At 40.0% G+C, this 107794-nt stretch overlaps 1 pseudogene; it reads left to right on the plus strand.

Moving 5' to 3' along the window:
* Positions 1-5263: 5263 nt before the first annotated feature.
* On the plus strand, positions 5264-100618 carry LOC127410985 (EARP-interacting protein homolog; annotated as a pseudogene).
* Positions 100619-107794: the final 7176 nt, after the last annotated feature.

The raw sequence follows: 107794 nt of genomic DNA on the forward strand, positions 1-107794 counted from the left end.
AACTCTATTTAACTTTTCAGGCATGCCCACACTCTACGTTATGATATATTTCTAGAGGGGCTTTTAAACTGGCACCTGTGTTTCACTGTTAGTAATGTTAACAGCTATGACGTCAGATGGTTATGGTATTTAAAACATATTTGTTTATAGAAAGCATTACGAATTGAGAGACATTTCTGGTATCAAGTATGTAAGGTACAGCCATGGTATCATTACTGTCATATATGTATTATTAGCTGTAAACAGCAATTTAGGACATCTAGCCTAGTGAGCTACCTTCCTAAACAGCATTATGGGGCAAGTAAGTAAGCTTCCTACATAAACATAAGTTAAGGAAATTTAAATGAGCTGCCTACCTTCAGGGCACTTCAACTACTTTCTTGCGGGGGCCAGATTATCCAGATGAAAACTTGGCGGGGGCCAACATTTTTTCCTTATTTAGTTTAGCTGACACTTTCATCGCAAGTAACATGTTACTTAAAAAACACCCTTAATACTGTGCATTTATTCATATTAAAATATTCACAGGGCATACTGTATATTGAATCATATTTTTTTTTAAGATCTGGCTGATGAACATACATGATTTACACTGTTAACTAACAAATAATTTTGATCAACTTTACTAAACAAACAAACAAAAAAAAAAAAACATAATAACCATTTTAATATTTTAGGGCTATTGTTTACAAATTATTAAAACTGGGGGAGAAACATTTTGACCTGCTAAAGTCCTTTCACAATATCAACCCACATATGAAAATAATGGTCATATAAAAATGTCATGTTGACTTAAGAATGCATTTAAATTAAATTTTCTTTTTTGAAAAAAAAAAAAAAAAGATAAAATGTCTTTCCTTCTATTTTCTCTATAAAGTATCATCCTATTCAGTGAGAAAAAAATGAGTCCTTCAAATATTGTGAATTTGCCCACAATAGCCAGTGCAGGAGCTAGATTTTTGTGCAGATAATCATAGGGAAACGAAGAACAAACTGAGTTGATTCTGTTCGTGATTGAGAGGGCTGACTCACAGCTGTATAGAACCAAGTTTAAATAGGATATTTGCAGGTTCAGTTTCACATTATCACTTTTTAACGAGCTCTACAGACCCTGAACAGATGAGACACGCCCGTTTGACACTTCCAGAATAGTGAATAAAAGCAAACTTTTCAGCACATTTTCTTTGAACGTTCAGTTTTCATAATCGATTGCTTTTATTGCCTAATGTGCATACAGTATGTGCTGACAACATTTCTGTCACTACTGCGGTGATAATTTTTTACATGTGAAGGACATTTAAAATTTTGTTTTGTTTTTTTCCTCAAGAGTTTCGTGCTGTAAGCTCATGAAAGTCTGACGGCTCGTGAGAGTTTTTGGCATCATTTTAATACAGTAATAAACATGGAGAGAATGAGAGTTTACAGACTTTTATTTTTTTAACGTGTCACTAGTCCTGCAAAACCTCACTGGTGTGATGATATGCTGTCACTTGTGTGATAATGTAACCGGTCCTGCTCGACCCGCTCCGAGCGGGATTCGAACCGGCATCCCCAGCATGGGAGGCAGGCGTGCTAACGAGGAAGCTAAAAGCTACAGTCCCTAGTATTAGTCGCTAGTGCGCCTCTTGAGGCCAGGGGAGTGAGGTTTATAAACTGCACAGCTACCTATTAGGGATGTGCGAGACTAGTCGACTAAATGTTTCTGATGCTGCTAGTCGACACTGGAATTACTAGTCGGTTAATATTTCCCATTTACGTTTGGCTTTACTGTGCATCCGGAAAGTATTCACAGCGCTTCACTTTTTCCACATTATGTTATGTTACAGCCTTATTCCAAAATTGATTAAATTCATTATTTTCCTCAAAATTCTACAAACAATACCCCATAATGACAACGTGAAAGGAGTTTGTTTGAAATCTTTGCAAATTTATAAAAAAAAAAAAAAATGAAAAAAAAAAAAAATCACATGTACATAAGTATTCACAGCCTTTGCTCAATACTTTGTTGAAGCACCTTTGGCACCAATTACAGCCTCAAGTCTTTTTGAGTATGATGCTACAAGCTTGACACACCTATTTTTGGGCAGTTTCTCCCATTCTTCTTTGCAGGACCTCTTAAGCTCCATCAGGTTGGATGGGGAGCATCGGTGCACAGCCATTTTCAGATCTCTCCAGAGATGTTCAATCGGGTTCAAGTCTGGGCTCTGGCTGGGCCACTCAAGGACATTCACAGAGTTGACCCGTAGCCACTCCTTTGTTATCTTGGCTGTGTGCTTAGGGTCGTTTTCCTGTTGGAAGATGAACCTTCGCCCCAGTCTGAGGTCCAGAGCGCTCTGGAGCAGGTTTTCTTCAAGGATGTCTTTGTACATTGCTGCATTCATCTTTCCCTCGATCCTGACTAGTCTCCCAGTTCCTGCCGCTGAAAAACATCCCCACAGCATGATGCTGCCACCACCATGCTTCACTGTAGGGATGGTATTGGCCAGGTGATGAGCGGTTTCCTCCAGACATGACGCTTGCCATTCAGGCCAGAGAGATCAAACTTTGTTTCTCATGGTCTGAGAGTCCTTCAGGTGCCTTTTGGCAAACTCCAGGTGGGCTGTCATGTGCCTTTTACTGAGGAGTGGCTTCCGTCTGGCCACTCTACCATACAGGCCTGATTGGTGGAGTACTGCAGAGATGGTTGTTCTTCTGGTAGTTTCTCCTCTCTCCACAGAGAAATGCTGGAGCTCTGTCAGAGTGACCATCAGGTTCTTGGTCACCTCCCTGACTAAGGCCCCTCTCCCCCGATCGCTCAGTTTGGCCAGGCGGCCAGCTCTAGGAAGAGTCCTGGTGGTTCCAAACTTCTTCCATTTACGGATGATGGAGGCCACTGTGCTCATTGGGACCTTCAATGCTGCAGAAATTTTTCTGTACCATTCCCCAGATCTGTGCCTCGATACAATCCTGTCTCAGAGGTCTACAGGTAATTCCTTGGACTTCATGGCTTGGTTTGTGCTCTGACATGCACTGTTAACTGTGGGACCTTATATAGACAGGTGTGTGCCTTTCCAAATCATGTCCAATCAACTGAATTTACCACAGGTGGACTCCAATCAAGTTGTAGAAACATCTCAAGGATGATCAGTGGAAACAGGATGCACCTGAGCTCAATTTTGAGTGTCATGGCAAAGGCTGTGAATACTTATGTACATGTGATTTTTTTTGAATTTTATTTTTAATAAATTTGCAAAGATTTCAAACAAACTTCTTTCACGTTGTCATTATGGGGTATTGTTTGTAGAATTTTGAGGAAAATAATGATTTAATCCATTTTGGAATAAGGCTGTAACATAACAAAATGTGGAAAAAGTAAAGTGCTGTGAATACTTACCGGATGCACTGTATATTTTTACAGAGGCTACACTTAAATTACTGTCATATTAATGTTACATATTTTAAATAGAATTAATAAAACAAATATTATTTAAAAAAGAGTATTTCTGGAGCAGATACAGAGTTTAATTTCACCTCAGACTGCGCGTGCTTCTTCCCTCTCTCTCGCGGCGCAGGAAAATGTCCTCTCACTAGACAAGCAAACTCAGCAAAGTAGTTATGAAATCACTTCAGTGGTGCGGGAATCGGCTTTCCAAACGTTTGAAAGTCCCTATGGATGTTTTCACATTTGAGTCTTCTTTAAATCTGTGCATGCTTGTACATTTTTTTTCCACTGAGTGGGCTTTTTCAAGTGCAGGATAGACGCCTCAGGTGAGTCAAGTCCCGTCTTTCACCGGACCATGTCGACGGGTTAATTTTGCTCATCCAAAAAATTATGCTTTGAGTAAGTAGCCTAGAAAATAACTGTTTTAGGCTAGGTATGTCATTTTTTAATCTGCTGATTAAGAAGGCTATTTTCAACAAGGTGCTGACTGCTGAATGGGTTAAACTATCTTTTATTCTGTGTGCACGTCATGTTTAGAATACATTAGGTTTATTGCAGGCTACATCACAGGCCTAATTTTTCTATGCTATAGTTATTTATTTATTTATTTTTTTTTACATAACTGTTATTGGTTGACGTTCTTTACCAAACAGCTGTCATGTTAGATCAGTGGTTAATGCACGACTGCACGTCCTGAAATACGTGCAACTTTTCAGAGCATTTTTTTTCTCTCACATAGATTTGGCTTAGTCTACCTGTTAATTATTTTCAAAAATGTCCTGACTGTTTTAATATGTTAAGTAACTTTTACTTGGTGATTTCCGTTTAGAACAGGCTTTTAATGGTTGTTCCATTGATCCTGCAATATTCATTCAATTGTTTTCAATAAATATGTCTATTAAATATTCGCTAATGTTGATTCAGTGAATGCGTGTCATTTTCTATATTTAATGTACAATGATCATAATTCAAGGCGAGGACGTCGCAGATAAATGCCCCTTTTCTGTGGAATTTAGCATCGGATTTTGAATAGATTAAATATTTTAAATGGGTCGCATAAACACACTTTTTTTTTAACTGTTTTCTGAAGGTTGGTTTCTCTTTAGACTAGTCGGTTACAAAACTTCAGTTTAAAGGACAGTCAAATTAGTCGTAGCGCACATCCCTACTACCTACCAGTTAGCTACCGTTACAGTCACCCCCCTAAACCTCACTCCCATCCGGGTCACGGCACCACTGCTCAACCCACTCCGAGCAGGATTCGAACCCGTGTGTCTGGTATGCTAACGAGGAGGCAAAAGGCTACAACCTCTAGCGTCAGTTGCTAGTGCGCCTCTTGAGACCAGGGGAGTGAGGTTTACACACTACACAGCTACTTACCAGCTGACTATTATTACAATAATGCCAGTAGTTCTCTCACTGGATTCAAATGTGCTGTGATGGTCAGTTGCGCGACAGGAAGATCGCAGCACATCTCAAAGCTCGCAGTAGATGGATTCTGCGTCCTCCTGTCCTTCCGAGTTCGTTCTTCCAAGGATGCTTGGCAAGACTGGTCTTAATAAGAACACAAGTCCGTTCTCCACATTCTTTGAATTGAGATTCACCCACTGAGTTTTGCACGGAGAGCGCTCTGTTATTTCAGATGGCGAGACAGTTTGATCAAAAATCAGTCAGAGGGACAGACAAAGATGATTAGCGGGCCGGATTTGGCGGGCACCAGTTGAATACCCTGTTCTACAGCATTTTTGAGCATCTTAGTGAGCTGACTTTTTTTGGTAGCAAAAACTACTGCTGACTCCAAAAATGCTGTCCAGATAGGCAGCTGAATAGTTTGTGAAACACAGGCATTGTGTATCACATATGTATTTAATTCTCTCGTATGTTGGTTATGCATCATCTGAGTTTTTTTTACAAGCATGGGTTCTGACCACTCAGACTGCTGAGACCGATGCCATCAGGTTTCTAGTGGGCATGCAGTCACTGAAATTTGATAACCAGGTGAGTGACTGACTGAATAACACCAGCCTGTAGGACCTTCAGCATGTCTGTGTGTAATTTTGGGTGCACAAACTCACATGAGCAGGTGTGATGCATGACCTAACTCTGTAAATAACCTACACTGTGACCTTTCATGAGTCTGTTGCTGAAAGAAGTGAAAAAACGCAGACATACATTTTTATATTTGAGGAAGTTAGAGGTTACCTATATTAACATATGTGGTAGAAAATTATGGCCATGTTTTTGTTTGGTTTACATGCATCTTAGACCAAAAAAAAAAGAAAAAAAAAAAGGTGAATTTATAGTAATACAAATTACTTTGTGTAGTAATTTTTAAATATGTGCTGGTGCTACAGATGAATCAGACTAATTAAAAATACATGAGGTTATGTACTTTATTCCCATTTTTCTTCTTTTTTGTCAGCTACTGAAAAACAATATTCCTTATAGAAGTAATTCAGTTCATATTATTAGGCTAAGAACTATTTAAAGTTAACTTTTTAACAGTTAATTTATGCAATAATGAAGATATTTTATTTATTTATTTATTTTTTGGCTGGGGTTTGGCAGGGCCGTTTCTGAGCATGGCTGGGGATTTAGGTATTTGTGTACCTAAATCCCCAGCTGCCTTTGATGCCCCTAAATATTTAAATATGGCACCTGAATAAATGCAGACAAGACAAATTTGATTGATTGAATAATCTACAGTGCTGCAACTACCATCAGATAGCTAGCTAGCACACTAACTTACTAAAACGAAGATAGCATCGAGTCTGTGAGCTAATCTTGGCTAGCTACACTATGTCTGTTGTGACCATAGTATTGTCTACTCCTTAGTTACATGTAAATAGCTTGCAGAAATGTCTGAAAACATGTACCTTTGAAAAACAGGACACAACTGCAGAACATTAGCTAAATGTTGCAATTTAATTCATGACAACGAACAAGCACCATCTAGCCAGGTAGTTGTCTTACATTCATTTATTACCAGTGGTCTGGCTGCATTTCTCCTTGTCTTCCTTTTTCTGTTTTCCACTCCCGACTTTTTTTCTGCACCCGATTGTTTTCCGATCCTTGCAGTTACATTCTTCCTTCCCCAATGGGCCACAAGGGGGCCACCTATAACTTTCGAATTGAGCCATAACAGCTGCCTGAGTCTTACTTGCAGCTTTTAGTATATAAAATAATAATAATAAAACAACCTTGCTTTGTGGGGCCCCCTGGTGGCTCGGGGGCCCTTATACTACTTATAACTAGAAACGGCCCTGGGGGTTGGGGTGTAATCCCTTTAAAAATTATTTTAAGTGTTAATTGATAAATCTGAACTTGTATTTGTTTTTTTACCTGGAATTTTCCATTTTAAATAGAATAGTTTTAATATGCATTAACAATAATTTGGCAGCAGCATTTTAAGTCTTTAGAAGAATTGTCTTTTAGTGTTGTGGGTTTAACAAAATAGACATTGGCATTTTTCTGGTTTGGTTTCGGAAATAGTCATAAGTATGTAATTTACGGCACATGTGTCTGTCAGTTGTTCTGTAGTTTAGCTGGGCTGTATTTTCTCACTGTCCAGCTCAGATCAAATGTTCCTCAATAATCCTGCCCTCTGGATTTCCGTGCTATTAGTACAGAAAACCATTCCTCTTCAGCCCTCAAGCTCCTGAGAGCCACACATACTGAGCTCTGTCATTACGATGGCCTGTGTTTTTCATTATAGTGCTACTTGTATGATAGACATAGTTCAGTCACCCCTGATTGATGCTCACTGCCATCCTCTGATCTTAAAAGCTTGACAAGAGAGAGAAAACTAAAGTGGAGGCCAATCCATTCTCTACCCAAACCCCTGACCCCACCTTCACATAATGACTACAGCAAGAGTATATCAGCGTGTATACGAGAGGCTGATAAATCATTAGTGAGTCTCTCACTCCCGGGATCAGTACAGAACATTCCAGTGCCTCCAATTATTCTGTCTAGCCATCGGAATTTATTTGTATTGCTTCCATCCATAAAATTATAACATTGACTATTAATTCTTCTTGAATGCAGTGCAACCCAAGGTTAATAATGGCTATCTCTTCAACTTTCAGCCGGAATGACAGAGTTGCCCTCGTGTATGCATGCGCTCTTGCTCCCTCTTTCTAAAGAGTATGCACAAACACACAGCATACAGATATACAAGTGGCCAGCAAGACATGCTTCTTAGACTGTTTATAGGTACAACTAGTTAATATGCCATTTATTCCCTAAAATTATGAAAATATGTAGGGAAAAATATGGAATGCCAGCTGTCACACACAAAAAAAACCCAAAAAAACATTTTACTATGTTGTAATACAATAACTACGCAACAATGACACATTTCTACCTAATGACGTGGATTATAAAATAAGATATTGGCTTTGTGCAAATTTTTATTTCATAACATGTTTCCATAATATTTAATTGAGTAATCTTTAACAGGTAACTTAAAAGTAAAAAGAACTAAATATTTTAAGATTGACTAATTCAATTTTGTTAAAATTACAAATACAATTTGAAATGTGTTTATTAAAATAAGCTTAAGTATTTATGTAGAATTGTAGACACCTTGGGTTTATTTGGATTTACTTGGAAAAACTTGTTTGGATCAGTTTTTAATTAAAATATTTGTATGCAGTTTTAATGTTATCCCTGAGAATTTGTAAAGCTGGGCATTTAAAAAATGTGATCATGGTAAAACTAACAACCCCAATTCTGAAAAAAATTGGGACAGTATGGAAAATTCTAGTAAAAACAAAAATGAGTGATTTGTGAATTCGATTCAACATGTGCTATATTGAAAGCACTACAACAACACATTATTTGATGTTTTACCTTATGAATTGAATTTTTTTTTATTTAGTTTTTTTAAATATAGACTCATTTCAAATCAGATGACTGCAACATGCTCCAAATAAGTTGGGACAGTTGACTGTTTAGCACTTTGTAACATTACCATTTCTTCTAAGAATGCTTATTAAGCGTTTGGGTACTGAAGACATGAGTTTGTTAAGTTTAACAAGTAGATTTTCCCCCCATTCATCCATTATGCTGTTCTTCAGCTGCGCAATTGTTCAGGGCCTTCGTTGCTGTATTTTCGCTTCATAATGTGCCACACATTCTCTAATGGAGACAGGTAAGGACTGCAGGCAGGCCAATCTAGCACCCACACTCTCTGCTTACACAGCCATGCATTTGTAATCCGAGCAGTATGTGGTTTGGCGTTGTTGGAAAAGACGCCATCTGGATAGCAGAATATGTTGCTCCACAATTTTTATATATCTTTCTACATTAATGGTGACCTCACAGATGTGCAAGTTACCCATGTCATGGGCACTGACACACCCCCATATCATAACAGACTCTGGCTTTTGGACCTGATGCTGAGAACAGCTTGGATGGTCCTTTTCCTCTTTGGCCTGGAGAACACGACGGCAGTTTTTTCCAAAAACTATTTGAAATGTGGACTCGTCGGACCACAAAACACGATTCAACTGTTCTACTTTCCATCTCAGATGAGACTGAGCCCAGAGAAGTCGGCCACGCTTCTGGACAGTGTTGATGTACGGCTTCTGCTTTGCATAATAAAACCTTAACTTGCATCTGTGGATGCAGCCATGAATGGTGTTGACTGACAAAAGTTTACTGAAGTAATCCTGAGCCCATACAATTGCACAGCTGAAGACCTGCATAATGGATGAATGGGGGAAAATTCAGCTTGCTAAAATGAACAAACTCGTGTCTTCAGTGCCCAAACACTTAATAAGTGTTATTAGAAGAAATGGTTATGTTATACAGTGGTAAACACTCGACTGACCCAACTTTTTAGGAGCATGTTGCAATCATCTGATTTGAAATGAGTGTAAATTTTCCCAAAAAAACAATTAAATTCACAAGGTAAAACATCACATAATGTGTTGTTGTAGTGCTTTCAATATAACACATGGTATATGCAATTTACAAATCACACCTTTACTGTCCCAACTTTTTTGGAATTGGGGTTGTACCCATACGGTATATACCAAATGTTTACTGTCATTGAATTAAATGTATTATAGGTATTTTTTGTTTAAATTTGAACTGTAAATCTGTTGAAAACGACGCAAAAAGAATCTTTTACTGAAGGTTTCTTACAAATTTCCTAAAATCAAGCATGTCTTGATGTTTACCTTAGGAACTATGCATACTGTAACTCTAAAAAAAATCTCACATCAAAAGAGTATAAGTTTTAAAAAACAGATTTTTTAACAATTTGTTATTTTTTTCTCTTATTAAAATGATCTAAATAAGGTCTGTCTTTTGAAAACAAATCTTAATACTTCAAATTTGGCTTTTATCTTGCATTAAGACTGCTTAGATATTTATACTCAAAAATGCAACAAAGATACAATAGTTTTTACAGACGTTTTTGCATTTACTTGTAATTTGAAGGTAATTTTTATTGAATGTATGAAGTCAGTACCCCTCAGATTCACACGGGTGTCCTAGAGTAACCACAGGTGGAGTTCAGCACATTAACTATGGATATGTTCTACTAATGTTTGTCTTAATTGTGAACACAATGTTTTATCATTTGAAATCAAACAAACTTCTTTTTGAGAAATGTTCTGTTTAAAGTGTGTTTATGCTATCTTTAAAATAGATGGCACTTGGTTGGATAATTTGTTATCTCAAGCAAAGACATTCATACATTTTTAAGTGTCGCTTAAGTGCAATAATAACGTTCTGTCTGCCTTTTTCAAACGTGCGATGCTCTGCGTAACTAACAGAATTTCAAAAAAACTTCAGTTGAAAGTTTAAAATAAAAGCTTTGGAAATCAGTGTCAGGGGTTTGTGACATTAAAAAGCATTTGAGATTTCATTTACTGTCAAATTATATAAATATGTGGGAGTCACAGCTCTTTGAAGTGTTGTCAGGAGTCTCTCCTCAGTGCTGTGCTTTTTCTCCTCCACAGATTCACGTCATTGACTTTGATGATGAGAATAATATGATTAATAAGAGCATACTGCTGCATGATGCCGGTGAAATATGGCACATCAGCACTAGCCCCACAGATAAGGGAGTGCTGACCACGTGCTACAACAAGAGTCTATCTCTTTATTTTCCTCTCATTATGTGTATTCATATAGGATGTGTATCAAAACCAAGCAAGCTGTCTGTATAGACCACATTTATGGGCATCAGAGGCGTGCTTTGGTTAAAATGATCACTCAATCACAGAGACATAAAGTATGCAAATAATAATAATAAAAAAACTTATGTTTATATATTTTTTTTAAATCCTCATTTCAATGTCGATTCTAATTAAATTGCTGTTACAAATAAAACAGTAAAGAAAGCTTCAATACAATGATTATTTTTTAATTTAAATCAATATAAAAACAGTACAACAGATACTACTATGATGCATAAATACTTTGCAATTTATATATATATATATATATATATATATATATATATATATATATATATATATATATATATATACATACACACATACACACACACACACACATACACACACACACACTGGCAGCCAAAAGTTTGGAATAATGTACAGATTTTGCTGTTTCGGAATGAAATTGGTACTTTAATTCACCAAAGTGGCATTCAACTGATCACAAACATTACTGATGTAAAAAACAGCACCATCACTATTTGAAAAAAGTCATTTTTGATCAAATCTAGACAGGCCCCATTTCCAGCAGCCATCACTCCAACACCTTATCCTTGAGTAATCATGTTAAATTGCTAATTTGGTACTAGAAAATCACTTGCCATTATATCAAACACTGCTGAAAGCTATTTGGTTCATTAAATGAAGCTTAACATTGTCTTTGTGTTTGTTTTTGAGTGCCACATTATGCAATAGACTGACGTGTCTTAAGGTCAATATTAGGTAAAAAAAATGGCAGAAAAGAAAGAGCTTTCTCTAGAAACTCATCAGTCAATCATTGTTTTGAGGAATGAAGGCTATACAATGCTTGAAATTACCAAAAAACTGAAGATTTCATACAAAGGTGTACACTACAGTCTTCAAAGACAAAGGACAACTGACTCTAACAAGGACAGAAAGAGATGTGGAAGGCCAGATGTACAACTAAACAAGAGGATAAGTACATCAGAGTCTCTAGTTTGAGAAATAGACGCCTCACATGTCCTCAGCTGACAGCTTCATTGAATTCTACCCGCTCAACACCAGTTTCATGTACAACAGTAAAGAGAAGACTCAGGGGTGCAGGCCTTATGGGAAGAATTGCAAAGACAAAGCCACTTTTGAAAGAGAAAAACAAAAAGAAAAGGTTAGAGTGGGCAAAGAAACAGACATTGGACAACAGATAATTGGAAAAGAGTGTTATGGATCTTAACCCCATTGAGCTTTTGTGGGATCAGCTAGACTGTAAGGTGTGTGAGAAGTGCCCGACAAGACAGCCACATCTATGGCAAGTGCTACAGGAAGTGTGGGGTGAAATGTCACCTGAGTATCTGGACAAACTGACAGCTAGAATGCCAAGGATCTGCAAAGCTGTCATTTCTGCACATGGAGGATTTTTTTTATGAGAACTCTTTGAAGTAGTTTAAGAAGTTCTGACATTTTTTTTTTTTTTTCAAATTGTAATAGTAATTTTTCATGTTATTAATGTCCTGACTATACATTGTGATCAGTTGAATGCCACTTTGGTGAATAAAAGTACCAATTTCTTTCCATAAGAGCAAAATCTGTACATTATTCCAAACTTTTGGCTGCCAGTGTGTGTGTGTATGTATGTATGTGTGTATATATATATATATATATATATATATATATATATATATATATATATATATATATATACAGTACTGTGCAAAAGTTTTAGGCACTTGTGAAAAATGTTGCATAGTGAGGATGTCTTAAAAAATAATGACATAAATAGTTTTCATTTATCACTTAATGTCATGCAAAGTCCAGTAAACATAAAAAAAAGCTAAATCAATATTTGGTGTGACCACCTTTGCCTTTAAAACAGCACCAATTCTACTAGATGCACCTGGACACAGTTTTTCTTGGTTGTTGGCAGATAGGATGTTCCAAACTTTTTGGAGAATTCGCTACAGTTCTTCTATCTGTTTAGGCTGTCTGAATTGCTTCTGTCTCTTTATGTAATCTCAGACAGACACGATTTTCAGTGATGGATATATATGTATGCACACTCAGTGACCACTGCAGCCTCATCTTTCTGTTCTTGCTTGACAGAAGTGAAACCCGACATGGCGTTCTGCTGTTGTAGCCCATTCATCGCAAGGTTCGATGTGTTGTGCATTCTGAGATACGCTGCCTGGCCAAAATAAAAGTCGCCATTTGGATTTAAATAATGGTTATGATGTGGGGTTGCTTCAATTGGTCAGGTCTAGACTCAGCAATGTTATGTGGCAATTAAATTAAGCCAGCTGACTACCTGAATGTACTAAATGACCAGGGTATCCCATCAATGGACTTTTTCTTCCCTGACGGCACAGGCATATTACAGGACAACAATGCCAAGATTCATCGGGCTCAAATTGTGAAAAGTAGTTCAAGGAGCATGAGGAATAATTTTCACACATGAATTGGCCACCACAGAATCCTGACCTTAACCCCATTGAAAGTCTTTAGGATGTGCTGGAGAAACTTTACGGAGTGGTTCAACTCTCCCGTCACCAATACAAGATCTCAGCCAAAAATTAATGCAACACTGGATGTAAATAAATGTTGTGACGTTGCATAAGGTTGTTGAAACAATGCCATGACGAATGCATGCCATAATCATTGCTAAAGGTGGTATTTACGATGGCAGAATTGAACCACTCCGTAAAGAGAAAACAGTGTAAAGAAAAATAGTGGTAGCTTTTTTGTCAATATATTCCTTTTTTCTTTTCTTTTTTTTTCTTTTTTGTCCACAGATCCAGTTTTTGTTGATCCTTTTCAAATATTAATCTCCATTTAGCGAGTGTATTCACTAAAAAAAAAAAAAAAAAAAAAAAAAATCAGGTTCCTAATATTAAGTATTATACATCAATCTAGTCAGTTGCAGACCTTGGTGGATGTGGCATATCTGAGAGCAACACTGTTCTCTCGAGCAGCAAGAGACAGTAGGCCCCACATATTACTACACTATTTTAGGGTTCCCTTGCTGTGAGTCCACTCTCACAGTCACACAAGTGGCTGTTAATATAATATGTGACACATTCTAGTACTCATGGCTCCAGGCAACTAAAAAACTTACACTAACATGAAGAAACAATTGAAAGTGAAATTTTTAATTAAAGCCTGTGTTTATATGACTGACATCCATGGCCTCCGGCCGTATGATGACAGTTTGGATCATAGCGAGCATTTCTTTTTTGAGTGAAAACTGGAATATTTTTTTATTCATTTCTCCTTCCATCTTCATTATGACGAGGCCAATGTGCAAGATGTCACAGTGGAGTTCAAAAGAGGAATGTAATTACCGTGACATTCAAGCTAATGGAGTAGCCGAGTGGTGCTCAGTCTGCCCCCCAAAGCCCCTCACCCCCACCCGCTCTCTGCCTTCTGCCGCTCTTAACGCCGAGCTGTCTGATCTGAGGACAGCTCATAACCTGATGCTGCCATGTGCTTCTATTTAACTAAACCAGCGGCAGCCGTCACAGCAGGCTTAAAAGAAACAAAGAAAGTGTGCAGTATGAAATCTACTAATTCAAGTCTTCATTACTGTATGTTATTCTATACATTAGCAAACTAAGATCAGGGAGCTAATAGTCAGTTAAACCTGATATCTCAGATGACTTGACGTTTATTTTAGTTTAGAAAATGGATGCTTCCGATTCTAAATACCGAGTCTGATTGGAATTTATAATGTTATAAAAAAGAAATTATATTTTGTGTAAAGTATAGAAGTATATTAATGAAACAATTTTTTGAGACAAAAAAGCACACTGAATTTGCACTAATTGAAAAATAAATACATTGCATCAACAGTACTTGCATATTTGGGGGATGCAATTACGTTGGTTGAATATTTACACTAAATATTTTTATTGAAAACATTTTGCACACAATTTCATCATTAAAAAATCAATAATAAATATTTACCTTTCAAAGTTCAGTTCATAAAAATAATTAATTGCTTTTAAATTCATCTTTATTATTTGATTGGTAATATTCTCTTTGGTCCATTATATTTCACTGCACAAATTCACCTCTAAAATTTTAGTGCTTTAAATTTGGTTGGAAATTCAACATTGTACATTCTGGCATTGCAGGGAAAGCAATAGAGTGCCGATGCACAATCTTCATTTGCTGCTACTAGGCTTCACCACTAGGTGGTGCAATCAGGTGTTGATGATGATCAAGTGCAACAGGGAGAGGACCTGGACAATTGCCAGTTTTAATAAATCAATTAAACTAATTAGACAATAAACAATAAAGTAATTTTAAACAGTTTCTTCAGTTTGACACACCACTTTGCTATGCGTGTCATCTTCCATTTTAATGTACAACATACACTGATCAGCCACAACATTAAAATTACCTGCCTAATATTGTGTAGGTCCCCCTCGTGCCGCCAAAACTGTGCCAACCTACATCTCAGAATAGCATTCTGAGATGCTGTTCTTCTCACCACAATTGTACAGAGCGGTTATCTGAGTTATCGTAGACTTTGTCAGTTCAAACCAATCTGGTCATTCTCTGTTGACCTCTCTCATCAACAAGGCGTTTCCATCCACAGAACTGCCACTCACTGGATGTTTTTTGTTTTTGGCACCATTCAGAGTAAATTCTTGAGACTGTTGTGTGTGAAAATCCCAGGAGATCAGCAGTTACAGAAATACTCAAACCAGCCCATCTGGCACCAACAATCATCCATGCGATTATCTAATCAGCCAATCGTTTGGCAGCAGTGTAGTGCATAAAATCATGCAGATATGGGTCAGGAGCTTCAGTTAATGTTCACATCAACAATCAGAAAGGGGAAAAAATGTGATCTCAATGATTTGGACCGTGGCATGATTGTTGGTGCCAGATGGGCTGGTTTGAGTATTTCTGTAACTGCTGATCTCCTGGGATTTTCACACACAACAGTCTCTAGAATTTACTCCGAATGGTGCCAAAAACAGAAAACATCCAGTAAGCGGCAGTTCTGTGGATGGAAATTCCTTGTTGATGAGAGCGGTCAACAGAGAATGGCCAGACTGGTTTGAACTGATTAAGTCTACGGTAACTCAGATAACCGCTCTGTACAATTGTGGTGAGAAGAATATAATCTCAGAATGCTATTCTGAGATGCAGGTTGGCGCTGTTTTGGTGGCACGAGGGGGACCTACACAATATTAGGAAGGTGATTTTAATGTTGTGGCTGATCGGTGTATATCTGAGTCAAGCAAAGTGTCAGAGCAAAGTGTTCATGGTTTATGTGGAAAGATAAGGAGCTGCAAGCTCAAATTCGAAGAGACTGTTTTACATAAAATGTTATTTTAACCGTTAATATTTTAATTGTTTTAGCATGTTAGATTAAACTTCCTTCTAGACACCCTGACTTTTTCATCTTTTTTTACATATTTATTTATTTAAATTGCATTCAATTGAGATGAGGACCTACAAATTCAAACTCAGAATGCCATTAATCTTGTTATATACAATTTGTCGCCAGTGAATGCTTTCCCAACCATTGTGTTCAACCTGGGATGATATAACTCTGTATTTAAAATAATTAAACAAGGTAAAAGGTGCTTTAAAGCAGCAAAACTGAAGAAACAGTTTAAAATTAAAAAGTTAGTTTAATTGATTTATACAAATTTACTATGTACTACGTCCATTGACTGCAATGCAGGTGGAAATTTGATGACACTACTCATCGGAGCCAAATGTGATAACACACAGATTGTGATAAAGGTTTATTTGGTGAGGACCTCTCCCTGTTGCTCTTGATCTTCATCAACACCCAATTGCACCAACTATTGGTGACGCATAGTAGCAGCAAGTGAAGATTTTGCATCGGCACTCTGCTGCTTTTTCTGCAATGCCAGGATGCACAAGGTTATATTTCCAACAGAATTTGAACCACTGAAATTTTAGAGGTGAATTTGTGAAGCGAACTGTGATAGACCTAAATATTACCTGTCAAATAATAATGATGAAAAAAACTTTGTTAGGCAAAGATTTATTATTGATTTTTAATGATGAAACAAAAGTTTCAATTGAAATATTCACAGCTTAAATATACAACTGTATGAAAATGATTCCCAAAAGAATGCAAGCACTGTTAATGCAGTGTTTATTTTTCAATTAGTGCTATTCAAAATGCTTTTTTAAAAGACATTTGTCAGTAATTTACTTCCATAGTGAGGAAAATGAAGCCTATTGAAAACATGAATATTTTTTTGCATTTTGAAATGATTCTCTTGACAATTAAACATACCCCCCCCCCTTCATTACTGTAATGTACAGATGTAAGTGTACATCATGGCAGTATTTTATTTATTTATTTATTTTTACATTACCATAATTAGGAGTATGTTAATATGTGCTAAGTTGTCTTCAATTTTTTTTTTTTATTTTTTTTTTTATGTCACAATGGAAAAAGTCTTAATGGTCCTAAAAATAGGCTTCATTGTCTTTATGAAAAATATTATTTCTTATTTTTTCTTTTGATTTTTGGTGTGAAATATATCTTCTTGAGAGATTCACACTAACGCACCTTGAGCACCAGTGTCTAAAAAGGGGTTATGAATGATGTGGCCACTTGAGGCAGCATAACCTGATAGAGACTGAAACTGCACACCCCTACACTGCTCATTTGGCTGAAGAAGAACCAGTGACTATATGATATTTAGTATATATCATATATTTATGGGTGTCTATGAGTGTCAATAGTGTCTATTGTGGTTATGTGTGTGCGTGTTTATGTGAGATTCTGACCGTGCTTGTGTGTATTCTGTGGGGCAGCGTCTGAGAGTCGGGTGCTCACATGTGCGGCAGTGTGGAGGATGCCCCCAGAATGGGAATCAGGCAGCTATGCGTCCCCAGATGATTCATCAAACAACACACAGACCTTGGAGCTTCTCTGTCACCTTGACAACACGGCCTATGGCAGCGTGGCGTGGCATGGCGTGCGCTATCGATTTAACCCTGTAGCTTCCCCATTCACCTTCCTCTCTCGCTCTGCTATTCTTCTCTCCTGCTTTTTATTTAATTTCACTCTCTGTCTTGCTTTGTCTCTCTCTCAGCGTTTTGACTCTACCTCCTTTCAATCTATTGTTCTTTTCTTTTCTACTGTAGATGTTACAGAAATCTATTTGCTCACCTGTCTGTTTCGTTTTAGTTTTCACCTACTGCCTTTATTTCATGCACCATAATTCACAACAAGGAATAAAAGGAAAACAAAGTTGTGTTTTGAAGCTTCTGCCAAATGGCAGGCCCTGGTACTCACATCCATCAGATGAGGGAGTTGCGCATGCTAATGGAATTTCTCTTCTTCTTTTTCAAAGTCTGAACTAAAAACAATACATTTGTACATTTTCCTTACTTTATTGGTAGATACAACTCAGAAGCTTAAAGGAAATGTTTACCCCAAAATGGAAAGTCTGTCATCATTAACTCACCCTCCGTTTGTTTCAAACCCGTATGACTTTCTCTCCTATGTGGAACACAAAAGGAGACATTTTGCAGAATGTCTGAGCTGCTGTATTCCAGACAAATGAAATAGAAGGTTATTCACAATGTCAAGCTCCAAATAATAATAATAATAATTTTTAAAAAAACCTGACTATACCAAGAAAGTATAATTAAAGTACATTAAATTACATACGACTCCTGCAGTATATTCCAAGCCTTTTGAAGTCATATGATCACTTTATGTAAAGAACAGACTAAAATTAAAGTTTTATTGAAACAAAGATTTTCATATCATAATGGCCTACAGGTATACTGGGTATGGCAAACAGTTACCACTTTTTCAAAGCAATAAAACAATTATCAGCATTTCATTATCATGGTATTATTCTGTTATTTAGTCCTGCACTTTTATTCTAAGAAACGGGCTTTAAGGAATAGGTTTCTCTTAAACTCCTTGTTTCCTCCCATCATTCATCTATGTGACAGAGGACAAAGGACACTGCACTGGGACTGTCAGAGCAGATGCCTGATTCATTAGACAAACTTCCAGTGTTTGTATTATGACATACTCTAGACCATCTTAACTTATGATTGAATATATAATACCCTTATGATTGATTATTATGCCTCAATCACCGTAAACGCTGCATAACTCACTTGTAGCTTTTTTTAAGTGATATAGAATTTTTTTTAGCAGTGGCATCCCTAAACCATGACAAACATGGCAGGTTTGTGTGTTTGAGTGTGTCTTCTGCTGAAGAGGATAAAGTGCTTCTAGAAAGTAATTGCTGTTCTTGAGAGAAAAGAAGAAGCAGTTGTGAGAGATGAATGTTCAGTGAATGACAGTGAAGCCCCATCCACTGATGGTGTCTCCTTAAAATCAGCACTCAGTGGGAAACTGATGCTATTTCTGATTTCTACTGTTTCAGTTATTTTATTCTGCTCTCTGAACTTTTGAGCATGTGTGTTTGTGAATGCGTACACAATTCAAAGATAAAGTGTGTGTGTGTGTGTGTGTGTGTGTGTCTGTGTGTGTGTCTTGTCTGTGCCTGTGCATTGTCTCTGTCTCTCTGTGTGTGTGTTCTCTTGGCAGAGGTCAGTGAGTCCTGGTGTGGAGATTGATAGTACCAGTGTCTGCCCACCTATAACTCCAAGAGCTATGAGATTCTCAGGGGTGGAAGATGTGTGTTGGAAGACCAGTTTAGCTTACATCACATTTATGTCCTTGGTATACACTTTCTTATTAAAGAAACTTACAAGAGAATGCACATATTATCTAAGCAACTTTTACCAGAATAATATTTACAAACAGGTTTGTCGAGTGCCCTGCCCAACCTTCCATTGTTCGGACTAAAAAGTTAGTCCCATCACAAACTCACGTGTTTAGGCATGTGTTGGGGCTTCATTTGGCTGTTATTTAGAGGTTGGTTGTCGAGTTCAGCATGATAGTCTTTGAAGGGGCAGTGACATCTGAGTGGCACAGAATGGAGGTAAGATTAATCACTGCCTGAACCATCTCTGTGATAATCTTCACCTTGGCAATGAATATACTGGTCAAACCTGCTGAACTAGTGTGTTGTGGTCCCCAAACTACATCTTAGATGGGACAACCTCCAATCTGGGCCTTCATAAATGACCTGACATTACCACTGAGTCAGTACTAGGAAGTAGGTGGTTCCTACAAGGGTTGAAGAAATTGGACAAATGGATGGGCAAGGAATGCGCTACAAATCAGCAAGTCCAGGTCTCTGGTCTCAAAGATGGGGAAGGTTGTAGACTGATGTTGTTTCATTATCTCAGAAATGCCAATTACAACTATTTCTGATAAGCAAGTAAAGAGCCTTGGTAAATGGTCCAACAGCAGCATGTTGGCCACAACAGCAGTGCAGGCCACCTGCCAGAAGCTAGGAGGGTGGTTGAGAGAAGTCAACCTGTCAGGGCAGCCTGGAAAGTACAAGGCCTAGTACCAGCATGGCATCCTGTTGAGGAAATTGTGGATGTTGCTGGTGCCTGAGTTTCCCATCTTAATGCCTGCAAACTTGAAGTAAAAGGTGAGCAATTTATTCTGGAGTTGGTTGAGACTGCAGAGCCTCAACTGCAAGTTTTGACTGCCCCTGAAATCACTTGAAGAGGAATTCAATGGGTCTCGGAGAGAGGTGATGCTGTAGAAGGACTCTGATGACCAAGAAGGTAATTCAGTTTGCCGCAGTAACCAGCGGAAAAGTTGGCCTTGGAATTTTCCTAACCCCTGGTCTGGCACAACACAAGGAAAGGAGAGACGGAGGTTGGAAGAGAGTATCAATGGAGCACATTCTGAGCTGTTTCCCAAAAGCCTTGGAGGAAGGCTGGCACCACTGGCACCATGATCAGGTACTGAGGTCCATTGCAGAAGCCATCAGCCTTGGAATCAGCAAGGGCAGCAACTGAACATGCCCCTTCTCTCGGTTGATTACATTGGTTAGAATGGTTAAGCAGTCAGGAACAGGACCTAGGTCTTTTCCTCTAAACAAGACTGGCTGCTTTCAGTGAACTTAGCGAAACAACTAAAGTTCCCACAGCACATAATCAAGGCTACTTTGAGACCAGACATTTTTCCGGACTTTGAGGGAACCAAGAACATCCTCCTTTTGGAAATGACTGTGCCATGGGATGATTATTTTGATGAAGCCCAAGAGAGGACAGTGATCAAGTATGAAGATCTGGCCAGTGAATGCCAGAAAAAGGGGCTGGTGAAGAGTTTGCAGAGTGCATTGGATGTAGGTGTTTTGCAGGGCAATTCCTCTTCACATCACTGGAGCAAGGGGAAAACCATCTGCAACAGAGAGTTTTCTGAAAGACTGTGTTCTTTTCACAGCGTAGCATCCCCGTCAATATACAATGGGCATTGGGACCCATACAGACTGCAGGGGGAGTCTTCATTTCAAACTTTACTGTTATACTGCTAATTTAAAAATCTTTCAATTTTGGCTCCCCTGAAGAGAATAGACAAAATATCAAAGCAAAATGTACAGAAAGAGAAACTTTATTGTCAACTACTGGGTTTTATGTTGTCTTGTGCCTCACAGACATGACTTTCAGAAAAGTATTGCTTCATTTTGAAAGCTGGTGGATGCCTTTTAATCAATCGCTATTAAGCACTTTGGGGCCGATATAGCATTTTTTGAGAATTTGTTCATGGGACATGCTGAGTGTGTAGTGATGGCAGTGTGAGACAGTCTAATGGCTGTGTGATGGGTTATCAGAGCCACCGCTGCTAGATCAATTGGAGCCAGAGAAGAACAGAAAGCAAACTGTGTTACTGTATATAGGTCAGTCAATACTTTCAGTAATGGAGTAATCTTGCTGCTGTTTGGTGGCCAGTCGATGCTCACATGCCACTTACATTGTGGACATTTGCTACACATGAGCTCCCTGCTTCCTTCTGACTAACCTCATCTTTTTCACCTAGCCTTTCTCCCTTCAGATCAAACTTAAAACATTTACAATTTACCCTAGCATGAAATATACATCTTTCTGGTTAGTTTTATATGTTAAACATAGTGCAGATTTTTTTAAATATTTAAACATTTAAATTTTAAATGTCATCTCCATTTATATAAAGTATATTTATTAACTGAGGAGCCATTTTTGTCCAAAGCAACTTACAAACGAGGAAGAAAACAACACATGCCACAGTCATATGGACCCAACAGTAATAGCAGTTTTGCTATATAATGTTAAGTTAATCATAAGAGTGCAAGATAGAACAAAGAAACAGGCAAAAAAGCCCAGTCTCTTTGGGAGAGCGACTTTAATACAACATTGGACAACTGGATACTTGTGAGTATATTTTGGGAAGTTAATTCTAGTGTTTTTCAACTGGTGGGTTGCAGGTCTGTTCAGACTGAGTCGCGGATAGCAGGGAAAGAACATGCCATATCTTTCCCATTGAAAATGTTTCAGCGGCCGGCCTAATGATTAATCATTTTGCACTTCTTTTTTTGTTGACATCAACAACAAAAATAATGCCACTTGATACATGCCCATATACTTGAAAACTATGAACAAAATTATGCATGATAAATGAAAATACAACCCAGGATGCATTAAATGCACGTTATATTTTGTACTTGCCACTTGATGTCCAATGTAAAATTTGGGTCCCGAAACAAAGTTGAGAACTAGTTGAAAACCACTGCTCTAGACTAGAGCTCAACTCAGCTAAATTTTCCAGATCTTGACCCTACCTGTCCATGCTTTGCTGTATATCCAGCATCTTTGTTTTATTCTTTGGCTCTTGTCCAAAATTATTAAGGTTCTGATGGAAGATTATTTAAATGTCATTGAAACATTTTTGCTCCATTATAATAGACCTCAACACAATATCAACTTTATTTGGTGTTGTTCCCAGAAAATTCTAAATTTACCACTTTACAGATTAATAATATAGCACTCTCCATCCTTTTGGCCAGATGAATAATTCTCATAATTTGGATGTTAACATCTTCCCCATTCATTCGTAAATGAGTTTCAGATGTACCTATTGAATCGGTTAGTGTTCTACCATTTCTGGCTGGCAGTCAGTCTTCACCAAATTGGGCTGATATCATCTTCAGACAATGCTGACCAAAAGTTATCAAAAGTTTTTATTTTTATTTTTTTATTCTTAACCTATCTTGGGTTACATCATTAAATTTGATGACAAAATACCAAAAAGGATCTGAAGCTACATATCAGCAATGCTAACGTATTGACATGAAACTTGCCATGTGTTCCAACTGTGCCCCACATAAATGGCGGAACACTGTGACATTACCATATTAATTTGGTGACAACGCCACCTATTGGTCAAAGTGTATAAGCCGTTTAATTTCTGTTTTAAGTAATTCAACTTGATACTTGATCACCTTGATTATGCCATCTCTGGGGATAATTTTAGGCAATCAAATATATTATTGCCATTGTTGCTGTTGGTGTGCTTGGCCCCATAATTGCTTTTGCAGCTTTATTTTATGATTTGATTGTGATTAAAAAACAAAAACAAAACTGGATGCTTCAGTTAACTAAAATGAAATGCTACCAAATACAGTTGGAAACTATAGATGGCAGATATGGTGGGTACTGCGGGTTAAATTAATTCTGATGGACCAAGTTTCTGTGCGGTTTGAATTTATGTATGCAAGGATGTACTGTATGTGTGTGAGTTAAATGAATCCCATCTTACTATTTACATTTTCAGTAAATGCTCTCATCTCCTCTTCTTTCAAAAGGGATATACAAATAATAGAGTGTGATGGATTCCAAAATATGACTTTGACATTTTAACTGTCCAATTGTTCATCTCACACTGATGTTTTCTGTTGCTGTATTGTGCATCTGATGTCTGGATAGCCAGTGATAACAGAGCAATGCCATGCAGTAGTTACCATACCTCACAGCCAAACCCAACATCATTCATGCATATGCAGAGAGAACCATTCAAACATTGCTTTATATGGTAAATCTAGTGGAGACAGACATTGAAAATGGATGGCTGTGAGTTCCTCAATCTCTTCTCTTGTGTCTCCTGCAGTGTATTGTAGGAGCCCATGGGTGATGGCAAGCATGTGATCTCTCTGGCTGAAAACCATGTGCTGCTGTGGAACCTGCTGGAGAGCTCCACTAAGTCCACAATGAGATTCCAGCTCATTATTTTACAATTGCTGTATTTTACAGGCTCTCTTCTCAGGCAGGAGTTCAGGAGTCATGACAGTAGCACTGCATGTCAGTTACCATATTTAGTTTCATACCAGAGAAACACATTTACAGTCACCATTAGACAGCATGGACACTACATGTTTCAATAAATCTCTTGACTTGTTACTTTAGGATTAGCTGCAAAAGACACTTTTAAAATGTTGTGTTGTGTTAAAATTATTCACACAAATAATTATACACCGATCAGCCACAACATTAAAACCACTTGCCTAATATCATTTAGGTCCCCCTCGTGCCAGCAAAACAGCTCTGACCCTTCAAGGCATGGACTCCATAAGACCTCTGAAGTTGTCCTGTGGTATCTGGCACCAAGATGTTAGCAGCAGATCCTTTAAGTCCTGTAAGTTGCAAGGTGCCATCTCTTCCCCAGGTAAACAACGCACATGCACCCAGTCGTCCACATGATCTAAAAGAAAATGTGATTCATCAGACCAGGCCACCTTCTTCCATTGCTCCATGCTCCATATACCAAACTGTATATTAAACGATGTCCTGACTGCTTAACGGGTTTAACTATCTTTTATTCTGTGTGCACGTCATGTTTAGAATACACTAGGTTTATTGTAGGCTACATCACAGGCCTATTTTTTTCTTTCCTATAGCTTTACATCGTAACTGTTATTGGTTAACGTTCTTTACTGAACAGCTGTCACATTAGATCAATGGCTAATGCACGTTGTGAAATACATGTATATTTTCAGTGCATATTTTTCTCTCTCTCAGATTTGGCTTACCTGTTAATTATTCCCTACAATGTTCTGACTGTTTTAATATGTTAAGTAAATTTACTTGGTGAATTCCATTTAGAACAGGCTGTTAGGGTTGCTTTATTGGTCCTACACTATTCATTCAATTGTTTTCAATTAATATGCTTGTATTCGCTAACGTTGATTCAGTGAATTTGTGTCAGGTTCTGTATTTATTGTAGACGAGCACGCCACAGATAAATGCCTCTTTTCAGCGGAATTTAGTGTCAGATTTGGAATAGATTACGTATTTTAAATAGGTCATATAAACATTTTTTTTTTTTTTACTGTTTTCTAAAGGTTGGTTCCATTTTAGACTAGTCGACTCCACAATTTTCGTTTAAAGTCAGTGAAATTAGTTGTTCCGCACATCCCTTGTCATCACTTACTTATTGTAAGTGATGACAAGGGATGCCATTATGCCATTTCAAGCCTGTATGACTTTCTTTCTTCTGTGCAACACACAAGGAGATACATACAATAGCATGACCAGATTTTGTCAAGCTACGAAAATACGTTTTTGTCTGTGTAGTCCACTGGTCTGACAGTCCAAGTGTAGAGCAACTTTAGCAGGGTCACTGAATGTGCCATTAGTAAGAAAGGCTTTGCACTGAATACTCATTAAAAATCATCTGCAGTCATTACTAATTAATGCCTCTCAGACCGGCACTCACAGGCTGCAGTGTCACAGGCTTTTGAGAACATAACCTTGACTCGACATTTGACGAACCGCCACGTGTGAAAACACTCAGGCTCTCAGCGGATGCTGGAGAAAAGGCCCACCGTTGACATCACGCCATGTCTCTCCATGAGGTCCCACTAAAGTCAGCTTTGCATGCAAAGTGAGAGGAGGTTATCGAGTAGCAAGGCCTGCTGAGTGCAGTACGCCCATTATAATGAGAGTGAGAGAGAGGCCTGAAGAGGGGGAGGCAGAAACAGAGAGAGAGAGAGAAAGGATGTTTGGAAAGCTCTTGGCACAGCTAGAATCCAGCAGTGTCGTGAAAAATGCTAAACTGCCTCATGCAAATGCTCACTCATACCGCCCCCACCCTCACAACACACACACACTCATCAATGCCCTCCCCCATCCTCTCATCCCTCTGTTCTTCAGAAAATCTCAGGTTGATGCGTTTATCTTACGCCGCCTCAGTCTGCCAGTGTTTTATTTAGAATCACTGAATTTCAAAAACGCAAAACGAAGTGAGAAACATTTTCACGTATCTACACTCACAAATGTGCACCTGCCAAACCTACAATCACATTTGGGCAAACAAATGCAAATGTTGTTGTGCTGGCTAGCTCTTTACTTCATTTAACATCATTAATGGCAATGTTGGTTCTGTTCCAAGACCTTGTGAGCTGCCTAGCTGTCTAGTGTCAACATAAGCAGCTGTCTTCTAAGTCAGCATCCTTGCTTAAATGAAACCTCATAAGTGTCTGATTATGTTGGCTTGACAAAGTCTGATGTGGGTCCAATTAGGTCTAATGGGATACAAAGTGGTCTGGTGTGGTCTCAATGGATTCTGATGTGGTCTAATATGGTCTGATGTGGCTTCTTGGAGGTCTGATTAGGTTTAATTGGGTCTGATTTGGTTTAATAGGATCTGTAGTGGCCCAGTGTGGTTTCTTGTGGGGGGGGGGTATAATGGGATCTGAAGTGGTCTGATTGGTTCTAATATGGCCTGAAGTGGTCTGATGTGGTTTCTTGGGGGGTCTCATGGGATCTGAAATATTCTAATTGTTTCTGAAGTGGTCTAATGTTGTCTGAAGTGGTTTCTTGGAGGTCTTATGAGGTCTAATGTGATCTGGATTTATTTAATTGGGTCTAATGTGGTCTGATGTGGTCTCTAGAGGTTCTGATATTGTATAATGTGGTTTGAGGGGGGCATAAGTGGTCTGTTGTGGTCTCTAGGCAATCTAATGAAATCTGTTGTAGTCTGATATGGTCTGATTTGGCTTCTTGGAGGTCTGAAGAGGTCTAACCGGGGTTTGATATGGTCAAATGGGATCTGAATTGGTCTAATTAGTCCTAAGTCAGTTAAATGTGATCTGAAGTGGTTTATTAGGGATCTAATGGGGTCTGACGTGGTCTGATGTGGTTTCTTGGGGGTCTATTGAGGTCTAATGGGAGCTGATGAGGTCTAATGGGGTCCGATGTGGTCATATGGGGTCTAATTTGGTCTGAAGTGGCCTGATGAGATTTCTTTGGGGTCTAATAAGGTATACATTTGTTCTGATGAGGTCTAATGGGGTCTGAAGTGGTCTAATGTGGTTTATTGGGGGTCCAATGAGGTCTACTGGGATCTGATGAGGCTAAATGGGTCTGATGTGGTCCTGTGGGGTCTAATTTTGTCTGAAGTGGTCTAAAGAGGTATAATGATATCTGAAGTGGGCTAATGTCGTCTCTAGGAGTTTTGATGTGGTATAGTGTGGTTTGGTGGGGGGGGGGGGGGGGGGTCTGTTGCTGTCTCTAGGTCTTCTGAAGTTGTCTGATGGTTACTTGGGATATAAAGGAATCTGAAGTGGTCTAATTGGGTCTGATGTGGTCTAATGGTGTCTGATGTGGTTGCTTGGAGGTCTGATGTGTTCTAATGGGGTCTGGATGTGGTCTGATGGGTCTGATTTGGGTTTTTAGGAGTCTATTGAGGTCGGATCTGAAAAAACATAGTGGGATCTGAAGTTCACTTGAACATTAGATTACGCCCGTGGGTATCAATCTTTTCACAGATTTCCTATCAATGATCCTGAGCAACTGAAGCTATGGCTGCTCACTGTTCACTGGGATATCAATACACCCATTGAGTCACTAAAAATATTAAGGGTGTGCAGTGAACATTTTTCCCTTGATGATTTCAGACCAGCCAAGGGATCCGACAATAACGTGCTTATGTCACGTGAGAGGCAGTTTGAACTCCACCATCGGCCGGAAGCGAACATTTTTAGTAAAAAAAAAGTTTTAAATATTGATCTGTTTCTTACACACACCTAGCATTTTGCTTCAGAAGACATTAATTAATCCACTGGAGTCGTATTTTATTTTATTCCACAGAGATTAATTTTATGATGGCTATATGTGCTTTTTGGAGCTTCAGGATTTTGGCACCCATTCACTTGCATTGTATGGACCAACAGAGCTGAAATATTCTTCTAAAAATCTTCATTTGTGTTCAGCTGAAGAAAGAAAGTCATACACATCTGGAATGGCATGAGGGTGAGTAAATGAGAATTTTCATTTTTGGATGAACTATCCCTTTAAAACTATCAATACTGTCAATCCATCATCAAAATTTGTCGTGGCAAACTTTACCTATCTAGTTTGGGATGTTCTACATAGGTGACAACTCTGCACGACAAACAAATTGAGCTATTTACATGAAGCTTGTAAAAGATTCCCAATTGATTCCAATAGAGTTTGTCATTTGCATGTTGCAAAGCTAACAACGTGATACCCAATAAGCATAAACAGAAATATTGGGTAAAATGTTCAATACTGAATAAGATTATAGAAATATTTTAATTGATACTTGTCAGCAGTAATTCTTGATTGGTCTGACACTTTCACTGAGCTTGTCGCAATGCATTCTGGTATTGCCTTCTCACTGTAGGATATATGCAATACTGCCTTTAGAACTGGGCAAAAACAAATCATTTTGAATGCAGCATAATTATGTTGCATTCCATTTGGCACTGCATTTGTGTCAGAAACATGCCTATGATTCCATAGAATCCTGTCTAGGTAGGTGGCTCACTAGGTTCTGGAACGGAACTGCAGTGTGGTGTGGTTGGCACATGCAGCAGGACGTGACTGTGCCAAAACATGGCTGTGTTATTGTTCACAAGCTCAGGCTGGTGTTTGAGCTGGAATATTGAATCTTTTCTCTCTGTGGTCAATAAGCTACAGTACAGCAACAAACCCTGAAAAATAAAATAAAATAAAAAACAGAGAAAGGGGCAAAGATAGAAGAAAATCAGGCTTCTCCTCTGCTTTTATAACAGCAACTGAGTACTGAACACAATAACAACACACAAATGCACTAAGTGTTTATTTATTAGAAAAAGTGCCATTTTTTGATTGCTTTTGTAGTAGCTATAATGCTTGTCAGTATTTTCAATTTTTAATTTTTAAAATCTCCAAATACTGTGAATTGTCTAAGGCCAGATCGATTCTCTTTGCATTCTTTAAGTACACAAGTGCAGATGTGAACTGACCAATGCAATTAAAGCACACAGTCCCATTGAAGGCCGGACTTACCATTGGGCTAGACTGGGCTCCAGCCCATAGGCCCCACCCAGTAGGGGGCCCACCTTTACAAATATAACGTATGTCAGCTAATTAAAATCTTTCAGAAAGAAGGATGGATTGTCAAATATTGTAAGAAAGTGACAAATGCTCACTGAAAATTACAGATGGTCAGGATGTACGTGAGTGTGAGGAGGTAATTACCATAAGCAAAAATAATTTTGGAATTTACAAAGACACGTGGCCAAAAACATGACAAAGTGCTCCGTTCACAGAAGGAAAAACTTGAGGCGGTTTACTGTACGTCTCTCTCTCTATCCTCTTCGACATACCCTATTCAAAATTTTGAAATATTATCATAGTAATATATCGTCCTTGCAAATACTATAACAACCTAAACACCAACTAACATAGCCTAGTCAGTTTGTATCAGAGATTAGAAACAAACAGTTCAAGAAATGAAAACCCAAAACAAATGGATATTTCTGCTGAACATAATAGAAGACAGGAACAACCTTTTTTTTTTCATTAAACCAAAGACAAAAGAATTTCCAGGATTACCTCTTGCTGTTGCCTGAATTCTGTCAATGCCCCCGTGCATTATTATTAGTTCACCAGTCAGTAACTGCATGCAGCTGATGCGCCAGATATATTTTGAAATTTGTTTCCAATTTTATTAGCTAATTTGAAAGAAAATGTTCCCTGTGTGCTTAAAATGTTACATAAAAGTGTTTAAAATTAAGTGTGGGCGAATGACATGGGGGATAGTATTGCACTACAAATAACTATTATCCATCAGTCAGACTGTAAAATTTCCATCATGGGCTGAGTTTCCCAATAACGTTTCAACTAAAACCTTTAAGGTCATAATTAGTGCTGCAACTAACGATTATTAGAATGATTATTCGACTATTCGGCAATTATTGCAACGATTAATCATTAGCTCTTAACCAAATTATTCAGCTTGTGCCCAACTTAAAGGTTGTATTAAACGTGCTTACTAACAATAAAGAGGACAAAATTATCTTTGAAAAATACCTCTAAATGACATTCACTGAATTAAAGGGGAAAAAATACTTTTTATTAAATTTAATTCAGTAAAGAAATTCACTGCAAAAAATCCTATTGTTATCAAGAGTTTTTGTCTTGTTTTCCATTTAAAATTGTCTAAGAGCCATCACATTATAATCTAGCTGCAGCAAGCGTGCGCGCTCGAGGGACGAGTGTTCCCGCGACATAGGGTGCATCAGCCTGGTGCAGTTTCAATCTCTCCCACTTAGATCGGGACATTCGCGCAACTCATAGCTGCTTCCGTATTATTTGAACTTTAATAAAGCTATAACGCATTAAATATAACTGCACTAAAGATGTAACGCCAGGGAGTTTCCTTTAAAAATACTCCACACGCAAGTTTTGCTTCAGCGGAGTGGCAGCACCGGTTCCACTTATTCCACAACGAGAGTGCTTCTGTATTTACTTATTTTGTATTTTTGCATTATAATTCCCTCATACTTTGCGATCTACATCACCTGAAGCTGTTTGGAAAGTTTAGAGTGCATCTGGACTGTGAGCTGTGTAATTCTTCCTTTCCTCAGTCAGCAGTGCTGCTCTCGCCCATCATCAGAGTTTAATCTGATCTCATGCTACGTTAAATGAGATCAAACGACTATTCGACAAAGAACATTTTTCTCATCAATTTTTTATTGTCGACATTGTTGATAACATCGACTGACTGTTTTAGCACTAGTCATAATGTCATATGTTTTGCTTGAACTGGCACAAATATCGCTCGCTATTCATTCTTCATATAAGTTCTTTGTTTCAGGAGCTGTCCAGTCCAAAGGTGCTCAACTAACAGGCTGAAACTTTTTCCAAAATGTACAGTATGTTTCTTTAACAGGAAAATAGCACAGAAACACTGTAATATTATGTAATCTTATCAGGGTGCTGAAAGGTATTAAATATTAATGAATGTCATAAAAGAAATTGGGCCCTATTTTAAGAGTGCTAGCGCTAAGTGCAGCACCATGCTTTAAGTCATAAGCGCAAAGTCAGTGGGCATGACTATGAAGTTTTGGTATTTTCATGCAAGCATGCGCTAAGACTAGGCGCAAATGGGTTTGGGGAAATCGCCAATGCAAGGTGTAAATGGGCTGGGTCAAGTGCAATTGAATTCTGAGGTTCTTCTCTGGTTATTCCACAGTCTGCGTCCTATCATATAGTCCATTCCCTCAAGCACCAGCAATATAACCAGACAACACATTCATAAGAAATTGGTAGTATAAATGGACTGTATGCAATGAATTTGAAGAATTGAAAATTGCGTTCCTTTGTTCATGAATTGTGTCCTTGATGAATGCTAGGGATATTTCTATGGCAGTCACACGCTCCTTTTATATGCATGGAAAATGCATATTGATTCTAGTCGCACTTGACTATAAGACACACCGGCATTGTTGAGAGAAAAAACCCCACAGTCTCATCTGTGTAGAAGTTGCACTGACAGAGATTGCATTTGGCAGGCACCGGGAATCAGGAGCAGCCACCTGACTTCTAATGTGCTCTGTGAAGATTACAGTACCTCAGAATCTACAAATTGTATCACAGTGTTTTTCGGCTTGTTATAAAGGGAGAGTTTGCTTTATATTTCATGAAAGAAACGCGACAAGTATGCCAGATCTGTTTATAACATCTGTAACTCTATGCTGTGCATTATAAATAAACAGCTTAATATGCCTCCTGTGTTCTATTCATTCATTAACATCAGCGACTGTTTATCTATGGATATTTCTGATATTTGAAACCCTCTTTGCAATGTATTAATTATCCAATTCACTGACTGAATGATTGACTGGGAGTGAGAGATGCTTTGCAGAAGCAACGGCAGAAAACACATCGTTAGAGATCTTTTATGTTATTATAAGAAGTGTAAAAATACTGCCGCCATAGTCTAGGTCATTAATGGGAAACACTGGCGTGTGTTTGACCAGCCGGCATCAGTTACATAGAAATTATGTATGTAAGTGGCTATGGACTATAAGTCGCAGGACCTTTCAGATGATGAAATTTTTTTTTTAACTTATATTCCGGAAAATACAATACACTTTGATTAATTATAGGGAATGTATTATTAATAATTTTCATCTAATGACACACAGATCATGGCCAGGATTAATAGTGATTGTATCATCATGCACTTCACTTCTATTTTCATTTTGAACAATGAAATTCATTTTTTGAAACACAAAAAAATTAAACCAAAAATATTTCTAAATTCAAATTACACTTCAAACGAAACAAAAATATAATCAAAATAACGAAATGGTAAAAAAAAATCATACCAAATCCATGCTCCAAATAAAAAGCCATGGTCTATTTTTATCCATCGTTATGTCTATTTTTATTTTTTTTCCCCTGATAATTATATAGATGTATGCCATTCCATTTACATATGTACATTTAAAAATATAGTGAGGTGCGGGATAAGAAAAACCTAGAGTGGAGTTCTAGCAGAGTGATTACAGAATATTTTTGATGTCACTCATACTATGCTTTTGTTCTCTCTGTGTTTGTAACTAGAGCCTGAAGCACTCAGCGCTATGCTTAAATGGTTCTCTCTGAAATACCTTACATTTTTCTTTCCAAAATGGTAGTGCAATATTTTATGGTATAGGTAGAGCCCCAACAAAGAATCCAGCCCAGGGGCCCCCGCCACCCTAAGTCTGGCCCTGGTCCCATTATGCATACTTATTGTGCATTCTTGCATTACTGTGATGGTAGCAAACCTCACTTCTCAACTGGGAGATAGACTTGCCTTCAAATGTCTACCATTAAACTGGAGACATTTTTGTTTAGGTAGTTAGTTATAAACATGTCGACACTTTAACTTTCTCTTCCTTCCAAGCTCAGCAGAGACTTTTTAGGTGCTTCTCAATGCTAAGAATGCAGAGAATGGACTTGCATTTTTATGAAGAACGGTCTTGCCAAGCTACCTTCAATGAATGAACTCGGAAGGACATGAGTATGTAGAACGCATCTATTGCGATCTTTGAGATGTGCTGTGATCTTCCTGTTGCGCAATTGCCCGTCCCAGCACATTTGTAGCTAGTGAGAAAACTACTGGCATTGTCACACACCAGAGACATCACACCAATGAGGTTTTGCAGGACTAGTCACTTGTTAAAATAATAAAGTCCATTAACACTTGTTTTCCCCATGTGTTTATTACTTTATTCAAATGATGCCCAACAAAACAACAAATGTTGATGGCGAATCTCACGAGCCATCAGTCTTTCCAAGCTTACAGCAGGAAACTCTTGAGGGAAAACACAATGATATATGTCCTTTGTCTGCCACTGTAGTGGCGCTATGACTTCTAGGGCTTCAAATGAGTTTTGCTCACAAGTCACCATCCGATGCATCCTCAAATTCTGGCCTGATCAAGAACACATCCGGGTAATTTTATTAATTTTATGATGTTGAACGAGTCCACAAGAATTGAAAAACACATAAGAATGCACATTGAGAAACAGCCTTTTCAAACTGTTTCTTGCCATGACAGTAGTTGACCTGAAAGAGAAAACTGATGGTAGAAGAAACATTTGTATACGAATGCCCAATATAGTGCCCATTGTGGCAGCACTGAAAATGCAATGCATTTTTTTTTCTACCCAATTTGGAATGCCCAATTCCCAATGCACTCTAAGTCATCGTGGTGGCGTAGTGATTCGCCTCAATCCGGGTGGCAGAGGATGAATCTCAGTTGCCTCAGCGTCCGAGACATTAATCTGCGCATTTTATCACATGGCTTGTTGAGCGTGTTACCACGGAGACATAGCGCATGTGGAGGCTTCACGCTATCTCTGCATCCATGCTCAACTCACCACGCGAGAGCGAACCACATTATAGCGACCACAAGGAGGTTACCCCATGTGACTCTACCCTCCCTTGCAACTGGGACAATTTGGTTGCTCAGGAGACCTGGCTGGAGTCACTCAGCACACTCTGGATTCGAACTCTCGACTCCAGGGGTGGTAGTCAGCATCTTTATTCGCTGAGCTACCCAGGCCACCAAATGCTGTGGATATTTGTGTTATGAATATTCTAAGTATTCTGACATATTTCGGGAAGCCATGAGGTATGTAATAGAAGCGTTTGTATTCACATACTTAGAATATGTTTTAGATTTTATTTTCCTGGATCTTTCTTGAATATTAAACATAGTAAATGTCAAGTTTCTTCTTATAAAAGAATTTGGTTACAGTTAGGTTCAGGTGCACACTGGATGATTTTTGCCATGATTTTGCTGTCTGAAACAAATTTTGGGGATTGTAAGAGATTGGCAGTCTTTGTTTAGAGTGACATGCTCATTAATGAATGATTGATTGTCCTTGCACTGAATCTTAGCCTCTGGATTTCTGGCAGTGTCAGACATTTTGGATCGCAGCCCTGCAGTGTGACTGTTCCTATAAAGGCTGTCTAATAAAGAACCAATACGAGCACAGCAATGGATGACATAGGTGTGTGTGAGAGAGAAAGAGAGAGCATGACACTGAAAGAGAGAGAGAGAGACACTTGTCTATATCATATGCAGTATAAATATCTCATTATTTAGTTTGCCAGTCATGACAAATGTCTGCTAAGATGTGTATCGCAGAGTCTGATGTAAGCATAAGCGACAGTTTATATGTGATTTGGCTTTTACCCAAGATTACACTGGGGTCATATCGCACTGATCTGTCGAGCCAAAATTGCAAAGGACAGACAAAATCACACAGTGTACATCTGGCTTTAGCAAGACTTTCTGTGTAAGTTTCAGTTCAAGCAGCAGAAAGATGATCTTGAGCTGACATTGACTGACATAGCCACATTTCCCCTTTGTGGAGGCAATATTAAATCAAAACAATAAATAAATATAATTAAAAACAGTCAGCTTGCTTTCTCTGGTGCCATATGCCTCCATAAGACACAAATAAATGGTCAAACACTTGCCAATGGATTAGAAATGTGTACGGGATACTGACAGTCTCCGCAGTTCCATAGTCTGTATTGGTTCCTCATTGTGGAGACGTCTAATAGCTGGCTCACAATCTGAACAATCTGGAATCATTGCAGGCTCAGAGCAGCTTTTCCATTGAATTTCCACTGCTGGGCCTCATGTATTCAGATAGAAGACAAAGGCAGGCCTAACACAGTCGTAAAACCTAACTCAGGCCCACATACCAAGTCAAAAATTTTACTGATAAAAATCGCGCCAAAATCAAACAAAGGGAGTCCAAAACAGACTACAAATCCCATGAAGTCTTGCTCACTAAAGGATCGAACTCTCAACTCCTATTGGATGAGGCACACGACAGAACGCACCTCAACCATGACATCATCAGGAGTAGAAATACCTCTAAAATGCTTCCGGGATTTGCTTCCAGCAACTTTGCTCGCCATGCGTAGACGTAGCTCATCGCTGCTCTCAGGTGTAGCCTCGTGGCACAAGGAAGTAACGTCCAACTTGAAACTGTGGCCATACAATCTCCATCTCGCTGGATGAGTTGAGATTACTCTGTGTTCCACCGAACACTCTAACGGATCCGAAGGAGACCGCCGAGCAATCCGCATCTTCATCCATTTGCCTGCAGAAGTGAAGAGAGAAAAGATTTCTCTTCCATCTTCAATCAAGTCGACGTCGCTGATTTCTCCGCCAGCCTGCCGAGAATCAGCAGCCGTACCGCCCGCCGACAGAGTGAGGAAACGGCCTCCCGTCATCACCCAAGCCTCCAGGAACCGAGTCGGAGTTAAAGGATGGATGAACACACATTCTATGTCCTCATGTGATTCAAGTAAGAGGTTTACGTCTGGGCAGAGATAGAATATTATAGTGTGTTATTCTTGTGTATCAAGGTTATTGCTTGTACAGTATACGGACCGCCATGTCCACTCATTGCTAATACTCAGGGTATTAATTATCACGAATGAGATTTGCTGTATTGTAGTCCAACCACATTGGACTGTTGTGCATTTCCGCCATCGCGGGTGAGACCGGCAAACTGAGTTTATCCATTAAAGAATCAAAGACCACGGGACGGTTTACGAGCCATCCACTGCGTCTCTGAGTGATAAACTAACAGCTGCTTTCTCTCCCACGATCGCGAAACCGGCTTTGGGGCCATCACTTAATTCTCTCTCTCTCGTACTAACCACACACACACACACGCGACCCCTCACAAACATTCTCGCACACATTTTTGGCTAGTAGATAGCTTCGTGATAAAGCTCAGCTTTGTCCCTAAGCTATCGTACAAGCGGATACATGCGGTAACTGGTAGACGCCATTGACTGGTTTCTCTCCGCCCACATTCACGCCGGAAGTCTCGCGTGACATACTCTCCACGAGAGTCACGTCCGCCATTTTGTGCGCGTCCCTCCTTACACACACACACTCGCTCTCACACACACACCCTCATGTGTTATAGGATTATTTTGATTTCCATATCTAATTATATAACTGTTTAGTTTGTAGTTGTAAGTCGGAAGTTTATTGACTGCATTGCATTAATTATTAATTGATATTACTGCATAAATAAACTTTGTTATATTACAAAGAGAAGTGTTTTGGTTTGTTTTGCATACACCTGTGTCATGCTGACGGGATGTCAGTGCTTGGATTCAAGCCTTCATTCATTGTTTTTTTCCCGAAAATCGATATTCTTCGGATGTCGATTTTCCTAAGAAAACAATCTAATATTGATACTGTTATACTATCTGGTTATTAGTCCCTGATTCCAGGGTGGTGCCCCATCAATATTAATCCTTATTAATATTCAATTGATTTTTGATCATTGATAATTATCTTTGATGATTGTTGAATTTGAATGATCAATAAGCTAGTGTTAATTTTAATTAATGTTTCATCGATGTTAATGATTAGTGATTATCTTTGATAATTGCTGATTTAAAGGATTAAAAAAGCTAACATTGATTCTCATCAATGTTCTATTGAGTTTAATAATTAATAATTGTCTTTGATAATTATTAATTATTGCTAATAACCAAACCCGATCCTAAACGTAGCGCACTACATTTACTGGAGCCCCATATGAGGTTTTAATGAGTTAGATTCAATTAATTAATTTAAATATTAATTAATAACTAAAGAAATAATTATGAATTATTTCTGATAGTAACACTGATCTATACAACCAGTAAAGCCCTACACCACTATAAACAGTACACTATGCAACCCTGTCTCCTTGACTCACATCAATATGAGGATTCGGTCCTTTTCACCCATGTGCGCTGATGTGTTCACAGAACAGGTCTATTCTGTGAGCATAAGGGTCTGTGAGCAGGCTTGCCTCAGATTTCTGTTAAATATGCTATCATTGATTGAGTTGTACGTGGATTGAGCAGTGCCACCCTGGAGGGCAAAGCCCACATCACAACTGCACCCAGCTGGCAACAGCCAATGACACAATCTACGGAGCATGAGGTAAGAGTTTGGCTCAGAGATGAGGACAGTATAACAGTATGCATGGCTAGTGTGGAATTTTTCATTTTTGTGTACATTTCATTTCAGTGAAACACAGCTGAACTGAATTGTCCATTGTTTTCCAGTAGTGGCAAATATTTTCCAAATGTTCATCAAAGACTTGTTTGCCAACTGTCCATTGTCCCCAAAGGTTTGCTGCAAGTTCACCAAGATCACAGGTTTGCCATAACTGTGTTAAGTAGTGGCAACAGGGTTGGGAGGGTTACTTTTGAAATGTATTCCTCTGCAGATTACAGAATACATGCTGTAAAATGTAATTTGTAACGTATTCCGTTAGATTACTCAAGGTCAGTAATGTATTCTAAATACTTTGGATTACTTCTTCAGCACTGGTAGATTTTTTTTCACTTGTTTTGACTATAAAAACTCTGCCAGTACAGTAAGACAAAAAACCTAAATATCTTATGCAGTGTTGTTTCTAAAACAAGATGAATCAAATTGATCTTGTTTTAAGGATTTTTTGATATTTTTACAGGAAAACAAAGCAAAAATTATCGTATTAAGAATAAGATTTTTGCACTAATATCAAAGGTCTTACAAGAAAAAAAGAAATTATGATCCAACGTGAATTCTTTTATAAAAAAATATGATCGTGTCTGGTAACGTGCATGTGCAATGGCTAGAAATAGCATTTTATCTTAGCGTAAAGCTGACAATTTACACAAGGTTTATTTCTATTTCTTCTACTCCAAACTTACTTCAAACTTACTTCTCTGTCTGCTCGTATGAATGTAACACATCATAAGAAAGTGTTTCACCGCTGTTCAAATGCACTTTGGATCACATCATTTATATGTATAAATGTTTTCCATCTGAAAGGACTAAATATTAAATGAAACAAATGACAATAAAATGCAAAGTAATCTCTTCAGTAATCAAAATACTTTTTGAATGTAACTATTCTAATTACCAATTATTTTATTTGTAACTGTAGTGGAATACAGATATTTATATTTTGTATTTTAAATACGTAATCCCGTTACATGTATTTCATTACTCCCCAACCCTGAGAGGCAAATACAGTATTTGCCAGAAGATCACCAAATAACCATTTGCCAGTAGTGGAAGACATTTGCCAAAAGTTTGCCAAAGAACTGTTTGCCAGTAGTGGCAGATATTTGACGGGTTCACCAAACTGTTTGCAAGAAATGGAAGATATTTTCCAAATATTCACCAACAAACTTTTTTCCAGTAGTGGCAGATATTTTCCAAATATTTACCAAAAAACTGTGTGCCAGTCGTGGCAGATGTTTGCCAAAGGTTCACCAAACTGTTTGCCAGTAGTGGCAGATACTTGCCAAAAGTTCACCAAAGTCCGGGTTCCCAGTAGTGGTAGATATTTGACAGGTTCGCCAAACTGTTTCCCATAAATGGAAGATACTGTATTTGCCAAAGGTTCACCGCTGAACTGTTTGCCAGTAGTTGGAGATATTTACCAGATATTCACCAATAGTAATATTAATGATTAATCGAAAATAGATTAATTGTCATTAATAATTTGATCGATTAAGCTTATCGATCATCGATTAATTAATTTCAGGACAAATGCGCAGTAATCTTAACAGCAGACATTGATAAGACTGTATATACAGTCACCCGCCACTAGAGGGTGCTTGCGTGCTGCCTGTCAAATATGATCCAAATCATAGAAGAAGCCACAGCCACACAGATCATGAAGCGGGCTCAATGTAAACAGTGTTGGATCGTTTCTCTATTAATGAACATTAATGTTTTCTACACACACTGTGATAGTGTGTTAAAGTACAACAAGACAAGCACTATTGATCTCCTTGGTTCATCCCAACCTACAATTACTTCAGTGATCACTGGGAAAGCACGAATGTAGGCTACATTCAGCTGCAAACTGATCTCACTGTGAGATCAGAAAGATTAGGTTAATTTTCTTTAGCTAAAATTGGTGTATACTTACCGAAATTCATTATACTGCCACCTGTGGCCAAAGCGGTATGTGTTGTTGGGCGTATGGGCACGTGTAAGCTCCATTTTCTGGGTGTATTGTCCACGCAGGGGCGCCAAAAGCAAGACGTGAAGCGAGTTGTTTTCAGCTGTACAGCCATTAATACAGTGAAGAGAAATGCCTGTTTTATAAAGTCTACCACCCAAACCCTAACCATTAGTGCAGCAACAATGTAATGCTAGAGGTGAAAATGCAATGTCTGAATTGTGCTTGTCACTGATTATGTAATTGTGATCACTCCCTGGTCTTGACATGGGATCCAAACCCTGGTCTCCCCCACTGCTGAAGTGACATGCTTCCAGATGCAACGTGTTTCTGGGTGCACCACAGGGGTAAGCAACTGAATTTAAACCGATGCAAACATATCTGATAAGAGATGCTGGCAATCCGTGAGTCGGCATAGTGTCACCGATCCTAGCGTACCGGAATTATCGGAAACAATATGCCGACCTACCGTGTGATCATGTTGTCAGCTGACATCACACTATCACCAGAGAAGCAGTAGCTTATGTTATGTACTGTGTTTAAGCAACGTGTTATGATTTGACTTTATTTCTAATAAAAAAATAAGTCCAAAGATCCGAAATATCCCACAATCCACAACGTGAAGTTTTAATGAACTCAAATATGTAAACAAGATATATATCTTAAGTATCTTTAGATAGAAGTTACTTCTAACAGTATTTCATTAACAGTAATTAAACAATTTACAAATCCGAACTAAACATAGCCTAAATGTATTTAAATACACTGAACTAAGAATATTTTAAGAGGAAAATGCCAATATTTGCATTTCTTAAGTGTATTCATTTAAATTATATTTAAACAATAGGCTACATGCACATATTATTAGGAGTCCTCCACGTGCGTTTTGCGATATTAACGTTAACGATTAATCAATTAATTGATTGTTAATTTCCACAACAATCGATTATAAAAATGTCTGAAAATTGACATCCCTATTCACCAAAGAACTTTTTTGCCTGTAGTGCCATATATTTGCCAAATATTCTCCAAAGAACTGTTTGCCAGTGGCGATTTTAGGGGGTGGCTTGACCCCAGAACTGATTGGTAGTTCATCATGTTCATCAACAAAAGTACGAAGAACCAGTAGAAACACCTGTCAATCAAAGATGACATCTCAGGTCATTTGTTGATGTAGAGCCACACTGACCCTGGGTCAGTTTTATATTTCTGACCATTATAGTAGTGGTGGAACTGAAGCTGTGTGAGCTGATCTTTGATCAGTGGGGAGAGGGGCAGGCCGCGGGTGGGCAGGCAGATGCCGCAGGTCGCGGGCAGCGGGCGCCAGGTCTGGAGTATAATGGTCGGTCAGAAGCACGAAGCTGACACGAGCTAGCATCTACCTCCAACTTCCAATGAGTTGACGACGTCGATTTGTGGTCAAAAAGAAAGCTGTTATTTGAGAGGTATGTTCATCTAATCTAACGTTTAATTTATCCTGAATTTCCATGTGAATGTGAAAATATTTTTTCATTGTTACAGTAGCTAGGTTAAAGAGTAAGCTAGACCCTACACCACATTCAGCATGTTATCTTTATATTGACATGAAATATGAAATGCCATGTTTTCTGATTTAATGACGGAGGTGTGTAAAGTGTTTTACAGATGTATATGTTCAATAGCTAAAGTTATATACAGTGGTGTGAAAAAGTGTTTGCCCCCTTCCTGATTTCTTATTTTTTTGCATGTTTGTCACACTTAAATGTTTCAGATCATCAAACAAGTTTAAATATTAGTCAAAGATAACACAAGTAAACACAAAATGCAGTTTTTAAATGAAGGTTGTTATTATTAAGGGAAAACAAAATCCAAACCTACATGGCCCTGTGTGAAAAAGTGTTTGCCACACCTGTTAAAACATAACTTAACTGTGGTTTATCACACCTGAGTTCAATTTCTCTAGCCACACCCAGGCCTGATTACTGCCACACCTGTTCTCAATCAAGAAATCACTTAAATCGGACCTGCCTGACAAAGTGAAGTAGACCAAAAGATCTTCAAAAGCTAGACATCATGCCGAGATCCAAAGAAATTCAGGAACAAATGAGAAAGAAAGTAATTGAGATCTATCAGTCTGGAAAAGGTTATAAAGCCATTTCTAAAGCTTTGGGACTCTAGAGAACCACAGTGAGAGCCATTATCCACAAATGGCGAAAACATGGAACAGTGGTGAACCTTCCCAGGAGTGGCCGGCCAACCAAAATTATCCCAAGAGCGCAGCGACGACTCATCCAAGAGGTCACAAAAGACCCCACAACAACATCCAAAGAACTGCAGGCCTCACTTGCCTCAGTTAAGGTCAGTGTTCATGACTCCACCATAAGAAAGAGACTGGGCAAAAATGGCCTGCATGGCAGAGTTCCAAGACGAAAACCACTGCTGAGCAAAAAGATCATTAAGGCTTGTCTCATTTTTGCCAGAAAACATCTTGATGATCCCCAAGACTTTTGGGAAAATACTCTGTGGACTGACGAGACAAAAGCTGAACTTTTTGGAAGGTGTGTGTCCCATTACATCTGGCGTAAAAGTAACACCGCATTTCAGAAAAAGAACATCATACCAACAGTAAAATATGGTGGTGGTAGTGTGATGGTCTGGGGCTGTTTTGCTGCTTCAGGACCTGGAAGACTTGCTGTGATAAATGGAACCATGAATTCTGCTGTCTACCAAAAAATCCTGAAGGAGAATGTCCGGCCATCTGTTCGTGACCTCAAGCTGAAGCGAACTTGGGTTCTGCAGCAGGACAATGATCCAAAACGCACCAGCAAGTCCACCTCTGAATGGCTGAAGAAAAACAAAATGAAGACTTTGGAGTGGCCTAGTCAAAGTCCTGACCTGAATCCTATTGAGATGCTGTGGCATGACCTTAAAAAGGCAGTTCATGCTCGAAAACCCTCCAATGTGGCTGAATTACAACAATTCTGCAAAGATGAGTGGGCCAAAATTCCTCCACAGCGCTGTAAAAGACTCAATGCAAGTTATCACAAACGCTTGATTGCAGTTGTTGCTGCTAAGGGTGGCCCAACCAGTTATTAGGTTTAGGGGGCAAACACTTTTTCACACAGGGCCATGTAGGTTTGGATTTTGTTTTCCCTTAATAATAACTACCTTCATTTAAAAACTGCATTTTGTGTTTACTTGTGTTATCTTTGACTAATATTTAAACTTGTTTGATGATCTGAAATATTTAAGTGTGACAAACATGCAAAGAAATAAGAAATCAGGAAGGGGGCAAACACTTTTTCACACCACTGTATATGGCTAACCTGTGTGTGAAATGGAAGGGTTTGTGCTGTGACTGTACTTTACATGAGTTATTTATGAGCTCTTTATGTGTATTATTGGTCAGTCAGACCAATAAAATCTTCAAAGTTTTTATACCTTATTTGACATTTTAAATATGCAGAGGCAGGGCAAATTGCACTTAAATGCCGCAAATGATTTGACTAACTATTTTATTTGGTAATATTCAAAGTAATTGAAGCTAACTAAATTGAAAATAAACCTGAGTAGTAAATACACTGTAAATAGAGTTTTTTTTTTTTTTTTACTGTGTACAGAGCTCAATCTGCAGTTTTGGGGTTTCCAGACAGACACCTATAAGCCCTTGTAGCCAGTTTCACACACTGATTTGTACCCAATTTAACAATATTTCTGCAGGACAGTGCAGTTATAGCTAATAAATGAATGAATAATTGATTGAATGATTGATTGAATTGTGCCTCAATCAGTTATCACCTGTACTTGTATCTTTATATGATTATACACTATACCTGATGTTATACGCAGATTAATTCTCTACAATGAGAATAGCTCTTAAAAATGTGTAACTGACTTTTCCTAAACAATAACTGATTTAAAAATGGATGTTATGTTAAAATAACCAGAGATTCCCAGAAACTGTAATAGGTTGAAATAGAACAGGAATAGAAAAATGTCAAATGTCAAAACAACAGTCTGATATTGAATACAAACAATTCAGTGAATGCTAACATGAGTTTAAGAATTCATTTATTCTACATGTGTAGATGTTGAAGCAAAGGAATGCGATATTTAAACATTTTGATCATTTGCCATTCATAAAATTTCTCCCGGTATCGCCACCCCACACTAGGTCTGTGCCACATCTTGGCCACCCCAAGATAGTCAACAAAGAATCAGTCAAAGTAGTATCAAAGACTATGGAGGCTTCAGTAGTAAATGCAGAATATAGGTTTATTGTAGAGTTAGGTCCAATATACCACAACACACCGAGTTGAGTCTCAAGAGCAACTGAACTGAAGCTATGGGGCTTGATCTTTAATAGTCTAGTTGCCCCTCTTTCTTATTGTTGCTTTCTTAGATTGACATATTTCTAAAAACTGTCCGCATCATTATATTGTTGCTTTCTTAGATTTACGTATTTCTAAAAACTGTCTGCGTCATCATAATCACACCATTGTTTTCCCACTATCGTTGATCAGCCTCATATCTATTTTAATAAAGTGGGGGTTGGAGGATGTGCGTGGGTTACTCCCCGCCTCTTACGTAGTCAACCCCCCTTATATTCCTTCTATCATTTTTCACTGTTCTCCATTCATTCTGGGTCATATGAGGCTATGCATGAGTTCATTGGGTTATGTGAGGTTAAAATGATCACGTGAGTATACACTTTTGGTTCAGCTTTCTCTCCCACAGGGTCTTCCAATATCCACAGGATCCACCTAAATGTATGTTTTCTGTGTGAATGCTAATGCTAGTGCCTTTGCCATAGTATTGCACCTGTTACCCCAGTATGCCAGCCTTTGCCACAGTAGGACCTGAAAATATTTATAGAAGATCGTGAAAAATGTTTTTATACTTGTTTTTAAATAAAGACTTCCTACCAGCCATAATTCATGTCCGAGTCGTCTTCATTATGTCTTTCAGTATCAGCTAACCTCATGTGCTTTACATGCCACAACGCCACCTGCAGGTGTTCACCTAAACAGTCCAATAGTGTCTGACTCTGCTTCACTTAAGATGAACAAATCTCAAACACCCACACAGATCAGATTTTTCTGCCATGTGATGAGAGCTTGTTGATTATGAAAGCGATAATTTATTTTTGATCATTTTTATTTTATTTCAGTTCGTTTTTTAATAACTGCTGTTAGTTTAGTTTAGTTTTAGTTTTTCATTTATTTTAAAATATTTATTTTATTTCAGTTTACGAAAATGTTTTTTAATCAATAGTTTTCATTTCTGTTTCTGTTTTAGTTTACAGAAATAACCTTGGTTGCCACTAGTGGCAGATATTTGACAGGTTTGCCAAACTGTGTGTTAGAAATGGATGATATTTGCCAAAGGTTTGCCACAGAACTTTTTGCCAGTTGTTGCAGATATTTGCCAAATATTTAACATAGAACTGTTTGCTAGTAGTGGTAGATATTTGCGAAAGGTTCACCAAGAACTGTTTTCCAGTAGTGCCAGATATTTGCCAAATATTCACAAATGAACTGTTTGCCAGTAGTGGCAGATTCTGTACAATACTGTATGTTCCAAATATTCACCAAAGAACTTTGTGCCAATAGTGGCAGATATTTTCTAAAATGTATCCAAACTGATTGCCAGTAGTGGCAGATATTTGCCAAAGGTTCACCAAATAAATGTTTGCCAAAGCTAAACTTTCCATTGTTGCCAAAGGTTTGCAGCGTGCTCACTGCTAGTGGTTAAGGGCTGCAAACTTCTGACAGCTATTTGCGGCAAGATGCTACAGATTTGCCACCAAATAACTAAGTTTTCACATTCATAAATTAACCGTACAAGGGTATCTGTAATTTGGCTGATCAAGTCCCTCAACACTAATACTGCATTTCAAAATATCACGACTTTATTACAAATCATGTCTTTGTTTGACAGAAGAACAGTGATGTGTTCCTTAGTGGTTCTGCAGTCCAGATTGTCCTCATCATGTGAAGCAAGCATAGTGCTCAGTGTGTATGTGTGAGCAGGGAATGGTCAGCAATAGATGCATGCTGGAGTGAAATGAGTGTTCATGTGAGCTCTGCTGGAGGAATAATAATCACAGCACTATTGATCCCTGGATAACACACAGACACACCTGATGAGATGAGATAAAATGAGAGAGAAAAACAGCAGAGAGGAGAAATGAAGACTAGATGATCGAGATGCATATAACAGATTATGAAGTGTTCCAGATGTTTATATGTAAAACATACATGTAAACTGAAATGCAAAAGAATGCTGGTAGAGTGAGAGATGGATATAACAAGATTGAGGATGAGAAATGGAGTTACAGTTAATCATAACAAAAGTAAAAGAAACCTTGGGGGGAAGAGGGATGGGAGATGGTAGAGAAATGTGAGAGGACAGAAAATTCTATAAAACTAAAGGAAAAGGCTGACATTGGAAGGCTTTTTTTCAATTCAAACAGGTAACTGTTTTTCTATGCCAGGTTACATACATACTAAACTTTTGTCCATCTTGTTTATTGTACAGTAAACGCTTTTGATGTCCTATATGTCCAAGATTGGAGCTTTACTGTACACTGTAATCCCTAATGCTCAAAATAATTTTTTTGAGTAGGGAAAAATTAAATCATACAAATTATTTAAAAAAAAAAATAAAAAATTAACCTTGATGAGTATTTAGAACTTTTTCTTTTGAGTTCATGAAACCTTTAAGTAACTTGAATTGTTTAATGTTTTGAGTTTGATTAACTTATCTCTTTAAATTTACAGGAACTTAATTTAAACTGAAACTGGGAAGGGGATTTTTATTTCCCAGTATGCCTTACATGGCACTCGACAGGGAGAGTAAATGGTCAAATTAAGTGTTATATAGTGTGTCATTGTGCAAGATAAATTTAAAGGGAGATACTTGTTAGTGTTAAATGTTTTGTTGTGTTTTTTAGAAGAGTTTCTGTCATGTTAAAGTATTTGGGGGTTGCCATTATAGTGAATAGTGGAGACTGAGATTAGCTTCAGAAGAATGAGCCTTATTGCCAAGTATGCTTACACATACAAGGAATTTGTCTTGGTGACAGGAGCTTCCAGTGTACAACAATGCAAAAACAATACAAAAACAGCAGCAAGACATAGATAATAATAAAAAAGAAAAAAGAAAAACCAATTATACACATACGTACAGACACACACATACACATACAAATCTAATATAATCTGTTATGTAGGAATGAAATGGCAGAATAGGTTGGTTGTGTTGGATAAATATAAGAAAGACTAAACTGTGTATTGCACATAGTTATTGCTCAATGGGGCAATTTAACTGTTCATGAGATGGATAGCCTGAGGGAAGAAACTGTTCTGGTGCTCAGAGCTCTGAAGTGTCGGCCAGAAGGCAACAGTTCAAAAAGGTAGTGGGCAGGGTGAGTGGGGTCCAGAGTGATTTTTCCAGCCTTTTTCCTCACTCTGGAAGTGTATAGTTCTTGAAGGGGGGGGGGGGGGGCAGGGGGCAACCAATAATCCTCTCAGCAGTCCGAACTGTCCTTTGTAGTCTTCTGATGTCTGATTTTGTAGCTGAACCAAACCAGACAGTTATTGAAGTGCAGAGGACAGATTCAACGACAGCTGAGTAGAACTGTATCAGCAGCGCCTGTGGCAGGTTGAATTTCCTCAGCTGGCGAAGTCAGTACAACCTCTGCTGGGCCTTTTTCACAATGGAGTCAATGTGGGTCTCCCACTTCAGGTCCTGTGAGATGGTAGTGCCCAGGAACCTGAATGACTCCACTGCTGCCACAGTGCTGTTTAGAATGGTGAGGGGGGTCAGTGTTGGGGTGTTTCTCCTAAAGTCCACAATCATCTCCACCGTTTTGAGTGTGTTCATCTCAAGGTTGTTTTGACTGCACCAGACAGCCAGCTGTTTAACGTCCCTTCTGTATGCAGACTCATCGTCATCTCGGATGAGGCCGATGACAGTGGTGTCATCTGCAAACTTCAGGAGCTTGACAGAGGGGTCCTTGGTGATGCAGTCATTGGTGTAGAGGGAGAAGAGTAGTGGGGAGAGCACACATCCCACATTGTACAGGTGCTGGAAGTGAGTTTCCCGTGTCTCACAAGCTGCTGCCTGTCTGTCAGAAAGCTGGTAATCCACTGACAGATAAACATGGGAACAGAGAGGTGTAATTTATTCTGGAGTACAGCTGGGATGATGGTGTTGAAAACCAAACTGAAGTCCACAAAAAGGATCCTTGGTCCCTGGATGTCCCTGGTCTGTCCAGATGTTGCAGGATATGATGCAATACCATGTTGACTGCATCATCCACAGACCTGTTTCCTCGATAAGCAAATTGAAGGGGATCTAGAAAGGGTCCAGTGATGTTCTTCAGGTGGGCCAACACCAGTGTCTCAAATGATTTCATGACCACAGACATCAGGGTGACAGATCTGTAGTCATTAAGTCCTGTGATTTTTGGTTTCTTTGGGATGGGGATGATAGTGGAACATTTGAAGCAGCATGGGACTTCACACTGCTCCAGTGATCTATTGAAGATCTGTGTGAAGATGGGGGCCAGCTGTTTAGCACAGGATCTAAGACATGCAGGTGAAACGCCATCTGGGCCCTGTGCTTTCCATATACTTTTTTGTCGAAAGACACGGCTCACATCATCTTCACAGATCTTAAGTGTAGGTTGAGTAGCAGGAGGGGGGAGGAGGGGGGTTGCAGGAGGTGTTGGTGTTTGTGTGAAGTGAAGGTCAGAGTGGGTGTGGGGTGTGAGATTGGGCCTTTCAAATCTACAGTAGAACACATTCAGGTCGTCAGCCAGTTGTTGGTCCACCACAGGGTTGGGGGCAGGAGTCTTGTAATTCATAAGTTGTTTCATGCCACTCCACACTGATGCAGGGTCGTTAGCTGAAAACTTGTTTTTCAGCTTCTCAGAGTATCTTCTTTTAGCCACTCTGATTCCCTTATTCAGTGTGTTCCTGGCCTGATTGTACAAGACTTTATCCCCAACTCTGTAAGCATTCTCTTTGGCCTGACGAAGCTGCCTGAGTTCCGCTGTAAACCATGGTTTGTCGTTGTTAAATGTTAAATAAGTCCTAGTAGGAATGCACATATCCTCACAGAAACTGATATATGATGTAACATTATCTGTGAGCTCATCCAGATTGGTGTCTGCAGCCTCAAAAACACTCCAATCAGTGCAGTCAAAGCAGGCTTGTAGTTCCAGCTCTGCTTCGTTGGTCCATCTCTTAACAGTCCTTAATACAGGCTTAGCAGATTTTAATTTCTGTCTGTAGGTTGGAAGAAGATGAACCAGACAGTGATCAGATATTCCCAAAGCTGATCTAGGAACAGAGCAATATGCATCCTTTATTATTGTGTAGCAATGATCCAGTATATTTCTGTCTCTGGTGGGGCATGTAATGTGCTGTTTGTATTTGGGCAGTGAGGTTTGCTTTGTTAAAATCCCCAAGAATAATAATAACTGAGTCCGGGTATTGTTGTTCCGTGTCTGTGATTTGATCACTTGAGGACAGGTACAATATTAGATAATTCTACAGTGTATTGGTATACTTGTTGAGCAGTTTAAAGTACCATTAAAATGCATGAGTTAGCTTACTCAATATTTCAAGTTAAGAAAAAAATCAACACGCATGAGTAGTTCAAAATCTGAAAGTTCTGCTTACTTAAACTTGTAATTTATTAACTCAAAAAATGTATGTAACTGATTACCTCACATTTTTTTGAATTCTGCTAACTTATTCAGGTTTACAGTGTAAAAACAAGGCCATCATATTTGTTAGTAACCTGAGTAAATATAATTTTCAGGAATTGGTATCGGTCAAAATGTATATAAAGTTGAAGTCAGAAGTTTACATACACATAGGTTGAAGTCATTAAAACTAATTTTTTAACCACTCCACAGATTTAATATTAGCAAACTATAGTTTTGTCAAGTTGTTTAGGACATTAATGATTTTCTCAACAATTGTTTACAGACAGATGGTTTTACTTTTAATTGACTATATCACAATTCCAGTGGGTCAGAAGTTTACATACACTAAGTTATCTGTGCCTTTAAAAAGCTTGGAAAATTCCAGAAAATTATGTCAAGCCTTTAGACAATTAGCCAATTAGCTTCTGATAGGAGGTATAGTGAATTGGAGTGTACCTGTCGATGTATTTTAAGGCCTACCTTCAAACTTGGTGCCCCTTTGCTTGACATCATGGGAAAATCAAAAGAAATCAGCCAAGACCTCAGAAAACAAATTGTGGACCTCCACAATTCTGGTTCATCATTGGGAGCAATTTCCAAATGCCTGAAGGTACCGCATACATCTGTATAAACAATAGTACGCAAGTATAAACACCATGGGACCATGCAGCCATCATATCGCTCAGGAAGGAGATGCATTCTGTCTCCTAGAGATGAACGTAGTTTGGTGCGAAAAGTGCAAATAAATCCCAGAACAACAGCAAAGGACCTTGTGAAGATGCTGGAGGAAACAGATAGACAAGTATCGATATCCACAGTAAAACGAGTCATATATCGACATAACCTGAAAGGCTGCTCAGCCAGGAAGAAGCCACTGCTCCAAAACTACCATAAACAAGCCAGACTACAGTTTGCAAGTGCACATGGGGGCAAAGATCTTACTTTTTGGAGAAATGTCCTCTGGTCTGATGAAACAAAAATTGAACTGTTTGGCCATAATGACCGATATGTTTGGAGGAAAAAGGGTGAGGCTTACAAGTCGAAGAACACCATCCCAATCGTGAAGCATGGGGCTGGCAGCATCATGTTGTGGGGGTGCTTTGCTGCAGAAGGGACTGGTGCATGTCACAAAATAGATGGCATCATGAGGAAGGAAAATTATGTGGATATATTGTTGCAACATCTTAAGACATCAACAAGGAAGTTAAAGCTCGGTCGCAAATGGGTCTTCCAAATGGACAATGACCACAAGCATACCTTCAAACTTGTGGCAAAATGGCTTAAGGACAACAAAGTCAAGGTATCAGAGTGGCCATCACAAATCCCTGACCTCAATCCGATAGAAAATATGTGGGCAGAACTGAAAATGCATATGCGAGCTAGGAGGCCTACAAACCTGTCTCAGTTACACCAGTTCTGTCTGGAGGAATGCCATTTCGGCATCAAGTGAGAAGGCAGCAACCGGAGTCTGATCATTTGCCACTGACCACATGATATTGATGAAACGCCTAATGTTATCAGAAGAGCTATGGCCCCGAATAAACCCCACCTGATCTATAAGAGATGTCATAACCTTACTTATTCGGTTAGCCAAAATTTTTGACAATATTTTAGCATCTAGCTGGATCAGGGAAATTGGACATTAACTCTTACACTCGCTTGGATATTTGTCCTTTTTAAGAATCAGAATGATCCGGGCTTGCATCATGGTTGGCGGAAGCTTTCCATTCTTTAATGATTCCGTATAAACTTCTAGCAAAAGTGGAGCCAATTCTTTAGCATAAGATCTAAAAAACTCAGTGGTAAAGCCATCTGGTGGAACTATAGAGATCAAGACAGAATTCTCTAAAAGCATTATTAATATCAATGCTGAGGTAAATATTTCACCGGCAGCAAATTTCACTGAGAGAATGGTAGAAAAAGACTCTCTCTGTTTTATATATCTAGCCAGAGGTTTTCCTGCCTTATCCCCCGATTCAAAGTATGACTGTCTTGCCCTGAATAGCCAAAACTCCACCTTCCGTGACAAAATAGTATTATATCTGTATTTCAATCAGGTAAATTTTCTGAGGCCATCAGACAACATTCGGCGCTTCAGCTCTGCCTCGGCACTTTTAATATCCCCTTCCAACTCCACGAGTTCTCGTGCCTCATTTTTGGTGAATGAGGCATACTGTATGATCCAGCCCCTAAGAACCTCCTTAAGTGCCTCCCAAGCCATGCCCACAGAGGATACTGAGGACCAGTTGGTCTCCATATAAACATTGATTTCAGCCTTTAACATTTGTTGGAATTCAGGATTTGGCAAAAGGGATACTTTTTTTTTATTTTTTTATTTTTATTAAAATGTTGTATTGATTCATAAATTAACACAAGAAATACAACAACATCTTTATCATGAATCAAAAACTTTTAACATTAAACCCCCACTATATCCCCTCCCCCTACCAAACTCTCAAACCACCCTGACCCCCCCACGAACACCCCTGTGGTCAATAGAATATAGACACACACACACAGAAAACTAAAACAACAACATAAAATAACATACAATAATCAAGTATAACAATAATAATAATAATAATAATAAAAAAAAAAATTTAAAATAAAGAAACTTTAAATTACTCCCTCCACCGCCCCACCTCGAGATTCCCTCAAAAATGCTAAATAATTGCCCCATTTCTTATTGTAAGCTTCCCTAACCCCCATCCTAATACTCGACCCCTCCTTGAAGGCAGCCACCCTCCCCATCTCTGCGCACCACTCCGGGAACGAGGGTGCTCCATCCGACTTCCAACTCCTCAAAATAACCTGTCTACCAATCATCACACCGATCAAAACCCAGTCCTTCATGTGCTTATCTACCAAATCCATGACCTCCCTATCACCCAAAATACAGAGTCTGGGGCAGAACAAGACCTGAGTGCCCAACACATCGCACGCAAAACTTTGCACCTTCAGCCAAAATTCTTGGATCTTAAGGCACCCCCAAAAAACATGGATGGTGTCTCCATCTTCAGTATGGCATCGCCAGCAGATGGGTGTGTCCTTAAGACCAAGCCTATACAATCTAGAGGGGGTCCAATAAAATCTATGTAAAATCTTAAATTGCATAAGGCGAACCTTTGGATCACTAGATGCAGACTTTATGTTTTTTAGAATCCTTGCCCACACTCCGTCCTCCAATACCAAGTTTAAATCTTTCTCCCATAATCTTTTAAGAGAATTTAAAGCTCGGTCCCCCAGACTCTGAATTAACAAGGAGTAATACACTGATGCCTCATGACCCTTCCCAAAAGCAGCAATCACTTTCCAGAGTATCTGCCACTCTAGGGGGTGTATGCTACTCCCAAAAACAGAGCAGAGCAGGTGGCGCAGCTGTAAATACTTATAAAACTGAGATCTGGGAATCCCAAAATGCTGAACCAAATTTTCAAAAGATCTCAATACTCCACCCTCATATAGGTCACCAAGTGCATTAACCCCCCTCACAATCCAATCTGACCAACAGAAAGGGGACTTATTAATGCATAGTTTAGGGTTCTGCCATATGCTCGAGGCAACATTTAAATAAATATCAGAATTAAACACTCTGGACACTTTTGTCCATATCGAGTGTAAATACAAAATAACAGGGTGCGACTTAACCTCTCCAGCTAGTTTAATCGAAAGGCTTTGCAGTGGCGAGATAGGGGCAAGAACTTCCTTTTCAATACAAAACCAGGGAGGAGCTCTCTCAGGTGGAAGCGACCAATGAACCAAATGTCTAAGACCGAATGCATAATAATAAAATAAAATCTTGTGTAGGCCTAACCCACCTTTGTCAATCGGCCTATGTAATTTACTGAAATTTAACCTGGGATGCTTACCATTCCAAATGAAGGACTTCACTATGCTATCAAATTGCTTAAAATAAGAGAGAGGGACATCTACAGGGAGAGATAGTAGCAGATAGTTAAATTTTGGAATGCAATTCATTTTAATAACATTAACCTTCCCAATCATCGATAAGTGTAATGAAGCCCACCTGTCCACATCATTCGGAAAACTTTTTATTAAGGGATCAAAATTAACTCTGACTAAATCAGACAAATTTGCTGGGAATAAAATTCCCAAATACTTAATTCCTTGTTTGGGCCACATGAAGGCGCCCGGCTGAAAAGCCGTTACTGGACAGTACGCTGTCAAAGCCAAAGCTTCGGATTTAGACCAGTTGACTCTGTATCCTGAGAATTTGGAAAAGGAGTTAATAATTTTGTGGAGGCAAGGCATGGATCTAGTGGGGTCGAAGACGAATAATAAAATATCATCTGCGTAAAGCAGAAGCTTATGCGCTACACCTCCCGCCGTCACCCCTGGAAAATCATCCTCCTTTCTTATTGTGGCTGCTAATGGTTCCAGGGCAAGACAGAACAATAATGGGGAAAGAGGGCAACCCTGCCGGGTGCCCCTATCCAGAGTAAAATAATCTGAAATTAACCCATTTGTTTGTACCGCTGCTACAGGGTGTCTATAAAGTAACTTAATCCAACCAATAAATGTATTCCCGAACCCATACCTTTCCAAAATCTTGAAAAGATAATCCCATTCTACCATATCAAATGCCTTTTCGGCATCAAGAGAGATGGCAGCAACCGGAGATTGTTCATTTGCTACTGACCACATGATATTGATGAAACGCCTAATATTATCAGAAGAACTACGGCCTCGAATAAACCCCACCTGATCTATATGTATAAGAGATGTCATAACTTTACTTAATTGATTAGCCAGAATTTTGGACAAAATTTTTACATCTAACTGGATCAGCGAAATTGGGCGGTAACTTTTACACTCGTTTGGATCCTTATCCTTTTTTAGAATCAGACTGATCCGGGCTTGTGTCATGGTTGGCGGAAGCTTTCCATTCTTTAATGAATCAGTATAAACTTCTAACAAAAGTGGCGCCAGTTCTGTAGCATAAGATTTGAAAAACTCAGCGGCAAAGCCGTCAGGCCCTGGGGCCTTGCCTGTAGGCAGGGACTTAATTACCTCATCAAGCTCCTCCAAGGTTATCTCAGAATCAAGAGAGTTTTTTTGCTCATTCGTCAGTTTAGGGAGATCTAATGGTTCCACAAAGTTCCTAATATCTTCATCAGTAGACGAAGACATGGACCTATAGAGATCAAGATAGAACTCTTTAAAAGCATTATTAATATCAATAGCTGAGGTAAATATTTCACCACAAGCAGATTTCACTGAGGGAATGATAGAAAAAGACTCTCTCTGCTTTATATATCTAGCCAAAAGTTTTCCTGCTTTATCACCTGACTCAAAGTATGACTGTCTTGCCCTGAATAACCAAAACTCCACTTTCTGTGACAGAATAGTATTATATCTGTATTTCAAACGAGTCAATTCTCTGAGGCCATCAGATGACATACGGCGCTTCAGCTCTGCCTCTGCACTTTTAATATTTCCTTCCAACTCCACGAGTTCTTGTGCTTTGGATTTTTTGATGAATGAGGCATACTGTATGATCCGACCCCTAAGAACCGCCTTAAGTGCCTCCCAAGCCACGCCCACAGAGGATACCGAGGACCAGTTGGTCTCCATATAAACACTGATTTCAGTCTTTAACATTTGTTGGAAATCAGGATTTTGCAAAAGGGACACATTAAGGCGCCAACTATAAGATTTATTTTTCTCTATATGTGGCATCACCTCTAAACTCACCAGGGCGTGATATGAGACTAAGATATTTCCAATTGAGCAATCAACAACAGATGAAATAAGGGATTTGGATATTAAAAAAAATCTATTCTAGAATAAATCTTGTGGACTGATGAAAAAAATGTATAGTCCCTACCAGATGGGTTCAAAAGTCTCCAAATGTCTGTAAGACCAAGATTTTTACACATCCTGTGAAGCATCAATGTTGCTCTAGGGGATTTACACACTTTTGCTTCACTATGATCAAGCACTGAGTCCATCAAAAGATTAAAGTCTCCTCCCAATATTATATCCTGAGGGGTGCCAGTGGTTTGCAACATCCCTTCAAGATCTATAAAAAAGCCATGATCATCAGCATTAGGTGCGTAAATATTAGCCAAAATCAACCTTTGCCCTTGAATTTCAGCTAAAACAATAATCACTCTTCCTAATTTATCTTTGCTCTGTTTGAGACATTTGAATTGTAGATGTTTATTTAACAATATAATGACTCCCTTGCTCTTACTTGAGCCAACACTAAAGAAAACATGTCCACCCCATATCTTCCCAAATTTTTCAGCTTCCTGCGGGGAGAGATGTGTTTCTTGAAGAAACACTATATCATATTTCTTACGTTTAAGAAAAGTAATAACCTTCCTTCTTTTTATGGGGTACCCCAACCCATTCACATTCCATGTGGAGAGAGATAGTACACTCATATTAACATTTGACATTTTGATATAGAAAAAAAAATAAATTTTGTGTCAAAAACAAAATTATATAGACCACATTCCCCAATAGTGGAATTCAACCCCCGAACAAAACAAACAGAAAAAAGAAAAACGTGCGCATTAACCCCGTGCACGAGAGCGCCAACCAGCGACAATCCCTCTAAACTCAAAAGGTCCATGAACGCCCACGAGTCCCCATGACAACTTTGCCATCGGATTGCTCAATTTTGCCTCACAAATTTGTGAGGCAAAATTACATAACAGAAAATACTTTGTAAAATAAACCCAGTCAATAGGAACACTAAGAACGTGTAGATTCATTCACAGAACTGTTTTAAAGGTGTGATCTTCCACAAGACATATTCCAGCTGATATAAAACCATTCATATTCCTAGGACAGACAAACGAATGTTCAGTGAGCCAGCTGTTATGAGCTCAGCGGATGACGTAATCATTCCAATGTCCCATAAAAAAATTAAAAAAACTCAACAAAACAAACTACAGCCAGCAGGAGGAATAAGCACAAAGAATGAACAGATTAATCCACATCTGTTCCAAGGAGTGTTATTCAATAGAACAAGCTCCAGCCGCTAGGCGGAACAATACAAAAAGAAACAACACCGGCATCCCGGTTCCCCGGATGGTCGAGTCAATTCACTCAGAGGCTGCATAAAAGTATATACCATGACTTACATAATCCGTCGGCTTCATAAAAAAAATCCTTTGTGTGAGCAGCATGTAGATATTTTGCGGTCATCTGTAGTGTCCACTCTCAATCTGTCCGGGAACTTCAATGCAAAAGTAATCTTTTATCAATGCAAAAGTTTCTTTAAGGAAAAGTGTTATTCACAAAACAAGCTCCAGCCGCTCGGCGGGGCCAACGCAAAAAATCCAAAATGTTGCCCAGCATCCTCAAGAGTTAGTATAGCGAGTCAGGCCCACTCACATGAGAAACATCCAATGGTTTACTCAGTCATTGATTCTATAAAAGACATTGCCAGATTTGGACATGTGAATACTTTGCGACCGACCTTCGTTTCTATTCTCAGTTTGGCAGGAAACATCAGAGCAAACGAGATGTTTTTCTGATGTAAGAGTTTCTTACATTCCTTGAACCGATCGTGTTTCTCTCTTGTCAAACTCGCAAAGTCCGGGAACAAGAAAATATTATGGTTCTTCCAAGAAAGCTTCCCTTTGCTCCTCACCTGGCACAACACAAGACCTTTATCGGATGATCTCAGAAATCTGGCCAGAATCGATCTAGGCCTGTCTCCCTCAGCAGATCTGTGAGACGGGACTCTGTGAGCTCGATCAATTTCCAGCTTGTGGCCTGTTATGTCGAGCAGACTCAGGAAAAACTCGTCTAGGAATTTCACCATATCTCTGCCCTCCTCAAGCTCAGGAATTCCAACAATTCGAACGTTATTCCTGCGGCTTCTATTTTCAAGATCTTCAAGCTTTTCAAGGAGATGTTCCAGATCAACTTTGGTCGCGGGTGGATTAGCGGTTAATTCCCTCTCCGAAGATTCCAGAAAATCGATTCGTTTTTCAACATCAGTCACTCTTGTACCTAACTCGGAGAATTTTATTTCCATCACCGTGATCGATCGATGTATTACAGCGAGATCCTCCAAGTCAGCAAGAATCTTCGTCAACATTACCGACATGTTGGACAACTGACGCTGGATCTCCTCTCTCGCCGCGCCATCCAAATCAAGTCCCCGGTCTGTAGGCCTGTCGGGGCTTTCATCCTGAACACGTAAGTGTCTTTTAATGTCTCCCGAGCCCGAGGATTTTGACTTCTTTGCCATGTTTTGCAACAAAGGGCAAATGTGTAACAAATTTCACCAGATTATAATATGAAAATAATCGAAAATTCAGCAAAGTGCGCAGAGCTCGTCGTTCACACATCTGCTCCTTGCATGGCATCCAGGGTGTCTACTCGGCAAAAGGGATACATTAAAGCGGCAACTATATGATTTCCTTTTCTCCATATGTGGCAGCACCTCTAAACTCACCAGGGCGTGAGCTGAGACTAAAATGTTTTCAATTGAGCAATCAACAATATATGAAATGAGGGACTTAGATATATAAAAAAAAACATCTATCCTAGAATAAATCTTATGGACTGTTAAAAAAATGGTATAGTCCCTACCAGATTGGTTCAACTCTCTCCAAATATCTGTAAGACCAAGATTTTTACACATCCTGTGAAGCATCAATGTTGCTCTAGTGGGCTTGCACACTTTTGCTTCACTAAGATCAAGGACTGAGTCCATCAAAAGATTAAAGTCTCCTCCCAGTATTATATCATGAGGGTTGCCAGTGGCTTGCAACATCTCTTCCAGATCTATAAAAAAAGCCCTGATCATCAATGTTAGGTGCGTAAATATTAGCCATAATAAGACTTTGCCCCTGAATTTCTGCTAAAACAATAATGACTCTTCCTAATTTATCTTTAATCTGTTTGAGACATTTGAATTGTAGATGCTTACTTATCAGTGTAATGATCTCCTGCTCTTACTTGAGCCAGCACTAAAGAGATCATGTCCACCCCATATCTTCCCATTTTTCAGCTTCCTGTGGGGAAAGATGCATTTCCTGAAGAAACACTGTATCATATTTCTTATGCTTAAGAAGAGAAATAACCTTCCTTCTTTTTATGGGGTGCCCCGACCCATTTACATTCCACTTAGAGAGAGACAATGCACTCATATTAACATCTGACATTTTGACATATGAGAAAATATAGATTGTGTGTCGAAAACAAAATTATAAAGACCACATTCCAACATTAATGCAACAATCAAACCCTGAACTTCCCCCCAGAACCAAAAACAGAAAAACATTAATTAACCCCGTGCATGACAGCACAAACTGGCATCCATCCCTCTAAACTCAAACAGTCCATGTACGCCTAAGAGAGCCCCCGCGACAACTTTTCCTTCAGATCGCTCAAGTTCGGAGTTTCTATACAAATTTTGTGAGACAGAGTTACACAACAACAGATAATCTATTAAACAAACTCCAGCCAATAGGTGGAATAAACACAAACAATGTGTAGATTCATCCACATAATTATCCCAAAGGTGTGTTATTTCACAAAACAAACTCCAGCCGGTAGGTGGAAACAGCACAAAAAAAAAAAAGAAAAAAAAAAAGGGGCCGCTCATTTTCATCGGACAGTCAAATGAATGTTCAGTGAGCCGGCCCATTCAGCTGCTACATGAGTGCAACAAATTACCTAATCACTCCAATGTCTTGAGAGAAATACTCCACAAAACAAACTTCAGCCAATAGAAGGCATAAGCACAAAGAACGTGCAGATTCATCCACTCAACAGTCCTGAAGGAGTGTTACTTCACAAAACAAACTCCAGCCACTAGGCGGAACCAGCACAAAAAGAAACAAAAAAGGCGCTCAGTTCCTCGAACAGTTGCGTGAATGTTCAGTGAGTCGGTCCATTCGGCTACAACATGAGTACCACAAAATAACTTACACAGTCCACTGACTTCATGAAGGACAATGCTTGCTGTGGGCATATGAATGTTTTACGGCCATCCTTAGAATCTGTTCTCAATTTGGCCGGGAACATCAGTGCAAAAACTAACTTCTGTTGATGTAAGAGTTTCTTGCATTCCTTGAATCGATCATGTTTCTCTCTTGTCGAATTCGCAAAGTCTGGGAACAAGAAAATGCTGTGGTTCTTCCAAGAAAGCCTTCCTTTATTCCTCACCTTGCACAACACGTTATCTTCATCAGATGATCTCAGAAATTTGGCCAGAATTGATTGAGGCCTGTCTCTCTCAGCGGATCGCCGAGCCGGAACCCTGTAAGCTTGCTCGATTTCCAGCTTATGGCCTGTTATGTCAAGCAGATTCGGAAAAAGCCTGTCCAGGATTTTCACCATATCCTGACCCTCTTCGTCTTCAGGAATTCCAACGATTCCGACATCATTCTGCCGGTTGCGGTTCTCCAAGTCCTCCAATTTCTCCCAGACGCGCTCAAAATCCACCTTGGTCACTAGCGGATTAGCAGCTAGTTCCCTCTCCAATGATTCCAGATAACTGATCTGTTTTTCGACATCACCCACTCTTGTGACCACCTCAGTGAATTTCATCTCCATGGCAGTGATCGATCAACGTATTACAGCAAGATCCTCCAAGTCAGCAACGACCTTCATCATCATTGCCAACATGTTCAACAATTCTTGCCAAATTTCCCTCACTTCTCCGGCCAAATCGACTCCCGGGCTTGCTGCCTGCTGCTCAGGGGCGTCAGCTTGAGCACGTAAGTGTCTTTTAATGTCTCCAGAGCCCGAGGATTTTAAATTCTTTGACATATTGTCTTCCTAGAACAGTTATGGAACAGGGTGTATTGAATCTCACTGGTTTATGACATAAAAAGTATTAAAACTAGCAAATTGCACAGAGCTCGCCGTTCACATGTCCGAACCACGCATGGCACCACGTGACTCCCGACATTTCACAGTCTTAATGTAAAGTAGTGATCCTAACTGACCTAAGACAGGGAATGTTTTCTACGATTACATGTCAGGAATTGTGAAAAACTGAGTTTAAATGTATTTGGCTAAGGGGTATGTAAACTTCAGCTGTATCTGTGCATCCCTTTTCTAACATTAAACTATTCTACACACATCTGACAAAGGCCCCACTGAAAACATCTCCTGTCAAACAATTACTGAGCAATCATTCTTGATTGGAATGTAAGATGAATCATGTCAATATTTAAAGTGTGCATTGCATGCAAACAAGGCTTTCAGTGAAGTCATGGTCGGATACACATTTGTGTTCATGCTTCCAGTTGGTGTGCAGAACACACTTTTCTGGGGCTGAACGATTAATCAATCTAAAATCGAAATCAGGATATGAGGTAGTGTGAATATCAAACCGCAAAGTTGCAATTTAATTAAATAAATATATCGTTTGCACATGCTGCTCACTGTGCTTATTGTACATGTACACAGCTGTATTCTCTATAGTATTACACATACTCAATGCACACGTGAGGCCAATGACCTGAGCGTTTTAAATTAACAGCGCTCTAGATGCACATTTGTGCAATTCCAAATATTCTTGGATAAAAGTTATTATCCAAATATAAAGTAACTTAATAGCACCGGGTTTTTGTGGACAAAAGAGTGGATGAGAGCATTTCTCTTCCTTCATTTCTTCCTTTAGTGAACCGCCAAAATAAAGGCCCAAATAGCTATACTGCATACAGATTAAGAAAATATTACATAAATATGGTACTGTTTTAAAATAATAGTAATAGTTGCTGATTTTTATTAATTGTTTTTTTTATCCCTTTTTTCTCCCAATTTGGAATGCCCAGTTCCCAGTACTTAGTAGGTCCTTGTGGTGGCGTGGTTACTCACCTAAATCCGGGTGGCGGAGGATGAGTCTCAGTTGCCTCCACTTCTGAGACAGTCAATCCGCGCATCTTATCATGTGGCTCGTTGTGCATGACACTGCAGAGACTCCGCATGTGGAGGCTCATGCTACTCTCCGCAATCCACGCACAACTTACCACGTGCCCCATTGAGAGCAAGAACCACTTATCGTGACCGCGAGGAGGTTACCCCATGTGAATCTACCCTCCCTAGCAACCGGGCCAATTTGGTTGCTTAGGAGACCTGGCTGGAGTCACTCAGCACACCCTGGATTCGAATGTGCGACTCCAGGGGTGGTAGTCAGCGTCAATACTCGCTGAGCTTCCCAGGCCCCATAATAGTTGCTGTTGTTAATATTATTCAAAAATAGATTACCATTATAATTTCTTAACTTAATAATAAATTATTATTGGGTTCCAAATAATAATAATGAAAAGTGGGTTAAGATCCTATCGCAAAGTCAAAGTAAAAAAAAATAATAAAAAAAAAATAATAAAAAAATAGGTACAATGTGAAGATGATGTGAATCTGTGTTTTTTCCCCTCTGCATTTCACTGTATTTTTTTGTATTTATTTAATCTGTTTTTTTAAGTGGAACACCATTTCTTGAACAGCATTTCTGCCATGACTTAATTTTGGTCACAAGGAAACACTTACTAGTTTATTTATTTATATTTATTTATTTATTTAATGTTAATAATCATATCACAGTTCAAATCGCAACACAATACTTTCAAAATAATCACAGATAGATTTTTTTGTCCAAATCGTTAAGCCCTGCGCTCTCCATATGCTGGACTTCACATTCAGACTTCCTCCACAGAGTCCCTGCCAGCCCAAACACCAATGAACCATTCTAAACTGTCACAGACATCTAAGTTATGTGCCATTTAGTCTCACAGAACCAGAATTTTGACCATCTGCAAATTTACACTTTTTAGCTTATTTTGGCAAAGAGACCTGGCTGACACATAAAGTAACCAGCCACGATTTGTTCTTATGTGACATTTGCATGCCACTCTCCGCCCTCAGACATACGGGTATAAAAGGAGATGGCATGCACCACTCATTCAGATTTATGCTGAGGAGCCGATAGAGAGTCCCGGCCATGTCAGCGACCCGTTCAGCGCCACGGCAGGAGGGACACAATGTCTCATTCCCTCTATCAGGGAACAGAGGTTACATCAGTAACCAAGACGTTCCCTGTCTGTCACTCACTCGACGTTTTGTCGATGTAGTGACACTAGGGGTTCCTATAGGCTGTGTGCCTTGCAGCGAGCACTCAACCACGTCGTTACCTTCCAGCAAGTTAGGTAAGGTGTCTCCCTAGTCCCGTTAAGGGTGGGGTGGGGGGCAGAGGAGGCACTTACCCAAGTAGGCTACCGGCAGTGCCTTTCCTGATTTGCTGTTAAGCAATTTCCCGCCGAGCACTTTCTAGAATAGCGCTGAGAAGGAAGGAGAGCACTACGGAGACCACATCCTACTGGAGGGAGGTTAACATGTGGAGAATACCTCACATGGACTTACCAACAGGGAAGTTCACATATGAAATGATACCACCGGAGGACCCTGTCTACAGAGAGGGTACGCAGCCACAGTGGCCGAGGCAAAGAAAGCTCTGGTGAGGGGAAACACAGGGTTCACCCAAGGGGAAACCAAACAGTGGAAACTCATCATACAGGATTACCAAGGGGGAATCACCACGCATGGAGCACTGAGCCCGAGCACATGGGCTCACCTGAAAAGGGTCATACCACGAGAACTGGGCCTGGTGTCGTTACTCATCCGCTGAATTCGTCACCAAACAGTGCTTAAGAATTAAAGAGGCATCCGGGGTTCACCGGATAAGGGGAACTGTTGTGGACAAAAAGGCGCACATTATCACCTTTGAAAAAGGGGAAAGGTGCAATGCAAGCGGTACACCCAACCAGCCACCCGATCTACCTGCTGTTACCGTGTAACACTCGGGTCAAAACCGGGTCTATGCGTAGGTTATAAAACCTCACAAAGGTATTGGGTGTAGTTCAACCTGCAGCTCTGCACATGTCTGCTAGAGAGGTCCCCCTTGCCAGTGCCCAGGAGGATGCAACACCTCTAGTGGAGTGCACCCGGACTCCCAAGGGGCACGGCAAGTCCTGAGTTTGGTATGCAAGAGAAATGGCATCCACAATCCAATGGGTTAGCCTCTGCTTGGAGACAGCTTTCCTCTTCTGCTATCCTCCAAAACAGACAAAGAACTGCTCTGAGCATCTAAAGCTCTGTGTGCAGTCCAGATAGATTCACAGGGCATGAACTGGACACAGCAACAACAAGGCCAGGTCTTCCTCCTCTGAAGGGAGTGCTTGCAGGTTCACCACCTGGTTCCGAAAAGGAGTGGTGCGAACTTTGGGCACATAACTGGGCTGGGGTCTCAAGATCACATGAGAGTGTGCCGGCCCGAACTCCAGGCATTCGCTGGTAAAAGAGAGCGCCTGCAGGTCTCCCACCCTCTTGATGGAAGTGAGCGCCACCAGGAGGGCCATCTTCAGAGACAAAGTACTGAGCCTGGGGCTCAAAGGGGGCTCTCTGTAGGGCAGGTAGGACCACAGAGGGATCCCAAGAGGGAATCAGGTGCAGTCTAGGAGGATTCAACCTCCTCGCGCAATTGAGGAAACTGTTGATCAGGTCACTCTGTCGTGGGGGCCTCCCGTCCAGTGTGTTGTGGTAAGCTGCTATGGCAGCCATGTACACTTTCAGGCTAGAGGGAGACAGCCATCTCTCCAGCCCTTCCTGAAGGAAAGACAGCACAGACCCGACGGCGCATCTCTGTGTGCAGTTCCAGTTCACGAAGAGATGCCACTTTAAGGCATACAGCCGCCTCGTAGATCCGTAGATCAGATCCAAGAACCAAGTCCGGTTGGGCCAGTACGGTGCAATGAACAGGACTTGCTGCTTGTCCTCCCTGACTTTGCACAGAGTCTGTGCAATGAGGCTCACTGGAGGAGATGTATACTTGCATGGCCCCCGAGGCCAGCTGTGCGCCAAGGCACCCGTGCCGAGGGGAGTCTCGGAGAGGGAGTACCAAAGGGAGCAGTGAGAGAACTTTTGGGAGGCGAACAGGTTTACCTGCGCCTCCCCGAATCTCTCCCAAATAAGCTGGACTATGGAGCATTACCTGCTGTAAGAGCGCATCCACTGCACGGTTGAGGACGCCCGGATGGTGAGTGGCTCACAGCGACTTCAACGTCTGCTGACTCCAGAAGAGGAGGCGGCGGGTGAGTTGCGACATGCAGCATGAGCGTGCGCTGCCTTGGCGGTTTATGTACACTACGGTCACTGTGTTGTTGGTCCGGACCAACACATGCTTGCCCTGAATCAATGGCCGAAGCCTCCGCAGGGCCAGCAATACTGCCAGCAACTCTAAGCAGTTGATGCTCTGCCAAAGGAGTCGGGGCCCTGTCCAGAGCTCCGAGCCTGCCTACCCATTACACACGGCACCCCAGCCCGAGTTCAAGGCATCTGTTGTGACCACGACGTGCCTTGAGACCTGCTCTAGGGGAATACCTGCCTGTAGAAATGCCATGTCTGACCAAGGACTGAAAGTCTGATGGCACTGTGGTGTGATGGTCACACGCCGGGTGCCGTGGCGCTATGCCCACCTCGAGACTCAAGTCTGTAGCCAGTGCTGAAGCAGTCTCATATGCATCAACCCGAGGGAGAACCGCCGCAGAGGATGGCATATGTCCCAGGAGTCTCTGAAATTGTTTCACTGGCACCGCTACCTTCTGCCTGAAGGTCTTCTCATCTAGTATGCTTATCAAAGGCAAACCAAAGAAAGGGTCTGTGTTGAGGAAGTATGCGTCCTTCAAGTCAATGGCCGCGAACCAATCCTGATGCCGTACTGACACCAGGATGCGCTTATGCATTAACATCTTGAACGGAAGCCTGTGTAAGGCTTTGTTCAAAGCACGCAGATCCAAGATTGGGCGCGACCCTCCCCCTCTCTTGGGCACGATAAAATAAGGGCTGTAAAAGTCCTTGCACAACTCCGCTAGGGGGGCGGGCTATATTGCTCCCTTTGCCAGAAGGGTGGCAACTTCTGCTCGGAGGACAGAGACACCCTCACCCCACACCGTAGTTGAGAGGATGCCACAGAACCTGATGAGCCACAGCAAGGGGCTGGAGAGTGCTAACCAGACCTCCAGATTCCGTGCCAGTGGCACCTAGGGGATGACTGGACTTACCGTGCCTGGGCAGGGTGATCTGTGGCAAGGCAGAGCAGGCGCCCCACCTGGAAAACAGCCCAGGGGGAACGTGCTGCTCTGCAAGCCCGCAACGGTGGCCAGTGACTGGGGTGGGCGAGCAACCCCAGAGACCAGCACACTTACCTGTTCACCAGCTGTCTTTCGACGGAGAACAAGGGAATGGGAGATACTCGCGTTCACCTGATCGAACAGAAAGACTTCCAGCACCTGGCCTTCGCGAGTGCGATCCGGAAAGCAAACATCTTAGCTTCTCGAGTCGACAACAAAAAATATCTTGGATCCACCTATCGTATGATGGGGCAACGTGTTTTCATTTAAGAAGAATGGCTCATCTAGCTATAACTGTAGTAAAAGCAATAACACTTTACACTTTAAGGGAAACAGTAGGGTCAACATTAAGAGTACTTATTAAGTTATAAATAACTGAAATAAAATGTTTCTGACCTGCATTTTAGGTGAGATCAAGGGGGCATTCAGGAGGGTGATTGGGGTAGTGAGGAAACAACTTTTGAACAAAATGTCTAACCTGAAAAAAATGAAACAAATTACTTCTGGGCAGATTGTATTTAGTAGACAGAAATGAGAAAGATGTAAATACCCCATCTACATACGGGTCATTGAGCGTAACAAGGCCATTGACTGACCAAATGCGGAATGCAGGGTCAAAGCAAGATGGAGCCGAAAAGGTGACTATTTAAAATGGGTGTATAGATAGAAGCTCTATGCAAACCGAAATGTTTCCTGAATTGGACCCAGATTTTAATAGAGCTAGTGTCAACTGGATTGGTTGAGATTTTAGTAATAGCTAAAGGAAGCTGAGAGCAAATAACAGAATACAAAGTGCCTTTTGATGATGCAGTCTCTATGTGGGCCCAAGAGGGGCAGGTTTCAGCATGGATAGAGCTATTCCAGTAAAGAATTTGATTAATATAACAAACCCAGTAATATTGTTGGAAGTTAGAAAGTGCCAGGCCTCCTTTAAACTTAGAAAGTTGAAGAATTGATTTTTTGAGACGCGCCAGCTTGTTTCCCATAGAAATGAATGCAAAGTGCCATCAAATTTAGTAAAAAAGTCTTATTAATACAAATTGGAATATGTTAAAAAAGATAAAGGAATTTGGGCAAAATAACTATTTTAACAAGATTAATGCGATCGACAAGGTATAAAGGAAGCAAGGTCCAACTGGACATCTAATTTGGTTTTATCCACAAGTGGTTGAAAATTCTTAACAAATAAATTATTATATATTATATATATATTATATCTTGAAGGTAAAAAGAGAGTACGAGAGCTTCCTAGCCTCAGCATTATCAAAACAATTTAGCTTTTTTGCAAATTTATCTTGTAACCAGATAAGTGGCCAAATTTATTAAGAATTTTCAAAATAATAGGCAAGGAAGAGGGCGGGATTAGAAATTTACAATAAAAGATCGTCAGCATAAAGAGAAAGTTTATGAACTAAACTGTAACATGAAATTCCCTCAAAACCATTGTGGCTACGAAGCCAGATAGCAAGAGGCTCTATAGCAAGATTAAAGAGTAAAGGGGAAAGAGAGCAACCCTGACATGTCCCACGGTGAAGAGAAAAGAGGGGTGACCGCAAGCCATTAGTGAGCACAGAGGCGACAGGGGATGAATAAAGAAGCTGAATCCAAGAGATAAAGTTAGAATCAAATCCAAATTTCTCCAAAAAAAAAAAAAAGAAAAAAAAAAAAGATAAACCCATTCTAACCTGTCAAAGGCTTTTTCAGCATCTAAAGACAGGATGATTTCTGTCGAATCAGATGGGGGGGAGAAAAGAATATTAAGAAGCTTCCTAGTATTAAAAAAAGAATGTCGGAGGTCACGTGACACCATGCAAGCGGCAGACATGTGAGTGACGAGCTCTGTGCACTTTGCTAAATTTTAAATTATTTTCATGTTATAATCTGGTGAATTTTGATACACCCAGTTACACATTTGCCCTCTGTTGCAAAACATGGCAAAGGAGTCAAAATCCTCGGGCTCTGGAGACATTAAAAGACACTTATGTGTTCAGGATGAAAGCCCCGACAGGCCTACAGACCGGGGATGTGATTTGGATGGCATGGTGGGAGAAGAGATCCAGTGTCAGTTGTCCAACATGTCGGTGATGTTGACGAAGGTTCTTGCTGACTTGGAGGATCTCACTGTAATACGTCGATCGATTACAGCGATGGAAAAAAAATTTCTGAGCTAGTTACAAGAGTGACTGATGTTGAGAGACAAATCGATTTTTTGGAATCTTCGGAGAGGGAATTAACCGCTAATCCACCCACGACCAAAGTTGATTTGGAACATCTCCTTGAAAAGCTTGAAGATCTTGAAAATAGAAGCCGCAGGAATAACGTTCGAATTGTTGGAATTCCTGAGCATGAGGAGGGCAGAGATATGGTGAAATTCCTAGACAAGTTTTTCCCGAGTCTGCTCGACATAACAGGCCACAAGCTGGAAATCGAGCAAGCTCACAGATTTGCTGAGGGAGACAGGCCCCGATCGATTCTGGCCAGATTTCTGAGATCATCCGATAAAGATCTTGTGTTGCGCCAGGCGAGGATCAAAGGGAAGTTTTCTTGGAAGAACCATAATATTTTCTTGTTCCCGGACTTTGCGAGTTTGACAAGAGAGAAACGCGATCGGTTCAAGGAATGTAAGAAACTCTTACATCAGCAAAAGATCACTTTTGCTCTGATGTTTCCGGCCAAACTGAGAATAGAAATGAAGGACGGTTGCAAAGTATTTACATGTTCCAATCAGGCAATGTCTTTTATTGAGTCAGTGGGTGAGTAAACCATTGGGTGTTTCTCATGTGAGTGGGTCGACTCGCTGTACTTACTCTGGCTTTTGAGGAAGCTGGGCGTCATTTTGGTTTCTTTTTGCTTTTTGCGTAAGCTCCGCTGAGCGGCTGGAGCTTGTTTTGTGAATAACATTTTTCCTTAAAGAATCTTTTGCATTGATGAAAGATTACTTTTGCACTGAAGTTCCCGGCCAGTTTGAGAGTGGACACTATGGATAACCGCAAAATATCTACATGCTCACACAAAGGATGTCTTTTAAAAAGTTGATGGATTGTGTAAGTCATGGGATATACTTTTATGCGGCCTCCGAGTGAATTGACTCAACCATCCGGGGAACTGGGATGCCAGTTTTGTTTCTTTTTGTATTGGTTCCGCCTAGCGGCTGGAGCTTGTTCTACTGAATAACACTCCTTTGGAACAGCTGTGGATTAATCTGTTCGTTCTTCGTGCTTATTCCTCCTGCTGACTGTAGCTTGTTTTGTTGAGTTTTTTTATGGGATATTGGAATGATTACGTCATCCGTTGAACTCATAACAGCCAGCTCACTAAACATATCTGAACAGTTTTATATCAGCTGGAATTTGTTTTGTGGAAGATCACACCTTTGAGACAGTTCTGTGAATGAATCTACACATTCTTTGTGTTCATTCTTCCTATTGGCTGGGTTTATTTTACAAAGTATTTTCTGTTATGTAATTTGTGAGGCAAAATTGTGCAATCTGATGGCAAAGTTGTCGTGGGGGCTCGTGGGCGTTCATAGACCTTTTGAGTTTAGAGGGATTGTTGCCGGTTGGCGCTTTCGTGCGCAAGGTTAATGAGCATGTTTTTCTTTTTTTTTGTTTGTTTTGTTCGGGGGGAAGTTCGGGGTTTGATTGTTTCACTAATGGGGAATGTGGTCTGTATAATTTTGTTTTTGACACACAGTTTATTTTTTCTACTATATCAAAATGTCAAATATTAATATGAGTATACTGTCTCTCTCCACATGGAATGTAAATGGGTTGGGGCACCCCATAAAAACAAGGAATGTTATTACTTTTCTTAAACGTAAGAAATATGATATAGTGTTTCTTCAAGAAACACATCTCTCCCCGCAGGAAGCTGAAAAATTTGGGAAGATATGAGGTGGACAAGTTTTTTTTATTGCTGGCTCAAGTAAGAACAAGGGAGTCATTATATTGATTAATAAACATCTACAATTCAAATGTATCAAACAGACTAAAGATAAATTAGGGAGAGTCATTATTATTTTAGCTGAAATTCAAGGGCAAAGGTTGATTTTGGCTAATATTTACGCACCTAACACTGATGATCAGGGCTTTTTTATAGATCTTGAAGGGATGTTGCAAACCACTGGCACCCCTCAGGATATAATATTGGGAGGAGACTTAATCTTTTGATGGACTCTGTCCTTGATCACAGTGAAGCAAAAAGTGTGTAAACCCCCTAGAGCAACATTGACGCTTCACAGGATGTGTAAAAATTTTGGTCTTACAGATATTTGGAGACTTTTGAACCCATCTGGTAGGGACTATAAATGTTTTTCATCAGTCCATAAGATTTATTCTAGAATAGATTTTTTTTTATATCCAAATCACTCATTTCATCTGTTGTTGATTGCTCAATTGGAAATATCTTAGTCTCAGATCATGCCCTGGTGAGTTTAGAGGTGTTGCCATATACAGAGAAAAATAAATCATATAGTTGGCGCCTTAATGTGTCCCTTTTGCAAAATCCTGATTTCCAACAAATGTTAAAGACTGTTGAAATCACTGTTTATATGGAGACCAACTGGTCCTCAGTATCCTCTGTGGGCGTGGCTTGGGAGGCACTTAAGGTGGTTCTTAGGGGTCGGATCATACAGTATGCCTCATTCATCAAAAAATCCAAAGCACGAGAACTCGTGGAGTTGGAAGGAAATATTAAAAGTGCCGAGGCAGAGCTGAAGCGCCGTATGTCAGCTGATGGCCTCAGAGAATTGACCCGATTGAAATATAGATATAATACTATTTTGTTGCGGAAAGTGGAGTTTTGATTATTCAGGGCAAGACAGTCATACTTTGAGTCGGGTGACAAGGCAGGGAAGCTTTTGGCTAGATATATAAAGCAGAGAGAGTCTCTTTCTATCATTCCCTCAGTGAAATCTGCTAGTGGTGAAATTTTTACCTCAGCCATTGATATTAATAATGCCTTTACAGAGTTCTGTCTTGATCTTTATAGCTCCACGTCTTTGTCTACTGATGAAGATATTATAAACTTTCTGGAACCATTATATCTTTCTAAACTGACGATTGAGCAAAAAAACTCTCTTTATTCTGAGATAACCTTGGAGGAGCTTGATGAGGTAATTAAGTTCCTACCTACTGGCAAGCAGATGGTTTTGCCACAGAATTTTTTAGATCCTATGCTACAGAACTGGATCCACTTTTGTTAGAAGTTTATACTGAATCATTAAAGAATGGAAAGCTTCTTCCAACCATGACACAAGTCCGGATCAGTCTGATTTTTGAAAAGGACAAAGATCCAAGTGAGTGTAAAAGTTACCATCCAATCTCCCTGATCCAACTAGATGTAAAAATATTGTCAAAAATTTTGGCTAACCGATTAAGTAAGGTTATGACATCTCTTATACATATAGATCAGGTGGGGATTATTCGGGACTGTAGCTCTTCTGATAACATCAGGCGTCTCATCAATATTATGTGGTCAGTGGCGAATGATCAGACTCCGGTCGCTGCCATCTCACTTGACGCTGAAAAGGCATTTGATATGGTAGAATGGGATTATCTTTTTAAGATTTTGGAAATGTATGGGTTCAGGAGTACATTTATTGGTTGGAATAAGTTACTTTATAGACACCCTGTAGCAGCGGTACAAACAAATGGATTCATTTCAGATAATTTTACTCTGGATAGGGGCACTCGGCAGGGCTGCCCTCTTTCCCCTTTATTGTTCTGCCTTGCCCTGGAACCATTAGCAGCCGCGATAAGAAAGGAAGATGATTTTCCAGGGGTGGTGGCGGGAGGTGTGGTGCATAAGCTTCTGCTTTACGCAGATGATATTTTTTTATTTGTCTCTGAACCTACTAGATCTATGCCTTACCTCCACAGAATTATTAATTCCTTTTCCAAGTTCTCAGGATACAAAATTAATTGGTCTAAATCCAAAGCTTTGGCTCTGACAGCGTATTGTCCAGTAACGGCTTTCCAGCCAGGTGCCTTCCAATGGCCCAAACAGGGCATTAAGTATTTGAGGATTTTATTCCCAGCAAGTTTGTCTGATTTAGTTAGTGTCAATTTTGACCCTTTAATAAAAAGATTTTTGAGCGATGTGTGCAGGTGGGCTTCATTACATTTATCGATGATTGGGAAGGTTAATGTTATTAAAATGAATTTTATTCCAAAATGTAACTACCTGCTACAATCTCTCCCTGTAGATGTCCCCCTCTCTTATTTCAAGCAATTTGATGGCATAGCGAAGTCCTTCATTTGGATTGGTAAATGTCCCAGATTGCATTTTAATAAGTTACATAGGCCGATTGACAAAGGAGGGCTAGGCCTACCCAAGATTTTGTTTTATTACTATGCGTTCAGTCTCAGACATTTGGCTCATTGGTCACTTCCACCTGAGAGAGCCCCTCCCTGGTTTGTTATTGAACAGGCAGTTCTTGCCCCTATTTCGCCATTACAAAGCATCTCTATCAAACAAATCAGAAAAGTTAAGTTACACCCCGTTATTTCGCATTTACACTCGGTATGGACTAAAGTGTCCAGATTGTTTAAATTGGACACTTATTTAAATGTTGCCTCGAGCATATGGCAGAACCCAAGATTATGTATGGGCAAGTCCCCTTTCTGCTGGCCAGAGTGGATTGTGAGGGGGGTTGCTACACTCGGTGACCTATATGAAAGTGGAGTATTGAGATCGTTTGAAAACTTGGTCCAACATTTTGGGATCCCCAGACCTCAGTTTTATAGGTATTTACAATTGTGCCACCTGCTTTGTACTATTTTTGGGAGTAGCACCCAATCTCTATGGGAGATGGAGCTTTAACTTCTATTAAGAGATTATGGGAGAAAGATTTGAATTTGGTATTGGAGGATGGAGTGTGGACTAAGATTCTGAAAAATGTCAAATCTGAATCTAGAAATGCATGGGTTCGCCTTATGCAATTTAAGATTTTACAAAGATTTTATTGGACCCCCTCTAGATTATATAGGCTTGGTCTTAAAGACACACCCACCTGCTGGCGATGCCAATCAGAAGTTGGAGACACAACCCATGTTTTTGGGGATGTGTTAAGATCCAAGATTTTTGGTTAAAGATTCAGAATTATTTGCGTGACATTCTGGGCACTCAAATTTTACTTTGCCCCAGACTTTGCATTTTGGGCGATGGGGAAGTTATAAATTCGGGCGACAAATATATAAAAAATTGGGTTCTGACTGGCGTGATGATTGGTAGACAAATTATTTTAAGGGGATGGAAGTCAGACGGAGTGCTACCATTTCCGGAGTGGTGTGCGGAGATGGGGAGGGTGGTGTCTTATGAGAAGATGATAGATGGAAGGCTGGGGCTGGAGGACTTATTTTTCAGGAAGTGGGGTAGGTATTTGGCAGTTTTGGAGGACTCTAGAGGAAGGGATGAGGAAGGAGACATTTAGTTTAACTATGCATGTTTATTATATATTTTATTTTTTATTTATTTTTATTTATTTATTTTTTATTTTATTGTTTGTGTGAGTGTGTGTATTATTTTATGTGACCACAGGGGTGTTCTTTGAGGTAGGGTGGGGTTGGTGTTTGGGGAGGGATGTAAATGAGAGTTAAAAGTTAAATGTTGATTCGGTGTGTATATGTTGTGTTTTTCTCTGTTGTGTTTTTTCTTTGAATCAATAAAAATTTTAATTACAAAAAAAAAAAAAACTCTGCCACTGAGGAAAATGACCTCCTGTCTCCATCTTTGGTCCTGATGGAGAGCTTCGCAGGGAAAAGCAGGGTTGGTCTAAGTTCCAAGTTATAGCTGCGTCATCACACGCTGATATTTAGACCATTGTGACATCACCTCAGGTGTGTAGTCTTCATATTTGGCGATCAGGCTACCCTGGAACATGAGCTTTCCCCTTTTTAGCTCGAGCCGTGCGAACAACCGACTCTTTCTGCTTTTAGCGGTGAAGCCGAATGATGACAGCCGCAGGTTTATTGATGAGAGCCCTATGGGCCCAGTCAATCTCCTGCGGCGAAGACAGAATATCCTTCCCCAGGATGTCAAACAGGAGTTGTGAAAAGAAGGCCGATGGATGAGGGCCCTCAATCGATTCCGGTAACCCAACTATTCGAATGTTGTTGCGGCGGCTACGGGACTCAGTAACCTTTGCTAGAAAACTTAGCGTTACTATAAGATAGAGCGGCACAAGACGCTTCCAGTGCAAGCATGCGTTCATCCAGGACATCATCCTAGGACATAGTGTTAGATTCCAGTGAAGCAATCTTGTGGTTATGGTCGAAAACCGCAGTTTGAACACTGTCTATCTTTGACTCCAGTGAAGAAATACTCGACTTGAATTCTGCTGAAAGGGCCTGCCGGTGTTGATCTAAAAGCTTAGCAATCGCCGCCATGCTAAGCTCACTGATAGCGTCATCAGCGAGGTCTGTTTTGGGGTCTTTCCTGCTTTGTTTAGTTGATTTGGTGGTCATATTGAAACGAAATTATACAAATTTCTTCAGTATGATCAGATTAAAACTGAAATAAATGCACAGAGGGGCTCAAATGGTCAAGAAAAACACAAAGTGCAGGGGAAAGACACAAACACGTCTACTCCATCTGCCTATCCACGTCTTCTCCGGAAATATACTCTTTTTGAATATACTCTTTTAGCACCCGTGGACTCAGCCACCGAAGTGCCCAGGGGAAGCACAACACTCGACCGTGCGAGGGTGACCGCTGTTATGTGCCGTAAAATCCATCAGCGTAAGCGAAATGTGAGAGGACGAACACAAGAATGCATTCGGCTCCGAAGAAAAAATCTGAATGAGTGGTGCACGCCATCTTTTATACCCATATGTCGGGGGGCGGAGAGTGGCATGCAAATTCCACTCGCCAATTATCATTGGCCTTTTCTATTTTAAGCAAAGGTGATTGGGGCTCTCAAGATCGAACCCCTAGTGTCACTACATCGACACAATGTCAAGTGAGTGACAGACAGGGAACAGACCAGCGTGGTAAAATGTGCAGTACAACTCTCACTAGATAATAGCATTTTATTTTTTCATAATGGCATTTATTAATAAAAATATATTCATTAATTTTATAGATATCATCATAAAATCCCTTTACAAGTTTTAGAGTATAGTTGATAAGAAAACCCATGCATGAAACGAAGGGCTAAATTGCCTCAATTAATAATTTTTAAAGAATAATGTTAATACATTAAGCCAGGGTTTCCCAAACAGGGGTTCGCAAACCCCTGGGGGTTTGTGGGGGAAATTCAAGGGGTTCGTGAGAGTGTAATGAGATGGCGAAAATATTTCCATCATTAATCGATTTTTGAAAACATTGACAGATAATTCCAAAAGTTGTCAGTCATTTGACAAATAAAAATCAAGAAAAGAACCAAACTTAAACCAAGCGAATAAATTTTCCTTTTAACCAACCTTGTGCATATGTGGCTTCAGTGCATTTTCTCACCATCGATTGCATGACAGCGCGCACTTTCTCTCTCTCTCCGAGCAACGCAGTCATGTTTTAGAAGTAACCTTCATTATCCCGGCCTGCTTCAATCGAGCACTGCAGAGAACTGCCACTTAAATGATTTTTGCTATATTTTGCCAGTTTTTATTGAGAAATAATTTAGTATCAAATGAATGCATGTCGTCAATGGGTATTCTCTGTATTCTCCATTCTCAAAGTCTCTGTTTTGCCACAGTAACAGCATGATGCACAGCACGAATCAGATTAATTTAAAGGCACGCCTCTAAATTGCATATTCATTTCGGGGAAACACAAAAATTGCAGAAGAATGTACTTAAAAAAAAGAACTCTTTGGCTGCATTGATCCAGTCATGGACAGTGGTTCCATATGTTTAAAATGACTTTTCTTAAATTAAACAATGTTATTTAAACTTAAATACCTTAAGTAGTGATATTCTAGCTAGAGACAGGAAATGTTAGCATGCTAAATTCATGCTGGTGCGAAGCACTACTGAGCTCAACTTGGTCATTATGCTATGGTTAACACAGCAATTGCTCAATGGATAAGCAATATGTAGAATATTCAAAATGTATTGGTTCTCAACCATGGCTCAAACTCCAATCTTCACCGTGATGGTAACCCCCAAAATAACTGAAATTCTTCTAAATCTCAACATAACAAAACATGCACTCACAAGTTTCCCCTTATATTTTTATCTTGCACAAATACACATAAAATAACACTTACTGTTAACATTAACTCCCTGTTGAGTCCCACGCTAAGCAGTGTCTGTTAGACAAACAAAGAATAGTCATGTTATCCCAATGCAAATAGATTAAGTAAAGCTGACAAGCTGAAGTTGAATCAACTCAGTTAACTTAAGTTCCGTTTTTTTTTTTTTTTCAGTAATATGAACATAGCAGGATTGAGTAAAACTGACAATATTGAAAGTTTTTTTTTTTAGTACTGTAATTGTATTGGAAAAAAATTAGAAATCCAATTATTTAGAGGAAATGACACTAGTACAATAATTGAAAATTATTTCAATTATTTAAAATGTGACTTTTAGCCCCATAACAGTGTGAAACATTTTACATAGTCTTTTTTTTTTTTTTTTTTAACCAAACCTATTTAAATTGCAATCAGGTGAAATTAAATATTATAAATATCACAATTTGTAGTTGGGACTTAAAAGGCACCCAATTTTAATGTCCCAGATCACTTGTGTTTGATTGTGCTGTCAGCAGTCTATGGTTTGTTTTCCCGACCCCATTTAGTGAAGGAATTTTAGTGGATAACACTGACAAATTCATTTAAGAGGTTCAAATTTTTAAGACTGCAAGAAATTAATTTTTTGGGCTATTTCCCAATTTTAGGACTTTTGGAATATGAGTATTTCTTGACATAAAAATATTCCTTTTCCCAAAAAAAGTTACTCCAAAAAGTCACACTTGGACTAGCTTTAATATATTTTTTAATATATCTTTTATTTCTTTATTTCTTAATATAACTATTCACTCATGATGAATGTCATAACAAGAGGAAACTTTCCACATTTCCATCTGTAAGGTAGTTTATTGCAGACTATATATTAATCCTACAAAGGTTTAAATAACTTTAATATGTTCCTCATGTCTGTGTATAACTTTGATAGAGAGCCCTCTGGTAGAAAGAATAGTGTGTGATTGATTGAGCGCATATTATCATTCTTATGATATCTATCAAATGGAAATATACTCTGTTTCACGGCACTGATACAGTATCAGGTGAGGATGTGACTATGATTTAGTGCTGAATATTCTGTTAAAGCTCCATGAGTGAGATGTTAAAGATTACCAGCTTCATCAAAAGTTCCAGCACAAATTATAATTTTTTAGAATAATGTAAAAAGCACCCGAAACTACATTAATGTAATGTGCTTAGTGGTGAATGTTATCTTCCATTTGTCTTGTCAAATATTAATGATGACAGTCTAAGTGTATTATTTACATTTCATGTGAATTTTAAAATGATCTTCCAATTAATAAATGTGTTTATATGATTGGCTGGTTATTACACAACTTCTGGGAGTCAGGAGACACATATTTTCATCAGTCCAAAGAAGAAATAGTGGCAGTTTACAAGTTTCATGGGATTGACCTTTGAAAGATGTTTAAGAGATTGTACTAAACCAGATATCTTCAAGTACTTTTGTATAACGCACTTTTGCTCTGAGTTATTAAAGGTTTGCGTGTATAAAAATGTGCTAGCTTAAAAGCAAAAAATAAGAATAAATAGTATAGCCAATACTGATAGATTGATGACACGTATAAATGTGATAAATTATTTCTGATGAAAATTTGCTTTGTTTATCTATTTTAGAGTACGAAACCATTACTGATAACATAACTGCTTATCATACATCTCTTGCGTTTCAAGAGAAGTCATACATTGGTATTCTGATCAACTGGTCTTAATTTATGATTTTATGATGATATGTAATCGAATAAATAAATATTAGCCAGTTATGAATGACATTTATAATAAACGCTACATCCTATGTTATATCATGTAAAATAAAAAAGGAAAGAAAAAGAAAATAAACTGGGTTTTAGAGAGAGCCGTAAGTGAGAGGTTTGGTTACATTTGGTACAATTATCACAAGCAAAAGAATCCTTTGGATGGTGGGTGCAGCATATGTGCACTCGTAGTTATTTGCGCAATACACCCATGAAGTGCACACGCAATTAGATCGATTCCACAAGTAAATTACTACCTTTTCTATGGGATATTAGTAAATCAGGGCTGTTGTGAGTTATTTCTGTATAATAGTTAGTCATTTTTATTTTTGGATGGATCGAAAGACTGTCCACAAAGTCTACTGACAATTAAAAAAAAAAAAAAATCAGTGTTGTCTTAACAAGTCGATTGCAGTTGTGGCATTATTTAAATAAGAAACTGCTGTTGCATGCTGGTCTTTTATTATGGTTTCAGATGCACCTCTAATTGTCGCTAAAAGGAATATTCTGGGTTCAAGTTAAGCTCAATTGACAGCATTATTGGCATAATGCTAATTACCACACAAATTCTCGTCCCTCCAAAAGCAAAAAGCGTGGTTAAAGTAAAGCACTTACAATGAAAGTGAATGGGGGGCCAATCGGTAAACATTAAAATACTCACTTATCAAAAGTATAGCCAAGACGTAAACAATATGCATGTAAACATGATTTTAGTGTGATAAAATCGATAACCTTTTCTGTGTAAAGTTATAGCCAATTTTCTTCGTTGGCTATAACTTCGTTTCCATGACGACGTAACAACGTAAACCCTGTAATGAAGATTTAAACATCTTTACACCTCAAATTAGACACTTTTAACAGAAGGATTAATGCAAGTTCTTATAAAAATTATAAGCTTCACATTTCTGCCTTTTAAACCCTCCAAAAATTGTCCCCTATTCACTTCCATTGTAAGTGCCTCACTGTAACTTTGATTTTTGCTTTTTTAAAGAAAAGGAGGGATGAGTCGAAATACATTTTTGTTGTAATCAGCATTATGCCACAAATGCTGTCGATTGAGCTTAACTTGTATTGAACCCGGAATATTCCTTTAAAAAATTAACTGTGGTTGGTCACTTTACATGGTGGTCTGACAGTCTCTTACTGTCTAAGGGTGTACTTACACGAGGCGATCTGTACCATGCCCGGGCACGGTACGCTGAACCGTGGCCCGCTTGAAGAGGTGGGCTCGGGCACGGTTCAGTTGGCTCAGGCATGATACGCATCTAGTGTGATCGCTAACCGTGACCGAGCACTGAACTCGAAACATGACGTCAATGATGCAACTGGGCAAAGGGATCACTTTGGTCTACGGCAGAGGTGCATTGTTTACTGGAAATTTGAGCAGACGAGAGTATACAGGAACAACTGGATACAACATACAAGAACACACAAGAACTCCGAGATATTTAGTAAAATATGCGACTATCTTCATGCTCGTGGATACCAAAGAACCATTGAGCAATGACGTGACAAGCTGAAAAAACTGCGGGTTCAGTATCTGAAGGTACGGGATGCACTCCCTAAATCTGGCAGCTCATTGGACGAAAAGGATCAATTCCGGTGGTACGATGCTGTCGACAATTAGGCATGTGAGAGGGCCGTGTATCACCGCGTCCAAAACGACTCCAAATAAGCCACAAAGTAACGTTACAATGATAGACTCCATTGTGCTGTGCAAGAGCACTTTTCTTCCTGTTTTCTTCTAATCAAAAAGTTGCATCGTGATGACGTAAGCGTGCTCAGGCCCGGAACGTTAAGTGCAAAGTGAGTGCAGGCCAGCGGGGGAGGGGGGACAATCGTGCTTGGGCATGGTACAAGGCAACTGGGACTAGTGTGAGTATGCCCTAAGTGGGCAGTTCTTGGCCAAAATGAGTGGAACAGGCTTTATGCCGATAGTCAAAAGTCTGGCTACATGAGACTACTGTAATGTCAAAATGTATTTGCTGCAAAAGCACCATTAATTTAAATGGCAGCTTTATCAATGTAGGTTATTAGCTATTTTAATCTGAACACACAATGAAAGGAGCTCTTTACAGCATGTCAAGATGCATACAGTTACAGACTCTCTTGACCTTTAAGCATTCCTGCTGTCCACCTAATAACCCATTACCTTCTGAAAACTCCATATCCTGCAGTGCATTTAAGACCTGTTTGAAATCCACATGCTTTTAAACTGTCTTCCATGTAGACTGAAGCAGACATCAGGCCTCAAGCCCTTCCATTCAGCCTGTCTTACTTCAACATGATGTGCCTCACTGTTGCCATGGAAACAAAGGTCTGGCATTGCAAGCGTTTCCGATCCACTCAGCCATGTCCATTTATCAGGCACTCATGCCACTGCAGTGTGGAACACAGGCCCTTAATGACTTCTGTGGCCAGGAGAATGGACTTTGGGAAGGGAATGCAGATTGGTCCGTGCCATGTCCACAGGCATATGGATCAACACAAACTAATCTCTGTCAGATTTTTTTGTGCCGTGTGCTCGCCCAGGCTTTTCCTGATCGGATCCCAATTTCACATTTACAAGCATGAAGGATTCCAGAGCAGTGCAGCTAACCTAATTTCTTGCTCCATTTTGTTGGCTGGGCTGCTGCTGGCTTTGGCTTTCACATGCACCTTGCTCCTTAACAGGGAGAGAGTTCCTGACCCTTCCACCTGCTAAAGGTCTCCTCTGTTATGTCTGTGTGCTTTGAGAAGGCCAGCCGAGAGTGCACGCAACAGTTAACGCAGTCTTGCGAAGCCAAACTTCTGACTATCTGCAAAAAATGTTGTCCACTTGGTAGCTTATTCTGGAAGAGACCATCGTACTGACATTGAAAACAACCAAATGCAGTTTGTTTTGATTCTATGCTACGTTCACACTGCAGCTGAATGTGCCCCAAATCTGATTTTTTTGTCAGGTTGTTCACATGACATTTTAAATGTAGCCCATATCATACTGTCAAGTCATTTCCATGTAAAGTTACTATTATTAAATAATTAAAAATATACACTCACCAACCACTTTATTAGGTACACTATGGTCCTAATAAAGTGCCCAACATGGTATTCTGCTGTTGTAGCCCATCCGCCTCAAGGTTCGACGTGTTTATGCATTCTGACAACTCGTCCTAACCAGACGCAACGTGATAAGATTCCAGTGACAAGCATTCTGTCTGTCCACGCCAGGTGCGACACGACACCACAATATTCATACACTAAAATGAGGATAATTGACAATAAAATGTAGAAAATAGAGCAATCACAGACGGAACAGTATGTTTATTGAACATTTATTGAACTAATTTTCTCACATAAGCGCCGTAACACTTTACACAGGGAAAAGTTACTTTATGAATAGCGTCCTTATTCAGTTTGTATGATTGTTTATGTCCAGAAGATAGAAAGTCAGAAAAAGCCAGTATGTCTCCCCTCTGCCATTCTGAAACTGTGTGTGTGTGTGTGTGTGTGTGTGTGACAGAGCTCCAACTGAAGAGAATAAGACCTCAAGAACAACATTTGGTAGGTGTGTGACACCCTCGGCCAATATCAAGTTGTTCTGAACCGGCTAGCGAGATGCTAGCTTTAATATACTGTAAAAATAATAATTTTAGACCCATTTGTTGACTGCGCTGTCTGGCACGACTCAAAAATAGAAAGCCCTGTTGCTCGTTGTGTGTCGCGGCTAGTTAGGACAAAAACTCAAATTAACATGAAAAAGATACCTTTTATCGCACGTCAGGGCGTCGTGTCGCGTTAGGACACGGTGTGAGATGCTATTCTGCTCACTACAATTGTACAGAGAGGTTATCTGAGTTACCGTTGCCTTTCTGTCAGCTCGAACCAGTCTGGCCATTCACCGTTGACCTCTCTCATCAACAAGGCGTTTCTGTCCACAGAACTGTCGCTCACTGGATGTTTTTTGTTCTAGGCACAATTCTGAGTAAACTCTAGAGACTGTTGTGCATGAAAATCCCAGGAGATCAGCAGTTACAGGAATACTCAACCAGTCCATCTTTCACCAACAATCATGCCACGGTCCAAATCACTGAGATCACAATTTTCCCCATTCTGATGGTTGATGTGAACATTAACTGAAGCTCCTGACCTGTATCTGCCTGATTTTAGTCATTGCACTGCTGCCACACAATTGGCTGATTAGATAATCACATGAATAGGTAGGTGTACAGGTGTTTCTAATAAAGTGGTTGGTGAGTGTAATTAGACGTTTTATAAGAAGTCATTACCATCGAAGCTCAAGAATGTAATATTACTTATGAGCAAAACACATACAGTATTTTTTTATTAAATTAAAGGGCAGCAGGAAAAAAATTCCATTGTTCCATATGTGTTAGGTCAGTTTGTATTTGTTATTATTTCAGAATCGCATTGACTTGCTAGCTGTAATAGTTAAAGGACGGGCAAGGAGGAGGCGGGAACAAGCTGAACAGTCAACATAAAGTTTTAATGCAAAACTCAACGTAAAACAAACATAAACAAACATGCAGCGTGGCCGCATGCATCTCTCTCTCTCTCTCTCTCGAACTACCGTCTCTGGCTCCCCTTTATCTTGCTCTCCCGCTGATCAGCAGATTCAGCGCCGGCCGTGTACCCTCACGGCCCGGCCATGCCCTCATCCTCATCACACTAGCACTATGTCCAGGATCTTTTTATGCGCATATTTTACTAGATAAGTGTAGGCCTAATCCAAATAAATGCTGATCCCAACTCTTTAAGCCTATGATATTATAATCTTTCCTTAAAAAGGAACAGAATTTGTTAACAAAAAAAGATGACTCACAAATAAATGTTTCAAAACACAACAGACCTACACATGAGGTAATTCAAGTTTGCAAATGACAAATGTTGCGTTAGATTGATGTAAAAAAATCACATAAAATCCGCCCAGAGGTGCATTTCCCGTACAACGATGTAACTTAACCACCATAGTACGATATATCATTGGAAAAATTAACGAGCGAGTCACGACTGTTTCCCAGAACTGTAGTAGCTATGTCGCACATCCATTGTTCGAACCATGTTGGTTCAACAACATAGAGCTGTCGTTAATGACGATATGCAGGGGGTAGAGTAATAACTTCCATAAATATTAAATAATAAAAGCTAATTTACATGTACATCAGAAAGCTGTTTAATGTGCGAAAGCTACTGAAGACATGAAAGCTGCATGCACTGTGTAATGCGACAGGTACATTGCGCTGCAATAGTGAGGTTTCCATCTACATCAGTCTTTGGTGTTCCCCCCACGCACTTGAGCTCATATACACATGCACATTCTTCAAAAACCTAGAAACGGCACTTTTGCATTAACAAAAACATATAACACATCTGACAGAAACCGTGTGTGATAAAGCCCTTTCTCTTAATAAAATGTAATCCCTTAAATGGCTGCATTCACGTTTACATGATGTTTTAGAAAGCTGCTTTCTGCAAAACCCGTTGCAGTGTTCTTAAATGCATGTACACTTGGCACTAGGTAGACTGATGCACTCGGGGGGGCATTATTCATTTTGCCATCAGTCTTGGGGGCGGAGAGCCCCTTGACCATTTTGCGGTCAGTCAGTGTGGGGACATCAGATGGGGTGGCTTGAGGCAAATCCTAGAAAATCCTATCCTAGCCCCCCTTAGACCTGGCCATGTCAGGTCTACTGATGTACCCCGATTCCTGAAAGTTGCATGAAGCCAGCAAATCAAATTCTGTCAGCTTCTGTCCTGTTTGTGAATCAAACAGTCAGTGACTGGATTGTCTATGGTTTGCAGGTGTACCATCTGAAGCTGAGACTAGAAGATGCATGGCTGAAGAATTTCCTCTATAAATGTATACTAAGAGGATGGAGTATGACTTTTTACTGTCCACTTCTCTTGATTTTAGTATTCATACGCCATATAATGGGCCTCTACATTTAAGCATTTCTTTCAAGTGGCTATGTTAAACATGACTTGGATAGACACCTAACTGAAGCTCCATGCTCTCCCTCCCATCAATTTTTTTCTCCTGTTTTAATGAGATTTTTAATTAACATGTTAATTGCATAATGAATATGTTGCCATATAGCCAGCTAATGAGAGCAGAAAAAGGCAGATGCAATATGTCTGGACTGCATTTAGTCCATACAGATGAGCCTCAGGTCCTTCAAACCAGACGAGATCTCTAAAACACAGCCATCCGTTCAGACGCACCACCTTTTACAAGCAAACCACATCCCAGCACACACCCCTCGCCTGAAGTCATCACCTTGTGTGAGGACACTAGCAGCCTGTGCTTTATGACTTGTCACACTTTATACGATACTTGATGGAGGTTTGACCTTCAGACCCAGATGCTCAGACTGCTTTTGATTCATGAGAGGGGCTCTGTACCTCTCTCTTTCCCTTGGGTTTCTTCTTCTTTTTCTCTTCTACTACTCTCTCTCTCTCTCTCTATCCCTCACTCACAGTCTGTCTGAGTATTTAATAGGGATGTGCAAAATCTACTTTTTGGTGGGTTGCCTGAACGACTTGTCAACTAATAGATTTTAAGAAAGCCCTGTTTAATTAGACTGGTATTGGGTTTACCAGACGCGTTTGTGCTAGATTGAGTGCAAAGATATGAAACCAAAAGCATGGGTCTCGAGATGTATTTTTAAAAGTTGTACTATTTTTCTTGTCACACCATCTAAACGCAGTGTGGTAGGGCAGTCAGTGCAACTCCAACTGTACAGGTAATGCACCTCATCAAACCAATGCAGACTGATCTCACAATGAATTCAGAGAGAGTTGGTAGACTTTTCTTAAGCTTATCTCGGTTTGTGCTAACCGAAATTCAAAGCACCGAGAACCTGAGTCTCCCATGCGGCTGACACAATGCACTTCTGGTTGCACCAAAGGAGAAGGTAAACATGCTTGAACTGATGCAAATGACTGATGGGAGATGGCGCTTGTCAGTAACTCGACATAATGGTGCCAATCTCAGGATATTGGAACACCCAGAAGCAACATTCAGACTTCCCGTGTGATCATGTTGACTAATGAGAGCAACATGCAGCACAACCTTCCACAGGTGAAGTGCTCTTTTGCTCAAAGAGAGCTGGACCAAGCACAACAAAATGCAGGAATCTCGAAACTAGTTTTTCAACGTTTCAAACTATGTTTAACTTGACACAGCATCCTAAAAACACAGTGCTTATGACTAGAGATGCTAAAAACTAGTGAGACATGATGCAACCAAAGTGAAACGCTCCAAAAGCATCCGTCAGACGCATAGTACAAAGAGCAACAATATAAATAGCTCAGACGGAAGTAGGCCAATAATAGTGTTATGTTCACCAAGTGATATGGAAATAAAAAACAAACAATATTTTGACTTTAAAGCCTCTTTTTGTATTGTCTAATTGCTTTACTTGTCTGTTGCCACAATATACAGTATGTATGTGATGTAATTTAAATGATCTGAATTATAATATTTATTATACAGTTGTGCTCAAAAGTTTGCATACCCTTGGAGAATTGGTAATATATGTACCATTTTTAAAGAAAACACGAGTGAGCAGGCAAAACACATTTCTTTTATTTCTTATGGGATTCATATTCAACTGTAAGTTATAACAGAATGGCACAATCATAAAACAAAACATAGCAACAATGAAAAAAATGAAATGATCCCTGTTCAAAAGTCTGCATATCCTTAGTTCTTAATACTGTGTATTGCCCCCTTTAGCATCAATGACAGCATGCAGTCTTTTGTAATAGTTGTCTATGAGGCCCCAAATTCTTGCAGGTGGTATAGCTGCGCATTCGTCTTGGCAAAATGCCTCCAGGTCATGCAAAGTCTTTGGTCGTCTTGCATGAACCGCACGTTTGAGATCTCCCCAGAGTGGCTCAATGATATTAAGGTCAGGAGACTGTGATGGCCACTACAGAACCTTCACCTTTTTCTGCTGTAACCACTGGAGGATCAACTTGGCCTTGTGCTTAGGGTCATTGTCATGCTGGAAAGTCCAAGAGCGTCCCATGCGCAGCTTTCATGCAGAAGAATGCAAATTGTCTGCCAGTATTTTCTGATAACATGCTGCATTCATCTTGCCATCAATTTTCACAAGATTCCCCCGTGTCTTTAGAGCTCACACACCCCCAAAACATCAGTGAGCCACCACCATGCTTCACAGTGGGGATGGTATTCTTTTCACTATAGGCCTTGTTGACCCCTCTCCAAACATAGCACTTATGGTTGTGACCATAAAGCTCTATTTTGGTCTTGTCACTCCAAATTACAGTGTGCCAGAAGCTGTGAGGCGTGTCAAGGTGTTGTCGGGCATATTGTAACCGGGCTTTTTTGTGGTATTGGTGCAGTAAAGGCTTCTTTCTGGCAACTCGACCATACAGCTAACTTTTGTTCAAGTATCGTCGTATTGTGCTCCTTGAAACAACCACACTGTCTTTTTTCAGAGCAGCCTGTATTTCTCCTGAGGTTTCCTGTGGGTTTTTCTTTGTATTCCGAACAATTCTTCTGGCAGTTGTGGCTGAAATCTTTCTTGGTCTACCTGACCTTGGCTTGGTATCAAGGGATCACCGAATTTTTCACTTCTTAATAAGTGATTGAACAGTACTGACTGGCATTTTCAAGGCTTTGGATATCTTTTTATATCCTTTTCTATCTTTATAAAGTTCCATTACCTTGTTATGCAGGTCTTTTGACAGTTCTTTTCTGCTCCCCATGGCTCAGTATCTAGCCTGCTCAGTGCGTCCACGTGAGAGCTAACAAACTCATTGACTATTTATACACAGGCACTAATTGCAATTTAAAAAGCCACAGGTGTGGGAAATTAAACTTTAATTGCCATTTAAACCTGTGTGTGTCACCTTGTGTGTCTGTGTCAAGGCTAAACATTCAAGGGTATGTAAACTTTTGATCAAGAAACACCTTGTTGATGAGAGAGGTCAACGAAGAATGGCCAGACTAGTTCAAACTGACAGGAAGTCTATGGTAACTCAGGTAACCGCTCTGTACAATTGTAGTGAGCAGAATAGCATCTCAGAATGCACAACACATCGAACCTTGAGGCGGATAGGTTACAACAGCAGAAGACCACGTCGGGATCCACTTCTGTCAGCCAAAAACAGAAAGCTGAGGCTGCAATGGGTACAGGCTATCCAAAACTGGGCAGTTTTGTCAGTCCAGGCTGGTGGTGGTGTAATCGTGTGGGGAATGTTTTCTTGGCACACTTTGGGCCCGTTAATACCAATCAATCATCACTTGAATGCCACAGCCTATTTGTGTATTGTTGCTGAGTTTGACAATGTGTATCCCTTCATGGCCACAATTTACTCATCTTCTAATGGCTACAACCAGCGTTATAATGCACCATGTCACAAAGCAAAAGTTATCTGAAACTGGTTTCATGAACATGACAACGAGTTCACTGTTTTCATTGGCCTTCTCAGTCACCGGATCTGAATCCAGTAGAACACTTTTGGGATGTGGTAGAACAGGAAAGTCGCAGCATGAATGTGCAGTTGAGAAATCTGCAGAAATTGCGTGATGCAATCATGTCCACAGAATCTCAAAGGAATGTTTCCAACATTCCACGAAGAATTGAGGCTCTACCCAATATTAGTATAGTGTTCCTAATAAAGTGCTAAGTGAGTGTGCGTGTGTATATATATATATAAAATGCCACCAAAGTGGCATTCAACTGATCACAATGTATAGTCAGGATATTAATAACGTGAAAAATTACTATTACAATTTAAAAAAAAATTTAAACTACTTCAAATAGTTCTCATCAAAAAATCCTCCACGTGCAGCAATGACAGCTTTGCAGATCCTTGGCATTCTAGCTGTCAGTTTGTCCAGATACTCAGATGACATTTCACCCCACACTTCCTGTAGCACTTGCCATAGATGTGGCTGTCTTGTCGGGCACTTCTCACGCACTTTACAGTCTAGCTGATCCCACAAAAGCTCAAAGGGGTTAAGATCCATAACACTGTTTTCCAATTATCTGTTGTCCAATGTCTGTTTCTTTGCCCACTCTAACCTTTTCTTTTTGTTTTTCTGTTATAAATAAGGCCTGCACCCCTGAGTCTTCTCTTTACTGTTGTACATGAAACTGGTGTTGAGCGGGTAGAATTCAATGAAGCTGTCAGCTGAGGACATGTGAGGCGTCTATTTCTCAAACTAGAGACTCTGATGTACTTATCCTCTTGTTTAGTTGTACATCTGGCCTTCCACATCTCTTTCTGTCCTTGTTAGAGTCAGTTGTCCTTTGTCTTTGAAGACTGTAGTGTACACCTTTGTATGAAATCTTCAGTTTTTTGGCAATTTCAAGCATTGTATAGCCTTCTTTCCTCAAAACAATGATTGACTGATGAGTTTCAAGAGAAAGCTGTTTCTTTTTTGCCATTTTTGACCTAATATTGACCCAAAGACATGCCAGTCTATTGTATACCTTGGCAACTCAAAAACAAACACAAAGACAATGTTAAGCCTCATTTAACGAACCAAATAGCTTTCAACTGTGTTTGATATAATGGCAAGTGATTTTCTAGTACCAAATTAGCAATTTAGCATGATTACTCAAGGATAAGGTATTGGAGTGATGGCTGCTGGAAATGGGGCCTGTCTAGATTTGATCAAAAATGACTTTTTTCAAATAGTGATGGTGCTATTTTTTACATCAGTAATGTCCTGACTATACTTTGTGATGAGTTGAATGCCACTTTGGTGAATTAAAGTACCAATTTCCTTCCGAAACAGCAAAATCTGTACATTATTCCAAACTTTTGGCTGCCAGTGTGTGTGTGTGTGTGTGTATATATATATATATATATATATATATATATATATATATATATATATATATATATATATATATATATTAATTAGGGGTGTAACGGTACATGTATTCGTCCTGAACCGTCACGGTACTGACGTCACGATTCGGTGCATGCAGTCAGTCGAAGAATACATCTGAGTCAGTTACAGGCGATCTACACTTAAATCCAGAAGGGGGGCGCGCACGGTAATGCACCGCTGTTTGCTAACCGCCACAACAGGAAGAAGAGCAGAAGAAGAAGAGACCATCTACGCACCAACCCAAAACAAGAATGGCTTCTCAAGTTTTATTTTTCATTATTCAATTTATTTTGTACTTTTATAACACAAGAGATGCTTTTCAGTTTTGTAGCTGATTGTGACTGTGGCAGCGGGGGCGTGGTCAAGCATCTCTCCAGAGAGAGAAAGCGGTAAGGGCGTATACACCTGAGCTAAATTATGTCTAACACCTGTCTCTAATTTCAGTGAGCACGGGGAGAGCGGCATAAATAGAGCGACACAACACTCAGTCGAGAGAGACTGGATACGACAGAGCCGAGCAAGGATTTTCTAATAGTGAGAGTTTATTTGTGGAAGCAGTGTGTGTTAGTGTTTAGTGAGTGCATAAAGGTAAACTGTAAAGTGGTGTCAAGGAAGAGGGGAAATAAAGCCTCACCTGAAGAAGATAAACTGCTTCTCGCGTCATCTTTTACACTGGTGCCGAAAACCGGGATTAAAGTTTGGGTTGAAGATGGATGGAGGTCGTCCCGTAGAGTCCTCCCAGTTGTCGGAGATCCTCCAAGCCCTCGCCAGCCTACATCAGAACCACCAACAAACGCTGCTTGAGCTCCGACAAGATCAAGACCGCCGGTTTGTCGAGCTCATGCATGGTCAAGCCGAGGACCGGCAGGCGATCCAGAGCCTCCTCAGCCAGGGGGCATCCTCAGCCGCAACCCCGGACACACGCACGCCGTTACCCCCACCAGCATTACAGAAAATGGGGGCGGCGGACGACCCCGAGGCCTTCCTGGATTTGTTTGAGCGGACCGCCGAGATCTGGGGCTAGCCGCTCGGCCAATGGGCAGCCTGATTGATCCCACTATTGTCCGGGGAAGCCCAGCTCGCGGCTCAACAACTGCCAGCGTCGAGCCTCCTGTCCTACGGAGATCTAAAAAAAGCCATCTTGCAACAGGTTGGTCGCACTCCGGAGGATAGTCGTCAACTCTTCCGGAGCTTGAAGTTGGAAAGCTCCAACCGCCCATTTGCCTTTGCCCAGCGGCTCCGTGATGCCTGCCGAAGATGGCTGCTAGCGGGGGATCGCGACGTCCAGGGAATTATCGACCAGGTGGTACTGGAACAGTTCACAGCTCGACTGCCAAAAGGGACAGTGGAGTGGGTCCAGTGCCACCGCCTGGCGTCGTTGGAGGAAGCTATCCGACTTGCGGAGGACCACATGGCGGCGATCCTGAGGGCGTAAGATCCCTCCTACGTTTTCTCTCCTCCCTCTGTTTCTTCCCCCTCCCCTCTCTCTCTCTCGTCTGCTCTCTCTCCAGGTCCCATTCCTGCCCCACGCAGACGAGGAGGAGCTCAGCCCCTGAGACCAGTTCCCCGGGTGTGGGAGGCGACACCTTCCCCTACTCCAATGCCCCGCCGCTCTCCCCCTTAAGGGGGGGCGCCCGCCGACGCAAGTGCAGGCGTAGCGCCTGGGCCGGCCTGCTGGAGGTGCGGAGACCCGAGCCACTTCCGAGATCAGTGCCCTCTAATGGAGCTGGGGGCGGTGGTGCGGGTCTCTGACCTCCCACAGGCTGCCCCCGACCGGGCCGGAGTGTACCGGATACCGGTAAGTGTCAAGGGGGGTACTCACCAAGCGTTGGTGGATACAGGGTGTAATCAAACCACTATCCACCAACGCCCGGTTCAACCCGAGGCATTGGTCACATCCAAAACAGTGAAGGTGAAGTGTGTACACGGGGATATTCACAAGTATCCGGTGGTGACCCTGACAATTAAATTTCGGGGGAAAAAGCATAGAGTGGAGGCTGTGGTTAGTTCCCGCCTCACCCATCCGCTGATTTTGGGGACTGATTGGCCTGATTTTAGAGTTTTATTAAAGGGAATTTGCACGGATGGGTCCTGTGTGAAAATAGGGAGATGTGTGATGTGCGATGCTCTGGCAGGGGAGGCGGAGCCGGGGCCATCCTCGACAGCTCCACGTCATGATGACGAGAGAGGGGGAGAGGCTGCAGCCCCTCCCCTTCTCAGGGAATTCCCTGACGGGGATTTCCCTTTGGAGCAGTCGCGAGACGAAACCCTCAAACACGCCTTTGACCAAGTCAGAGTCATCGATGGTCAACGACTCCAGCCTGACATCGCACTTTCATACCCCTTTTTTGCAATTATAAATGAGCGGTTGTATCGAGTGACACAGGACACTCGGACCAAAGAGGATACAACCCAACTTTTGATTCCAAGGAGCCGTCGGGAAATGGTATTCCAGGCGACTCATTATAATCCCATGGCAGGTCATCTAGGAGAAAGGAAAACACTGAACCATCTAATAGCCCGTTTCTATTGGCCGGGCATTGGTGGCGATGTCCGCAGGTGGTATGCGGCATGCCGTGAATGCCAGCTGGTTAACCCACCGGCCACCCCAAAAGCGCCATTGCGCCCTCTCCCTCTGATCGAGGTCCCCTTTGAGAGAATTGGAATGGACCTCGTCGGGCCATTAGAACGGTCAGCATGCGGACATCGCTTTGTATTGGTCCTAGTTGACTATGCAACGCGATATCCAGAAGCAGTGCCTCTTCGCAACATCTCAGCACGTAGTGTTGCGGAGGCACTCTTCAAAATAATCTCCCGGGTGGGGATTCTGAAAGAAATCCTCACCGATCAAGGCACAACATTTATGTTACGAACACTACGCGAACTGTACGAGTTATTAAATATTAAATCGATTCGCACCAGTGTATACCATCCTCAAACGGATGGCCTGGTGGAACGATTTAATAAAACCCTCAAAAACATGATTCGTAAGTTCGTGCACGATGATTCTAGAAATTGGGATAAATGGCTCGACCCCCTGTTATTTGCAGTACGAGAGGTCCCGCAAGCCTCCACTGGCTTCTCCCCATTCGAGCTGCTGTATGGGCGACGCCCACGCGGCGTGCTTGATGTAATGTGAGAGGCCTGGGAGGAAGGACCTTCAAACAGTAAAAATGAAATTCAGTACGTTCTTGATCTTAGAGCAAAACTTCACACCTTGGGGCAACTAACACAGGAGAATTTGCTCCAAGCTCAAGAACGACAGCGCCGACTGTATGACAGGGGAACTCAGCTAAGGGAATTTGCACCGGGAGATAAAGTGCTTGTATTGCTTCCCACATCGAGCTCTAAATTACTCGCCAAGTGGCAAGGACCCTTTGAGGTCACACGACGAGTGGGAGATCTCAATTATGAGGTTAAACGAACCGATAGAGGGGACGCACGTCAAATATATCACCTCAATCTCCTAAAATTGTGGAGGGAGGCGGTCCCCGTGACGTTGGCTATGGTGGTTCCCCAGAAGGCGGAGCTCGGACCGGAGGTGAGTTCAAAACATAAACAGTTCACCCCGGTCACTTGCGGAGACCACCTCTCACCGAGCCAACTCGCGGAGGTTGCTAAATTGCAACAGGAGTTTGCAGATGTGTTCTCCCCTCTACCGGGACGTACAAACCTCATCCATCACCACATCGAGACCGAGCCGGGGGTGGTGGTACGTAGCCACCCCTACCGACTACCCGAACACAAAAAGAAAATTGTTCAGGAAGAATTGGATGCTATGCTTGATATGGGGGTAATATAAGAATCCCACAGCGATTGGTCCAGCCCAGTTGTTCTAGTGCCTAAGAGCGACGGGTCGGTACGATTCTGTGTGGATTACAGGAAAGTCAATGCGGTGTCTAAATTTGATGCATATCCAATGCCTCGCGTTGATGAGTTGCTCGATTGGTTGGGCACTGCTCATTTTTATTCGACATTGGATTTGACGAAGGGTTATTGGCAGATCCCCTTGACACCAATTTCCCGTGAGAAAACCGCCTTCTCCACACCATTTGGATTACACCAATTTGTGACACTTCCGTTCGGTTTATTTGGAGCCCCGGCTATGTTTCAGCGTCTCATGGACCGAATCCTCAGGCTGCATTCAGCTTACGCCGCTGCCTATTTAGACGACATCATCATTTATAGCAATGATTGGCAGCGGCATATGCAACATCTGAGGGCGGTTCTGAGATCGCTGCGCCGAGCGGGACTCACAGCGAACCCAAAGAAGTGCGCAATTGGACGGGTGGAGGTACGGTATCTGGGGTTCCACTTGGGCCACGGGCAGGTGCGTCCCCAAATTGACAAGACAGCGGCGATTGCGACCTGCCCGAGACCCAAGACCAAAAAGGGGGTGAGACAGTTCCTGGGGCTGGCTGGCTATTATAGAAGGTTCGTGCCTAATTATTCGGACGTCATCAGCCCGCTGACTGATCTCACTAAAAAGGTAGCTCCAGATCCGGTCCAGTGGACGGAGCAGTGTCAATGGGCGTTCACGCAAGTTAAAGCCGCACTTTGCGGGGGGGCCGCTGTTACATTCACCTGACTTCTCTCTCCCTTTTGTTTTACAGACAGATGCTTCAGACAGGGGGCTGGGGGCCGTACTCTCGCAGGTGGTGGAGGGGGAGGAGCGCCCGGTGCTGTACATTAGCCGTAAGCTCTCGTTAAGGGAAACTAACTACAGCACCGTGGAAAAGGAGTGTCTCGCCATCAAGTGGGCGGTCCTCACTCTCCGATACTACCTGCTGGGGCGGGCCTTCACCCTCTGCTCGAATCACGCCCCACTCCAGTGGCTCCACCGCATGAAAGATACTAACGCCCGGATCACCCGTTGGTATCTGGCTCTTCAGCCGTTTAAGTTCAAGGTGGTCCACAGACCGGGGGCGCAGATGGCTGTCGCCGACTTCCTTTCCAGGAATGGGGGGGGAGTGGTAGGCAGGCCGGATGCCGCCCCGGCCTGAGTCGGGCGGTGGGGATATGTGGCAGCGGGGGCGTGGTCAAGCATCTCTCCGGAGAGAGAAAGCGGTAAGGGCGCTTACACCTGAGCTAAATTATGTCTAACATCTGTCTCTAATTTCAGTGAGCACGGGGAGAGCGGCATAAATAGAGCGACACAACACTCAGTCGAGAGAGACTGGATACGACAGAGTCGAGCAAGGATTTTCTAATAGTGAGAGTTTATTTGTGGAAGCAGTATGTGTTAGTGTTTAGTGAGTGCATAAAGGTAAACTGTAAAGTGGTGTCAAGGAAGAGGGGAAATAAAGCCTCACCTGAAGAAGGAAAACTGCTTCTCGCGTCATCTTTTACAGTGACCAAATACCTTTTGTTTTTTTATCAACACTACAAAAAAATATGGCCTATGCAAGAGTGCATTCTGTTTACTGCTTAGTGCTTAATACACTAAAGGAGGCTGTACTGTACCAACTACCTCATGGGGGACTAAATGCCGCTAGGTTGAACAAACTGTAATTTGCACTACTGTCTGTTCAAAATAAATGAAAAGAAACCTAGCATTTGGGATGTGTTGCTTTTTCCTGTTGTACCGAACTCGTATCGAACCGTGACCCCTAAACCGAGGTACGTACGGAACCGTGACTTCTGTGTACCGTTACACCCCTAATATATATATATACACACCGATCAGCCACAACATTAAAACCATCTGCCTAATACTGTGTAGGTCCCCCTCGTGATGCAAAAACAGTGCCAACCCGCATCTCAGAATAGCATCTGGCACCAACAATCATGCCACGGTCCAAATCACTGAGATCACATTTTTTTCCCATTCTGATGGTTGATGTGAACATTAACTGAAGCTCCTGATCCGTATATGCATGATTTTATGCACTGCTCTGCTGCCACACAATTGGCTGATTAGTTAATTGTATGGATGGTTGTTGATGCCAGGTGGACTGGTTTGAGTATTTCTGTAACTGCTGATCTCTTGGGATTTTCACACACAACAGTCTCTAGAATTTACTCAGAATGGTGCCAAAAACATAAGTGAGTGGCAGTTCTACGGATGGAAATGCCTTGTTGATGAGAGAGGTCAACAGAGAATGGCCAGACTGGTTCGAACTGGCAAAGTCTACGGTAACTCAGATAACCACTCTGTACAATTGTGGTGAGAAGAATATAATCTCTGAATGCTACTCTGAGATGTGGGTTGGCGCTGTTTTGGCGGCACGAGGGGGAGCTACACAATATTAGGCAGGTGGTTTTAATGTTGTGGCTGATCAGTGTATATACTATATATATATATATATATATATATATATATATATATATATACAGGGTTGGGGAGTAACGGAATACATGTAACAGGATTACATATTTAAAATACAAAATATAAGTAACTGTATTCCAATACAGTTACAATTTAAATAATTGGTAATCAGAATACAGTTACATTCAAAAAGTATTTTAATTACTGAAAAGATTACTTTGCATTTTATTGTCATTTGTTTCATTTAATATTTAGTGCTTTCAGATGGAAAACATTTATACATATAAATGATGTGATCCAAAGAGCATTTGAACAGCGGTGAAACACTTTCTTATGATGTGTTACATTCATACGAGCAGACAGAGAAGTAAGTTTGAAGTAAGTTTGGAGCAGAAGAAATAGAAATAAACCTTGTGTAAATTGTCAGCTTTACATTAAGCTAAAATGCTATTTCAAGCCATTTTACATGCATGTTACCAGACACGATCATATTTATTTATCAAGAAAATTCACGTTGGTTCATAATTTATATTTTTCTAGTAAGACCTTTGATATTAGGGCAAAAATCTTATTCTTGATAATAATTTGTTTATTGTTTTCCTGTAAAAATATCAAAAAATCCATTTTGATTTATCTTGTTTTAGAAACAACACTGCATAAGATATTTAGGTTTTTCAGAGAATGTATTTTTAATGTGTATTTTGTCTTACTGTACTGGCAGAGTTTTTATAGTCAAAACAAGTGAAAAAATCTACCAGTGTTGAAGAAGTAATCCAAAGTATTTAGAATACGTTATTGACCTTGAGTAATCTAACGGAATACGTTACAAATTACATTTTACAGCATGTATTCTGTAATCTGTGTTGGAATACATTTCAAAAGTAACTCTCCCAAACCTGTACAGGTGCATCTCAATAAATTAGAATGTCGTGGAAAAGTTAATTCATTTCAGTAATTCAACTCAAATTGTGAAATTCGTGTTTTAAATAAATTCAATGCACACAGACTGAAGTAGTTTAAGTCTTTGGTTCTTTTAATTGTGATGATTTTGGCTCACATTTAACAAAAACCCACCAATTCACTATCTCAAAAAATTAGAATATGGTGACATGCCAATCAGCTAATCAACTCAAAACACCTGCAAAGGTTTCCTGAGCCTTCAAAATGGTCTCTCAGTTTGGTTCACTAGGCTACACAATCATGGGGAAGACTGCTGATCTGACAGTTGTCCAGAAGACAATTATTGACACCCTTCACAAGGAGGGTAAGCCACAAACATTCATTGCCAAAGAAGCTGGCTGTTCACAGAGTGTTGTATCCAAGCATGTTAACAGAAAGTTGAGTGGAAGGAAAAAGTTTGGAAGAAAAAGATGCACAACCAACCGAGAGAACCGCAGCCTTATGAGGACTGTCAAGCAAAATCGATTCAAGAATTTGGGTTCAAGGCATCAAGAGCCAACACACACAGACGTGTCAAGGAATTTGGCTACAGTTGTCGTATTCCTCTTGTTAAGCCACTCCTGAACCACAGACAACGTCAGAGGCGTCTTACCTGGGCTAAGGAGAAGAAGAACTGGACTGTTGCCCAGTGTTCCAAAGTCCTCTTTTCAGATGAGAGCAAGTTTTGTATTTCATTTGGAAACCAAGGTCCTAGAGTCTGGAGGAAGGGTGGAGAAACTCATAGCCCAAGTTGCTTGAAGTCCAGTGTTAAGTTTCCACAGTCTGTGATGATTTGGGGTGCAATGTCATCTGCTGGTGTTGGTCCACTGTGTTTTTTGAAAACCAAAGTCACTGCACCTGTTTACCAAGAAATTTTGGAGCACTTCATGCTTCCTTCTGCTGACCAGCTTTTTAAAGATGCTGATTTCATTTTCCAGCAGGATTTGGCACCTGCCCACACTGCCAAAAGCACCAAAAGTTGGTTAAATGACCATGGTGTTGGTGTGCTTGACTGGCCAGCAAACTCACCAGACCTGAACCCCATAGAGAATCTATGGGGTATTGTCAAGAGGAAAATGAGAAACAAGAGACCAAAAAATGCAGATGAGCTGAAGGCCACTGTCAAAGAAACCTGGGCTTCCATACCACCTCGGCAGTGCCACAAACTGATCACCTCCATGCCACGCCGAATTGAGGCAGTAATTAAAGCAAAAGGAGCCCCTACCAAGTATTGAGTACATATACAGTAAATGAACATACTTTCCAGAAGGCCAACAATTCACTAAAAATGTTTTTTTTATTGGTCTTATGATGTATTCTAATTTGTTGAGATAGTGAATTGGTGGGTTTTTGTTAAATGTGAGCCAAAATCATCACAATTAAAAGAGCCAAAGACTTAAACTACTTCAGTCTGTGTGCATTGAATTTATTTAATACACGAGTTTCACAATTTGAGTTGAATTACTGAAATAAATGAACTTTTCCATGACATTCTAATTTATTGAGATGCACCTGTATATATACACACAATTATAACATGGACATTGCCTAGCTTGTTGGATGACTAGTTAACTATCCTGACCCATCCCTATTTATTGCTGTGTACTCCTCGTCTTTTCATCTGATTTCTCACTTGCATTTTTTTGACGATGTGATCTGCTGTCTTTGTTGTACACAGTCAGATTTACTGCATTGAAAATGCTCACAGGCAGCTGGTACGTGACTTGGACTTCAACTCCAACAAGCAGTATTACCTGGCCAGCTGTGGAGATGACTGTAAAGTCAAGTTCTGGAATGTGCAGCACATCAATGAGGCTGTCAGATCCCTGGAGGAGCACTCTCATTAGTAAGACACACACACACACACACACACATAAACGGTGGAAAAAATAAACCTCTGAAGTTGCACATGCAGATGTTTTTTTACATTGATTTAAACAACCATATTTTTTAAATTGACTTATACAGTACACGGGTTGAAAAAAATAACAAAAACACAATGATATGTAAGGCAGAATGTACAGTCAGCTGCTCATCATCGCACAATAAATGGTTATGTTTCTATACTGACCGGCTGACTGTATGAGTGTGATTGCTGCCAAACAAGTCTAGAACTGTTTGTTATTGCTCCATCAAGAAGAAAAGTCCCAGGTTCCCGGCCATTATGTGACCAAACAACCGTTATATGGAAAAAATAAAAAAATAAAAAAATTCTGATTTTTGCAATTCTGTTTGGTGACGCTAGTGGCGTAGAATGCCTTGAATGACTTTGAGGCATTCTTTGCCTTAATTTTTAAGCATGAAACCATTCTGATTATTTATTTTTAAGTTTTTTTTCTCATAAATAGCAACTTTTTGACAGTTTATGAGTTGAAATCCCTCAAGCTGCTTTTAAATACTCACATATCAAAATGTGTGAGATCTTCCTTATGCAAGACACCTTTGCGGCTGCATTTATAATTGTAATTCAGTTATATCAAAGATAGATCTCTTGCAAATCTTCCTTTGACTCTAGTCAAAGCTTGCCTTCCTTTGCTGCTTTATCTGTATGCATGTGTCTGGGTTTAACATGGTTATCTTAAATATTAAAGACATTATTTTAATTACAGTGTGCATATATGTGCTCCTGTATCTCGCTGATGCTGTGGTTGTGTGCTACAATGCTCAAGGCTGTGTTAGTGTAGCACATTTTAGCTCACTGCAGATCTGTTTCAGTGGAAAGAGGGGTGTGTGTGTGTGCGGTTGTGAGAGAGAATCAGCTTGTAGGAGTGAGTCACTGTATATAATTGCCCCACAGTCGCACATATCACTTTCTTTACAGACGTGTTTTATGCACACCAATCACGCCATGATAGAATTTCAGACACAGGGTGCTATCTCTTAAAGATACAGCTTCCGTATCTATCAGTGCTGTTTTGATCCTATTTAGATAGGAAAGACCCACAACAACAGCATTCCATACATTTCTCTCATTTATTGTATGTGCAGCAGCAGGGGTCGGGCTGAGCCTCGGGGTGGGAGGTATTAGGGAATATTTCGGGATAGAGACAGATTAGTTAGGGAGCAGTCTCGACTGAGCTCGATTCTTCTGCTGACAGCTGAGCTGTCCTCCCACAATCCCTGGCTACGAACGCTTGGATCCGTTCCTGAGCCCTGCCTGAGGCTTAGATAGATGCAGAGGAGAAAGAGGACATGTTGAGAGATATGAGAGATGTTGGCGAGCAGATGTGTTTGAAGATTGGTACATGTCACACTGTTGCTTGTGGTATTGTTGTGTTTCAGGTTTTGGAGTGTGAGGTACAATCATTCTCATGATCAGCTCCTGCTCAAGGGCAGCAGTGACAGCAGGGTGATCCTGTCCAACATGGTGTCCATCTCTTCTGAGCCGTTCGGACACCTGGTCGATGATGATGATCACAGTGAGAACGAGGAGAACCAACAGGAAGACAAGTACTCCCCCTTTCTGTTTATCTCACTTTACATTTGATAATATACACTGGTGGCCAAAAGTTTGGAATAATGTACAGATTTTGCCGTTTCGGAAGGAAATTGGTACTTTAATTCACTAAAGTGTCATTCAACTGTTCACAAAGTATAGTCAGGACATTACTGATGTAAAAAACAGCACCATCACTATTTGAAAAAAGTCATTTTTGATCAAATCTAGACAGGCCCCATTTCCAGCAGCCATCACTCCAATACCTTATCCTTGAGTAATCATGCTAAATTGCTAATTTGGTACTAGAAAATCACTTGCCATTATATCAAACACAGTTGAAAGCTATTTGGTTCATTAAATGAAGCTTAACATTGTCTTTGTGTTTGTTTTTGAGTTGCCACAGTATGCAATAGACTGGCATGTCTTAAGGTCAATATTAGGTCAAAAATGGCAAAAAAGAAACAGCTTTCTCTAGAAACTCATCAGTCAATCATTGTTTTGAGGAATGAAGGCTATACAATGCTTGAAACTGCAGTTTGGTTTACTTCCAGTTAATTGTATTCAGTTTAATACAATCCAGTTCAGTTCAAGTCAATTCATTTCAATCCAGTTCAATACAATTAAGTTCATTTTAGTTCAGTACAACTTAGTTCAGTTCAAGGCAGTTAAAAATATTACATTCAGTTCAATTTGGTTTGGTTCAGTTCAGTTCAAATCAGTTTGGTTTGCGTCAAGTTAAATTGTATTCAGTTCAATACAATTAAGTTCAGTTCAATTCAATTCATTTCAATCCAGTTCAATACAATGCAATTCAGCTCAGTTAAATTGAATTCAATACATATCAATTCAGTCCAGTTCAGTTTAGCTCAGTTAAGTTTGTTTCAGTTCAGTTCAAGTCAGTTTGGTTTACTTAAAGTCAAGTTACTTTAAATAAGTTCTATTGAATTCATTTCAGTTAATTTCAATGCAATACAATTCAGTATAGTTCAATGCATTTCAATTCAGCTCAGTTAAATTCAGTTAATTTTTGGTTAAATTTAGTTCAATAAAGCTTGATTAATTTCAGTTTAATTCAGTTAAAGTCAATTCATTTCAATTGAGTTCAATACAATGCAGTTTATGTTAATTCAATACATTTCAATTCAGTCCAGCTCAGTTAAAAACATTTATTAAATTCAGTTCAGTTAAGTTTGATTCAGTTCAGTTAAAGTCAGTTTGGTTTACTTTAAGTAAAGTTACTTCAAGTCAGTTCAACTGAATTAATTTCAACTGAGTTCAATACGGTTCAGTTTAATTCAATACATTTCCATTGAGGTAAATTCTTTTCAATACATTATTTATCCAGTTCAGTTTAATTTGGTTCAAGTCCATTCATCCAGTTCAATTCAGTGCAGTTCAGTTTGGTTTGGTGTTGTTTGATTCAGTGCCATTAGGTTCCTTGCAATGTCATTGCGTAAGTACAACTAAAGTCTTAACATCATGTCTTAATAGTTGTGTATGAAAGAGTGTAGTGGAAATGTTGCTTATTGTACAGTATATGTCACCTGTTCCATCATTTTGTTTCACTTTGTCCCAGAGATACATTGAGTTTTATGCACTACAATAAAAAAGAAAGCATTTATATGATTATATATATATATATATATATGCACTGTATATATTCAGTATCTTGACAATGGTTTTGATTAGAAACATAATAATGATATCTTCTTATTATAGTACATAAAACTCCAAATGTATTTCTGGGTAAAATTTACTCAAAATTTTGGAGCAGTTGCAGCCATAGCTTATCCAGTCAGACAGAAGAGTACAGAATGTCTTATTCTGCTAACTGCTGCATGTATTTTCTGTGTAGAGGGAAGGAGCCCCTTCAGGACAGCATCATTGCAACTTATGAGGAGCAAGAAGACAGTGTGTATGCAGTGGAGTGGTCTGTAGCCGATCCCAGGCTGTTTGCCTCCCTCAGATATGACGGTCGGCTAGTGATTAAGAGAGTACCACGAGCCCTTAAATACCGCATCTTACTGTAGAGCAGGTGAGCAAACATGAACAAACACATTTTAAAAATGGCACAAGAAGATTCTTAATATCAGAGCAGATTGAGTATGAGTAAGACGGCCAGTAAGATGTTTGAAGAGAAGAGAGGCATTTTGCAGACTAGGGTTCTGTACCAAGCTCTGGTGAGCTTCCTCATTGTTAATTGTTTACATAGGCACATACCTTCTGCAAAACAACATTTAACATGGGCAACGACTTTGTTAATGGTCATTTAGTGCACCACACAAACATCTCTATTCACAAGAACTACATGACAGACTCGACTAAAGGCGGATTTCAGACCCGACTTGCAGTCAACATTAGTCGGCTCCAGTCTGCAAATTTTGGGCCAGTTGGTAGTTGACAGATTTCACTAAAAATTGCATAGTATATGATGGGTACTGATTTCTTAGCCTCAAACTATGATTCCTTTTGAACACGTTTTAAGCCGACTATCCATAGACTATCCAAAATCTCGTAGTGAATGATGCTCCAAGACCACTGTCTGAAGTCATATGATGACTAGCCAATGGAAATTGAGTGTGCAGCGCCACAAAGCTTAAGAAACAAAGATGCCGAACAAGCACACAAGTGGAGTTTAACTTTTAATGGCACTCACCTCCAACTCGTGTCACTGTCTCTGTCTTTTCACCCAAGACTGCACTCAAATGATCTTTGCTGTTTCTTTCGCAACTCTGAAAACACAGTAGCAGCAATTCAACGGCAGTTCTCACATACACTACCAGTCAAAAGTTTTGAAACACTTACTCATTCTTTATTATTATTATTTTTCCCATTTTAGAATAATAGTAAAGTCATCAAAACTATGGAATAACATAAATGGAACTATGGGAATTGCGTTGTGACTAAACAAAATCCAAAATAAATCAAAACTGTGTTATATTTTAGCATCTTCAAAATAGCCACCCTTTGCCTAGAATTTGCAGACATGTACTCTTGACATTTTCTCAACCAACTTCTTGAGGTATCACCCTGGGATGCTTTTTAAACAGTATTGAAGGAGTTCCCATCTATGTTGGGCACTTATTGGCTGCTTTTCTTTATTATTTGGTCCAAGTCATCAAATTCAAAAACTTTTTTTTATTTTTATTAAATTTTAGTTTTATAATGAAATAAATTAATATGGTGGCACAATTTTATTTTTGTCTACTAATCTAATTTCAAACATTTAAGCATACACCTTCAGATCAAAAGATTTTTAAGATCATGAAAAACATTTCAGTCAAGTGTTTCAAAACTTTTGACCTGTAGTGTATATCCATGTTTATTTACATCTGTAGTGTGTGATCCTCAGTTATTTGGTGTGTTAATTGCCAGTTTTAGTCTGTAGCCATTTACATATTCAGTAAGTGTATGATTCAAGTTGTTAGCTTAGCAACATGCTAATGTTAGCTTAGTGACATGTTAAAGTCAGCCTCATTCGGAATGTGAGTATTAAGGCTGGATTCCACTTTACACAATATACAGTGAGTGTGCTAAGTACTGTGTTTGTGTAATCATTGCAGCATTTGTTTGAAGTTGTTAGCTTATCAACATGCTAATGTTAGCATCAGCCTCTACTATTTTTTTAAGAATCTGTTCAGATATCAGAAGTCATGTAGTTTAATCCAGCCTAATGCTGTCTTCAAGTGCACCTGGAAAGCTTGTACCTCCGAGTCGGGCATTCGTTACTACGACATGTCATGCATTCAAATGGGACAAAAATACGGATGACACCAGACTTGAACAAATACACAGTGAATGACGACCAAAGCTCTTTTTTCTGTTGTACCAGTGGAGAAGAATACACCTGCATCACGTTTACACAACCTATATGATGTATTAACGCATGTTATCTAACAAATTAATTTCCTTAAAACAAATTGTGATGGATGATCAATTAGCTGACTGTCACATATAACAAATTCATATTATTGAAATAAAACACTGAAATCTAAATAACTTAGCAAAATCATTGCTTCCCAACATCTTTCATATCAACACGCTCCTTCTAACGTCACAACTCGGCAACTCGTAATTACAATATTCCAACTCCACTTGAAGGGCACATTAATATTCATATTCCAAAAGAGTCAGACATTAGCATGTTACTAAGCTAACAACTTGACACACAAATATGTAGTAGACTTATATTGGATGAAACATCTCATTTTTAATTAGATGGAACTACTTTCTCTTTTTTTTTTTCCTCTCCCCTTTTCTCCTCAATTTAGCATGCCCAATTCCCAATGCGCTCCAAGTCCTCATGGTGGCATAGTGACTCGCCTCCATCCGGGTGGCGGAGGACGACTCTCAGTTGCATCCGCATCTGAGACAGTTTGTTTGTTGAGCGCGTTAGCGCTGAGACCTAGCGTGTGTGGAGGCTCATGCTCTCTTTCCTTTCCTTTTTTCACCTCTCTTGTTTTTTTATTTTTATTTTTAGAATGAGCTCTTGTTTTGGAGCTGACCAACATGCTTCTTCAGATGTAAAGAGGAGTGAAAAGCTTGTTTTGACTTCAAATGGGAGTGTTTCAGTGAACTCTACAGTGTCAGATATCGACAACAGCTGAACCGTTGCTCTTATGAATACCATTACTTGTATTTATGATATAATTTACTGACACCTGATGATTTTTTTTTTGGACTGCACCGAGAGGTTTAAATTCACATACTGAATTCAAATACTTAAATTCACAAATTCAATCTAACCCTAACTAACCCCAACACTACCTAACCCTAGCCTAATCTAAGTTTGTTTATTTCAAGACAGATATCTGCGTTTCTATGTGTGTTTTGTGTCAACTGTGAGAAATCAGAGCCCTGAAAATTAATTATGATTATGTGTCTTATCATATGTGCTTTAACAACAGCAATGCTCTGTGGAGCTGTCACAGAGCATCCAATTACCCCTGTATGTATCCCATAAAACAGCTTTAATTAAAGAGCTGGACATCTCAGGCTTCGGTTTGATGTCTTTTCCTGTCTTTCTCTGCTTATCGGTCTCTCCTCCTGCATCTGTAATTGCAGGAGCTGAGTGTTGTCTGTGAGTGTGCATTAAAGCGTTCTCCAGTGACGGTCTCTTTTAATTGCAGCTTGACTCTCCACATCTCAGGCTGCCGGGGGACTGCCGCGGTCCGATCCATCAATAGCAGGGCCAGTGGAATGACTCTCTATATGCATAATTTCAGTGCTCGGCGTCTCGAGTGGCATGTCTACCCTTTACATACTGCGTTCTCAGTGATGTGTGAAGGTTAAAATGGGTTTTGAGTTTTGGGACTCTGGTCCTCTTGCACCGCTTTCACTCTGAATGGGTCTGTCACAAGCCCTGCTGCCCCTTTCTCACCCTGTTCTTCTGTAGACGTGTTATCATGGTGAAGTGGGGCTCTAACATGTCTTTCTCAAATATCCCGCATGATTCCAAGGCAGAGTGAGAGTTCGTGTGCATGCAGATTTGAGGAGAGTTTAGCATTTCTAGTGTCTTAATTCTGATCATTGCAGGGTACTGAATTAGAAAACAACTAAATAACCTGCATCATTTGAAGTGTTAGTAGCAGTGTTAATGGACTGCTTTTATGACAGTTTTTATGAAGTTTTTAGAATGCAGAGTGCAGGTGTGAAGTAAATTTGTTGTTTTTATTCATTTGCAAATATGATGGGTGGAATTATGCATAAGCTAGAGGTCTGCTAAACACTTGGGTCAGTTTATTCATGTGTAACTTCAGGTTTGCATTGAGTTCGGGTTTGCAGTATCATAAATATTCTGTTTTAATTTTAACATAACTTGTTTTGCCAACCTGGTGTCATAGAATCACATTTGCAAAATTACTTTTACGTGGCTCGTTGTATGTTTCGCTGCAGTTTCCTGGTGAAACGAACACCAGAGGCGCTACATCAACAAGTACTTTTATTCACTTTCAGACAAATCACAAGTAAAATCAACCGCATCAGCTACATTTGCCAGCTTGTTCAACACAATCAAGTTCCGCAGTAGCTCAGCTGATTAACTGATTAGCTGCAACAGACTGTTTTTTCAGATAACAGTTTAATGTCACTTTCTTCCACCAGTGTCCTGGCAGTGTCTCACTGAATGTCATAAATCTGTGTATTATTGTTCTCAGATTGAATTATATGAGTTTTATCTCTGTATGTTTTGGAGCTCCCTCGTGCCTCCAGTTGTGTTTATTTGTATCTGTCATATTTAAATACTGTTAAATCAATTGAATATGTTCAATATTAAAACCACAGGGTCACTGTTGTGCAGATCCCAAAGGGCCTAGCCAAAATTGGATTCAGCTGCTTGCAAATGAATTAAATGAAATTAGATTTTATTTAATAATTTATTTATGTCTTTTGTGCAGTAGAGTGGCCCTTGGGGAGCCCAGGTGATGATTACCTCCACACGAGCTCGGATTAGCATTCAGAAGTAAGCCCCTCAAAATGAAAAGATGGCACAAACAGACAGAACCATGGGAGGAGTGGTTTAGAATGAGTAATCAGAAGCCAGTGGATCGGCTTTGAGAGAACGTAGACATTAAGGTGAAAGTGTGTTTCTCTAGCAGTAGAAAACTCATGGGAATGATTCTTTCACAAGACCTTCACTGTATGGCTGATTCTCTCATCTTGCATGCTTTTGTTTCTTATTTTAGATCATTATAACATTTCAAAAGTATAGTGTGTTCAAATCCAGTGTACTAATGACAATCGTGTTCTCTTGTGTGTGAATAATATTTCTGCTTGAGAATTATCTGAATTTATTATTTTCCGTTTTAGATCGATATGCTTTCTTAAAAAGAGGTTTACATTCTCTGCACTGCCCTACAAAGGCAAAATGCAGTAACTCTGGCAACACTGAAACTAATAAAAATGGCTTTTCACTGTCTCTTTTCTCAGAATCAGAGCACGGTGGAGCCAAACCTGTCTGTCACAGGACAGATCATAGTCTTAGGCCACGTCCACACTAATCTGTTTACGTTTGAAAAACTATGTCATTAGTCTCTTTTCCACCATCGGGCTGAATGGTTTTGAGCACGGTGAGAAATGGTTACAGTAGCTTTTCCACCTAGACACGATTCGGCACGGCATTATTAGAAACTGTTCTCGGCCCAGAATTCTCAGCACGGTTAGGCAACTCACGATTGGTCACTTGTCAATTGCAAAGGTTACTAGTTTTTTCTCTGTAGCAGGCCAAGCACACTATTTGGGCAAAGTAAACACACTTCTCAGACGGTCCTTAAAATATTGCGTTACCAAGGTAATGACTGACGTATTTCTTGTGTACATTTGAAGTCTGTTTTCAGCACCACAGTGGAAATAAAATCCGTAACCGTGCCGGCTGGCCTGGATCGGCACAGAATAGAACAGTTTTGCAACAAGAACAGTTCGGCCCGATGGTGGAAAAGAGGCTATAGTTTTCCAAAGTATGCAGTTATGAAGAGCGTTTTTGAAATGGAAAACACGGTTCAACGTTGGATGGAAGGCATATATGTAGTGAAATTTTCACACGAAAATGTAGTAGCTATTGAAATATTTCTGAATATAATCATCATATTTCAAATAAACACATTCTTTTCATGCTATTCTTTGGAAATACTGCAGATGCACTTGCCATTTGTTACAATGCATTTTTAGTAATTCTGCACAGTAATCTAGTTAATGCATCAATTCCCATTCGTGTCTTAAACACATAAAAGCTTGTTGAACTACAAAATCCAAAAATGTGTTCAAAACTACCTATATCTCCCAGCAATCATGGATTACTTTCATTTTTACTTAATGGAATATAAATAGAATACTACTGAAAATTGCATTTATGCACATACACGAAGAACGATAAATAAAACAATAACTGTAACCATAAAGTTTAAAAAATCTTTCTAACTCTAAGAGAATAGTGGAGTCCACAACTAGAATGATATCGTTGGGAGCGCTTTCAGAATTTTTTTTTTTCCAGCTGATGAACCCTGTCCTTGTCTGCATATCGCAGCCCCCATCGGCATATCGCAGCACCATTTTTCTGCCCTCTTCTGCCAGTCTCAGCCCATTCGGCATAACATGCCGGCCCGTTTCAGCTTATCGCCGTCCATTCGGCTCCGTTTTGCGGCCGGCCCACCGGGAAAAGTCCCAGTTCTCCCTATGGCCAGTCCGCCCCGATTACGGCTGTCAAATTAAAATTGGCGAAATTCAAATATTTATTGAATTTAAGAAAAAAAATGCACAGTCGAATGCTAAAACTGTGCATTTGAATTTTGGATGTGTGCCAAGAACTGACGATGACTTCAGATTGATCACATTCTTTCGCTAATAAAGACTAGACACAGCACAACAAATACAGTTTAACAAAGCAGGTGTCTCAATATGCTTTTTAAAGTTCTTTTTAATTAGACACAGCATCTAAAACAGCACTCCTGCACGAGACACTGAATAAACAAAAACAAAGAGGAACAAAGATGTTCGTCTAGCGTGTGTTTACAAAGAAAAATAAATGGATGGTTGCAAAAGTGACGCATTCTGTGTGAACATCCCCTTACAGTAGGTGGAGGTACTTGGCCGTTGCGTCTTGCTCTCTTATAAGCATTTCTCAGATTAAGCAATGAGTTTTTTAAACGCTTTGTTAGAGGAGTTCAACTTGAAAATGTGTGTCTGTATCGAGATCCTCGTATTCGGTTCCATTCTGTTGTGTTCCGTCTGTTTGAACAGCCCCTTGCCTGGGCTTAGAATCTGAGCCGCTTCACCACCGAGTTCAGCTGAATACCTCTGCTATCTGGGAATATTACTACCCTACATACAACTGTAATGAATAAAAAAACAATGTGGTATTTCACTGTTATTATAGCTTGTGTCTGGGGGAGTAAACTGGCATCAGTGCAAGTGTAACACCATGTGGACTGCCTATTGAAGCATTTCCCCCCTCATTTTAGTTTTGACATAACCCTTGAGAATATGGACCGACTAAAACTTATTTATTTATTTTATGCACATTAGTTGAAAATGAAATGCTCTTTTTTTTTTTTTTTTTTTTTTTAACAGCCAGGAATGTTCTTTGCAATATTATAACAGTGCTGTGTGGTTTATGTATTTATTGCTCCCTCCTGTGGACTAAGGAAACAACATCAGTTTAAGAATCAGCTGACTTTAAAATTCGAATATTATTCGAATTTTGAAAATATTTA

The sequence above is a fragment of the Myxocyprinus asiaticus genome, chromosome 20 (genome assembly GCF_019703515.2).
Source record: "Myxocyprinus asiaticus isolate MX2 ecotype Aquarium Trade chromosome 20, UBuf_Myxa_2, whole genome shotgun sequence".
Taxonomy (NCBI): domain Eukaryota; kingdom Metazoa; phylum Chordata; class Actinopteri; order Cypriniformes; family Catostomidae; genus Myxocyprinus; species Myxocyprinus asiaticus.